General features: G+C 33.0%; 3 protein-coding genes across 9 annotated transcripts; all 3 read left to right on the plus strand.

The window, feature by feature from the left end:
* Positions 1-24,583: 24,583 nt before the first annotated feature.
* On the plus strand, positions 24,584-90,117 carry LOC143251167 (exportin-T-like). Of its 5 annotated transcripts, none has more exons than XM_076502565.1 (27): positions 24,584-24,838; positions 28,808-28,936; positions 30,312-30,394; positions 34,734-34,790; positions 37,960-38,029; positions 40,492-40,710; positions 46,926-47,009; positions 48,385-48,654; positions 49,644-49,726; positions 51,910-52,120; positions 53,480-53,542; positions 54,953-55,024; positions 55,833-55,961; positions 58,818-58,886; positions 60,489-60,608; positions 62,167-62,261; positions 62,533-62,701; positions 66,804-66,946; positions 67,849-67,948; positions 68,686-68,871; positions 69,296-69,485; positions 70,961-71,028; positions 78,917-78,965; positions 82,247-82,362; positions 82,911-82,958; positions 85,156-85,281; positions 85,879-90,117. In XM_076502565.1, exons 2-27 carry the CDS (start codon positions 28,877-28,879, stop codon positions 85,903-85,905), a joined length of 2,907 nt encoding a protein of 968 aa, XP_076358680.1. In that variant the 5' UTR covers positions 24,584-24,838; positions 28,808-28,876; the 3' UTR covers positions 85,906-90,117. The 5 variants fall into 5 exon arrangements, with proteins under 5 accessions (XP_076358680.1, XP_076358683.1, XP_076358681.1 ...); XM_076502568.1 differs by having other exon boundaries at positions 24,649-24,787; XM_076502566.1 differs by having other exon boundaries at positions 24,694-24,832.
* Positions 90,118-106,613: 16,496 nt separating this feature from the next.
* Positions 106,614-113,285, plus strand: LOC143251168 (high-affinity lysophosphatidic acid receptor-like). 3 transcript variants are annotated; one of them, XR_013028526.1, is made up of 3 exons: positions 106,614-106,800; positions 110,295-111,576; positions 112,846-113,285. XR_013028526.1 is itself a non-coding variant. In XM_076502570.1 (2 exons), the coding sequence occupies exon 2, from the start codon at positions 110,370-110,372 to the stop codon at positions 111,477-111,479; it is 1,110 nt and encodes a 369-aa protein (XP_076358685.1). In that variant the 5' UTR covers positions 106,614-106,800; positions 110,295-110,369; the 3' UTR covers positions 111,480-113,285. The 3 variants fall into 3 exon arrangements, 1 of the variants encoding a protein (XP_076358685.1); XR_013028527.1 differs by having other exon boundaries at positions 110,295-111,572; XM_076502570.1 differs by having other exon boundaries at positions 110,295-113,285.
* Positions 113,286-116,469: 3,184 nt separating this feature from the next.
* On the plus strand, positions 116,470-133,754 carry LOC143251170 (EEF1A lysine methyltransferase 1). Its single transcript, XM_076502571.1, has 5 exons — positions 116,470-116,668; positions 117,787-117,926; positions 122,718-122,800; positions 128,223-128,500; positions 133,552-133,754. Exons 2-5 carry the CDS (start codon positions 117,795-117,797, stop codon positions 133,692-133,694), a joined length of 636 nt encoding a protein of 211 aa, XP_076358686.1. The 5' UTR covers positions 116,470-116,668; positions 117,787-117,794; the 3' UTR covers positions 133,695-133,754.
* The last annotated feature ends 5,693 nt before the right edge of the window (positions 133,755-139,447 follow it).

The raw sequence follows: 139,447 nt of genomic DNA on the forward strand, positions 1-139,447 counted from the left end.
CGTCTAGCACTACACTGTAATATTCAAACGTTATACATTACACTTCTGTCCGTCTAACACTACACCGTAATATTTAAACGTTATACATTACACTTCTGTCCGTCTAGCACTACACTGTAATATTCAAACGTTATACATTACACTTCTGTCCGTCTAGCACTACACTGTAATATTCAAACCTTATACATTACACTTCTGTCCATCTAGCACTACACTGTAATATTCAAACGTCCTACATTACACTTATGTCCATTTAGCACTACACTGTAATATTCAAACGTCCTACATTACACTTATGTCCATTTAGCACTACACTGTAATATTCAAACCTTATACATTACACTTCTGTCCATTTAGCACTACACTGTAATATTCAAACGTTATACATTACACTTCTGTCCATCTAGCACTACACTGTAATATTCAAAACTTATACATTACACTTCTGTCCATCTAGCACTACACTGTAATATTCAAACGTTATACATTACACTTCTGTCCATCTAGCACTACACTGTAATATTCAAACGTTATACATTACACTTCTGTCCATCTAGCACTACACTGTAATATTCAAACGTTATACATTACACTTCTGTCCATCTAGCACTACACTGTAATATTCAAACCTTATACATTACACTTCTGTCCATTTAGCACTACACTGTAATATTCAAACGTTATACATTACACTTCTGTCCATTTAGCACTACACTGTAATATTCAAACGTCCTACATTACACTTCTGTCCATCTAGCACTACACTGTAATATTCAAACGTTATACATTACACTTCTGTCCATCTAGCACTACACTGTAATATTCAAACCTTATACATTACACTTCTGTCCATTTAGCACTACACTGTAATATTCAAACGTCCTACATTACACTTATGTCCATTTAGCACTACACTGTAATATTCAAACCTTATACATTACACTTCTGTCCATTTAGCACTACACTGTAATATTCAAACGTCCTACATTACACTTATGTCCATCTAGCACTACACTGTAATATTCAAACGTTATACATTACACTTCTGTCCATCTAGAACTACACTGTAATATTCAAACGTTATACATTACACTTCTGTCCATCTAGCACTACACTGTAATATTCAAACCTTATACATTACACTTCTGTCCATCTAGCACTACACTGTAATATTCAAACCTTATACATTACACTTCTGTCCATCTAGCACTACACTGTAATATTCAAACGTTATACATTACACTTCTGTCCATCTAGCACTACACTGTAATATTCAAACGTTATACATTACACTTCTGTCCATCTAGCACTACACTGTAATATTCAAACCTTATACATTACACTTCTGTCCATCTAGCACTACACTGTAATATTCAAACCTTATACATTACACTTCTGTCCATCTAGCACTACACTGTAATATTCAAACGTCCTACATTACACTTCTGTCCATCTAGCACTACACTGTAATATTCAAACCTTATACATTACACTTCTGTCCATTTAGCACTACACTGTAATATTCAAACCTTATACATTACACTTCTGTCCATCTAGCACTACACTGTAATATTCAAACGTTATACATTACACTTCTGTCCATCTAGCACTACACTGTAATATTCAAACGTTATACATTACACTTCTGTCCATCTAGCACTACACTGTAATATTCAAACCTTATACATTACACTTCTGTCCATCTAGAACTACACTGTAATATTCAAACGTTATACATTACACTTCTGTCCATCTAGCACTACACTGTAATATTCAAACATTATACATTACACTTCTGTCCATCTAGCACTACACTGTAATATTCAAACCTTATACATTACACTTCTGTCCATCTAGCACTACACTGTAATATTCAAACCTTATACATTACACTTCTGTCCATCTAGCACTACACTGTAATATTCAAACCTTATACATTACACTTCTGTCCATCTAGCACTACACTGTAATATTCAAACCTTATACATTACACTTCTGTCCATCTAGCACTACACTGTAATATTCAAACCTTATACATTACACTTCTGTCCATCTAGCACTACACTGTAATATTCAAACGTTATACATTACACTTCTGTCCATCTAGCACTACACTGTAATATTCAAACGTTATACATTACACTTCTGTCCATCTAGCACTACACTGTAATATTCAAACGTTATACATTACACTTCTGTCCATCTAGCAGTACACTGTAATATTCAAACCTTATACATTACACTTCTGTCCATCTAGCACTACACTGTAATATTCAAACGTTATACATTACACTTCTGTCCATCTAGAACTACACTGTAATATTCAAACGTTATACATTACACTTCTGTCCATCTAGCACTACACTGTAATATTCAAACCTTATACATTACACTTCTGTCCATCTAGCAGTACACTGTAATATTCAAACCTTATACATTACACTTCTGTCCATCTAGCACTACACTGTAATATTCAAACGTTATACATTACACTTCTGTCCATCTAGAAGTACACTGTAATATTCAAACGTTATACATTACACTTCTGTCCATCTAGCACTACACTGTAATATTCAAACCTTATACATTACACTTCTGTCCATCTAGCACTACACTGTAATATTCAAACCTTATACATTACACTTCTGTCCATTTAGCACTACACTGTAATATTCAAACCTTATACATTACACTTCTGTCCATTTAGCACTACACTGTAATATTCAAACGTCCTACATTACACTTATGTCCATTTAGCACTACACTGTAATATTCAAACCTTATACATTACACTTCTGTCCATTTAGCACTACACTGTAATATTCAAACGTCCTACATTACACTTATGTCCATCTGACACTACACTGTAATATTCAAACGTTATACATTACACTTCTGTCCGTCTAACACTACACCGTAATATTTAAACGTTATACATTACACTTCTGTCCGTCTAGCACTACACTGTAATATTCAAACGTTATACATTACACTTCTGTCCGTCTAGCACTATACTGTAATATTCAAACCTTATACATTATACTTCTGTCCATCTAGAACTACACTGTAATATTCAAACCTTATACATTACACTTCTGTCCATCTAGCACTACACTGTAATATTCAAACGTTATACATTACACTTCTGTCCATTCAGAACTACACTGTAATATTCAAACGTCCTACATTACACTTATGTCCATTTAGCACTACACTGTAATATTCAAACGTCCTACATTACACTTATGTCCATTTAGCACTACACTGTAATATTCAAACCTTATACATTACACTTATGTCCATTTAGCACTACACTGTAATATTCAAACGTCCTACATTACACTTATGTCCATCTGACACTACACTGTAATATTCAAACGTTATACATTACACTTCTGTCCATCTAGCACTACACTGTAATATTCAAACGTTATACATTACACTTCTGTCCATCTAGCACTACACTGTAATATTCAAACCTTATACATTACACTTCTGTCCATCTAGCACTACACTGTAATATTCAAACCTTATACATTACACTTCTGTCCATTTAGCACTACACTGTAATATTCAAACGTTATACATTACACTTATGTCCATTTAGCACTACACTGTAATATTCAAACCTTATACATTACACTTCTGTCCATCTAGCACTACACTGTAATATTCAAACCTTATACATTACACTTCTGTCCATTTAGCACTACACTGTAATATTCAAACCTTATACATTACACTTCTGTCCATTTAGCACTACACTGTAATATTCAAACGTCCTACATTACACTTATGTCCATTTAGCACTACACTGTAATATTCAAACCTTATACATTACACTTCTGTCCATTTAGCACTACACTGTAATATTCAAACGTCCTACATTACACTTATGTCCATCTGACACTACACTGTAATATTCAAACGTTATACATTACACTTCTGTCCATCTAGCACTACACTGTAATATTCAAACGTTATACATTACACTTCTGTCCATCTAGCACTACACTGTAATATTCAAACGTTATACATTACACTTCTGTCCATCTAGCACTACACTGTAATATTCAAACCTTATACATTATACTTCTGTCCATCTAGAACTACACTGTAATATTCAAACCTTATACATTACACTTCTGTCCATCTAGCACTACACTGTAATATTCAAACGTTATACATTACACTTCTGTCCATTCAGAACTACACTGTAATATTCAAACGTTATACATTACACTTCTGTCCATTTAGCACTACACTGTAATATTCAAACGTCCTACATTACACTTATGTCCATTTAGCACTACACTGTAATATTCAAACCTTATACATTACACTTCTGTCCATTTAGCACTACACTGTAATATTCAAACGTCCTACATTACACTTCTGTCCATCTGACACTACACTGTAATATTCAAACGTTATACATTACACTTCTGTCCGTCTAGCACTACACCGTAATATTTAAACGTTATACATTACACTTCTGTCCGTCTAGCACTACACTGTAATATTCAAACCTTATACATTACACTTCTGTCCATCTAGCACTACACTGTAATATTCAAACCTTATACATTACACTTCTGTCCATTTAGCACTACACTGTAATATTCAAACGTCCTACATTACACTTATGTCCATTTAGCACTACACTGTAATATTCAAACCTTATACATTACACTTCTGTCCATTTAGCACTACACTGTAATATTCAAACCTTATACATTACACTTCTGTCCATTTAGCACTACACTGTAATATTCAAACGTTATACATTACACTTCTGTCCATCTAGCACTACACTGTAATATTCAAACGTTATACATTACACTTCTGTCCATCTAGCACTACACTGTAATATTCAAACGTTATACATTACACTTCTGTCCATCTAGCACTACACTGTAATATTCAAACGTTATACATTACACTTCTGTCCATCTAGCACTACACTGTAATATTCAAACGTTATACATTACACTTCTGTCCATCTAACACTACACTGTAATATTCAAACGTTATACATTACACTTATGTCCATCTAGCACTACACTGTAATATTCAAACGTTATACATTACACTTATGTCCATCTGACACTACACTGTAATATTCAAACGTTATACATTACACTTCTGTCCGTCTAGCACTACACTGTAATATTCAAACGTTATACATTACACTTCTGTCCGTCTAGCACTACACTGTAATATTCAAACGTTATACATTACACTTCTGTCCATCTAGCACTACACTGTAATATTCAAACGTTATACATTACACTTCTGTCCATCTAGCACTACACTGTAATATTCAAACGTTATACATTACACTTCTGTCCATCTAGCACTACACTGTAATATTCAAACGTTATACATTACACTTCTGTCCATCTAGCACTACACTGTAATATTCAAACGTTATACATTACACTTCTGTCCATCTGAGCACTACACTGTAATATTCAAACGTTATACATTACACTTCTGTCCGTCTAGCACTACACTGTAATATTCAAACGTTATACATTACACTTCTGTCCGTCTAGCACTACACTGTAATATTCAAACGTTATACATTACACTTCTGTCCATCTAGCACTACACTGTAATATTCAAACGTTATACATTACACTTCTGTCCATCTAGCACTACACTGTAATATTCAAACGTTATACATTACACTTCTGTCCATCTAGCACTACACTGTAATATTCAAACGTTATACATTACACTTCTGTCCATCTAGCACTACACTGTAATATTCAAACGTTATACATTACACTTCTGTCCATCTAGCACTACACTGTAATATTCAAACGTTATACATTACACTTCTGTCCATCTAGCACTACACTGTAATATTCAAACGTTATACATTACACTTCTGTCCATCTAGCACTACACTGTAATATTCAAACGTTATACATTACACTTCTGTCCATCTAGCAGTACACTGTAATATTCAAACGTTATACATTACACTTCTGTCCATCTAGCACTACACTGTAATATTCAAACGTTATACATTACACTTCTGTCCATCTAGCAGTACACTGTAATATTCAAACGTTATACATTACACTTCTGTCCATCTAGCACTACACCGTAATATTCAAACGTTATACATTACACTTCTGTCCGTCTAGCACTACACTGTAATATTCAAACGTTATACATTACACTTCTGTCCATCTAGCACTACACTGTAATATTCAAACGTTATACATTACACTTCTGTCCATCTAGCACTACACTGTAATATTCAAACGTTATACATTACACTTCTGTCCATCTTAGCACTACACTGTAATATTCAAACGTTATACATTACACTTCTGTCCATCTAGCACTACACTGTAATATTCAAACGTTATACATTACACTTCTGTCCATCTAGCACTACACTGTAATATTCAAACGTTATACATTACACTTCTGTCCATCTAGCACTACACTGTAATATTCAAACGTTATACATTACACTTCTGTCCATCTAGCACTACACTGTAATATTCAAACGTTATACATTACACTTCTGTCCATCTAGCAGTACACTGTAATATTCAAACCTTATGCATTACACTTCTGTCCATCTAGCACTACACTGTAATATTCAAACGTTATACATTACACTTCTGTCCATCTAGCAGTACACTGTAATATTCAAACGTTATACATTACACTTCTGTCCATCTAGCACTACACTGTAATATTCAAACGTTATACATTACACTTCTGTCCATCTAGCACTACACTGTAATATTCAAACGTTATACATTACACTTCTGTCCATCTAGCACTACACTGTAATATTCAAACGTTATACATTACACTTCTGTCCATTTAGCACTACACTGTAATATTCAAACCTTATACATTACACTTCTGTCCATTTAGCACTACACTGTAATATTCAAACGTCCTACATTACACTTATGTCCATCTGACACTACACTGTAATATTCAAACGTTATACATTACACTTCTGTCCGTCTAACACTACACCATAGTATTTAAACGTTATACATTACACTTCTGTCCGTCTAGCACTACACTGTAATATTCAAACGTTATACATTACACTTCTGTCCATCTAACACTACACCGTAATATTCAAACGTTATACATTACACTTCTGTCCATCTAACACTACACTGTAATATTCAAACGTTATACATTACACTTCTGTCCGTCTAGCACTACACTGTAATATTCAAACGTTATACATTACACTTCTGTCCGTCTAGCACTACTCTCCTTCTGCAAGCTATCTCTGTACATACCATTTACATTGAGAAATACATAAATTCAACCTGACACATGGGGTTCTACATGAACAATTTCACCTTTCACACATTTGTAAAAAAGAAAAACCACAACATTTTATTTGCTTAAACTTTTATCTTGTTTATACAAACAAACAGTGGATAGACCGTAATACTCTAATTTCTTAAATTGGTATATTGTTCATATAAAAACTGTTAAATACACCCCAATATTTTAATTTGTTAAACTGGTATATTGTTCATATAAAAACTGTTAAATACACCCCAATATTTTAATTTGTTAAACTGGTATATTGTTCATATAAAAACTGTTAAATACACCCCAATATTTTAATTTGTTAAACTGGTATATTGTTCATATAAAAACTGTTAAATACACCACAATATTTTAATTTGTTAAACTGGTATATTGTTCATATAGAAACTGTTAAATACACCACAATATTTTAATTTGTTAAACTGGTATATTGTTCATATAAAAACTGTTAAATACACCCCAATATTTTAATTTGTTAAACTGGTATATTGTTCATATAAAACTGTTAAATACACCCCAATATTTTAATTTGTTAAACTGGTATATTGTTCATATAAAAACTGTTAAATACACCCCAATATTTTAAAACTGGTATATTGTTCAAACTGGTAAATACACCCCAATTTTTAATTTGTTAAACTGGTATATAAAAAAACTGTTAAATACACCACAATATTTTAGTTTCTTAAACTGGTATATTGTTCATATAGAAACTGTTAAATACACCACAATATTTTAATTTGTTAAACTGGTATATTGTTCATATAAAAACTGTTAAATACACCACAATATTTTAATTTGTTAAACTGGTATATTGTTCATATAGAAACTGTTAAATACACCACAATATTTTAATTTGTTAAACTGGTATATTGTTCATATAAAAACTGTTAAATACACCACAATATTTTAATTTGTTAAACTGGTATATTGTTCATATAAAAACTGTTAAATACACCCCAATATTTTAATTTGTTAAACTGGTATATTGTTCATATAAAAACTGTTAAATACACCACAATATTTTACAGTTCGTATTGAAAAGCCTGTTGATCAACGATAATTTGTTTTCCATTTAGGCTACTATCATGTTCATATTAAATAGAATATTGCCTCTAATGTAAAGTTTTATTTTATGAAATATGTGAAAAGGAAAACAATTACAAAAACAGACCTACATAAAATAAATACGATCGTAAGACAATAAGACTTTAAACATTCTTACATTTGTATTGAAACTTTCAAGCTTAAAGGCACCTCATGCAGTCACATGGTTAAATGGCCAGGTGTGTGTGTGTGTGTGTGTGTGTTTTGAATTTCGCTCAAAGCTACTCGAGGGCTATCTGTGCTAGCCATCCCTAATTTAGCAGTGTAAGACTGGAGGGAAGGCAGCTAGTCATCACCACCTACCGCCAACTCTTGGGCTACTCTTTTACCAACGAATAGTGGGATTGACCGTCCCTTTATAACACCCCCACGGCTGAAAGGGCGAGAATGTTTGGCGCGATGGGGATGCGAACTCGCGAACCTCAAATTACGAGTCGAGTACCTTAACACGCTTGGCCATGCCGGGCCTTGGTGATGAAACAAAACATTTAATAGATATTTCTTATCAGCTCTCCTTCAAAGCTAAAAAGAAAGTTAAAATTACTAAACTTAAAACAACTCATGAAAGATAAGTAAAACGACAGTTACAATTTTAACACAGAAATAAAAGAAAGGCCCAGCATGGCCAGATAGTTAAGGCACTCGGCTCATAATCTGAGGGTCGCGGATTCGCATCTCTGTCACACCAAACATGCTCGCTCTTTCAGCCATGAGGGCGTTATAAAGGTACGGTCAATCCCACTATTCGTTAGCAAAAGAGTAGCCCAAGAGTTGGCGGTGGGTGGTGGTAACTAGCTGCCTTTCCTCTAGTCTTATACTGCTAAATTAGGGATGGTTAGCACAGATAGCTCTCGAGCGGCTTTACGCGTAATTCAAAACAAACCAAAATAAAAGCATGTTAAATAAAGAATTCTAGCTGAAATTAAAAATAATGAAAGTTCTCTGTCAAAAGCTATAAAAACACTGTGATAATAAGAGAGACTGTCTCTAAATGCTAACAATAACCAACAACCAAATCATGTTGATCACGAAATGGTCATAGTGCACGTGACCTTTAACATCAAGGGCATAACAGCCCTGAGCCATGATTTGAATCTGCTGTAATAATACTCACTTTTTATATGCCTCAAAAATTGGCACACACCTTACTTTCGAAATGCGCATGCGCGAGCACTTCATTTACATTGATGTAAACGTAAGACGGATGTAAATACACTTTAGTATATTTTGCACAACAACATATTAAAGACTTATTAAACATTTTCGAAAGGTCTAACGTAAGGCCATATAATAGCATTATAATTTCATTAAGTAGTAATATTAAATACGGTGAAGTTTAGCCGTAATTAAACTAAAGAAACAAACTTAAACAAATTACAATATCAATTCATCTCTTTATCGAATATAGATCGTACTTAATGAAGGCTTACTGATGCAGTTACACATTTTGGTGTCTGCGATTAGAATTATTTTGTAGTATTCTAGAACTTAAATAGTCATGTAAACATCCTGGCATTGTAGTGCAACTGTACTGGTTTCCAGTGAATTAACAGCTATTGAAGTTTACTCATGGAGTACGTGATGTAACCAATACCAATAACGTCTCCCTCTATACATCATTCATGGGAGAAGGGTGAAGAGGCTCTACTTCACTTGTGGTCTGTTAGGGCACTTGCTGGTCATAAAAACTGGCAGAATTATCAGGTTCAGTCATTGGTTCAGGGTATACTTGTAAATGTACAAGGGCAAAATATTGAGTTCCTGATCAACACAGGAGTAGCCAGAACATTGGTGGACATCACAATATATCAAGCTCTCCAAGTGAACCATCATTCTAACCAGAGACTAATGGTGTGTTTCTGGCTAATTATAATATACTAGATGCTAGAGAAGAGGTACATTTCTAGCCCTGTTGAGGAAATTGTGTTTAGAAAATGAAGATAGTCATCCCGAGTCTCTGATTTGGCATTGGCATTCTTGGAATGATTATAATATCAATTTTGCCTATACAACTAGTGAAATTATGTTCTTCATGAAAATTATCCAATGTTTCAATGATCTATCCTAGGAACTGTGAGCTGTGTCTCTAGCAGAAGGAATTACAATATCACTACATAAACAAGTGATGTTCCATGGTTTTCTCCAGTAAAGATCTAGTGCATCAGTACCGTGTAATGTAGTTATAGAGCCACACACGAAATAAACTGTTTCCTGTCCAGAATGCAAGCAGTTATTCTGATGTCATTTTGTAATTATGGGCAATTAGTTATCCAGGTGGATACTGGAACGGTTATAGTTGAATTAAGAAAAATGGAAGTAACTAATGCTGGTGGTAATGTTAGTGTTGCATGTGTCACATCCTGGCTGGAAACAATGTGTAGCTGCCAACACATCTAAGGTTTTGTGCAAATAATCTAGGCCAAATGCACTAAAAGAACCTCAAAGATTTCTTGATTGAGCATTCCAATGTATTTGTGAGACAAGATAAGCAATTGTGCCAATCACTGGTGAATCATTAAAACATAGATATAGGTAATGCACTTCCAGTAAAATAACTATGAAACTAACTCTTCTGTAGCACTTCAGACATCACCAGTAATTAAATATAGTAGATGTTCAAATATGGGGTTCTACAACCTTCAGAAAGAGCTTGGTTATCTCCTTTAGTATTTATTATGAAGAAAGGAGTTTTTTTGTTCAATGCCTCAAAGTGTTGGAAGGCTTGTATTTTAGCATCCAGATACTGGAAAATCGACCTGGATTATGAGAGAAGACTCAAAACTGCTATAAGCATTGAAAGGTGGCTCGTATGAGTTCAATGTGATGCCAAGTGGTCTGTATAATATATTCACGGTTTCTGAAGGGCTAATGAAGCTTACACTAAAGGAACTGAAATGGGAGAGATATCTGGTCTGTCCAATAATGTTTTGGTCTTTGTTTGAAAATACCTGATCTACATCAGTGATGTTTTAGGATTTGGTTAAATGTTCTAGTATGGAGTTGAGAACCTGAAAATAATATTCTTATGGATATATAAAGTTAGCTTTAGGTTTGAAACTGAGACCAGGAAACTTCTTACTCATCTAAATAGAAGTAGAGTTTCTTGGTCACAATTTAGGAAGAGATAGAATCTCTACAGGCCAAGCTGAGATAGACCTAATGAGAGACTGGCTTCAACAAGTGACCATACAAGAAGATGGCATTTTGTTGGTTTAATGTCACATTACCAGTAATTCCTCAGTTTCTCCAAGATAGCGGCAGCATTTATGCTCTCACAAAAATTAAGATGTACTTTGGATAGAGTAAGAAATATGACCATACATTCTTATTTCTAAAGCTTGTTTTAGTGGATGTTCCAGCTCTAGCTTATTCATAAAAGATAGCAAGTTTCTGCTAGACATTGACACAAGTGACTATAGAATCATAGTAGTATTAGCAATGTTGCAAGATGGAGTAAAACAAATAATATTATATGCCAGGCTAACGTTTCTGGTTAACTCAGATAATACATAAATTTGAGTGATAAAATACACTCTGGTGCTGATTTTATTGATATATATTTGATGATGAAACTGTTTAATTAACTTTTAAACGTAGCTCTGCGAAAAATTATTAATCTGAATTTTGTCAAACGTTTCTTACTTTATGATTGCTGAAATGAAAAATAATGTGTCGGAAAGCATTATCATTACTATGGAGACGAATCTGTGAAAGGTGACCTCAAGAAGGTTACAGAAACAATTAACGCAGAAGACATAGACTGTCTCCTAGCAACTAGCAGAGTATTTGATGGTGTTTAATAATGGTAGTACATGCATATATTAATAAAGCTTTCTTATTATTTGTTCTAATTAATGTATTGATCCATTTGCATCTTTCTTAAAGAGTTTATCCTTCTTTTCCTTGATGCTACAGAGTTTTATCCTATTTTTACCTTGTCCCTTTCTAAGGAGATCAACAGATAATTAATCATTGGTTAAATATTTTATGCAATATTAATCCATTTCGTGTTGGGATTCCTTGACCTGTTTGTTTGGAATTAAGCACAAAGCAACACAATGGGCTATCCACCACGAGTACTATTTTATTCCAAAGGGGATTGGTTTTTCTTAATTATGGGTATTTTAAAATATACTTTAAAGGAGTCTTGTGATGTAACTTTCGTTGTTAGAGGGTTTATTTTTGTATGTGATAAATATTTTTCGTTATGAAAGGGTTTTATTTTTAGCATTTTGATTTTTCTGTTATGTACTGGTAGCTCATTTAAAATTGTAGTTAAAGAGTTTTTATTTTCTTCTAAATGAATATAGTTTTTTTTTCTCCGAGGTCTGTGAAGCCAGTTCAGTGTAAAATCATTCACAGGAATGAGGTAAAGTCAATAGACCTCTTGACTATGATGTAATTTAATATTTATTGGTTTTAAAGTTACATTTAGGTGCTGAATTCAGGACACTTCTGAAACAGAGTAAATGGGAGTGTGTTATATGAACATATCACATATATTCCATCTAATTTTATTAATGCTGGCAGAAACTCCGCCCTAAGAGTGGCTGTTTATGTTAGTAATTAGAAATAGTAGCATTCGTGATGACTAGAAACCCACTTGAAATAAAAATGTTTCTCCGAACAACTGGTATGGTTGACCTTTTTTTAACTTAAAGATCACCTCATGAGGTCGAAACATTGTTCTCTGCTTTATTAGAAGTGTTAATACCCATACCAGCCGTTCTGAGATACATAATCGTGTATTCACATGTCGTTCTAAAAAAATGCAAAAGTTTTGTTTGTTTCTTGGAAGTTCTGCACAGGAAAAAATGTTCTGATTGTTCTGGTTAATCATATTCAACTCATTGCATCAAAATGATTCAATATACAGAGTCGACAGTTTTCATAAAGTTTACTAATATAAACTAGATTGTTTTTTATATAGTATAAAGCACTACACTGTGTTGAAAACAAGAGATATTTTCAAGAACTCCAGCTTTATGTACCACATTTACAAATTGCGCTTATAAAGATATAATCAAATCCTCATGTATTGTCCCAGTGAAAGTCGTGTTCTTCTTGTGACCAGAGTACTTTTATTTAAAATTATGGTCTGTTATAAATAAATGATTTTGCAGATACTACAGTTATTTTACTAGTTGTTTCAATCTTAAATACCTTAAGTAAATTTATTTTTTTCCATGGAGTGAGTTTTCATATTCAATAGGAAGTATAGAAATAATATATTTAAACGATGACCATATAGTAGAAGAGTTCGTAATCTGTGGTTCTGGAATCGAGATCTTTAAAGGTTTATAATAGTATGGGGCAGCACTGGATTAACCATTAAGGAAAGTAAACACGTGCTTAGAGCACCAAGAGAATGGGGCACCACACAGATTTTTCTCCTAGCTATCATGACCTTAACTCTTTCACTGCCACACTTAAATTTGGTCGATTTTTTTGTAATTGTCCTTATCTGCCGTGTTTGACTTTACTCTGCATTGTTAAAAAAAACAAAACGTTTTCTTTGGCTCGGTGAGTGACTAAAGTTTCGAGAAACTACTAAACTATGTATCTGAAGTAAGAAGTCATTGATTTACGAAAGATTACTGTAAAGAGCAGTACAAAATGTTGATAAATCTTCAGGTAAAATATGATCTATGTTATGATGTCTGACCTTGAAGATGAAATATTTTTCTGAATCATTCCTTTTGTTGTGACTATTTATAAAACAATTATAGTAGTGGAACTGGTTTGTTTTATCTTTTATTGCTTTATTCAGTCACACCTACAGAAAAATAAGAGTATAATACCACAGAAACATAAGTGAAACGAATTGGTGACAGATGTGTACAGAGACGAGGCTGGTTTTGTTTTTTCGGCTTTGTTTTCATACGTTATATTTGGGTTATTGTCTTGTTTTTTTCAGTTTTATTTGTGTTAGTATTGCATTATTCATGTGTGTTTTATAATATTTTTATAAGTGTGTTTCTCACTAAAGCTTTTCTGAGCCGTAATATTTTTGGCTTCAAACAACTTACTGTAGGAAAACCTCCTTTGTGTGTGAGTACATTTTTAAAAATTTATCATGCCAAGAAAAATTTAAAAAGAAATGCCACCGTTCATCACATTTAAGACCGGGTACCCTTTTATTTATCCCCATTCATAAATAGCCGACAAAATTTTGTCAAATATGCTATTTTAGACCCAAAAAATCGAGACCACAGTTATATTCTCCTTACTTCTTCCTTGATCCTATCCTGACGTCACAATACCCCGACCCGGCCCGGCCCTTTGATGATATTTTTCATGAGACGAACGAAAAATCCGAGACAGAAACACAGAGACAACAAACTTTAAGGTGTAATTCAACTATTTCGCGACTATAAATTCACTCAGTATGTGTTCTGTTACATTTCTGAAAAGCTGGGAAAACAATTGGCTGATCGGAGCAGCATAAAGAAGATAATTCGACCTTTCAGGTCAAATTGCGTAAGAGTTCGACATGTACGACAGCATGATTTTTAACGTTATGTACACACTATACTACCAGTAGTAGTACAGTACTGTGGTACCGTGGTCATAAAAATATACTGTAAAGGATCGACAAATCAACAAAATCAATTTAGGATTGAAAAAGTGCATGAATTGTACAAGTTTATGTGAGTAAGGTTTGTGCTGAGTACTAGGCTTAACGTTAGTTGCCTCAGTTGCGATGTGCTAGCATTAGGCCTAACGTTAGTGTTTTTAACCGAGAACTGAGTGACAGTAACGTTAGGCCTAAATACTCATAAGTAATTTAGTGCAAGTACACTGGAAATGCTACTGTAACCTGAAATAATGAGTAGTCTATTCCCAATTTAAGGCCGTCGTTTGCAATTTGCCTTCACATCCAGGCATACAGATGAAGTTTCAGACATATGCCTATTTTGTTGATGTATGGTTTGTTGGCTCATCTAAAGTCACCAAGCCAAAACTGAGGTTGCAACTCATTCTTCAGATATTTGACTATGATTAAGGTACTCTAGCCTAGGCTTAATCCAGTATTTAGTAGTTCAATGTGCAGTACAGTTTACAATTGATTATATGTTATGTATATGTGTCAATACAAAATGAGCACTGTGTATATATGTTACTACAGAATGTGTTGTTGATCACAAATTGTTTTCGAATACATTTTGGCTCACAATGGATTTGCATATTACCACTGACATTGCTTCTTGCATACAGTTACCATTGCAACAGTCTCAATGAAACTTTTGCAATGACTGAAAACTAATTCTTCTAAAATGGATTGAAACCAGCCACGAATTGATTCGAGACTGGTCTCGAATGGTTTTCAACCAATCAGAATGCAGCAAATCAATAAAGGTATTTATGAATTCATGTTTATGTGATCATGAACTTAGGTCCTAAGATAATTTTCTGACAATTTTTATCTAAATGTAGACCTAAAGTTTAGTATGTTTGACTGTTTTACCAACTTTTTTTTTACGAATCTCAGTGTTTTTATAATCATTATAACTATATATGAACCATATTATTTTGTTTTTATATTTTTGTTTATGTATTTTCCAGACTGCAAGGTGAAATGTGTTCAATTAACTGGTGCACAAAAGAGAAAGCTGGCAAAAAAGAACCAAAAAAGACTTTGAATTTAGTGGCCAAGACTGGAAAGCTGACTAATTTTTTCACTCAATTTAAACAACGTGATCTTCCAAATCAAAATCCATCTCAGCCATCAGAAGTCACTTGTACTGCATATGGCTCTGACAAATTTGAAGTTGAACCAAGTATCACTTTGTCCATTTCGAGGTGAGAACATCATGATGAGTTGAAGTGTCACAGGCTGGCTTAACTGGAACAAGTCTCATAACTGATCTCACTTTGCCTGTAAATTCTCCTGATATCTCTAGTGTTAATGTTGATATAAGTTGCTCTACAGACAGTCTGAAGTTGAAATAATTGCTGAAAATGAAAATCTACTGGACTATGGTAAAATGCTTCAGTCTGCAAAAGATGAAGAAACTAAAGTAAAAGATCCAGGGTTGTGGCTCGATTTTTCTTCTGATGATCTGGCTTATTGGATTGATTGTAGCCCCACTGACTGTCAACATCACAACGGGTCGTTTGGAAAATCTTTCCGGACTTTCAATAGTGGCAAACCAACGAGATGCTGCTCGCAAAAACTTTTCTTTGGGGTAAAAAGCCAATAGTGAGCAATACAAGCGAGAGTGGTCATTGTATTCACCATCAACAGGGTCAGTTTACTACTTTGTTTATGAACTTTTTGTCCAAGTTTTCCTCGTGTTTTGTTTAAAGAGAAGGGTTCAGTGACTGATGAAATACTATTGTAATTGATCATCATGAATAAAGCACAACTCACCCAGACTATGTTAACATACTTAACTTGCAGACAAGGTTTAGGCTTGCGACGAGAGTAAGAAAAACAAACTAAAGAAAAGTGTAATTACTAGGAATATATCATAGAGTGTGTAATAGCTGTTATTCGTACGTTAGCTGAACGTGGCCTGGCTTTTCGAGGAATAGATGAAACATTTGGTTCACTGCAGTATGGGAATTTTTTAGGGCTAGTTGAGTTTGTAAATTGATCCGTTTTTAGCAGGGCACATTTTGAAATATGGAAATTCTTGAAAAGGAAATCCTTCTTGCTTGTCGTAAATCACTCATTGAGCCAATGGTTCAGAAGATCCGCGCGTTCATTGTTGATGAGGTAAATTATTCTGGTTATTTTAGTTTGTCAATTGACTCGACACCAGTGATCTGTTACATATAGGTTAGTTAAGTGTTGTACTTCGATACTGAAAAGATGGGCAGCCTATTGAATGCTTTTTAACCTTTTTGGAACTGAAAAGCCATACTGATAAGGAAATGGCAAACCAAGTATTACAGTACTTACGTGAAGGTTCAAACTTAATTTTTCAAAATGTAGGGGTCAGTCTTACGACAATGCTGCTGACATGTGTGGGCGTTATAAGGGGATGCAGCAAAAGATTTTAGAAGAAAATAAGTTTTCCATATATGTGTCCTGTGTAGCCCATTCACTAAATCTGGTAGGCCAAAGTGCTGTTGACTGCTGTCAAGTGACAGTTATTTTTTTATCTTCAGTACATTTATTCTATACATTTTTTTCAGCCTCAACCAGCTGGTGGAAAATTCTTAAAGCTTGTCTTAGAAATGAAAGTGTGTTAAAATCCATCTTTGACACCAGATGGGAGGCACATGCTATGGCAACAACAGCAATTTTGAAGTATTTCTTTAAGATTTTGGAAGCTTTAGAATGTTTAGTTGAAGACCAGTCACAGAAGGGAGACACTGGAAGAGAAGCAGACAATATTACAAATAAGATGCAAGAACTATACTTTGTTTTTATGTTGATCATGTGGAATGAGATTTTGCAAAAGTTTCATAAAGCAAGTTCTGCAAAATGAGGATGTGAACTTAAAAACATGAGCAGATCCGTACAGGTCATTAGAGATGATTATAAAAGATTTGAAGCAGTTGCTAAGGAAATACTACCAGATGTTGATTACAATGCAGCTCAAACTTGCAGACGTGTCAGAAAGAAGGTACTCAATAACGGAGATGCGCAAGAAGTACATCTGAATGTCAGAGATAAATTTCGTATCACCACCTTCTACACAATTGTTGACAAACTAGAACCCAGATGAGAAGAAGAGGAGAGGTGTAGAAAGAAACAGCAAACAGGTTTTCTCTCGTAAGTGATGTGACAAATGACGTCACCTCATCTGAAACTGAAAGTTACTCTCAATGTTCCCAAAAGCTAATTGATGTTTACCCAGAGGACTTGGACACTAATCTCCCTGTTAAGCTTCAGCAGTTTCAATGCAACAGAAGCTGAAAAACCAGATTCAGTCATGCTGAACTTCATAAAATAATTTCAGAATGCAAATTTGAGCGTGCATTTCCAAACGTCGACATTGCATTACGTATATTTTTAACATTAATTGTCACAGATTGCACAGATGAACGTTCATTTCCTCACCTCAAGCATATTAAAAGTCCTAACAGAACAACTATGCGACAAGACAGGCTGAATGCCTTCCTTGTTTTTGCTAAGTATAGAAACAGATTTGTTTCGCCAAATTAGTTTTCAGAACTTTATCAAAGACTTTGCAATTCAAAAATCTAAAAGAAAACTGTTCACAATTTAAATAAATATTAAGGTATAAGTAAAAAATTTGCTTACAGAGTTTTACGTTTAAAGTGAGAATTGTTAACTCAGAGTGAAAACAAATATACAGTAAAAATAATTCTTTTTACTTATCATTAATCCAAAAAGTGATTTTCCTCATCATTTTTAAATAAAAGACCTCAGTCATTGTTTGATTTTGATCCATGCCCAATCTGATAAATAAATAAGGTTTTTATTTAATCTCGTTGTGGGGTCTGGCCTGGAAGAAAACTGAAGAAGGGTTATAAGTTTTCAAACTTTTATTTTACACTCACTACTTATTGAGTCTTAATGTCTTGTCAGTTAAGCAATGGAGGTACCTCGCGAGGTACCATTGTTGGGCCGTGCTTCGGGCATCAGTTGCCCTTAATCTGGCCTTGGTACAGGGTGGTGGTTATTTTTATTGTGTAATAGGATACAAGACTCAGGTGGATTACTTAGCTTACATCTGCTTCTTGCTGAAATTACCATGTGTGTCTGTGTATATAATGTAGGTGACCTGTAGTTTTACCAACATACGTAGCTTTACAACTACCACGAGTGTATTTATATTCAACCCACGAGCACATAAGAGAAGGTAGAACGTCTTTGGTTTTAAATTTTTCTTTTATCCTAAATGCTGAAGTAAATATATAACGTAGTTTGATTTGGAGGTTATATGTTTCAATTATTATTTTTGAATTTGATATTGAAGTTTAAAACTATGTTTACCAATAGAAGAAGTGATAAGAACCAGTGGATATTTTGAGACAGTGTGTGACTGTTTAGTAAGATCTGTTTTATTTGTCAATGGGGATAACCATTACTTTGTAATATGTTGTAAAGTTTTGAAGTTTCTTATTAAAGACAGAAGTGGTCGTAAAGATCTTATACGCTCTGTTTAGCAGACTTAGAAGGTTTTGTTAAGAATCAAACACAAAGTTACACAATAGGTTATCTGTGCTCTGTCCACCACGGTTATCGAAATTCAGTTTCTAGCGGTGCCAGGTTATATTTAAAGTAGTCTGTTACGAAGCAGTCGAGAGGAGTATTTAACCAGTTATTTTCTTGTGGTGAATAGATGTGGCAAAGAAACTTTTGTTTATTTGAACGTCAAAAAATGTTGTTTTTTTTTATCTTACTTGGAACGTTTATACATGGATGTTGTGAGTTGAGATATGATAAATACTTCTTAGCGTCATCAGTATTGTGAAAGAGTAGCAAAATGTTATCAAAGTGTGTTTTATATAATACTGTTTTTTTTTTTTTTTTGTAATGGGGTCAATTATCTGGCCATTGACGTTCGTAGTAATAGAGAGAAATATTTGCAAGGGTCAGACCTGGAGGTGATGTCATTGCCACTCCGTCTATGTGGTCATAAAGGTGATCATTCAAACTGTCTTTGTGGGACAATCTAAGAAGTTGTTTGATTTTTTTGTTGTTTAAAAGTTAGAGTGCAGAATATTTTTAGTGGGGAATAACAGTTCACTAATTTTTTTAACTGTTTCATCAGTGGAATGCTGAGCCTGAATATCAAAGATGGACACGATTAATTAGTCTGCATTAGGAAATTTAGATATCTTTTGAACATAGGGAAAAAAATCTTTAACAGTAAATTCTTTTTTAGTTAGTGGGCCTAATGCAAGTACAGGATATTTAGTAAGTTTGTAGGCGTTTCAACGGTTTCATACCAGACGCTTTCAAACGTAACCTTGTTCTAAGTTTTCTAAACAGTGTATAATATTTTTCTTCACTCAGAAATTAGGAAAACAACAAAAAACGTACAACGTAATGGCTGTCTCCATAATTTCTTACACTCTATCACAAAAACATTTTAAACAAATAAAATAGATCCAATACATACATATATATTGGTAAAACTTTACGTTGAGTGTATTTTTTTATAGCAAAGCCATATTTGGCTATCTACTGAGTCCACTGAGAGGAATCAAACCCCTGATTTTAGCGTTGTAAATCCGTAGACTTACCGCTGTACCAGCAGGGGATTTTGCGTTGAGAACTTCAACAAGAAGTGGATGTACGACAAGTGATCCACTTGAGTCTTGTATCCGATTGCATAGTGAGAATAGTAATAACTACATACTGCTAGAAAACATTAAAATTCTCGACTCCGAAACCACTGGTCACAAACTATTTATTGAAGAAAGTCTCTCCACATTTAATGATCAACCAACGCCAAATAAAAACATCAACTTATCCTTCTTGTCATTAATGTAATCAATTGCTGATTTTCAGTGCTTTTATTTATTATTATTTTGAAGATACTGTATTTATAATAGTTTCTCTTAACGATGTTATTTATTACACATGCGTGTGCTGTACATTTCATCGCTCACTCCTTTTATATTTTCGTTTAAATCTACTCTTTCTAAACTTCTGATTTTTATTGGAAACTCGCTCAATGCTGATCTTGTATTTTTTGTAGTTCGAATATTACGAACTATCTTTTTTTATGAATTTTTGTTTGTAGTGCCATTTAATAGATAATTAAATATTTCACAAGCCTCAAACACCACTTCTAGCATTGAAATATTGAATTGCAGCACAACAGATGTCATTGTTGTGTTCATTATTTCAGTCACATACATAGATAGATAGATGGCTAGTCAGCCGTGTCATTACCCCATTATAATAATCTCGAAATTGTTAATTTCTTTTAGTTTGTTTCTCCACAGTTTCTGCGTAAATATGGAGTCCAAAAACTGTTGAGTTGTTTCATTCTAGTTGCTATTGTTTCATAGTGATTCTCTAACAGATAGGTTCTAATCAGGGACGTAGCCAAGGGGGGGGGTTAAAACACCCCCATGGACCCAAACTTTTTAGACAAGTTCAGTTGCCACCTGTGAAGTTTCATAAAGATCCGTGATTGCATGGCAGATAATTTCACACACACAACAAATGGTCAAATGCAAATTTATGACTGAACACTCTTTTAATACAGCGAGTTTTGTCAGAACTAGAGAAATACAATCGAATATCTATGAAAGGCTCAAACGCCTGTTCGTTCTTGCCAGGACATCTACAGTACAGTTTTGTTCAACGTTAATATCACGGTGAATATATAATGAGGCCAGGCCGTTCAGTCGATCTTCAGTGGTGGTATTTCTCAAATACGTTTTGAGTCTTCTGAGAGTTGAAAACGAACGCTCCACTGAGCTTGTTAACTCAGACAATGTGGCAAATACTTTCAACAGTCTAGAAATGACTGGGAACATTTCTGCATTGCACATTACATATGCATCTATGACATTTTTGGTCTGTTGTTCGCAAGTGATTTGTACCACACCTTAAGTTTACCTACTGCAGCTAGTGAAGTGCTGTCAATGTCAGCCTTGTATATATTGACCAACTCTTTAATTTGACCACATTGTTATGCTGTAGGTTTTGACCGTTCTTTAGTAGATCCTGACGGTAGTAGACACATGAAGTTTGTAAGGAGAGTTTTGTGACTGGACAGATGGTCACATATTTGTGATAGAAAGTGATCAACAAATGTTACAAATACAACAATTCGAAAGTACTCTTCAGGGCTAGTGGTTTGTGAGTAAGCACGGTACATCTGTCTTTTAGCCTGCCTTGGCATTATGATGTCAATTTGAAGCTCACTACACAGAGTTTGAGCCTCACAGAAAATGTTGTTAAATTTATTCACAGTATTATTTCTGAGTGAACGGATTAAATCTTCCACTATTTCTGCATGATGCATCGCAGCACCTAAATCAATGTTCTGTTGCTGCAGTAAGATGCACAGAGGTAAACTAAAGGAAAACAATTTAACAATGGTAAGTAGAGTGATGATGAATTCTGGCTGTGTTATAGAACACAACAATTGATTGGTTTGCGTGGCAGAATATCTCTGTCTTGCCAACCTGATATGGTCTCAAGAGCATATGCAACTGCATGGATTAATTCTAGAAAGACAATGACTGAGTCATGCCTCTCAACCCACTGGGTGGGGCAGATACCTTTCAAATTTTTTTCTAGATTCAAGTGCTTTTTCTCCACCAAAAGAGCAAAAACGTGCTTTCGTTTGGGTGTATTGTGAAAGCCAACGATGCGGAGTGTTTGTATGATTTTTAATGCAAAATTAACATAATGAGGAGTCGACTTACCTGTTTACCAATGCTGACATCATCAGAAATGAAATTTCCAATGTCTCAGACTGGACCTGAGGTGGTAGTGGCAGCACTGGTAGAAGGCCATGGTGATGACTCTGACAATTCAGTTGATAATTCTGATTCAACCTGATTGGCTGCAGCAGATTGATCAGGTTCAGCCTCATGAATGGGTTTAAAGAACCCATACAGGGCTAGTTACTTTTTCAGGCTTGACATAGTGAATGATTGTTTATCGCAACTTCTGTTTGTCAAGCCTATAGTGAATCATTCACTATAGATGGCGCCAATGGTACTAGGTTAATGCCATGGTGCTGCCAGCCTGCCACTGTGCCACCCACTGTTTATTTGTGAAGTTAATTCTTGAAATCCAGGGAATCTGAACATTCACTGTCCGTGATATTTGAATACAGATTATGGACACTATACATATATTTTGCACTCTCCTGAGTGACTATATATTTTATATGTTGATGGCAGGACTGTAGGCTTACTTTGTTGGGCCTGATAACTTTAAGTTATATATTATATATATAGGCCTATATATTTATTTATGATTGAAAAAATAAGACACACACCTCAGTGTGACATTCTGAAATTTGCCAAAAAGGTGGTCTCAGAATGTATAATTCAGGCTTTTCTTTTATGTTTTTATTAACAATTTTCCGGGGGAGGACATGCTCCCGGATCCCCTAGCATGGCTTCGCGCCTGCGGCGCTTGCATCAACCGCTCAAACTACCCCCCCCCCAAATGGCCATTTCTGGCTACGCCCCTGGTTCTAATCCGCACATAATCAAAAGCGATAGTCTTCATTGTCTGAGTAGGTCATATCTAGAAGGTTACATCCTCTGTATGTTGTACAAAAAGAAATAGTCGTATTGTCACACTTATGTTTTATGAGTAAAGCTGGGGTGATTCGTTTTTGCAAGTAATGTAGGTTTTATAAAATTCTACTTGGTTATTAACATCTCAAGGGACAAAGGTTTTTTGGTTGATTCACAGGTTCAATATAAAAACAATTGTATAATGTCTCTTCAAGTACACACGATGTTTTTTCATGGTTTTAGATAGAATTAAAGATCTGTGTTCATTTACATCCCGTGTTTAGTCTGTTTATTCTCTTAGCTTAAATCTCAGCTGTTTAGGTAAATTCAGATCTACTCTGGAAATATCCTGCACGAATTTTTCATTTTAGAGCGGACCAATCAAACTAGAATACCAAAAGAGCTAGAGCGGATAGCACTCTCGCTTTCTTTACATTGGCACACATATTCATTCTGGAAGAAGCGGAATTCTTGTTAAAAGTCCATTCATGTGAATAACATAATTTAAAGACAGCAAGGGAACATTTCATTCTTCAAAGCTCTCCTTTCACATCCACCTATGGGACAAGTGAAAATTCAAATACACCTTCAATTCTCAGGAAATCTTTAGTTACTTTCGTTTAAGCTCCTGTAAAGAACTGGTCTCCATAACCGCCTACGCTGTGGAAATACGTTGGTTTAAAAAAAGTGTTTAGAAGTAAACTGTTCATCATTGTTACCTTTATGCGTACAACAGGTGACGGTGACGGTCATGTTATTTTGCCTGTTGTTATTTTTAGCACTCATAAACAATTCACTTTAAAATTAAATTCATAAAGGATGTTTATAATTTGTAAGTGGAGCTATTTTTTTGTCGAATTCATATGTCCAAAAAACAATTGATCTAAATAAGAGAATGAAATAGCTGTAAAAGCATTTCTTTGTTTTTTTTTTTAGTCATGCTCTTCAAATTCCTGTAAACTGTTCTTTGGTTCGAGAATATAAGAACAAAAACGGCACACCACGTTACTTTGTTATTATAAACGTGGACATTATATTTATCAGATAAAATCACCTTGTTGTGTATGATATTCAGTAAACCGTGCAAATATTGAAAGTGTATTTGATCAGCTCTATATTGGCATTACAACAGCTATTAGTATAGCTAAATAACTATTGCATCAGATACGTCTTGTGTATCAGTACAGATTATAATTTATAGGTACGATCGAAGTGATTGTAGGTGAAACTGTGATACTAACGCAGTGTGAGTGTGAGCACAATATTTTTTTTCTTTTTAATTTTATTATTTTACAATCCAAGCAAAATAATTTGTTGCATTTGGCACAGCTTGTAGTTGTATTATAAATTATAAAATGTTCATTTGTTGGGTTATTTTAATGATTTGTCGGTTGAAGTCAGTGGCGTATTTAACGTTGATGCAATTTGGGCAACACAACTACAGACCCATCATATTGATGACCCCTAAAGTAATGCCAAAAAACACACGAATTTCTCTACCTATAACTGATCAGTACGGATGTTCCCCCTAATAAAGGTACGCTAAGGAGTCTCGAGCGTTAAAAACGCCTGCGTTTGAATTATGTTATAAAATGTTGTGTTCGACTATAATTAAACTTAAATTCTCACGTAGCCTAATGCTTTAGCGTGAACTTAACACTGTATTATACTTTATTATTTATAGTGTGCAACATTAACAGTAACTTGACTTGAGACTTTTACAGTATTACTACTAGGATAAGTTTTACATCTAAGGTATGCTTTCTTAGAATTTACTTCAGATCTTGGGGGGAATGTGAACTCCACAAACATTATTCTGTGCAGTTCCTTGGATAACACTTAAAACGAGTTAGTAGTACTTAAAATAATACAACTTGCAAGATATTTTTATATTATTTGCAACTTTCTCCATAAACTTATTAAGAAAGTGATGTTACACATCGGTATATTGTGCTTGCAATATGTTAAGTATAATAGCTAGGTACAGTTATAAAATCCAGTGTTAAATAGTAAACTACAGATAATCAATATTACCATAAAATAAACAAAAGGGAAAAGGGAAGGTGAGATAACAGGTAGAGGACATGGGTAGTTTTTGTCTTCAGTAATTTGCAGAAGATCTAAATTGAATAGATGTTCACTGACAAAAAACAAAACAAAAAATACCTAGCACTTGGAGGAGTGGGTTAGGAAGATGGTGAGAAACAGTTTCTCTTTTGAATACTTTTAAATCCAAAACTAAACAGTGGATTCATGAGTATCAACACTCAGTAGCATATTACTTTTTAATGCAAGATGCAAAATTCATTCAGTATTATTCATTTTAAAAGTGATATTTATAACCTCTAATAACCCATAGCAGGAAAGATGTGAAGTTGGATATATATTTCAGTAGTAGTTCATTGCTTTCTGTGATTGAGAAAAGAGAAGGCATTTGCAACATAAGTAGAGGGTTAAGCCTGCCCATCCATTCCCCTGTGCACATCACTGTTCATCTTGAATATATTGCAGTGTTCAGATCTCCTAATCAAAAAGTTCTGTGGAGTTTACTACAAACTAAACAGTTGTTTAAACTCTGTTTGCTAACATAGTAGCAGTACCTTTTTTTTTTTTTTAATATACAGTGAAGACAGTTTACATCTCTCAATATTGGTGTATTTGATATTTAAAATATAATTTTAAGGTAGGAATTACTAGTTGGAAGTGCATGGTAGGTTAATAAACATGTTTATATTAATCATCTGTTTGGACTTCAATTTTAAAGGAATAATTGGCTGGTATACTGAAAGTACTTCATGCTGGGAGTGTGGCCCAAAGACTTAAAATAATTTTAGTTCATATTTTAGGATTATAAAAAAAAAAAAAAAGCAAAGCAAAATGACAGATATCAGTTTCTATTTTCCTCCAAAAATTATGTTGTTCTTCACACTTGAGTATGTGTGCTCATACAAAATAGATGTATTAAAATAATTTTAATTAACAATAACAGCACACTGTATTTCAGAAATGTTTCATATTTTTGATAACTTAATAATTTTTGTTTTTGCTAAGACACTTGCACATCTGATCTTAAATTTCTACTGATTTATTGTATATACTGAATAATTAATTAATTACTAATTAAAGTTATGAATTAATAATGTAAAATATATTTTAGAAAATACTTGTTGAAAGAAATTTAAAATGTATTTCATAAGGCAGGGTAAGATTTATTTCTTCACATCCAATATCTAGTTAATGTAAACAGCAATAATTTGGGTGAGTTGTTTACAGTGTTATGTTTTTTCTTTATCATTTATGTAAATATTTATTGACAAAAGTTGTGTGGGTTCTTTTAAAATTGATAGAGATGTTGAAAACATTTAGAGCCATAGCTGTAAGGCTAAGAAAGGTATTTGCTCAGTAATCATTACATGATATGCCCCTTATGGTCCCTTATATTCAGTGTTCAGTCTTACACAAGGGAGCCTCAGACTGATAAAGCTCTGGGACATCTGTAATAGATATGAGTTTAATTTCATTAATGCAGAGATATTAAACATATAATTTCAAGAGCACTTCAGTTTTAACAATCATCACATTATTTACATTTGACAGTATCATTTAATTTTTGATGCAGCTATAAAGTATATAAATATATTACTTTCTCATTCTTAAAGTGAAATTCCAGAAAGAGAGACATAAAAGTTAATTGATAAATTTAAAAAAAAATGGTATAAATCCTTTGTTTTGGATTGTTCAACCAAACTATCTGAAAGAATTGTATTTCGAAGTTTTCATTCATCCATGTGATCTTTCCTGAATTATTGAATAACAGTAATCATTATCTGATAGAAAATGTCAAATTTGCTATGCTAACATGCGTGACTTGCTAGTATAACGAAGAAAACTGAAGTTTAACAAAGCAGGAAAAAGATGTTGAGAAATAGTTATATTAAGGAGTATTTAGCTGTTTCACAATGTTGTGAGGGTACAAACTGGCAGCCATGACAGATTTATTGTACAAATTTTTACAAAGCTTAATAAACAGTTTTGGAAGTTTTTAATTGTCGTATTTTGATAATCTACATACAGAAACCCTTGAGTGTTGTTGAAAGGTTGCTATTGTTAACTCTTTCTTTAAAGAGAATTGAAAGATCGGGGTCTGTTTATTTGATTTTTTTTACTGTTTGTGAACTGTTGAAATCTGTTTTCAGACATCATTTGATTAATGTCTTAAGATTTTATTTTAAAAGTGGGTTGTGTTATGGGGTGTATACTTTTTACTTGCAACCAGCCTACCTGGTTGGTGTGTACTGGTAACCTTTAACAAAGTGTTGTAAAAGTTTACTGCATTGGATGCTTACAAAGTGTTGTAAAAGTTTACTGCATTGGATGCTTATTTTGTTGGATAAATGATCATGTGATTAGGAAATTGGCACTGTAGTAAGAAAAGAGTTGTTATTGACAAAGGGTTTTTTTTTTCTGAACTGAATATTATTGTCTCTTTGTGGTTGTTTTATTTATTTGTAAAGAACTTGATTAGTTTTGGGAACATTTTTCTCCCTATTTGCTAATTCAGTTGAGAATGCTTGTCTTATTTAATGACCTGGTTAGATTGATAAAATGGTTCAAGTTATTTACTGGAAGTACATAAAGGACTGCAACTTGCATTAGAGGGGATTTGTTATTTTATTATGATGGTAATTCGCTTCTTTTTGTAAATATTCAGCTGATACAAAATAACAGTTCTCAGTTTTGTCCTAATAGATATTATTCTGTTAAAAGCAGAAAGGTTATTCTAATTTCTTATATAATTATGGTAAAATGTCTGTTTGAGTCTTCTTACCACATCAACATGTAGGAAAGAAACCAGAAAGGTGCAATTAGAATAACTAGTTTAATTTTCAACTACAATGAAAAACAATGTTTTCAATAGATTTTTATTAGAATGTTAAAAGATTATTTGAGTTAAGTGTTAAAAATTGTTAGAAGTTAGAAAAGTAATTTTAACATGTACATCTGTAGTTAAAGTTAATCAGTCAAGTAAACCATGAGCAATAAATAGTGTAAGATAAGGTATATGTATGGCACATTTTGTATGCACTATCTTTTATCTTGTGGATTTTGTCTCTTTAAGTTTTGTCTTTCAAAAAACTGTTGTTCTTTCTTTTAAAATTGTTTACACTAGCATTCTTTGTTGTTCCTACCATGATTGCTAACCAAATATGTTTGTTTATAGAATGGTATAAATACTGGCTATATCTGTTACTAACCTGAAGTGCTAATAACATAGTGAAAAAGTGCTAAGATGAACTTTGAAGCCGTCCGAGGGTTCACCTCCCACCATGATCCATCTGCCCAAACAAAGGTATGTGTATGCACTAATTTAATAAGATAATCATATTAAACTTGCCATTTCATATAAATTAATAACTCAGAACAAGATGAATATTTTATATTTCTAATATGTAAAGAAGTGAAAAAATATAAAATTATAACACTACTTTTAACCTTTCTTTTAGTTCTTTAGTTTTTTACTGTTTTCTATAAGGGTTTTTCATACTCTTACAGTACATACAAAATAAGTCACTATATAACAAAAATATAAAAATTATGAAATAGGATATTATCATGATGACAAGCAACCCACTTAAAGTAAAAATGTATCTCAAGACAGCTAGTATGGGTTTTAAAACTTTTATCAAAATAACATAGAGAACAACATTTTGACCTTCTTTGGTCATCTTCAGGTTAACAATGGGATACTTTGTTCAATTTATATCTTTATCTTATATATAAAATAAGTCACTTAATTCTACAGGTTTTATTGTTGTATGTCCAAGCTTTTACTGTTGTGGTTTTTACTGTTTTGTACATATACATATTTGTGTTCAGTGTTCCTATTTTTCACAGTTTAAGTGATTTATGTCTCCTTCTGTAATTATGGGGGACCAGGTTTTTGAGGAGCACCCTTGAAAGCATTAATAAGAATGAACAATTATATTTTTGCAAAGTCGGGCTGTTCTAGCACTGTTTTACTAGTTTCACATTAATCAAGTTATTGTTACATTTGTACATCTTCTCAGATTCCAACAAAATTTTAAGTAAATTTCATGGTTGTGATACAGTATGATGCACGTAATTTAGTTGTACTGAACCAGGAATTTCATGGGTGAGTGTATCACTAGTGTATTGATATTAACATTCACAGAAGTAGGTTGAGGGTTTTCTTAGATTACTTTGCACGATTAGTTTACGTGTATTTTATTATGTCGGTAAGTTGAAGAACGGCAATAATGTTATTAATCTTTATGTAAATTCTTTAATGTGAAGGTTTATAGTAAAGAGCTGTAAATGACATGAAATGTAAAATAAGTCATGCACATGGCCACGTTCACTATATCTGAGACCTCAGTTGCCATGGGAGTGTGGTTTGTTGATGTAGTATGCACATTTTTACTATTCTTTTGTATCTACTAGAATTCTGTGCTAGAGGGTCTCTTGATTGGTCAAAACTGAGGCAAATGTAATTGTAGTTATTAACCTGTCATAGTTGTACGTCTATAGTGTTTTTACTGTTTTCTACACGTTACTTTAGTATTGGAACTTTTACTGTTTTGCATCTTTTTGATACTTGAGGCATTGTGTAATACTGAATCTACAATGCATCTACGTTGTAATATTGTATTGTCAATATCGTTAAATGTTTCTTCAGGCAAATAACCTTTTTATTTAATTATCAGGCACTGCAATACTTTGAACAGTTAAAATCTTCTGAAGATGGGTGGCAGCTGTGTGTCAGAACTCTAACATCTGGACAGAATTTGTAAGCATCTGTGGAATATTCAGTCTGTTTTGTGATGAGTATTGAATTGGAATGTCAGAGTGTTAGGACTAAAATGTTTTTCTAGGAAACTGACAGTTTATAAATTAAAGAAATCCTAATTATAATAATATGAAGTACAAATATAGAATAGTTCATATGTTGTCCTGTAACCATATCAACATGGATCAGAGGCTCTATTATTGTATTTATTGACTTGCATTCAAAACATTCATGGAATGACTATTTTATGGATTTATGTTTATAAATTTGGTATCAAATTATATATTATAATTCAAATTTTAGTATTGTACATTCATTTCTTAATTTAAGAGTTAATATTAGAAAAACAACAACACAAAAGTATGTAATTTTGTGTATTTATATTTGTTATTGATTGCAGCAAGGGTTGAAATTAGATGTTTTTGATGTTCAAATACAAAGTATGTAGTTTTATATGAATTAGAAACACAAATTGTCAATATTGACAAATTAGAATATAAGATAAGAACATCCTGTCTTTTCTATTTGTTGAGATTTTGCCATGTTTATTGACTCAAACTCAGTGCGCCTGTCCAAGTCTTTCCATTTTTTGGAAACACTTCCTTGTGTACACCTACTTCTGGTTGTGACAAGTGAACAACCAGTTAATAGTTCAGAATATCTTCTAATTTGAAGTATTAGGGTATCAATTTCATTCTTTTGATACAAGATTTCAATCTGGCAAGTCTCTAGTGAGCTCAATCTTGTATTTTGTTACTTAAATACAGCTAAATTACTAAGCTTGATAAATCATAGTAGAATTCTGTGGTATTGATACGGTAACTTATTATTTGGTTATTTCAAAATGCAAATATAAAACTTTAAAAAAAATGTGTTTCACATCCTCCATATTTGAAATTTGAAAATGCTTTAGCAACCTACAGGAAGCAGCAAACTAGTACAAAGTTTGTACCTAGAAGAGATAAATGTTTGCTATACTTCTTGTATTTATATTTCTATGTATTAAGAAAAATAAGTTTTGAAAACTAAAACACAGCAAAGACAGGTCATTTTATAAAGACTAAAGGCCAGTTTTATATTAATGGATATGGTGACAAGAGTGCACATGCCACGTTGTGTAATGATAGCCAGGTACAAGTGGAAAGTCATTATAATAATAAATATATATAAATATATAATGTTGTGAGATTTAAACTGGTTAGATTAAACATTTGTGTTTCTGTATTATAATTTGTTGTCATTCTAGAATGAAAAAAAAAGCATAATTTATATTTATTTTCTGATTTTTCATGGTGGTTATGAGGTCAGTCAAGTTGACCAAATCTGTACAGGGATTTATTAGTAAAAATATATACACAGATAAAGTATAAGTTTCTTAAGATATATTTAATAATTATCTTGACATTATAAATATTACACATGTGAAATTTGAAAATTTTCTTATGCACAAAAGTAATTTTAAAATCAAAATGTGTAAAAACATTACTTAAAAAAATCTTAACTTCATTTTAAGAAATTTGATATTTTGCACAAAGCCCTATAATGTTTACTCATAACCTGCAAGATTTCATGAAACATATTTAAAAGTTACAGCATGAACGATATAAAAAGCACAAACTAGTTAAGAGGCTAGTCCTAAGGACCAAACCTGTGTTGAAAAAATTGAGGTGAACCTGTTTTTTCTTGAATGACAGTTAATTTACATGATGAATTTTTTATATGTTAAGAGTGGACAATCTAGCATTTCATTTAGAACAAAACTTGGTCTTAATTTTCTGTTTGTGGAGTCGCTTTTGAATGCCCTTGTAACCATCATGTCACCATGAAACTATACATATAATAACTGAATTACCAAGTCCATTTTCATAAAATTTGATAAGCTTTTATTGAACATTAGAAATTGGTTATATACAAAAATATTTTTTGAAAAGATTTCTGAGAATTTAGTAATCAGTCTGACTAGTTTGAGTGTGAAGTGTTTCATACTAAGAATAAAAATACCTTTTTTCATATTTGTTTTCTTATTTTATTTGCATAATCTGTAGAATGTTGAATATCACCAGAGTTCTTCAGTGAAAATTTATATTGTATCTTATTTTCCTTCCCCTGATGCTAACTGTTGCTGAATCATGAATGCACTGTAAAATAAAACCTTTAACCTTGTAAAAGAAAAGGAACACCTATTTTTCCTTATTTGTTGATGCATTTTTGTGTGTGTGTGGATTGGTGGGTGGGTAAGATATTGGTGTTTTTATAATGTATTCACAGTTTAAACAGTTTAATTTTGTACATGCAGTTTTATTTTGTGGTTTTATTGTAAAATGCAGAGTTTATTTATTCCTGACAAGTAATATATCATAGGTGGAACACATTTGTAGATTCTTGGAGACAAAGATACTGAATGTATGAATTCTATATTTGGACACTTATCTGAGCTAAGTTCAACATTTTCTCTCAATAAGTTTGTTGGAAAAACAAAATTAATATATATCTTAAGTATTTATTGCATACAAATAATACATCTGTAAAATGAAACATTAAAAAAATATTTAATTGGCTTTCTAAGTGAGCTATAAATATGAATTTTGACACACACACACACACACACACACACACACACACACACACACACACAGGGAAAGAGAGAGAGACCAGTCATATTTTTGGACTACTATCTATTAACACAAAATTTGAAGGGATGGTTGAAAGCTTGAAATACAAAATTATCTCTTTGTATATAGGTTATAAAAATAAAATCAATCAAATAAGAACACTTTATTTTGAAAAGTGACATAAAGTCAGGATAGATGGATGAGATTTGTGCCGTAAGTTGGGAAAATGTATTGGTATTTCAGTAAATGGAAGAGTTAAGATGTTGTAACTGAACATTTGATTGTATCATTATATATACATTGTTTTTAAATTACTTAGTGTAGAAACTATGCTAATGAAGTTAGACAACCTAAAAGGGGTGAACTGACAGTACTTGCATGTTACAACAAATATGAAAATTGAAAAATCTTTTAAATATTTTCTACAAATTCAAGAACTTAAGATAGATAATGGATAAATACAATTTGTAAACTATATTTTGATTACAAGTTTATTGAGAATAAAATTGTTTAATTAAATGCTTAGTGTTAAAAGGCTGGTGAGAATGACCAATTCTGTGCGAGAACTGTCTTTGTATTTTATGTGGTTTATATTCTCATCTTGCTCGTGGTTGGAATTTCATTGTGATGTTTAGGGAATGTACATGTGTCTTCTAACTTGCAGATTATGTGATACATGAATTTGTTACAGAGCAATTAGGTAGTTGCATTATACCATATGTGGGTTAATGAAGCATTAATAGTGATAACACTTTGAAAACTTAGGTGTGATACTAAACAACTGAAGCATAACATTAATCTACAGTACAGCTGATAAAAACAAACAAACCGTTATGCAAAACTGGAGTGGTCATGAAAATCATTTGGAGGACAGACTTACCTGAAACATTGTGACAATTTATTGTTCAGCCTTTTTTTTTTTTTTTTTTAAACAATTTTTAGGGTTAATGTTATTTTCTATTTAGGAACGTACTTTTAAATAATTATTAATCTAACCCAAATTGGATTGTGTAAAATGACAGGAAAGTAGTCCAAAAATTTTAATTTTTGAATCAGTTTTTTATAGGTAAGAATCTAAAATTCTGCTGCTTTGCCATTTATGTTGAACACGCAGAAGTTGTACATCTTAGGTTCCTTTTGTGTTGAATTTTGTGTGTGGTTTATAACTGTTTAACCAAAAGTTTGAAACTTGACAAAAATTAAAACGGATGAGTAAAAGTATTAGAATTACCAAGAATATATAAAAGCAACATGAAAATTTAGCAGTTTTAATAAGGAAAATTTAAATTATTGTTTTTAAAACAAACTTCTTCACTTTGTAAGACTGTTTTGTTGTTAATATTCTGAATGTCTGTCCTCTGTTGTGTGTAAGAATACATACTTTACTGTAGACATAAGAAGTAAAGTACAAATTTATAATTAAAGAAATATTGTATGTTTGCTATGCATATATTTCACTATGCTGTAAAGAAGCATAATTTTTTATTTTCAAATAAGTTTGTGTGTATAATAATAATAATAATAATAATAATAGTAATAATTATTGTTAATCAGTATTAAAATTATTAACATATAATATTGATAGCCTGTGTTATCTACCAAACTCTGTTGTTTTGAAAATTGGGTAATTTATTTCTTTAACAAAGCTGTGTAGAACTTTTCCTAATAAGTAGGAAACTACAATGCAAAGTTTGTTTTTATAATTAAGTCTGTTCTCTTTTTGACAGTGATGAAAATGTAGCATTCTTCTGTATTCAGGTTGTGGAACACTATATAAAAACCAGGTAGAATTTGTTTTTTGATAATATGTATCTGTGATGTTATATTTTCAAACAATTTTAACTCGTTAAATTATAATCATTAAAATATTCTTAGCCTTATTCCCACCATTGTTAGTTAGGACTAAGTCTTGTGATTAAACACATTACCTACTCTATTCAAATACATCATTCTCTTCAACTTCATCAGTTGAAGGCACCATTAATATTACTGGAAGAAAAATTAATTCATTGCTGGTTATTTTTTAACACTTGTCATTTAATAGTTTCCTGTAATTGTAAAGTTTAAGTTAAAATGAATTATACAGTGATTTGTAAAGAAAATGAGACATTTAAGGTAATTATATTTAAAATACTCTTTTATAGGGTACAAAATTTCATGAACATTTGGACATTCTTTACAAATGTCATGTTGAACTATGAAGTTTGTGCCTATTTGACACTTCTTTATATTAGTCTGTCATTGAATATTTAGAATAAAGAAACATTTATGTTTAAGTGGTACGATAATATTTTGAAATGTTTTACACAGTAAACATTAGAAGAAAACAATTTAATGAGGTAACATTTTGAAATAATGCATCATTATTTGAGTGGTAATGTAGGTAAGCATTAGATTACAGGTTTTTTTGAACCAGTTACAGTCTAGTGCTTAAAATCTTGCATATTGTGATTTATATGATAAAGTTAGTTGTGTAGGGCACCTGTTGTAGCCTATGATACTGTTAGCTATTTAAGTAATATTTCAAATAGATTTTACACCATCAATTAAACTTGAGTGCTTCATTTCATTGTGTGATACAAAAGTTCTTCCTGTAAATGTGTAATAAAAAATATTTTAAGTTGAAGACCACAAAAACAGTTATTAAATTGGGAATTCAAGTTTTTTAACATTTTATTAGTATTAAGGAACATTGTTTTTGTGGACATGAGTAAATGAATGTGTTAATTTCTATATCCAGTTTTTAACTGTTTAAATAGTAATGGTGAATACAGAAATAACTACAAATTTTTGTCTTGCTGGAAATACGTGAGCTTATTTATTTCATCCCAAGTATCCCTGAAGTAAACACCTTAAAATTGGTCTAGTGTCTTATAATAACAATAATAATAATAATAATAAAAGTTTGTAATATGGTTTAGGAGAATTCACAATTTTATTTTCAAAAACTAAGGTTTTTAATAGTTTTAGATAAACAGTAAAAGATACAACTTATCTTATTGTAACTGTGTGTTATAATAATCCATGAAGACAAGAAAACTCACTTGTAGAGAAAATCATAGATGTAAAAATACGGCTGGTATGGATAGAGAAAGCACTGATGATGACTGAAGAAGGTCGAAACGTTGTTTGCTCCTCCAGTTAGTGCTTTCTCTATCCATACCATCTGTTTTTTACATATACAACATGTGTTATAATAATATTCTGTATTAAGTTACTTCATTTTTGTGTTAGGTGTATAAGTTTGTAGAAACACATTGATGATGTTGTGTGATTTTCTTTTTGAATATTGCACTGCAGAAGGTTGCAACAAGCACATGCTAATGCACCAGAAGCAAAAGTTGCTGTGAAAGAATTTAATGATTGGCTAATCTATCTTAAGTTATTTTTAGTATATATACATACTTCAGACTTAAGCCCAGACCTAAACATCTTTTTCCCAGATGAAGGGGAAAAAGTGCATCTTGAAACCAAACATAACTCATCAACTGTATAATACATTAAAAAAAAAAGATTGTGGTATGGTTTTTTGTTCAATGAACCATGTATTATTATTGAAATCTGAAATTTTTTTCATTTTAGTTTTCATGTGCCATTTGCATTACATCCAGAACCCTCTAAATGAATACAAAAATTTTTATTTGGCAAAACTGTATGTTACAGTATATACAGTACATTATTCTTAATGACCAATATAGTGAAAATTAAAGTTGAAAGATATGAAATACATAATCTTTTTTTGTAGCACTAACTGCAACGTTTACTGGAAATATTTATGCCTTTTCACATTTATCTTTTAATTTTATGATTTTTATTACAGTAATTTGAATCTATTTGAGCAATAATTTTCCTGTCTAAAGCAATAAATCACAGTGGGATTCAATTAGTTGTTTCTAATAGATCAAATAAAATGCACTCTGCTTAGAGTCAAGCCTGTGAAATTTCAGCCATTTTACATTACTGAAATTTTATTATGCTACTCTTGAAAGTTTCTAATATTTATTCTTAAGTTACCTTTGTTAATAAATATATTGGTGAATAACAAATAGTACATAAAACTCAAGATTCGTAGAACTTGCACATTTTGAATCTGTTAAAAAACAATGTGGTTGTCAAATTTAAGAACTCATAAAGTTACATTGGTCACTAGAATAGAATATCCCAAAATATCAATAATTTATATGGTTTTCCAAGAAAACTATAATATCATGTTTGCACATAATTAAATTAAAATACTGTTGTTTTCTTTAGAGACTCTAAAATCAAAGTTAGAATGTGCATTTGCTTCTCCTGTTTGATACAAACATGGTAATTAATTTAGAAACAAGAGTGAGAGAGGAGCCTCTTTAGTTTGATAAATTTCTTGATATCTTGTTTCACATAAAGAAGTTAAGAGTCCAAATTTTGTATACGTGCAGTTATGTATAGTTTTTATTTCTAATTTGTTGGGAACTACAGCAGCCTATTTTAACTTTAAAAAATCTGAGTGGAGAAATCAAGAGCTTACCACAGAAAAATGTTTTATTTTCTGAATAAGGAATTTAAAACATAGGTAATATACAAATTAGAATTATAAAATCTCTTCTTGCTAAGTTTATACACAGACAGTGATGATTTTGTTTTTAATTTAATGCCAGAGAAGGTCATGATAACAACATTTGGTCAATTTAAAACAAAGGTTGTAACAAAAGGGTTAGGAGATTGTATATATGTGCATGTTTGATGTAAGTTACAGCTTTGTTTAATTTTAAGGTTATTTTTTTTGTCCCCTTATGGGATAAAGATGATGGGGTTTGTGGGTTAAATAATGAAGTATTTTAAATGTTGAGAAAATTTCCAACCAGGTTAGTAAAATTTTATTATGTAAAGTGTGAGAAACCTACTTAGCTCTGAAAAGGCTTGAAAATAAAGCTATTTTTGAATAAAAATATTACTGTTGTTAAAAATATTTAGGTATGCTCAATCTGAAGAGAAAGAACAACATTTTCTTAGAGATTTCGTCAAGCATTGGTTAAATAACCAGGTAAGGAAAAACATTTTTGTAGACCTTCATAAATATGGTTTTATCTAGTACAATTAATACATGATATAAATTATATTGGAGAAATGTATTTAATAAGGATTAATTTTTATAAGTGTTATTTTTTAATTTAATAAAATGTGATTTTTGATCTGTATTTCAGTGGTTAGATTTATGATTTTCAAAGCATGATTTATTCAGTACATTTGATGGTTGTGTAATAATCTAAGTGAACTACTTCATTAGTTCAGGCTTAGATATTAAATCCCACAAAATAAAACTTATGTATACTATAAAGTATTATGTTGTATTATAGGATCATCTGTACATCTGTTTAATTTAAACGACTGCCTGTAAGCGGCAGTTATATTGATTGGTATCAAGTAAACGAGCAGATCAATTAAAACTTATTGTTTTCAATTATTACAATAATTAATGAAAATTAAGGTTTGTGATTATTTTAGCAGTTGATTAATTAAAATAAATTAAAATTAGGGTTTCTAGTTACTGCTCCTTCCAGTTATTCCAACTATAAGTAATTAAAATATTGGAAACAAGCTTGCTTGCCTGTTGTCTTTTATTTTATTGAAAAGCTACTAAGGTTATTTTCACATTATCATAAATTTTGAACTACTGAGTAAAGAACAGGCAGCTGTCTGGCAGCAACTGTAGACAACTTCTTAGTGTTTGTTTGTTTAACTACTGAGTGGATAGATGGAAGGGTCTGGCTGACAGCACCTGTTATGTTTTTGTTTCTTGTAGTTATGATGGCTGGAGTAACACTGTTCTAAACAATTAGCCAAATGTAATTGATTGGTAGATTAACCAACACTACCTTTTGTTGTTAGCGTAGTATCTGAAAATCTCTCTTTAGGTTTTCTTTCTTTTAATTATCAGTCGTACATTCAGCTCTAATCAGTTTCTTGTTGAATAATATCCACATTTTCTGTTTTTCGTGAAATCAACATGAATATCAATTTAAAAATATGAAATTTTCAGCTTGTTGTAAATGAAATTCTTAAATATCTAATTTTAGGTTTGTATGTTAATGAAATTAAAATGTTGGATTGCAGTTGTTTATGTATGTGAACAGCTTGAAGTGTAAAAGGTGAAACCTCTGTTTTAGGGCTATGTACCTTTTATGATGCACACTGAGTTATAGTCTATCTTTTAATTTGAATGCAACAGGCACATTGACTTAATAAAATGATTTGTGATGTCTATTTTTTTACTGTTATTCCTGAGGTTTCTTTCTGAAATAGTATTTTTTTTTTAAAAAGACAAAATAAATGTTCCCGATAACTGGAATGATCCAATTTGATTCAACTTTTTATTGGTGTTTTCAAGAAAAGGATTTCTATGAATAAACAAAACAAACTCTTTATAGAACTTACAAAAATGAAAACAGGTATCCTGTTTACAAATGATAAAATATGTATTTATGTGTAGACTACAATTTTTTTAAAATATAATTATAACTTTAATTTTGATTACAAACCTTAAAATGTCTGCCTATTAAAAACTTAACAAATTTAAATTTACTGTTTTCTATGTATATATTTTATTTTGTTTTAAAAAGTTATAAAAAATCTAAAAATTTGTTAAAAGTTAACAAAAAGTAATTGAAATATTTTTTTAAAGCACAAGACCATCTTGTGACATTGTAATTTAGTTCTCTATTTACACTGAGTTTTTCTGCTGTTGGTAATTGACCTTTGCATTTTTAATGGATATTGTAATGTGATAAGCCATCAGATATGGAGTGATTACAAACTGAGTCTGTGAAAAAGTAAACAAAGGTAATTGTTTGCAGCAGTTCTATAACAAAAAAAATTGTATTTTTCAATATTTGGTGTCACTTTGTTGTTCGGTGCAGTTGGTATAAGAGTAGAGAAAACAGGCAGTCGAGTGTCAAGTTTTGCCCCAACCAACTTTGTATTAATGTGGGAAGTATTATACACATGAAATATGAAAATTGCAAGGTGAAAGGCATTTTTAATCTAAGCATGAAATTGACATGGGAAACTGACTTGGAGGTTTCATAAATGTTAAGATATATTTTAATAAAAATGCTTTTTTTTTAAATGAATTTTTTTAATGTCCAGAACAGAACTGTAATCTGTACCAAAAGCTTACCAAACTTCAAACACATACCATTAAATAAATGCAGAATTATAGTAAACACTGTTTGTGTAGTTTCACAGAAACATTGCCAGTCCAAAAGACAGACATCTTTCATATAAGGTTAAAAACTGATATGGTCTGTATGGATTCCCTTGGTACTTTTAGGTTAAACTTGGGCTATACAGTTAAAGTGTACTTGCATGTAGATATATTTTAGTTACTCTTTTTTTACCATATACAGGTGCAGATAGCCTGGTTGCTTTGTGCCATGAAACACCAAATGCACACCCGAAGAAAAATATATTGTGTAATAATTTTTAAAATCTTGTTCTTCATTCTAGAGTCGTGAAGGGAAAGTACACAAAGTTTTTATTCGCAACAAAATAGCACAGTTGGTGTGTTTGATATTTTTGGCTGACTTTCCTCATTCATGGCCCAACTTTTTTGATGACCTCCTTAAGCTATTGACATTAGGGTCCTCTGGTGCCGATTATTTTCTTCGAATATTGCTGGCAGTTAATAGTGACGTAGCAGACAAAGAAATTGCCCGGACACAAAAGGTAAATGAATTTTACTTTTGATGTTTTAATTTCATTAAATTTTGGGCAAATTAAACGAATTTGTTTGAATGTCTGGACTAAACATAAATATCCATGGAGTATAATTTTTAGATACATTCAGTCCTCGTACTCTGTAATATTGAAAGAGATTGAGATGTGCTCATGCGAAGAAAATATTATTGGGAAGGTTTTTGTATTTGTGAGAAATGTTAATTGCTAGTGATTATCAGTGGCAGTTTGTATTTCGTTTTTGCTCTTATGAAATAATTTTTTGATAGGCAAGAATTTCTATATGCATAAATGCCAATCACTTTATTTTATATATCAGTTAGTGTGTTTTTGAAAATCACCTGAACATACTTCTACATATGTTTGACACAGAATCAGAAGTGTTATTTATATTGATGATAACTTCTGGTGCAAGTAAACAATGTATGTAGATCAAACTACAAGCTCATTCAGTAGATTATTTTAATTAAATCAGAGAATTTTCAACCTTGTTTTTTGTAAACAAACTAGGAACATCTTCCAACTTTTTAAAAAACTAATTTCTAATTTTTTGTGGTTGAAAGAGAGATGAGAAGGTCTGGTGGTTAAATCTCAAAGTGATTTGAAATTTATTGTGAACCACCCTCATGATTGTAAAAGTGTTGCACAAAAGGTCCTTACAGCAAAAAATATATACATTCACAGGTAGAAATTTGTTAGTTTTTATTGTGTATATACACTCCTGGCCAATGAACACTATGAAATTAACCTAAATACTACCTGGTTAAAAGTTTAAGACCATACCAAAAAGAAGTCCTAAACAGGGTAGAAAATGGCCAACAAGAGGCCTCAGTTGTGAGGTATATAGCTGTCATTGCAAATAACTTCAAAAATTTGCTTTGGCATGGTCAATATAAGCATTTGCAGAAGGCAATGTTATTCCAAGTGGTGAAGATGGCTTCACGAAGATCATGCACCGTTTGGAATTGACGTCCATTTCTAGAGATTTCCTTTTCATCTACCCCCAAACATTTTCAACGGGGTTCAGTTTGGGTGAACACACTGGATGGTCCAAAGAATCACATTATTTGCCATGAAAAAGTCCTTTGTCATTCGGGCATTGTGGATTGCAGCGTTGTCCTGCTGAAAAATCCAGTCATTTCCACACAAGTGAGGACCTTCAGTCAATGAGGATACTCTCTCCAACATGCCAATGTAGCCAGCTGCTGTTTGATGCCCCTGTATAACCTGAAGCTCCATTGTTCCTTTGAAGGAGAAAGCACCCCAGATCATGATGGAACCTCTTCTGCTGTGTCATGTAGAAAATGTCTCTGATGGGATATCCTTATTGTGCCAGTAACGTTGGAAGCCATCTGGACCATCCAGGTTAAATTTATTTTCTCATCAGAGAACAAAACCTTCATTCACTTTTCTATGTCCCATGTTTGGTGCTTCTTAGCAAAGTTTAATCGAGCTGTTTTGTGGTGTGGAAGGAATCGTGGCCTTTGAAGACGTTCACAGTTTTTAAAGCTTTTCTCTTGTAGAAGCCATTTTATTGTTTTTGAGCTGCTTTCCATCCTTAAGGGCCTTAATCAGGTTTGACGATCGGCTGGTGTCTTGCCGGACAACCTGTCGAATTCTCCTGTTCAATGGAGGCAAAATTTTCTTGGGCCGACCACTTGAAATTCTCATTCCATATCCCTCAGGGTCTTTTAAGAAATTTGCAACAGAAGTTTTACTATGCCCAATCTTACTAACGATGGCACGTTGAGAGAAACCTTACTTTTGCAGCTTGACAATTCTGCCACGTTCAAACTCTGTCAACTTTTTAGCCTTTGCCATGGTTTTACCCAATGTAACACAGGAGATGTCAGTGGGAGATGTTAACAATGCTAATACTTGAATACAAATGACTAAATTTCGTTACATGTTTACCAATTAACGCTTCATTTCAGTATGTTTTTAAACTTTTGACCAGCTGGTATTTAGGCTAATTTCATAGTGTTCACATTTTCCCTATTAAATACTAAAAACGTTTTTTTTATTTTCTCTTTTCTTATTTTCATCTTTCAAAGTTCTACTCAAATAAGTGGTTGAGTCTAACAAAGCAAAATGCATATTTTTTCTTTGTTTATTGGCCTTAAGATTTTGGCCAGCAGTGTATGTATATGAAAACAAAAACAACTGTTCCCTTTCAAACATCTAATTTACTGAAGTTTTCATTGTGCATATACTCTGATAATACTTGTTTTACTTTGTTGTGATGTACAGTTTGTTTATTTTCAATAACATTTATTCTGTGAATTTTGCTTGTTTTTAATGATCTAATTAAAAAAACATTGTATAAAGTAACAAGCTGCCTACCTGAATCAGCACTAAAAACATTGTATAAAGTAACAAGCTGCCAACCTGAATCAGCACTAAAAAACATTGTATAAAGTAACAAGCTGCCTACCTGAATCAGCACTAAAAACATTGTATAAAGTAACAAGCTGCCTACCTGAATCAGCACTAAAAACATTGTATAAAGTAACAAGCTGCCTACCTGAATCAGCACTAAAAACATTGTATAAAGTAACAAGCTGCCTACCTGAATCAGCACTAAAAAACATTGTATAAAGTAACAAGCTGCCTACCTGAATCAGCACTAAAAAACATTGTATAAAGTAACAAGCTGCCTACCTGAATCAGCACTAAAAAACATTGTATAAAGTAACAAGCTGCCTACCTGAATCAGCACTAAAAAAACATTGTATAAAGTAACAAGCTGCCGACCTGAATCAGCACTAAAAACATTGTATAAAGTAACAAGCTGCCTACCTGAATCAGCACAAAAAACATTGTATAAAGTAACAAGCTGCCTACCTGAATCAGCACTAAAAACATTGTATAAAGTAACAAGCTGCCTACCTAAATCAACACTAAAAAACATTGTATAAAGTAACAAGCTGCCTACCTGAATCAGCACTAAAAAACATTGTATAAAGTAACAAGCTGCCTACCTGAATCAGCACTAAAAAATATTGTATAAAGTAACAAGCTGCCTACCTGAATCAGCACTAAAAAAACATTGTATAAAGTAACAAGCTGCCTACCTGAATCAGCACTAAAAACATTGTATAAAGTAACAAGCTGCCTACCTGAATCAGTACTAAAAAAACATTGTATAAAGTAACAAGCTGCCTACCTGAATCAGCACTAAAAAAACATTGTGTAAAGTAACAAGCTGCCTACCTGAATCAGCACTAAAAAAACATTGTATAAAGTAACAAGCTGCCTACCTGAATCAGCACTAAAAAAACATTGTATAAAGTAACAAGCTGCCTATCTGCATCAGCACTAAAAAACATTGTATAAAGTAACAAGCTGCCTACCTGAATCAGCACTAAAAAAACATTGTATAAAGTAACAAGCTGCCTACCTGAATCAGCACTAAAAAACATTGTATAAAGTAACAAGCTGCCTACCTGAATCAGCACTAAAAAACATTGTATAAAGTAACAAGCTGCCTACCTGAATCAGCACTAAAAAACATTGTATAAAGTAACAAGCTGCCTACCTGAATCAGCACTAAAAACATTGTATAAAGTAACAAGCTGCCTACCTGAATCAGCACTAAAAAAACATTGTATAAAGTAACAAGCTGCCTACCTGCATCAGCACTAAAAAACATTGTATAAAGTAACAAGCTGCCAACCTGAATCAGCACTAAAAACATTGTATAAAGTAACAAGCTGCCTACCTGAATCAGCACTAAAAAACATTGTATAAAGTAACAAGCTGCCTACCTGAATCAGCACTAAAAAACATTGTATAAAGTAACAAGCTGCCTACCTGAATCAGCACTAAAAAACATTGTATAAAGTAACAAGCTGCCTACCTGAATCAGCACTAAAAAACATTGTATAAAGTAACAAGCTGCCTACCTGAATCAGCACTAAAAACATTGTATAAAGTAACAAGCTGCCTACCTGAATCAGCACTAAAAAACATTGTATAAAGTAACAAGCTGCCTACCTGAATCAGCACTAAAAAAACATTGTATAAAGTAACAAGCTGCCTACCTGAATCAGCACTAAAAACATTGTATAAAGTAACAAGCTGCCTACCTGAATCAGCACTAAAAAACATTGTATAAAGTAACAAGCTGCCTACCTGAATCAGCACTAAAAAAACATTGTATAAAGTAACAAGCTGCCTACCTGCATCAGCACTAAAACGTGATAACTTACTAAACAATTTAGGCAAGTTAATATGCTAGTTGTTTAACTACGAGTATGCATGGTTCCTTCCCCTCCCAAAGATATTATAAAGATTAGAATGCATTATTTCTGCAGTAGAAATATTCTTTTTGTTCGTGATATTTTTGTCTGTGATTATAAAAATATCCAACAATGTTGAGCCAACATTGGAGATTTAAGCTAGTTATAAATACATACACTAAACTAATAACAAAGTAATCTTTATAATAAAAATATAGTGATAAAAATATGTACATGATAATATCTTTAAAGAAATAATGGAATATATCTTACACAATGGATGATCATTAGTTTTGGTTTGAACAGAACATTAGTTTCTGGTATGATGCACTATCATAGTTTCTTTCTTTCTTAAAGAATCCAAAACTGGCATTCACAGAACCTAATATAATCTTTCCAACCAATGTTCTATGCACACTAAACATATTAAATGTTTCTGACAGTTTAGCTTTGAAACAACTTTACATATGAGGTTGCACAGATAGCCCTCGAGTAGCTTTGCACAAAATTCAAAACAAACCAATACATCTGAGATAAATTACTATGACCTGTTACTGTAGGTTTAGTTACCATACTCCAGTAGCTGATTATTGCCTTAACATGTATTGAGAGATTAAAGTAGACACCAGAGTTTGCAAACATTGACTGTATTCTTTCTGTAAGATTATTGACCACATAACTGGTACCAAGAAGATAGTTGGGTTTTCCACTATACTTGTTAAACCTGATGCTTAAAAAAACACTACAGAAGTACTTTTATAAAGTTTGAGCTTTATACATGAAATCTTGTAATTTTGTCAGAATTCTGTTACATGTAATAAACTGTCAGTCATAAACATTGCAAGATAATATTTTCAAATATTTGTATTCAGAAATTGAAATTTTATTAGAACTTCACGATCATCAATTTTATTGAAACTTTGAACTCAAGAGTTTGATTAATAATGTTGATATTTGTATATAAATGTTTTATTTGTTGTGAAAGAGCTTTTTCTCTCTTGGAAAAAAAACAAACAAAAAACATGCTTAAATGTCTTTAAATTCTTTTAATGGGTCCTCCATTGCTAAGTGGTCAAGGCACTTGACTCATAATCCCAGTTACATAAAATATGCTTGCCCATTCAGCTATGGGGGCATTATAATGTTATGGTCAATCCTACTATTCATTGGTAAAAGAGTAGCCCAAAAGTTGGCAGTGGGTAGTGATAACTAGCTCTCTTGCACTACTAAATTAGGGACGGCTAGTGCACTTGGCCCTCGTGTAGCTTTGTGTGAAATTCAAACCAGAAATTTGGATAATGTGTTGATATTCTGTTATGACTGAATAATATTAATAGGGGTTTATAGTAGCATATGCTAATTCACTTCCAAAAAAAAGTCTTTCTTTTAATATTGTATAATTCATTTGAATTTATATTTTTGTTAATTAATAAATTTTGTCAGTACATATGTGACTAATTAGGTCACAAATAAACCAGTTGTAGTAAATGCTTTAAGACAATGAAATAGCTGCAATCTAACCTGATTAATCAGTACAATTAATTATCTATGCTATGAATGTTGATTTGTGTTGCACGAAATAATTGATTTATCAAAATTACGATAAAGATTATTGACATCACATAAATAATTATTGCTCAGAATTGGTGGTTCAAATTATTACTGTTTTAGATTATTCCAACTGTCCAAATAATTGTTCTCATTATGATTTCTCAATTAATTCAGAGATGTTAAGTTAAATATTGTGATAACTCATAATTTGTTACTTCAGATTAATGTTTCTGATTGATTGTTGAAGCCTCCTCTGAGAATAATCAATTAGTTTAATACATTAGATTAATGAGCCATGTGATTAATTGGTTATCAAATTACTCTAATTATCCTTCTGCACTAGAAAGTGTTTTGGCATAAAATGTCCCTACAGTTTGATAATGCAATTTGTTCTGTGTTTGTCTTTCTCCATAGGAAATTCAAAGAAATGTTGTGGTAAAGGACACAATAAGAGATCATAATGTGTTAAGTATGGTTGATTCCTGGTATCACATTGTTGTAAGTTCTATATCAATGTTTTTATTAACTGTCTGTCATAGTTATCTGTTAATATACACAGAAAGTATATACAATTAGTATTGTAATTATTTCAGTGCTTTATATAAAAATAATAAACTAGAAGAATGCTTTTCTGAAGTGCATGTAACACAAGTCAAAAATAAATATTTAAAATAGAATAAGAAACTAGTTGAAATTTAGTATACATTTTAATGTGAACCATACAAATCCATGTTTGATAAATTAAACCAAACCTTTGTTCTCATTATGCATTACTGCCATTGTGATTGAAAAAGGGAATACATACATACACAATAGAATGGAGGTTTTGAATTTAAAGAAATAATGTTAGTACCTACATGTTTTGTTATGCTACTGGTGCACCAGTTGTAGTAGACACTTCAAGAAATGGACTACTTGTTATGTTTTTATTTGAACACTTTATGTTGTATTTCACAACTACAATACAGACCACTCTTTTGTCAGGTAGAATGTGAACTAAATGTTTACAGAAAGATCTAAACAAGTAATAATAATTACCTTTACCCTTTTTTTTATTATTCAAAATAAAAAGATTTTACAGTTTCATACAGGGAAAATTTTGTCTGTAAAATAAAATTGTATTTACTATTTTAACAGCTGTCAAATTAAATGTATTAATAGCTTATAAAAAGTGCTGTGTTTAGTGTCTTTATTTAATGATTTTGGTGCTGATACACCTTGGATATCTGGTGAAATGCTAAACACATGACTGTCTTAAACACTTTCATTGTCAAACAGAAAATAGCAACAAAGTACCAGATGTCTTATTGGTAAAGATGAGATGAATCTTGATGCACAATGTTTTATAACCATATTAAATCAGTCAGATTAAGATTTTAATGAGGTTGCATATTCTTGGATAAATTGTTTAAACAGAGCATTTATGATAAAATTTAGCTGGAAAGATGGAAACTGCCTGATATAGAAACACAAGCTTAGAGGATGACGTTCCATAAAGTCTTCCACCTTCATCTTCAGGATGATTTTTGAAACATTATCCCTATACTTGCATTTCTGCAACATGCAGTTGCTATCCATTGAACTAAAATTTGAGTATATGTATTTTAAAGTAAATTTTTTACATGTTAGTAAATTGAGTGTTTTTCTTATACGTAACAGTATAAAGTTTAAATTATTGTCCATTGTTTCTAAGAAAATGTGTCATTTTATATCCTTGAGATAAAGGTCATATTTTAGTTTGTAACATATGCTGTGTTAGGTAAAGATAACATTAAGCGAAAAACAGTTTATTTAATATAGCTGAGTAAGTAGTGCCTTAAAAAACTTGTATAATTGTGTTTTCTTGTACTGATCTTAGATTTTTGTTTCTCAGACAACCTACCAAACCTCCAATCCTGAACTTTCATGTCTGTGTCTTGAAGTCATTGGTGCTTACGTAGCATGGATTGACATCAACCTAATTGCAAATAATCGCTTTGTGAATGTTTTGGTTCATTACTTGTCTATGCCACAGCTTCGAGAAGCAGCTTGTGACTGCATAATTGAGATTATTAACAAGGGAATGGATCCATCAACAAAAACAAAATTAGTGGAATCATTTGTCAGTGTGCTTGAACAAGCTGATGTACTGAATCTTTCAAAGGTAAGTTGTGAAAGTTTTCTATACTTTAAAGTCATAATATAAAAATATGTAGGATAAAAAAACAAATCACAACAAAACAAAAACTTTAATATCATTCAAGTGCTTTTAGAAGTTGTTCCTTCTTTCTTCAAGAATGAATTCCACTAAATGTAGTTGTTAAATTTTTTATATAACTTTACTACACACGACAAAGTTTTAATGTCATACTTTCAAACTTTTATTCAACTGCTTTGTGTGTATGTTATACCAATTATTGGAGCATAAAATCTTAACTAACAGTCCATATTTTAATTGTGTATAAATTTAGAGTTTCTAATTCCTAATTTGACGAGGAAATATTTTAATTTTTGCAAGTTTGCAAGTTTCACAAGCCACTGTAAAGTCGGGGGTCATATTGATTTTGTACAACTAGGAAAAAACAAAATATTAGGACTGTTAGTTTTAAGCATGTTATTCCTAGTTTAAAGACAATAATAATATAAAAAGAATATTACAGATAAATTGAGCAGTTTTTTATCAAATTATTTCATTTAAAAGGTAAAAACTAATGTTGTTTTCTGCAACTGAATAATGGTTATGTATAGATACGTTGATTTTAGTTTTGTTCAGAATCTTTTATATATAGAAAAAAGGGTAGTTGTATGTTTTGTTACAAAGCTTGCATTTTTACATGTTGAAAAACAGAAGTTTGTATTTTTTTGTTGTAAAACTAGTTTATCTGTTGAAACTGATTGTATCATCTAAAACTAATATTCTGTTGCAGCAAGAAAATTGTTAACTTTGCCTTCATATGTTTAAATGTTACTATAGACATAGATGCTGCTTTTATTGTAAATTATTTATTTTTACAGGCTGGAGAAGATCCAGATTTTGTTGTAAGATTATTTATTTTTACATGCTAAGAATGATGCAGATTTTGTTGTAAAATTATTTATTTTTACATGCTAAGAATGATGCAGATTTTGTTGTAAAATTATTTATTTTTACAGGCAGGAGAAGATCCAGATTTCATGATAAAAATAGCCAAGCTTGTAAATGGAATTGGTACATCTTTATTAGCTAGCTGGACCAAGTGAGTAAAACTAATAATTTTTATAATTAATAGAATTTTTCTTTTGTTTCTTGACTGAGTGAGATACCTCTACTTACATTTTTACCCGCTTGGTTATCATTTTTGCTATTTAGACATTAATTATTTACAAAATATTGGAAGTTTGTCTGGTAAATTATCATTCTTAGCAAAAACTATCTAAGTATTGAATCATTGAAGCTGTAGAATGCATAAAAGTGAACAAATCTACAAATTGGAAAAATAATGGAAACACATGTTAAGTTCTGTATATTTAATATACAGGTTGTCCATTACAAACATGGCAGATTATAAAGCAATAATACAATGGGCAATTAATGAAGTAAGTTGTGCATCATGCAGTGATGGTTTTTGCTCATTTACAAACATTTCTTCTAGTTGTTTGATTGATGTTGGTGACAGAACTCTGCTTTGAATCATGGCTTCAGAAATTAACTCAAACTTGGTTTAACTCGATTAACTCAAAACAGCATGTGGAATTATGTACATCAGTATCATAGATAAACTAAAAGTAATCTGACACTCTCAGTTGCTGGGCCAACTACAGGAAGGAAAATCTGAATAGTGCCTTTCTGTATTCTGTTAATGGAGATCTTATTTAGTTCTTTATACAAGTGAGTAGCAGGAGACATAGAATCACTTGGTCAACTTCCGACGTCAAGAAAGCGTGGAATGTAAGAGAACACACACACACACACACACACACACACACACATTTAATATAAAAATCTAATAATAGCAATTTTAATAGCAAAAATGAATTAATTAGGCTAATCAAAACAGGAAAAATAATTGAATTCTGATGTAAAATGTCCATAACCCAACCGTTTCACCTTGCTGCACTTGGTATGCTGTTCTTCTTTCCCTGGAATATAAAACAACAAAGGCATTTTATTTCTTAAAGGTTTGTAGAATTTCTGTAGAATATTTAAATATAACTGTATTATGTCAGTGTAATGATATCACAAAGATTGTGTAATCTTTGACCATTCACACCCTGGTTATGGCTATTCTTTGTATTTTGTGGTACTCTGTAAACATTCCATTGAAAAATATTTTTTATTGTTAGGCTAGACCTTGACATTACTGTTATTGTTATATAAATTATTACTAGTGAGAAAAATATGAATTTTAAAAGAAACTTAAGCTCTAAAGTATATTTTTATAAATTATCTACTACTTGAAATTGATATAGATTACTTAATGTATATTTTAAAATTATGGATAAAACCATGACATATAAAGTTTCTTTGTTTTGGTTATAAACTGTTTTGTTCTATTATTAAAAGTATTAATTTTAAATGAGGTGTGGCTTAAGCATTTTTCAAGTATCTTAAGTTTTGTAAGGTGTGGAAGTTGAAATCAAAGTATTGGCTTTATGTTAAATGTGCTTTTGTTAAGTTATGAACAGAATTATAAATGGTTAAAAATATTTGAAGCTTGAAATTACAAATTAACATTGCTTGTCTAGTGCTATTTTGGTAGTATTTTAAAGAGACTGGTCTCTGTTGAACACTATTATAAAAATAGTAAAAAAAACAGTGCAATAATATCTTTACTGTATAATACTGAAAAAAATGACTTTTAAAATAATAAACAGTTGTATATTAATTTTTGTTGTAGGCTTAGTGGTTTAAATGGATTCAAAACCTTTTTTTAAATTAGTGAAAAAAATATTTTCCCTGATGAATAAATTCATGATTTTAATAAATGTTTATTCTGTTTTTCCATATCAATGATTTTTTAACTCTGTTGTTTAAAGTTAAAATACATAGTAGAATATATTATATATATCTGCATTTTTACCCTGTATTGAAGTTTTGTGAGCTAACAGTTTTTTTTAAACAAGTTATAATTTCTATGTTCCAGGTCATTTTGACCTTGACACTGACTTAAGTTTTGGATGGCCAAATGAATAATTTTCCTTTCTGGCGAGGACAATGAAAAATATCAAATAATTAAAATTGTATAAGAAAAGCTAATTTTACATAATTTTCACAAAAAGAACATATTCTGCAATAGGCATTGATTTTAAGTTGCTAGATGGTGCTATGTGTGAAAGTATTATCCAAATGTTTATGTTTTGCTTATATTGTATTATTTTGTAATATTTATTATATGAAGTTATAGGGGGTAATAAAATGTTTTTATTTTCAATGTCGCAGGTTGAGCAGGATGTCTGTGTGCAACCCTGAACAACTAGCTACCACACAGAAAGCTGTTGAAAATAAAGTAACACTTTTACTGCAGTTTCTAAGCCACAGGGATAATGATGTATCGTTAGGAGTTTGTGACTTTGCTCGAGAATACATACAGTTTCTGAAGCAGCAGTCTAGTATAGCAGCGTACCGTTTTGCTGGGAAATCAAACGCTGAGGTAGGTATAAGGTCAATGGCAGGTGTTCTGTTCTGTAATGTACTGTTACCAAACTTTTGTGTTGTCTTTGTCCACTCTATTAAGATATCTTTTCTCATTAACCTATAACAGTAATGAGGAATGAAATCTAGGGTTTACTGAAATTTATTTTTATATAGCCACAAAAGCTCAATTTCCTTGATTGACAGAAACATGTGGAAAAGAAAAATGTGTGATTTTCACCAAAGTTAGAACAAGATTTATATAGCTCAAACTCTTTCTTTCCAAACAGTTGGATTTTATAATCTTTAATTGTACACAGAAATTCTAGAGGTAGCAGACTTAGCTAATCTCTAACAATGTATGTATTTGATGATGAAGAATCAACTTTGAGGCCAAAGTTTAAAAGACAGCTTGAATGAGTAATAACATTTTATTATTAGGTAAACCTTGTCGAAATGTCACACATTTATTACTGTGTTAAGCTGGAAATATTTTTTTTCATTATCCATTCACAACAGACCCGACATGGCCAGGTGGTTAAGGCACTTGACTCGTGATCTGAGGGTTGTGGGTTCGATTCCCTGTCGCACCAAACATGCTCCCTCTTTCAGTCATGGGGGCGTTATAATATGACGGTCAATCCCACTATTCTTTGGTGAAACAGTAGTCCAAGAGTTGGCAGTGGGTGGTGATGACTAGCTGCTTTCCTTCTAGTCTTATACTGCTAAATTAGGATGGCTAGCTCAGATAGCCCTTGAGTAGCACGAAATTCAAAACAAAACCAAACCATTCACACCATCTTCAAACATTATTAAAAACAACTGAGAATGTTAACTTAAAGCTTGCTCTATTTCATCGGAACACACACTGTAAATTTAGAGTATCTGAATGTTTAATTTTTCATTTCCAAGGTGAGTTAAATCAGCCCACGTGATTCTTAGTGTTAATCTAACTATATAAAGGAAACGTTAGAACTAGCAGGCATTTCCGTTTTTCTGCTAATTTAATGAAAGTTTCAGTAGATATGTATATCAAGAAAGATGTATTTTAACCAGTTCTTATTAAAAGAAATGTGCAAAATGACCATGGCTTTGTATTTTATGTTGTTTCATTGAAATGAGCATTCTGTATACAGAGATGTAACTGGTAGTCTTGTCAAGTAGCATTGAATTTCTAAAACATTTTGTTTGGGAAACACCTAAAGATTAAATTTTAAAAAAGAAGCATGTACTGTTCATAAAATTAGTATTTAGTAAACAGATTAATTATTAGTTTAAAATATTATGATAACTTCTGTTTATAGGACTAAACATTAGTAAAATTTATATATATTACTCTATCATATCTATAATGTTTGTTTATGGGATCTATTTGCAGGCAATGCTCTGTATAATTATAAAGAAATACAAGTATGACAACTCGTATAACTTTGACCACCAGGTAAGACAACAAAAGGTACTTAGTAACAATATGAGTCAGTAATGAGTTAATTTACTTAACTCTAAATTTGACATGTTAGTAATGGCATGCATCCAAAAGTTTTCATCTGAGAATTATTGATTGTGTTATCTCATTGTGTTTTCTTTTGTTAGACTGTTGTGTTGAAGTATTCATAAAGTGATTATTGACACTACTGCTTAGCTTCATGGCAGCCTGGTAACTTGACATCTCTGCATAGCTTCATGGCAGCTTTATATTAAGTTTTACTTTAAGTTAAGAACACTGTTTTACATTTACCACACTAAACAACAACACAATTTTATGGCAACCTGATTTCTTAACACACAACTCCAGTGTTTGATGTTGCAACATATCCTTCCAAAAGAGAAAGATTCATCTTTATCTATCCCATTTTCTTCCTGTGTACCAAAAGCAGTGCCTTTCTGCATATATTCTAATTAACTATTGAACACTTTGGAAGCATCTAATGGTATTGAGTGCATTATGTGGTTTTTCCCAAGGGCAACTTTTTCCAGACTTCAAACCAGTTTAACAGTAAACAACATTGAGCTACTCTCAATCCCACGTTGTATTTGAGAATGTAGATGATGAAAAACTAATGGCACAGTTTGAAGGTGAACCAAGTTTTGAATGTACAAGTGGTTCCAATCTTGTAAATACAGTTACATCAAGTTGGAGGGAAAGACAGTTACAACTACAGAAGTTACATTGAGATTGGATAGCCAGAATAAGAGCATGTCAGTTATGGTATATTACATAGAATGATGGAGGTTTGGTTACAATGATGTCATAGCAATCAGGAAAGGAAGAACAATTATAAGAAGTAATACAAATAAGTCTGCTTAGCAAGCAAAACTTGCACATTATTTTATTAAGTAATGCCTACTGCAGTACTCAAATACTATGTAATTTTAAGGTGAAATTGTCCCTTTTTTGCATATTCCCAGATTATCCATGTTTTTCAATTACTTGTGCATCTTCCCCATTCAATTACCATAAATAATAAAGAGTTGAATGTAGTTTCATGTAACAGAATCATGTTAATGTTAATCATGTATGTTTTACTGTACTTGATGTCGCACAGTTTTATGACATCATGGTGAATATTATCCATATCCTGTAATTATCATATAATAAGTCACATAACTGTGTGATGAGTCTTCATATTTTAAAATAATACTCAGTCTCCAATTTGTAATATATATTTAAAGTAATGGTTTACATTTGTAGACTTGCTTTTTCAACTGCATCTGTTATAAAAGGTTATATTGTTGTATGTCCTTTTTCACTTCACATCACTCTAAAAAAAACTAAAACAGTTGTACTAGATTAGGCAATAGTGCAATGTTTTCGTCAGGTTGATATCAACAATGATTATTTTATTGTCAGGGTGAAGATGATATATCCTTTGATGACTACAGAAAGTCCCTCAAAGTGTTATTTGATAACCTTGCACAACTGGTAAGACTCTGAGTGATTCGTTTTAAATGTTTAACTAAAGCTACATACGAAAGTTCACCAATGGTACGGTTCCGTGCGATTGTTTCAATTGTTTAACTAAACCTGCATGTGAAAGTTCACCAATGGTAAGACTTCATGGTTCCGTGCGATTGTTTTCAATTGTTTAACTAAACCTGCATGTGAAAGTTCACCAATGGTAAGACTTCATGTGATTGTTTCAATTGTTTAACTAAACCTGCATATGAAAGTTCACCAATGGTAAGTTTTGTGTCCAGATATTTCTATTTTTAATGCTCTGCATTAGTTGTTTGTGTTATTTAACAGTATGTTGTAATTTTGAATGCACTGCTTTTACCTTAAAATTAACTTCTGGCTGTGTGTTTGTGACAGTCATGTTTTTGTATTCAATATTTTTGATATATGTTTTGTTAGAAATATTAAATTTTATTGTATATCAGAATAATAAACCAATAATAATAGTAATATATGATAAACAAGAGCAGACATTTTGACAGTTCTCTCCTCCTAATTTCTTTTTTACATATTTTTTAACCAGTGTTTCTGCTGAAAAAAGTTATTAATTGTTAGGATAATAAACTAAAGTTTCAGAATAGAAGTTGTTGTAATTATGTTTTCATGCTCTTGCTCAACCTCTTTTTAACAAATGTTTTAGTAAACAGAAAACTAACTCAGGATAACAAATCAGTTTCAGAACAGAAGTTTTAACAGTACTTTCATAACTTTTATGTGTGGGTGGAATTTAAGTTTCTATACATATATCATACTCATGGTCTTTGACCTCTCTCAGGATTCTGAGCTAGTCCTTTGCACAACAAAAGCAATGATCACAATAACTCTTCAACAGTGGAAGAACCTGCCATTTCAAGAAGTGGAGGTGGCACTCACATTTTTGTATCTTCTTGGAGAAGCTGTCCCCGTAAGTGTAATAGTTCTTAATAATGTTCCTTATACATACATACAGAGTATTGTGCAAATGTATTAGGAGAAAGTCAGAAATTATATTTTGGACTACTTTCAAAGAATGATAGAAGGTAAATCACAGATGAAATATCAAATCTTTCTTAATCTTCATACTTAGTACAACAGAAACTCAGTGAAAGTGTTTGAGTTCAGCGAACAGTTAATATATTGTGTGTCCCCCTTTTACTTTAATAACTACAGACAGTCTTTCAGGCATTGTTGCAACATATTTAATCAACATGTCCTTTGGGATTTTACTCCAAATGTCTCTAATACACTCCTGTAAAGGTTCTTTGGAAGTAGCATTTGATTTGCCAAGTTTTGTTCTATTAGATCCCAGATCTCTGTTCAACTGAATTGAGCCCAGGGTTCCATGGGAGTCATTGCATCATTTAAATGACTCCAGCAGCTTTTTTTCTTAGCTAAGCAGTTTTTGAATAGGTTGGATGAGTGTTGAGGGTCATTATCATCTTGGTAGTAAAATCTTTTCCAAATAACAGAAATCACTGAGTATACTGTGATGGATCAGTATCTGATGGTTCTTAAACTGGTTTATTAATCCATCTATTTTGCAAATATCTCTCGTCACCTCAGCAGACAAACATCCCCAAACCATCACACAGCCTTCCCCATGCTTCATGATAAGTGCTGTACACCATTTTTTTATCAGACGTACATCCTACTCTTTGAACCAGATATTTTAAACTTGGTCTCATCTGTCCATAACATCCTTTTCCAATCATCAAAAGTCCAGTTTTTCTACTTTTTATCAAATTTCAGTCTCTTGAAAATACTTGGAAATTCAATAAAATTTCCTTACTGATACACAACCAAATATTCTACTCTTGTGGATACAGTAGATATGGACACTTTTCTGTCATTTGGTGCATGGTTGTTTATCTCATGCTTGAGATCAGTGGCAGTCTTCCTTCTGTCCTGAAGGCTGAATAAACAAAGATACTTAACATCAGTATCATTGAGTTTAGGTGTTCCACCTGTTCCTTTTCTATTTTCAAATTTTCAGTTGACGACAGTGTTTGAGGAGCATTTTAAGACTGCAGCAACTTGTTGGAGTGTCCAACCATAATCACAAAGATTTATATGTATTCTCTGCTCTGAAGACAATTCTCTCTCCTTCGTGGCTCATGGCATGACAACAAAACTTAATATGTGGTATTAAACACTTTTATCAAGGTGTATTTTTAGGGTACTATTAAATTGATTTCTATTGCATCCAGGTACAATATGTTAGGTTCTTTCTATGTAATTAAGACATTGCATGTGACACCATGACAGTTATTTGAGACCTGAAATTTGATCAGTATCTTCACACAAACAGAACCCTTATGACATGCCCTTGGTACAAGTACATGGGAAATCTAAAAATAAGTATTCTCACCCTGAGTCATTCAGTTGTCAATAAGTATCAGTGAAGCATTACTATAGTGTTCAAATTTACATTCTGTAAGGGCATGGAAGTATTAGCCCATAAAATGGAAAGAATGACAAAATATTTTGTCCTAACACTATTGCACAGTATTTGTGTGTTTTTTATATTAAAGAAATATGATTTTTGTTTGCCTGAAAGTTCAGAGTTATTATTTACTTGGTTGAGAGTATTTTAGTTTGTATGTACATTTTTCCTTAACATTCTGACTTTGTGTCAAGGAAATACTCAAGTAATCAGAATTATTCTTTGATAGATTGTTTAGCAAAGTATTTATGATTAAATTTAGTTTAATGGATGGCAACTGCCTGTTGTAGAAACATCAGTGTAGAGGATGACACTTCAAAAGTCTTCCACCTTTCATCTTCAGGTCAGTAGGTGTATGGTGGTGTTGGTCTCTACAATATTCTGGTGGATTGTGAACAGTGTGTTATGATTGGTTGGTTTATCCATGTTTCTGATTGGTGGGAGAGACTTCTTGTAAATTCAACCAATGGTAGCCACAGACTACTGATCTCTGATCCATTTAGTGAAGGTTTTATTGCATTATATTATTATAATTTTTAAATTTTCTTTCTTCTGAAATTTGTTGATGAATCTAGTTTTTCCAGTTTGTTTTGTGTACAGTTGACATGGTGTCATCTTCCCATTTTTGTTGTTGCAGGAACACAGAATTTTATAGGTTATATTTTTCACAAGAATGGATCTTAATGACTTTTAGGATTTCCACTGGATAGCTATGTTAAAGTTTTCTCTCAAATTTAACACGTAAGTGGCAGCAGTGGTAGTGGTTTCCTGATCATCTCTTTCAGTTGTGGTAATCCTCAGGCAGTTTTTGATGAAGGTGGAGGTATAACCATTTAAAGCACACTGTGATTTTGTTTACACTGTTTTGATGAATGTTTTACTGGAAATATTATTTTATTAAGGTCAGGTAATAAGATTGGATGTATAATTATCTGTTTGTGTGGGTAGATTTTCTACATACAGTTGTGAGAATTTTTTCTCTCTTTTTCTGCTGATGAGCGTGTCAAGAATGGTTGTTTGTTTTGTTATTATATTTCCAGGGTAATGTGGATTTATTTACTTATAGAATTAAAATGTTCTAGTAAGGTTGGTAAGTTTTCATGACTGTGGGGCCAGGTAATGAAGGTGTCAGTTCTAGAAAGTGCAAATTATTCCTCCCAATACTTGTCTGAAAAGTTGTTCCTGACTGGCTGTAAAGAAAAAACAAAACGTTTATATTTGTTACCTTTCATTATTTGCACTTTAAATTATACATAAATGTTTAATGAAAAAGGCATATTATGTTTGGGGAAATTATAGTAACTGAAATGCAACATTTTTGCTTTCTCATTTTCTTAGGCATCTCATGGTAATCATTTTGTAGGAGATGGTGACAAACCTTCAATTATGACAGAGCTTCTAAGACTTGTAAGTCTAGTAAATGTATAAGTAGTACACTTTTATTAAGTTTCAGAACAAGTAACTTGAAAATTTCAAATATTAAATCACAATTGAAATTCTACCCTCATGTTTTTTATATTATATTATTAATTACATTCTGATATGTAGTATTTTCTATTATTGTATTTTGCACTTGAAGTGCTGGTTGGCATCTGTCTGATAAAAATGATGTTTCAATAACTGCTATTTTCATTCTTATTCATTTTATAGATAATTTGGTGAAACAATTTTAAAAGTAGCTACAGCATTTTATGTATAACTCAGACTTTGAAATAATTATTTACTTAATTCAGGTAAATCAGTTGGATAACAGTTTTGTTTTTTATTTTTAAGCCTAAATATTTTAATTACTAATAGAAATTACAATTTTTTTTTAATACTACTCGAAGCTGTTGCTCATTTTAAATAGGTATTGTAGTATTATGTTGGTCATTTTAAATTGGTATTGTAGTGTTATGTTGCTCATTTTAAATTGGTATTGTAGTGTTATGTTGCTCATTTTAAATTGGTATTGTAGTGTTATGTTGTTCATTTTAAATAGGTATTGTAGTATTATGTTGCTCATTTTAAATTGGTATTGTAGTGTTATGTTGGTCATTTTAAATTGGTATTGTAGTGTTATGTTGCTCATTTTAAATAGGTATTGTAGTGTTATGTTGTTCATTTTAAATAGGTATTGTAGTGTTATGTTGTTCATTTTAAATAGGTATTGTAGTATTATGTTGCTCATTTTAAATTGGTATTGTAGTGTTATGTTGGTCATTTTAAATTGGTATTGTAGTGTTATGTTGCTCATTTTAAATTGGTATTGTAGTGTTATGTTGTTCATTTTAAATAGGTATTGTAGTGTTATGTTGTTCATTTTAACTAGGTATTGTAGTGTTATGTTGCTCATTTTAAATTGCTATTGTAGTGTTATGTTGTTCATTTTAAATAGGTATTGTAGTATTATGTTGCTCATTTTAAATAGGTATTGTAGTATTATGTTGCTCATTTTAAATAGGTATTGTAGTGTTATGTTGCTCATTTTAAATAGGTATTGTAGTATTATGTTGCTCATTTTAAGTAGGTATTGTAGTATTATGTTGCTCATTTTAAGTAGGTATTGTAGTATTATGTTGCTCATTTTAAATAGGTATTGTAGTATTATGTTGCTCATCTTAAATAGGTATTGTAGTATTATGTTGCTCATCTTAAATAGGTATTGTAGTATTATGTTGCTCATCTTAAATAGGTATTGTAGTGTTATGTTGCTCATCTTAAATAGGTATTGTAGTGTTATGTTGCTCATCTTAAATAGGTATTGTAGTGTTATGTTGCTCATCTTAAATAGGTATTGTAGTGTTATGTTGCTCATCTTAAATAGGTATTGTAGTATTATGTTGCTCATTTTAAATAGGTATTGTAGTGTTATGTTGCTCATTTTAACTAGGTATTGTAGTGTTATGTTGCTCATTTTAACTAGGTATTGTAGTGTTATGTTGCTCATTTTAAATAGGTATTGTAGTATTATTGCACAAGTCATTTGTTAAGTCTTTCCTTTTATTGATATAAAAGTTATTTTTTCAGCTGGTAACTAGTAATGTCAGTACTTACGAACACACAGCAGTAACGTTACAGTTTTTTGAAACTGTCGTGCGTTATGAGAAGTTTTTTGGTCTTGAACCCCATCATATTCCTGATATTTTGGTAAGTTGAAATTTTAGGAATTTATTAATATGGACATTGACTTTTTAATATTGACTCTGATTCAAATACAATAAACTTTATTTCATCTGAGAATTATCAAAATGATGTGGCTAGGACTGTTTGCTTGTTTGAGAAAGTTAAAACCCTTGTCTGGTTTCTCATCTCTGTGTAGGTGAACTTGTCACGATACAAAACTCAGCTGCAAATCTCTGATATTTACTGATTATTTCTTATTTGCATAGTTTGAAGACAGTGAACCTTTAGAGTTGGTGGTGTCAAAACTGTAAACTATAATTCATCACTTTTTTGTTTTACAAATTTTGTGCTTTTACAACAAACAAAATATTGTGTGAAGTTGAGATTATATTTTTCTCCACAATTTGTTTGCTGTAAAACTTCCATAAACAATAGCCTTTCCTGTCTGGTTTCAAATAATGTAATTGTATCATGGCTCTGTTGTTTTTGTAAGCTAATTAAAAGTAATTACTTAATTGTATTAAGTCTCCTGCTTGTTTTGAAGTAATTGTCAATTCACTTTTACTTGGAAAAACTTGTATGTAATTCAAAACCAAGTCTTGTGGTAGATATTACAGGACAAGTTTTGAGATAATTGACAGGGTTGTCTTTTTAAAACAATGATACTTATTTTATAAAAGATAAACACCATTTACTTCTTAACCTAATAAAAACTTACTGAAAAATTTCTTTAAAGGAACTGGGTCTAACATGTAACACAATTATGATTATAACTGTAGAATTGCTTATAAATACATGTGAAACCTGGCTTTTAAGAGTTACAGGTGTTTTATATAATGATGTGGTATACAAGTGGATGGAGCTGTAGTTCTGATTTCATTATAAATTGTAGATTTACCAAACAGAATCTAATTCTAGCTATGATCAATGATTGCTTTGATTTCGTTTGAATTGTATAACCTTTCAGATGTTAATTTTTGTGAAAGTGATGCCAGAAGTAACCTATGTTATGCCATTCAAAGAGTTGAGCTATTTAAAATTATATTTTGTGGTAATACAGCATCATATTCTGAAATCTCGATGTGATTGTATCGATACAATTTATGTATCTCCACAAAGTGTGGCAAGCTTTCAGTAAACACTACAAGTCTTTTGTACAGAAAGAAATCAGAATTTCTAGTAAAGTAATTTTGTTAAAAGTTAATGATTCAAGAAAGATAAGTACTAAACATGTCTTTAACAACATTACATGGAACATAGCACAACAAACTAACAATAACTAAATAGATATTAACATTATTTTACTTCTCTTGCCTGCTGGTGTTTAGTTGATCAAACCTGAGAACATGAAAAATAACTGTATAACATGAAGTACTTAAATAAGACAATGTTAATAATATATATAATAAACTACAGACAACACTATGAAACTAGATAATAAACTACAGACAACACTATGAAACTTTGTAATAAACCAGTGGTAAAACTTCTGTTTCCAAATATGTATTATATTGTGGCATCTAGATGTGTATTATATCAACTACTATGATGGGACTAGTACCCCTAATTATTTGTTTTACAGGTTGCATTCATGGATGAACGAGGACTTCATAACAGAAACCCTCGAATACGCAGTCGAATCTGTTACCTGTTTTCACGGTTTATCAAATGCTTGAAGTAAGTATTATTTTGTGAAATGACCTAATGCTGTGCGTGATTCAGTAGTTCTTAAATAAATCAGTGTAATAGTACTTGTAAAACAGGTTTTAACATCTGTTTTTGTAACAATTTGTCTTCAGCAAATTATGTTAAGAATTTGCTTACGGAGCATCCTGTATGTTATTGAATATTAATTCATAGAATTATAGGGCACTGAAGATGTGAAGTTTAGATAATTGAGCGTAGTATGATCATGAGATTTAATCTAACTATCAGATGATGTTAATAGGCTCCACATTCAAGGGTATACGGAGGATATTCTGAAACAGGTACAAGACTTGTTGTTTCTGGCACCACATGAAAATGGTTTCAGTACAACATTACTGATTCCTGAAGATCAGCTGTTTCTCTACGAAGCATCCGCCATCTTAATTGTTTCAAATCAATTTGAAGCTCAGGTAGGAAGCTATGTTTGATTTCATTCTATTAGTAAATTTACAAGAGATAATATACATTTATTACATCTTTATTCAATGTTCAGAAGCTCTTTGTAAAATGTTTGCTTTATAGTTCTGAAGTTATGGCTATTATGTAAAGCAGTTGTTTTACAGAAAATGTAAAGTTTTGTGGATAAAATTGTATTCAGCACCTTTTCTTATAAAATACTAATCTCTAAAGTATGCATTCCGTGAAACAAAGCACAATTTTTGTATTCTTAGAGCAAGTTACTAAAATATGTAGTTAATGGAACTAAATGTAAGTTTTGTGTTCTAACTTGTGATACTTGATATTTTGTATTGCATTTTCTAGGTTTTAAAAAGAAACTAAAACTTAAGTTTAGGCATTTCGTATTTTGACTTTGCTCTAAAAGGAAACTAACTTTATGGTTTGTAGTTTTTATGAGTAAGTGAATATACATTTGTATTTAATGTATACTAATAAGAGATTTTGCACCCTTTGTGATTTCCAGATATTTAAAACTGATATATTCATTTTCTTTTAGTTTTGATTTATTTAGTTTATGCTATTATTATTGTAGGTGATTATTTTGAAGGATAACATTGGTGAACACTGTTCAGATACTAATGCAGCTAACTAAATACTAAAATTGAAAAGAAGTCTTGTAAACTGAGATTGGATATAGCCTTGTGGTTAGCATACTGGACTGTGAATTCAAAAGTCTGTGGTTCACATCCCTATACCATGAAATTAAGCTTTGCACTTTGGTACTATGAGTTTGTTACAAGAGTTATGACTAAATTTGGCATTTTGATTACAGTACAGTAGTCTGAGATTTGGCAGTGAGTACTGTTAACTACTTAACCTTTTGGTCCAGGCATAGTGTTTGTTAGTGCACACGGCACTCCTGCAGCCTTTTATGAATATCTGAAACAAACCAACCAAGATATTGAATTTCCCTGTGCATGTAAAACCAAAACTAATGTTGTATATTTGTAAGTGAATAGAAAATATGAAGTTTTATTTTAGTAGCATAACTGTTTTATTGAAATTGTAGAATTGATGGTTAAAAATGAAGATAGTTGTACGTTTCAAAAAACTTTTATTTACGACCATGATTTTGCCAGATACAGATATCGTCAAATACAGACTGAGCTGGTTTTTAAACCAACTTGTATGTAGTTTAATCAGATGCCTCAAACATTAGCATTTATATTGTGAAACTACAGTTTGTTTTCCCTCCATTCTGTAATAATGGAGTTTCACCCAAATCTGACAGTTACAAGTGTTAGTTATATTATTGTAATTTTTCAGTTTTTTAGAATTGTTTCCATTAACCCTTTTTAGATGTATTCACTCATTTTCACCAACATTTCAGCCATGATGTTCCCATGAAATTATACAAACTTACCTCATTACGATTTGTGTTATCTTCACAAAATTTTCCAATCATTTAGTAACCATAATGGATCTTTTGCACACAGTTGGATTATTTTAATCTTTGCTAACGATTTGGTTGTGAATTTGTGGATCAGACACTGACTATTCTGAGTGGAAGGTGATTATCCTGCTGAAATTATTTTCATCTTAATTGATCTTATATGAATATTTTTTTTTCCAATAAAGCTGTATATTTGATCTATTTTCTCTACCCTAACACTACAGACTCTGCACTTGACCAACATTACAACCACCACAAACAAATACAAAATAAATCTGAATTACCCTTATTTTATAGAATGACACTGCTGATTGTCATTGAAAATTATAATAATTTATCCTAAATAACCTAAGGATGACAAGTTTACATCTGTTTTTGTTTATTCTTATTGTTATATTTTTAACAATGTCTTGCTACTGAACCTGTGTGATAAAGCTATAAGTCACCTGTTGAGTGATAAATAAAGTACTGAATTACATAACATAAGCAACTCAAGTGCATGCTCATCAAGAAATTTCTTCAAGGATTTAAAATTATTTTTTTCTTAAGTTTTGCCTTTTATTTACTTTTACAACCTTCTATGTTTTGCTGTTAAACCCACACAGAGCTTGGTGATTGTGGTAGTATATAGAATATTTATTTTAAATATGTACTTAAAAAAGAATTAGTAACAACAACATAAAATACAGTGGTCTAAAACTCCAACAATGTATGTGGTTTAAAAATAATTATCTAGACGAAGTGACATTGGCAGTAACAACAATAAACCCAGAGGTTGAATAATTTAAAACTTATAAGAATGGGCAAAAATATATAGAGAATAAGATAATTAAAATATTTTGTTTCTGTTGGTTATAAATAACTAATAAAACAATATAAGAGAGAATTACTGACTCATTCTGAATGTCAGGATGTGGCAGGCACTTTAAATACTATAGATTTAAGTTGTATGGGTTGTATTAAAGTCAGGACACCATACAAGGACAATAAGAATATTTTGTGATGAGAAACCCACTTGAACTAAAAATGTACTTCAAGATGGCTGGTATGGGTATTAAAACTGTTATTAAAATAAAGTAGAGAACAACATTTTGATCTTCTTAGGTCATCTATATGTTAACAAAGAGAGATAATATTTTAAATTGGCAGTTTACAGTGAAAATTTTTCATTTGATATAAAGAAGTGAAACTTGTGAATTTATTTAAATATTTTCTTATATTAAAATATGATTTATTAACTGTGCTTTGCTGTGAAGTTTATTGATATACACTGATAACAAATTAATGTAGTTAAAATTGGGATGTAACTCTGTTAAAAGGTCATGACATGCACTTTGACCAACTCATGGCTAGAAAGTTAATTTACTACTTTTAGCACTTCACAATTTCTGATAAAACTATTTAAAACATTTTCTTTTACATATGTGGTACTTATTAAATAAAATGGACCTGTCCAGAATTTAAAAAAAACAACAACTTATTTTTAGTGTGTTTCATAATATCTGTAAAATTGTGAGCTAAAGACCAGTTTTCTTGTTATGGTAGCCTGTTTTATGTGTACTTTGTTTAATGTATTGTTGGTTAAAGCTCAGGTCCATATTATGGTAATTTGTTTCCTGTATGCTTTGTTTCAAAATCTTTCTCTTTATTAAATAATCAGGTCTCCTAATGTATTGAGCCTACAAAAATTTTCTTGTAGCGATGAACACAATAAAATTTATTTCTGCTTGTGGTTATCCATGGTTTGCTCGATTATATAATAAACATTTTTATTATACTTTTAAAAATTTGTGTTTTACTATTTCCTTGGTTTTGTGATTTGTTGAAAAGTTTGGAAAAATGTTTTTACCCTCTGTTACATCTGCTTAAATCTTTATAATAAGCATATATATCATATTAGTAAAGAAGGAAGAAAGGAAAAAGCTAGGCTAAATGATAGGTAAGCAAAACATTTACCTGTCCAAAAACATCTACAATGTATTACAAATTTCATGAAAAGTGTGAAATTAGGAATTATATAACTTTTCAATTATTTTACCTTGCTTTAAAATTTCCTTAAAACATAAGAAAATAATGGGATTATTTTTTAAAGTATTTCTTTCCTAAGTTTATTACTAGAGCAAATTGAAACTAGTTAAGACAGAGTAATAAATGTTGAAATACTTTTAAAATATATTTTTTCTCACCCTTATAGAAGAAAGAAAGAGATTTGAGTTTTAAATGTCTTGAGTACAGTTTGACATGCTTTAAAGTTAGCATTATTTATTTGTTGACATTAAACATTTTCTTATAACTAAAAATCAGTTTTATCTGTCACTGTAGTAATCTCTGTTGTAGTGATTTGTCACTGTAGTAATCTCTGTTGTAGTGATTTGTCACTGTAGTAATCTCTGTTGTAGTGATTTGTCACTGTAGTAATCTCTGTTGTAGTGATTTGTCACTGTAGTAATCTCTGTTGTAGTGATTTGTCACTGTAGTAATCTCTGTAGTGATTTGTCACTGTAGTAATCTCTGTTGTAGTGATTTGTCACTGTAGTAATCTCTGTTGTAGTGATTTGCCACTGTAGTAATCTCTGTTGTAGTGATTTGCCACTGTAGTAATCTCTGTTGTAGTGATTTGTTTTTAATGACATCATTTCATTGAAAATTTCTTTTTATAGCACAAGAAGTTACTTCTGAAAAATCTGTTAAGTCCAGTGATGGCAAAGTTTGAAACACTTCTTCAACAGTTGCAAATAGAGACAGATAAGAACCGGAGTCGGGCAGTTGCTGAATGTATGAGTCATGCTATTGCATGTACAAGGTAAGTAGTGACTTAGTTATATGTAATGGAGACGTTTTTGCTGTCTGCACAAATCAATTTGCATCTTATAAGTGTACTCATTAAAATAAAACTTTATCTATCTATATATATATAAAGCATCTTCATGTCATTTGTCCTAAAGAACTCACTAAAAAGCCTTTAAACTAAGTACCACTCCCATCTACACAAACACAGTATACTGATTTTTCAGGCTTTTTTTCCTTTCTTGTAGTGTTAATACTTAACAAAATTACATGAAATTTAGCACAAACAGTATCTAGATTCTGCTTTTAAAATTTCATATAATTTTGTTTTATATAGATTTTTTGCATAGTGAAAACCCAAAAAAACTTTAATTGATTCTTTTACTTAAGTTAAAAATTATTGAAATGGTACTAAATTATTGTCTGTACTTAAAAATCGATATCAAAGTATCCACTTGACACCTGGAAGGTACTGTGCTGTCCTGATAAGGTTAAGTGGATGAACAGTTTGAGCTTTGTAGGCATTTTAGTTAATTACAGTTTACGTGAGGCATGAATACGTTTGTTAATATGAAACTTATATTTTCCCATGTGTTAAATTTTTTAGTACAATCTGGCCTACAAGAGATAAGTAAGGTGCACCTGCAATATGGTTGTGCTTCTTGTGAAATGTTCATTTTGAATATTTTTGTTAAGTAATGACTATGTAACAGTTTTTATATTTGTTAGTTAATATTTATAACAAAGATAGTGAAGTGTTAAAAAACTGTCCATTCAAGTGTAATTTATGTACCAGTAATTTGCATGCTTGGCAAAGTATTTTTGAAATTGCTACACAGAGATACTAACTTTCAAAATATGTGATTAATAAACGTAATTAAATTTCATGGTTCAGAAATAGTATTTTTTTTTCTTTAGTCGAACAAGCAAGGCATTTTCCACCCAGCAAACAATGAAGACAACTGGTGTTGTACAAGTCTACACTGATGCTTTAAAGGTTTTCTTGCATGCATTAGAGGTACAAAATTCTTATTGTGTAATATTAAATTATGTTTGAGTCCTTGTGTTATGAGTTAATTAGAATTATTACAAACTGTAATATTTTTGATGTAATGGTGCAACTAGATTGATGTTGTACATTGTGAACCATAGTACTGATTTACTAAGAAAGAGGTACAATTATGATTTACCTTAATCTGTTCATGGTTTACACTCGCTGTCTTACACCTAACACTGTTGCAGATGTATTTTCACATTTATATTGTTCTATAAACTTATACAAAGTATTTAGTTTTGTGTATTTTAATTTTGAAATTTTAACAAGTCCTTAAAGTTCAGGATACACTATTTCAGGTATCCAAGTGAATACTCTATAACTACGTTTTCAGTGAATAAAAGTAACAGTTAACTCGTGTCTTTTCCCCTTTGTTTATGTATTAATATCACATATGATAAATACTTCTTAAATTCATATTTTCAGGTAACACTTTGAATTATTGATGTAACATGTCTTGGGAATATTTACCATCACTCTATTAACTTTTGTGATATTTTTGGAAATGGTATTTTTAAAACATGTCATTATGTGATACTGAAATATCTGATGTCTGTAGGTCTATACATAAATATTTTTCACAATCGTGGAAAATTTGTATGCCTGTTAAAAAGCATTGGCAGCTTTATCAGAAGCTGTTTTTGTTGATCTTATGATAGAAGCCAAAAGTATATTGCACTTTTTTTCTTTTGCACATGTAGATACCCCAAGAACGGTCAATACTGCAGACTGCTGTCCGTCAGTTCTTACATCGCATGGTTATTTGTTTGGAAGAGGAAGTCTTACCATTTATTCCATTAGCAGCAGAATGGTTGGTCAAGGATGCAGACTGTCATAGTATTCAGGAGTTCATACCCCTTATAAACCAGATTATTGGGAAGTTTAAAGTATGAATGTTTGACTTTATGATATTGTCAAAGAATTATCCAAAGTCTTTTTGTTAAGTTTTGTGATTTTAGCTTTAACTGTCACTAGAGGTGATTTTCAAGTCCTTGGATAATAGGTGCAGTCTTTTACTATTTATTGGTTTTTTGGAAACAAAATTTCTACTATTGAAATTTCTTGTTTATTTCTTAACATACATAGTGTCATTTCTTTTAATGTGGAAGGTCCTATGGTTGCCATATCAACAGAATAACATTGTTTTTACATCTTTCGTACTTTTTAGTGTTGTAGTTCAGTGGTATTTGTACTTTTATGTAAATCTGTTACAAATAATTTGTTATATATATCTTATATATATAAGATTGTGAGATACATTTTGCTTCTTTTGATTGATATTAAACTTATTAAATTATCTTGGATTTCCAGAAAAACATTGTTTCATTTCTTCAACATATCTTTATGCCACTGGTCACTGCAATTTTCAATGCTTTAGCCGTTCCTATTGATGAAAATGACCAAGAAGCCCAAAGAGAGAGGCATGTTTTACAACGTAGTTATTTCCTATTCATTGCAGCTATAGTCACAAATAACATCACAGAAGTTCTAGCATCTCAAGGTATAAAACTACAAAAACAATCAAAGTTTTTTTACATTTCAAAACCCTATTAATAGTGATATGTAGTTTTTGTATTATTAATAACAATGAATAATTTCTGTAGTGTTGATAGTGTTGTAGTATTTACAGTTACAAGTAGTTTCTGTAGTGTTAACTCTTTTGATACAGGCATAGACAAATCAGCAGAGTTTGTGACCTCAGTGTTGGATATATGAAACCAAAGTGTTGATTGTTGCAGGTGCAAAGTGGTTTTTCATATTAACATTAAAAATATTTTTTTCTTTATCTGAAAATTGTCAAATTTCAAATATTTTTGATTACGTTATATTTTATGTTATCTTCACTGCTGTAACTATACAGTGCTAGTTCAACTGATTTTCTTTATAATAAAAATACAAAAGAAATCTAAATCACTCTTTTCTTCTTTCTAGAATGACTTTAAATTGTAACATAAAACTGAATTTGTTTATTCTAAACAGCTTAAAGCTCATTAATGGTACACATCTCTTTACATTTAATCTTGCTGCTTTATTGCTCTGTATAAAGAACAGAGGGGAAAAGTAAGAAGTATAGTGCTTATCTGGTTTTTTTATGTTTTACTATTTGCTATCATTTAAAGTTAACCATGTTTATTATATTAATGGTACTAGTGCAACAGATATTGTTTTATTTACTTAAATAATGCACTCAAGAACAAAAAAATTAAAGTAATTATTCCCAAAACCAGTGAATTTGAATTTGTAGTTTCACTAAATTAATTTCATGAGGTAGAACTGTGGAAATTTCATTTAATGATTAGAAGTTTTGTTGCATCTAGTGCTATGTGATGAAGTGAATATTGTTCTCTAGTCAGTAGAATAGCATGGTAATGTTCATAATTATTTCTGTATTTTTAATGTTATTTAAAGGTATACTGCTATGTTAGAATTTAAAAAAAAAAAATTTTATAAATTACTTGGTAAAATAAGTTTTAGGCCATGAAGAAACTGGAATTTATTAATTTTATCTGTTTGATTTAGGCAAAAGTTAACATGTCTGTATTGAACACAGAATACTTTAAATCATTTTTCTGGATGTATTTATTATTACAGTAATACATTTCTGTGGAAACTTGTATCGTTAAAATGAAACATTTTGTTTTCCTAGGAAGAAGTAATGACCACTGACATATATTTTAGTGAGAATTTTGGACTTGGTTAAGAGCAAAAAGACAAAAAGAATAATACTTGTAATCAAACTGGAATGAAAACATTCCTAAGGCTTAGACTTTGTGGTATTTGTCCCTGTATTACAACCTTAATTCAGTTGTATTTTTGTAATATTGTGACAAATATTTTCATATTAATTTTCATAACAAGTGTAAAAAAGCTTTCTTTTTGCAAGCCTCTTCATTTTTTCTCGTAGTTTTTGTTGTTGTAGAAGCAGAACCGACAGTACTGGCACCTTATAACATCTGTAATTTTTTTGTTACATAGACATGCAGAGTATGGAACAAGTGTTACAGACGATAATACAAGGAGCTGTAGACTTCCCTGACCCTGTGGTAAGTTGTAGAAGATGTACAAAAAAACAAACTGTTCTAATGTAGATATATATATCAAAGTGGTAATTTTATTCAAGCTATCTATGGTTTTGAATACAGCACATTAAACTATTAATGTGATGATTCTGTTTAGGCAGCAAGAGTAAGTTGATACTGTTTTTCTCAAGCTGAGCAGTTTTCAAGTGCTTTCTCAGTTCAAGCAAACAGTAACATGTTAATGTTTAGTTAGCATTTAATCAGCATTTGTACAGGTGCTTTGAAAACCTGGAGAGTCCTGAAAAACTAATTCAACCATTTGCTCTTGAAATTCTGTGGAAAATTGGCATCTTACTATAAACTTATGGAAGCTGTTAAAACTGAGTACCTTCCCCCCACTGTTTTCCCAAATTTAAGCCTATGGCTTCTATAGTTATATCGAATATGACGTATCTGGATTTGGCACATTGTTCATGCTTTTGTGTTGACTCATAACCTGACCAGTGATGTTAATCTTTTGGAAATTCTGTGCTTGCTAGAGTTGTTGGGAGAGGTTCCAGTTGTTGCTAAAAGTAGTTTGGTTAGATATGTTTAGTTCATGAACACTTGCATCAGAATGTTTTAAAACATTTGCCCAAAAAATGCCAAGTAAGTGACATTTTAATAATAGATGGCCAGAGGCTGTATTTACCCAGGAAAGTTTACTAAAATGGAAGAGATAGACCAATGACATTTTAATAATAGATGGCCAGAGGCTGTATGTACCCAGGAAAGTTTACTAAAATGGAAGAGATAGACCAATGACATTTTAATAATAGATGGCCAGAGGCTGTATGTACCAGGAAAGTTTACTAAAATGGAAGAGATAGACCAATGACATTTTAATAATAGATGGCCAGAGGCTGTATGTACCAGGAAAGTTTACTAAAATGGAAGAGATAGACCAATGACATTTTAATAATAGATGGCCAGAGGCTGTATGTACCAGGAAAGTTTACTAAAATGGAAGAGATAGACCAATGACATTTTAATAATAGATGGCCAGAGGCTGTATGTACCCAGGAAAGTTTACTAAAATGGAAGAGATAGACCAATGACATTTTAATAATAGATGGCCAGAGGCTGTATGTACCCAGGAAAGTTTACTAAAATGGAAGAGATAGACCAATGACATTTTAATAATAGATGGCCAGAGGCTGTATGTACCAGGAAAGTTTACTAAAATGGAAGAGATAGACCAATGACATTTTAATAATAGATGGCCAGAGGCTGTATGTACCAGGAAAGTTTACTAAAATGGAAGAGATAGACCAATGACATTTTAATAATAGATGGCCAGAGGCTGTATGTACCAGGAAAGTTTACTAAAATGGAAGAGATAGACCAATGACATTTTAATAATAGATGGCCAGAGGCTGTATGTACCAGGAAAGTTTACTAAAATGGAAGAGATAGACCAATGACATTTTAATAATAGATGGCCAGAGGCTGTATGTACCCAGGAAAGTTTACTAAAATGGAAGAGATAGACCAATGACATTTTAATAATAGATGGCCAGAGGCTGTATGTACCCAGGAAAGTTTACTAAAATGGAAGAGATAGACCAATGACATTTTAATAATAGATGGCCAGAGGCTGTATGTACCAGGAAAGTTTACTAAAATGGAAGAGATAGACCAATGACATTTTAATAATAGATGGCCAGAGGCTGTATGTACCAGGAAAGTTTACTAAAATGGAAGAGATAGACCAATGACATTTTAATAATAGATGGCCAGAGGCTGTATGTACCCAGGAAAGTTTACTAAAATGGAAGAGATAGACCAATGACATTTTAATAATAGATGGCCAGAGGCTGTATGTACCAGGAAAGTTTACTAAAATGGAAGAGATAGACCAATGACATTTTAATAATAGATGGCCAGAGGCTGTATGTACCAGGAAAGTTTACTAAAATGGAAGAGATAGACCAATGACATTTTAATAATAGATGGCCAGAGGCTGTATGTACCAGGAAAGTTTACTAAAATGGAAGAGATAGACCAATGACATTTTAATAATAGATGGCCAGAGGCTGTATGTACCAGGAAAGTTTACTAAAATGGAAGAGATAGACCAATGACATTTTAATAATAGATGGCCAGAGGCTGTATGTACCAGGAAAGTTTACTAAAATGGAAGAGATAGACCAATGACATTTTAATAATAGATGGCCAGAGGCTGTATGTACCCAGGAAAGTTTACTAAAATGGAAGAGATAGACCAATGACATTTTAATAATAGATGGCCAGAGGCTGTATGTACCCAGGAAAGTTTACTAAAATGGAAGAGATAGACCAATGACATTTTAATAATAGATGGCCAGAGGCTGTATGTACCAGGAAAGTTTACTAAAATGGAAGAGATAGACCAATGACATTTTAATAATAGATGGCCAGAGGCTGTATGTACCAGGAAAGTTTACTAAAATGGAAGAGATAGACCAATGACATTTTAATAATAGATGGCCAGAGGCTGTATGTACCAGGAAAGTTTACTAAAATGGAAGAGATAGACCAATGACATTTTAATAATAGATGGCCAGAGGCTGTATGTACCAGGAAAGTTTACTAAAATGGAAGAGATAGACCAATGACATTTTAATAATAGATGGCCAGAGGCTGTATGTACCAGGAAAGTTTACTAAAATGGAAGAGATAGACCAATGACATTTTAATAATAGATGGCCAGAGGCTGTATGTACCCAGGAAAGTTTACTAAAATGGAAGAGATAGACCAATGACATTTTAATAATAGATGGCCAGAGGCTGTATTTACCCAGGAAAGTTTACTAAAATGGAAGAGATAGACCAATGACATTTTAATAATAGATGGCCAGAGGCTGTATGTACCCAGGAAAGTTTACTAAAATGGAAGAGATAGACCAATGACATTTTAATAATAGATGGCCAGAGGCTGTATGTACCAGGAAAGTTTACTAAAATGGAAGAGATAGACCAATGACATTTTAATAATAGATGGCCAGAGGCTGTATGTACCAGGAAAGTTTACTAAAATGGAAGAGATAGACCAATGACATTTTAATAATAGATGGCCAGAGGCTGTATGTACCCAGGAAAGTTTACTAAAATGGAAGAGATAGACCAATGACATTTTAATAATAGATGGCCAGAGGCTGTATGTACCCAGGAAAGTTTACTAAAATGGAAGAGATAGACCAATGACATTTTAATAATAGATGGCCAGAGGCTGTATGTACCAGGAAAGTTTACTAAAATGGAAGAGATAGACCAATGACATTTTAATAATAGATGGCCAGAGGCTGTATGTACCAGGAAAGTTTACTAAAATGGAAGAGATAGACCAATGACATTTTAATAATAGATGGCCAGAGGCTGTATGTACCAGGAAAGTTTACTAAAATGGAAGAGATAGACCAATGACATTTTAATAATAGATGGCCAGAGGCTGTATGTACCAGGAAAGTTTACTAAAATGGAAGAGATAGACCAATGACATTTTAATAATAGATGGCCAGAGGCTGTATAGTACCAGGAAAGTTTACTAAAATGGAAGAGATAGACCAATGACATTTTAATAATAGATGGCCAGAGGCTGTATGTACCCAGGAAAGTTTACTAAAATGGAAGAGATAGACCAATGACATTTTAATAATAGATGGCCAGAGGCTGTATGTACCCAGGAAAGTTTACTAAAATGGAAGAGATAGACCAATGACATTTTAATAATAGATGGCCAGAGGCTGTATGTACCAGGAAAGTTTACTAAAATGGAAGAGATAGACCAATGACATTTTAATAATAGATGGCCAGAGGCTGTATGTACCAGGAAAGTTTACTAAAATGGAAGAGATAGACCAATGACATTTTAATAATAGATGGCCAGAGGCTGTATGTACCAGGAAAGTTTACTAAAATGGAAGAGATAGACCAATGACATTTTAATAATAGATGGCCAGAGGCTGTATGTACCAGGAAAGTTTACTAAAATGGAAGAGATAGACCAATGACATTTTAATAATAGATGGCCAGAGGCTGTATGTACCAGGAAAGTTTACTAAAATGGAAGAGATAGACCAATGACATTTTAATAATAGATGGCCAGAGGCTGTATGTACCAGGAAAGTTTACTAAAATGGAAGAGATAGACCAATGACATTTTAATAATAGATGGCCAGAGGCTGTATGTACCAGGAAAGTTTACTAAAATGGAAGAGATAGACCAATGACATTTTAATAATAGATGGCCAGAGGCTGTATGTACCAGGAAAGTTTACTAAAATGGAAGAGATAGACCAATGACATTTTAATAATAGATGGCCAGAGGCTGTATGTACCAGGAAAGTTTACTAAAATGGAAGAGATAGACCAATGACATTTTAATAATAGATGGCCAGAGGCTGTATGTACCAGGAAAGTTTACTAAAATGGAAGAGATAGACCAATGACATTTTAATAATAGATGGCCAGAGGCTGTATGTACCAGGAAAGTTTACTAAAATGGAAGAGATAGACCAATGACATTTTAATAATAGATGGCCAGAGGCTGTATGTACCAGGAAAGTTTACTAAAATGGAAGAGATAGACCAATGACATTTTAATAATAGATGGCCAGAGGCTGTATGTACCAGGAAAGTTTACTAAAATGGAAGAGATAGACCAATGACATTTTAATAATAGATGGCCAGAGGCTGTATGTACCCAGGAAAGTTTACTAAAATGGAAGAGATAGACCAATGACATTTTAATAATAGATGGCCAGAGGCTGTATGTACCAGGAAAGTTTACTAAAATGGAAGAGATAGACCAATGACATTTTAATAATAGATGGCCAGAGGCTGTATGTACCAGGAAAGTTTACTAAAATGGAAGAGATAGACCAATGACATTTTAATAATAGATGGCCAGAGGCTGTATGTACCAGGAAAGTTTACTAAAATGGAAGAGATAGACCAATGACATTTTAATAATAGATGGCCAGAGGCTGTATGTACCCAGGAAAGTTTACTAAAATGGAAGAGATAGACCAATGACATTTTAATAATAGATGGCCAGAGGCTGTATGTACCAGGAAAGTTTACTAAAATGGAAGAGATAGACCAATGACATTTTAATAATAGATGGCCAGAGGCTGTATGTACCCAGGAAAGTTTACTAAAATGGAAGAGATAGACCAATGACATTTTAATAATAGATGGCCAGAGGCTGTATGTACCCAGGAAAGTTTACTAAAATGGAAGAGATAGACCAATGACATTTTAATAATAGATGGCCAGAGGCTGTATGTACCAGGAAAGTTTACTAAAATGGAAGAGATAGACCAATGACATTTTAATAATAGATGGCCAGAGGCTGTATGTACCAGGAAAGTTTACTAAAATGGAAGAGATAGACCAATGACATTTTAATAATAGATGGCCAGAGGCTGTATGTACCAGGAAAGTTTACTAAAATGGAAGAGATAGACCAATGACATTTTAATAATAGATGGCCAGAGGCTGTATGTACCAGGAAAGTTTACTAAAATGGAAGAGATAGACCAATGACATTTTAATAATAGATGGCCAGAGGCTGTATGTACCCAGGAAAGTTTACTAAAATGGAAGAGATAGACCAATGACATTTTAATAATAGATGGCCAGAGGCTGTATTTACCCAGGAAAGTTTACTAAAATGGAAGAGATAGACCAACAAGAACTGCTGGTAAATTATATGTACTTAATGTATTGTGAAAAATATTCAAAGTATTGACTTGAAGAGAATATAAAGTTGTCCAAAAGCCATGGAATTAAAACCTCATTGCCCAAAAGCATGCTTGTCTTTTTAACTGCAAAGACGTTAAAATCATTCCCAGTAATAAATGATCCACAGTTCAAAATTAAGGATGATGTCGGATAGCTTTAGTCGTTTTATCATAAAGAAACAAATCTCATAAGTTTTCAACTTTATAAGAGTTTTAGTTATTAAGTCTTATTTCATAAAAATACATTATGTAATATTAATTACAAAGGAATCCTGTACTTGTGTACAAATTTCAAGAATATGCACGATTGATGACATTAATTTATTCTTGTGACTTTAGAAATTCCAGTATGAATGTAGAATAATTGTGTGAAGAAACATTTCAGAACATGGACATTTTTAATATATACTTCACCACTATTAGAAGTCTAGTTTTTTTTTCTTTCGATTTACCTTGCCCAGAGTTACTGGCGATAACTGTTTGCTTGCTCAGTGTTGCTGGTGATAACTGTAGAATAAGCAGTACAATGAATGGTAGATTATACTTCACATATGGTTTTAAGATTCCTGTGAAGAGTTGGTTATCTAGTATTTGAATAGCTGCATGGCTACAGATACAGTACTCAAGACCCTATGAAAATCTTAAACACATAGAGGTGAATATGTAAAAAAGTACTAAACTTGTCTGGAATAGGAAAAAAAATCCAGACTCAGTCAATGTGATTTTAATACAAATATTAGACCCATTAGAACAGCATGTCCAGAAAAGTGTACACAGTATTTTGACAACAGGGAGCTGATAAATGAATAACTCTTTCATTTTTTTCATACAATGCATGAGCTAACATACAGTTTGAGAAATTAAGAAAATTCTTAGTATTGTTGTGGAAATGATAGTTTCCAGAGTAACTGTAGTCTGTGCAATGTTGGGAGGAAAAGGAAGTAAAATACAATAATTGTAAATATACAAACTGGCTTATTCATTCCAAAGGTGTTTTTACTGCTGTTTTCAAGAGTATTTAAAGTGCTATATTATTAAGCCTGATGGGGAATAATTGCTCTAAAGTTTGCTGGATAAAATCAGTTTGTTTCTACTTCAACATTGTGTTCTTACATTAATATTGTTTTATTACCATTAGAGGTATTTAGCATCCAATCAAAACCTCAATTGGGCTTTCTAGTTGTCCATAATAAGATTCCAAGTTATGAAGGAAAAACCAAGTAACAGTTTTCAGGTGTAGGTGGCAAGTTACTTTAAAAAAAATGTTTTCAACCGTAATACTTATTTTTTTTTTTTTTTTAACGCCAGTGTAACATAATAGTTATTAAGAAGTGTGTATGAAAAAATATCTGGAGTTTTGTAAGTCTTTATAAGTGTTTTGGTTTCTTATGCTTATAAATCATAGCATAATATTATTTTTTGTTGTTAAAATTATGAAGTTTTTAAAAGTTTTGATTTCATTTTTCTTATTATAAGATTTTATTAAATTAAAATTCAGAGAAGCAGCAACATAATCTGTTAGTTCATGACAAATATCCTCAGATAATGCGTGTTATAATTTTAAATAATATGGACCTCATTTCACAGTGTTACTTAGTTTATTTAGGACATTTTTAGTCAGTTATGTTTCATAATATTGTAGCCCTCTGATGTTTTTCAGCTTGTCTAAACCTGTATAGTTTATCTGATTGTCAAAAATGTTTTGGCTATAGATTTTGACCTGTAAACACATCAACTAAATTTATCGTACTTTTGCTATGTACTAAAGTTTCTAAATAAGCACTCTTAAAAATGGATTGAGAAAACATTTTTTCTAACTTGATAGAGCACAAAACTAAAATATCCATATCAGTGTTAATTATCTTTTTTTATTACATTATTTTCCGGTTTAATCATGGATAAAAAAAACTACCTTGCAATTATAAGAAGTGACTTAGTTGTACAAATTTGTTGAAATATTTCATAAACTAGCACAGATCAGGCATGTTGAACAACCCATAGTGGTTGTAACCATAGCAACAGAGCTTGGTTAACTTAGTTGTATTGAGTGAACACAAACATTTATATTGTTCATACTTCATTAATTTCTATGTATTGTTCAGAAAAATTGGCACTTTTTCATAGACCCAAATATGTACATTTTTCAGGCTCAGAAGACATGTTTCAGCATTCTCAGGAAAATGGTTGAATTTTGGGGTATGTTATAATTAATATGGAGGAAATGCATGTGGATAATTACTGTTGAGAATCCATTATAACACTGACTATTAAACCCTATTTTATATCAATCTAACAAGAGTAGCCCAGTAGTTGGCATTCATTTCTGTGTAGCTTTATGAAAAATACAAGCAAATCAATTTCACATTTTATTCAACTGTTTCTTAATCATAATTAATTTTCTTGTTATGATTGATGGTAATTTTTCTCAACAAAAATAAATTGTTCTTGTTCTGGTTAAAAAGAAAATCAAAGTATTTTTCATAACTATAGAAATAACATTTTCAGTTCCTGGTATGAGGTGTGGTTATAAATTAATGATAATATAAATATATTACTTTATATTTGTGTGTGTGTGTGATTTGTTAAAATCATAACATAAGGTTTTGGAACAGTATGGGATTTACTGGTCCATCTTGACTGTTCCACACTTTAAACTAAATGAAAATAGTTTCAAAAATATTAACATTAACTTACACATCAAACTTTTTCTTAAGCTCACTTAAATTTACCTAAATTCATTTAAATTTATTGCTTCTACAACATCTGAAGATAACCCATTCCAAAGACCAACCATGCTGTTTGAAAAATAAAACTGTTGTAACTGTAAATCTCTTCTACCCTGACAAAATTTATATTTGTGTCCTTTAGTCCTACTATTCTCACAGTTAAATATGAAAAATAGATCACTCATTAACACTATCAGTTCCCTTTACAATCTTAAACACCACAATTGGATCTCCCTCTCCTCGGAAGACAACCATTCCATCCTAGGCACCATTTTAGTGACTGTTCTATGAAACATTTTCAACACTTCAATATCTTTCCTAAGGTGAAGAGTTCAATAGTGAACATGCAATTTTAAATTTAGCCTAGCCAGTGACCTATACAACGAAATTTTAACATCTTTAGACTTGTATTCAATATTTCTGAAGATGCAATCTAAAATCCTGTTTGTTGTACCGCTGATAACAGCACACTGCTTGGATGGCTCTAAAGACTAATCAACCACTATTACATCAAGATCCCTTTCTTTCATGATACTGTTAAGGATATTCCCATCCAAATTATACTTATAATTCAAAGTATGATAACCTGTATACATTATCTTGCATAATTAAAACCCTTCTATCATTTATTTGTCCAACTCACTAAATTATCTAAATCCTTTTGTAAAGTAGCAGCATCCTCTTCAGAGCTAGCAAAACCCAAAACCTTAATATCATCTGTAAATTAAAGTAACTTATCAACTATTCCTTCATCTATGCAACTGATCTCAGCCAAAAAGAGGAAAGATCCTGAGATTGAGCCCTGAGGAACCTCACTTGTGACATTAATCCAGTGTAACTGAACTTAATTTGTAACAACCCTCTGCTTTATTCCATAAAGCTACTCTTCTATCCAATTAGTGAACTTGTCCCCTATATCTATAGATGTAACTTTCTTTACTAACCTTTTATGTGACACTTCATCAAGTGCTTTCTGAAAATCCAGATACACCAGATCTACATCTTTATCCTCAGCTACATAAGCAGTAACCTTTTCAAAGAATATTGAAAGATTTGAAAGACAAGGTTTTCCCTCAGTAAAACTATGTTAACTATCCAATGTAATTTTAAACTCTGTTAAGTAACTTTAAAAGCATCTTTCAACAGACTTTCCACAACTTTTCTCCCAACTGATGTAAGATTAATGGGTCTATAATTACTGAAAGGGAGTTACATTAACTAACTTCCAGTCCTCTGTTTCCTGCCCACTACTCAAGGTTTGACAAAACAATTATCAATTGGCTCGTATATCCAATCTTTAATCATCTTCAAAACCCTTGGGAAAATATCATTAGTCCAGAAGATTTAACGTTTTTAAATTTGTTTTTTTTCCTTAACCAGTTCAGAATTAATGCAGTCATCTTGTTTGATCTCATTTCTGTTTATCAACTGATCAAAATGTGGAACATTGATTAAATCTTCATTAATAAAAAAGCAAAATTTGATAGCCCAGCCATCTCTTAACCATCAAATACCTTCCTTTATCATCCCTCAAGGGTTTTACCGTTAATGTATTTAAAAAAATCCTTACTGTTAATTTTTAATTTTTAGTCAACATTTTCTCATAGGTCCTTTTTATGTCTTAATTTCCTGTTTCATGAACTGCTATAATCTCCTAACTCTCCTGTCATACCAGTCAATTTAAATTTATAATGCTTTTATCCTTATACCCTTTGTGAGTTAACCTGGTTTTTTTTTACTTACAGCTTCCCTAATCTTTCTATAAAGAATATATTTACCTGGAATATTTAACACTTTATCTTGAAGTTTTCCACATCCGATCAGTGTCATCAAATAACAGCTACCCAATTCACAACAGATAATTCTTGTCATTTACCTTCAAAATTAACCTTTTTAAATTTGTAACCAAAATGTTATTTATTATCTCCATATTGATCAGAATGTTGAACCAAATAAAGCAATGCCCAGATGTTTCCATCCTCTCAATCATTTCTATATTAGAAATTAACAATAAGTCTAAAATAACATTGTTTCTAGTAGGTTCCTTGACTAATTGGTGAAAAAGCCAACCTGAACAGTTTTCGAAAACCTTTCTCCCTCACAGTTTTACTCCAGCATTTCCCAGTTTATATGCCTGAAATAAGTCACTTCATTAACATTTAACATCTTTATCTCATTATAAAGTTTCTCATTAATTTCATCAGTATCATCTGGTGGTTTGTAACAAATTACCACTAAAAAGGTTTTTTCCTTTATACCCACTTTATAGAAACTCAATTTGATTCATTTTCCTGCTATTATCTTTAATATTTTCAACTTCAACAGAATGTAACTTGCACTTTACATGTAAAGCCACCTCTCAACCCAACCTCTCTAATACTATATCCCTATTAAACAGCCTATAACCCTCTATTTCTAAAACATATTGATCAAAATCATACAAGACCATATCTTGGAGTTCCTTAAGCTATCAAAAAATAGTAAATTCTTGGATTGTATGATTATATCACTTGTTTATATCCATTGGATTTGTTAGTATCTAGTTGTTATTTTTATTAAATTAGATAGCTACAAAATTGCTGTATAATTCAGAAAAAAACAAAGAATTACTAAATCTAGAGTAACAAACTTTCAATAAACTTCTCAAAATAAAGAAGTAAAATAATTGTATGAATGTTCAGATCTTGGTTAAAAAAAAATTGACATTTTATTTGCTTTGGAGTTTTTGTAAGGATGATGGTGTATACCTAGGTGGGCCTGATGGGGAAGCAGCATTTGTGGAGTTTATGTACAAATCTATTGTCCCAGCATGTTTTGTTGCACCTTTAAAAGAGACCTTTGACCTCACAGATGCTCAAACAATATTAGTAAGTAAACACCATAAACTGGTTGTTATTAACGTTTCATTAAACATACAATTTGCAGAGATCATGTATAGTTAGTACAAAAAAACTAATATAGGACTACAAGTCTAATAAATTTAGACCAATATTTTAAAACTTTCTGTATGTATTTTATGCTGTTTAGTATTATTAGTGTTTGGTACAAGTTATATGTTTAAAAGCAGAAAGGCTGTAGGTGCTGTTTGATTATATGTACAAAGATTTAACACACATCATTGGATCCTTTTCAAAATGTCCTAATTGTATAGTAGAATACACATCTTTCATGACTATATATAGTTCTGTATTAATACAGTAAAACTTAACCTCTTTTCTTTAGTTCAACCAAATAATACATAATATAAATTAGTTTGTTTCTCTGTGTCGTGCTATGTAGTTGTGAAATGTATATGTATACATATTCATACAGTGTATTTGTTACTTGTACTGCTACTACTACCATTTACAGGAATTTCTTAATGAAACAAAAATGTCAGTCTTAAAATAAAAGTAGTAATAAGTTCCATTTTTAGGCCCTGTCCGAGAGTGCACTGTGTTTACGAACAATATATCAAAAGAGGGTGAGTAATGTTTGATTTAGTAGACGTTATAAATATCTCTTGTGATCAACAGCTAAATAATGGTGACAGGTTTTATAGGCTTAGCTAAAAACGTAAATGTCTCTAGAGTTTTGATTATAAACTATTTTTTCCCAGCTCTTTTGGATTAGTTTCAAGTACATAGTTCACTGAATGAAAGCTTGGAAACTGAGAATAGAACAAAAGTATTACTTTTAGCCCTATTACGTTTCTGACACTACATTCTTTACGTAGTCTCTTGGGTATGTTTAAGAATTGGAAGAGTATTGTATTCTAACTATGCTGACAATGTTTCATTCAATCCAGAGTTCTTCAGACCATCTGAAATAAGCACAGTAGTCAACTATGATTTGAGCAAAACATGTCTGTAATGGATGTGTGAAATAGTGTTGTTGAAATACTTTCATTATCCACTGTTCTATTTTATGGAAATCTTTAAGGGACTAAATAAAAAATTTTAAGTGTAAAATATAATAGATCTAACACTAATGTCATATAACAAGTATAATTTTAATGATTAAATTTATACACCTCCTGTAAACTTAGCCTGTCCTAAAAGGGGGAGACTGTGTGAAGTTTCCACCTCTTATTTATGAAAGGTAGAAAAACAACAAAATATAGTTTTATAAAAATAGCATTTTGACCAGTGTACAAAATCCTGTATAATTAGCCATGGTGTAGAGAAAAACTGAAGGAAGTGGATGTTTGATAACTGGTCTTTGTAATCTGTTACCTGTTTCTTTTAGTCAGTTTGCGTGATTATATCTCATTAGACAGAGGAAAGTTAACAAGTATGATGCTAGTATTTGTTGCTGAAAATATGAATTTCAGAGAGTATTGTGAACACACAAGAACATCTAAGAACCAAATAGAGTATCGTAATTAAACAATTAGAAGACTCAAGAAGTGTTGTTGCAACTGAAAAGTATTTGCAAGTAAAACTATTTATTGATTGTAGACTTACCTGAAGTTCGTGTTACAGTTTTAGTGAATATTAATTAAGTTTAGGTTCTTTAAAAAAAACATCCAACCTTTATAAATTTGTGTGAATGTACATAGGTACAGGGGGTTGACAAAAAAAAGTGGTCTCCTTAATGTTGTAAAACTATATATATATTTATAGAACACACTTGATGAGATCTGTTCAAATATGATCTAAAATGCTAGTTTTAACGCTGACTATTGTACATACCTGAACTTTTTATGATTTTAGTTACATTTTCTCATCAAAGGTATTGTACACCTGTTGTAGTTTCTTTCTGTAGTTTTCTTATTCCAATTAATCTACAAATTGATCAAATAAGTTTCTCTGTAATAAACAAACAAAAATGAAACTAAAAATAACACAAACCAGTTTCACAAGTTATTATTTAGTCATTATTCCCTTGGACGTCAGTACTGCTTCACATCAACATGACACGTTTGTACAGATATTCCTGAGTGATTGACTTCCATCCTTCTCTGAATCCTTCAAAAAATTTATTTTCCTTGTTTGGCCTACTGTCTTTCATTAATCGGTTTAACTGAGCTCTTAAATTGTCAGTCTGGTTGATATTGGATAATTGACGTGGCTATTCCATAATATCAGTTATCTTATATCTAAGATATCTTTTAATGTTTCCACAGTTGCACAGAAACATGGAATAAGCTGTAAGAAACTACATCAGTTCACATATTTTTTTTGAGAAAGTGTAACTTAAAGTCATGAAAAGTTCTGGTACTTGAAAAAACCAGTGTTGAAATTAGGATTTGAGATCATATTTGAACATATGTTTTTAGTACATTCTAAAAACATGTAGTTTTACACTTTTTCTGCTACATAATAAAAGATAAATTAACAACATTTACAAACATGTCTACGTTTTTTTCTCCACCCAATGTACCTTGGCCTGCTATTGTGATTTTTTTTTCCTTAGAATTTAGTGGAAAATGAATTACTTAAGATTTGGGAAGTGCATTAGTTAGTAAATTTTGTTCTATGGTTAATTTTGTTTATGTAGGAACACAGTTACATGTTGTTTCTATAATATGCTTACCATGCATAGTATGTCCTTCGTATTTGTTCTGTGCACAATTTGTAATTTAATAATTGACCTCTTGTGTTTTCATCTTAGTACTTTTAAACATTTTCTGATTTTGATGACTCTATATCTGCCCTTCCTCATGTTTCATTTTCTAGGGAAATGAGTTTGCAAACTATCTTCTTACACAGTATCTTCCCACACTGAATATCATGCCAGAGAAAATAACAGATTATTGTCAAGCCTTGAAGTCAGAACCAAAGGTTTTTAAGAGTTATCTAAGGGTATGTTATCAATGTTCAGTTAAAACTTCAGAAAAGTGGTAATTGTAGTTCTGGTTTGTGTTAAAATGTCTCGAGAGCTTAGGTATAACTTGTAAGCAAATGTCTTTTGATACATATATTACATTGTCTTTTCTTTCTGGCTTTGATCTAGAAACTTTTTATGGTCAACTGCCTTGAGAAATTAATTAACAGAATGACAGTGGTTAATTAAGTAATGATTATAACAAGTGTCTAACAGTGACCAGGAAAATTAATTTGTAAAGCGAAGTTTCTGCTTGTGGCAAATGGGAATTTTTCCTTCTGTTTACTAACTAAGGTTAATATGTTGTAGCTGTTTGAGGCTCAGCAGATGAATGTACCATAAAAGAGGGAGCCACATATGTGAACTATTGAACTGAAATATAAACAATAAGGTTACTTAACTTAAATAAGGTAAAGCAAAGTAGTAACTGAAAGATATAACAAGAAGTAATGATGCTTAACTATAGTCATAAAATATTAAAATTACACTCGCTCTTTACCTAAGTGTTGATGACATTTTGTTTAATGATATTTTTACCCTAAGAAATCCTTTATCTCAGTTTTGTAATTTTTCAGATTTTCTTCCAGCAAGCAAAATCATAATGAACTTTGAAACCTAGCTTTGTTGAAGAATGTGGCTAGTTCTTCATATCTGTTGTGAAGAGGACAGCTTCCCATAAGGTTGTCACAGGTTCATTTGTGGTTATTAAATGTTGAATAAGCATCATAAGAACCACAGCAGTGCTTACTAGTAAAAATATAAAAGTTACGACTACCATCACGTTTCATTGAACAGAACAAATATATATTCACAAACAGTTTTTGGTTAACATCAAGCAAAGCAGAGTGTCAGTGCTGTAGAGAAGGTATATTATGCTGCTTTATAAAGTCAGTCTTTGTGTTATCTAGATAATTTTGTTTCTTTTTGGATGCTGCTTTGGTATGGTTTAGTATGATATGCAAATTTAAGCTTCCAATAACCGGTGTACTGTCCTGTGCCATATTTCAGAAGTTGTCATTATTCAAAAAGGTACAGTCTCAAATAACGGAAAATTGGGAAAAAATAACATATACTTGCAGCTATTTTGTTTGTTTTTCTTGTTCTTTTTATTTTATCAAATCAACATATTTTTAGTTATTCAAGAAATGAGGGAATTTGATATGAAGAGCAGTACAATGATGTCACAGTATTAGCTCATTAAATTGTTACATTGTTTTTAAAGTTAAACAAGCTGTCTGTAGGGAAAAATGTTAGAAGAGAAATGGTTATTTAGTACAAGATTAAAGGATAATTAAAGTACCTGTAGAATGTGTGTAGAAAATAAATGGAAAAGATAACTGACCTTCCATAAAAAATGAATTATTTATAAAAGAGGGGGCAGAATTTGAATGCAATTAATAAAAAAGACTATTTTACTACTTTGGACACTTCAAATCTTGATGTTGGGATTCAATGGAAATTGGTTCATAAATGTTTGTATCTAAACTGATTAAAAGTTAAGAACTGGCAGTTGTTCTGATCTCTAGTTGACTGAGAACAACCACTGATGTTAAAGTGTGCTAAAGTAAATAGTGTGAATGACAATATAAATTCTAAGTTTTTTTAGTTATCATTTCACACATCAGGTTTACTGTTACGTAGTAATATGAATTTCAATTATTTTTTATATTTTACTTGATTTCTTATTCACAGAGTGAAAATGTTTGTTTAAAAGTGAAAAAATTCTGACATTTATTATAGAAAGTTGTGCAAGTTTTTATTCAAATGATGGCAAAAATCATAAACAATATTTTGCACTTCTCAACAGGTTAGTGTTTGAACACTGTCTGTTGTTTTTTTTAATGAACTTTAATACTTTTGTAAATTTTTAATGTAAAATACAAATATTTTGTTACATAGTTTGGAACCTTGGGGTATAACAAAGCTTTTTTTTTTTCTGTTTGTTACAATAATTTCATATTAAACAGAAGTAGGTAAACTGAAAAAGCATGAATTCATTGAATAGATAACTTTTGTTTAAATATGAAAAACAGGTGGGTCCTAAAATATGTATATATTAAAACGTATACACAGAGCTTATATTAAATGTCTCGAACATTTTTATAGTGGGTCATATTTTCTGTCTAGGTTACCTCTAAGTTAGCGTTTAAGAAATTACTAAGAGGGATACGGATGTTTAAAAACGTTGTTTTGCATTCATGTCAATAGTATAAACTGTTATTTATGGCTTGGCATGGCCAGGTTGTTAAGGCACTCAGCTTGTAATCCGAGGGTTGTGGGTTCGAATCCTCATCAAACCAAACATGCTCACCTTTCAGCCGTGGGGGCATTATAATGTGGCAGTCAATCCTGCTATTTGTTGGTAAAAGAGTTGCCCAAACGTTGGAAGTGGGCAGTGATGACTAGTTGTCTTCCTTCTAGTCTTACACTACTAAATTAGGGACAGCTAGCCCAGATAGCTCTCATGTAACTTTGAGTGAAATTCAAAAAAGAAACAAACTTTTATTCACCATCGTAACTTGTTACATTGCTTAACTGTCATATTTATAATGTAACTTATCTATTCATTATTATATTTACCAATTTGATAATGAAGTGTTGCTATTTTTGCTCAGTTTCATATGCATCAGTGGCTTTACTTTTGTGTCCATGTTTTGTTGTTCCTCCTGTGACTTACCTAAGATTTTGTGAAAGGAGGGACATTATATGGTTATTTATATTCAGAATTTAGCAGTAGAAAAGACAAAGTTTAATTTAAATTATAGTTAAGTAAATATCACTTGAACTATTTATTTGTTATAGTTTAACTCTGGACTGGTATAATCTACTACATAGTTATCTAGCTAAGAAAATATTACATGAATTATTTCACTACCAGAGGTCCCCATTGGTCAAGTTCAGTTGTCCTTCAGCTCTTATTTCCCAGCTATAGGCAAAACTTAAAATAGCTACTGCTGTTGAAAGGCATAGTTGTTTATTAAATTGTACTATTTAAGTTTTATCTTTAGTGGATGTTGTTACAAATATTTTGTTGTGAAATGTACGTGAGTAATTTAAACAATGTATTATCTAGTAAACAATTTAGAATCATTACTATAAAGAGATTACTTAGGTTGTAATAAAGGTGCAGTGTTTAGAGCCTGAAAGAATTACAAAACTAATATTTCTCCTTCATTGATTGGTCATAATTATGCGATTTTTTTTTTTTTTATTATAGTATGATTTAAAAATGTGTTGATGTACATATATAAGTTATTTTATTTTAATTTGTTTTTAAGTTTAATATCCTCATGTATTGTTTGTTTTCTCTGTTACTTGTATTAGTTTGTTCACTTTGTGTAAACAAACTGGGTTTTGTTTTTGATGTGTACTCTAAGGATGTGAAGTACACAAAACATAGGATTTAATGATTTGACTGCTTTATTTATTCCTGTAATACTTTAAAAAAATGTGTGGTCAAAAAGTTACATCTCTTAAAATGTAAGTTATGACTACATTTCTTGAATGTTTTATATATTTTACTTTTAACATTGTTTGAATTCAGTTTTATGTCCCTTCTATAATGGGTGAAGAACCTCAGATACAAAATACATACTACTCTTTTTGTTGTTTCAAGCAAAACATTGAATTAAGATTGAATCTCCTTCACAGACTTGGACATAATAAAGATGTTTGTTCTTTCATTTTTCTGACTTTTAGATTTAAAGAGCACATTAATAGCTGGTAGTTATTTAATTTGTGTATCAGGCATTCTCTTAAAATCAGCATCTAATCACAAAAGATATTGTTGAAAAAATAAATCCACAAGAGTTTATAGTTGAGAAGAACTAGAGTGATGAATTTGTAGTTTTGAAAAAATGTCACAGTTGTGAGTGTGTCAGACAAAGGATGTGAGTTGAAACTACAGACATATTCCATAAAAGACATGAATTATGAGGGATGTTTCTAATTGCATTTTAATCAATGATCTGGATTTTGTGAGTTATTGATGAAACAGTAAATCAAAGGATACACAACAAATGGGGTAAATCATTGATTTCTTTCTTTATATTGAAGTTAAGTAGGTGACCAGCTACCAGATTTTAAATTTTAACCCCATTAATGCTGTATGATTTTAACAGAATTTGAGGTTTTAGTTTTTCCATTTTAAGTGCAAATAAAAAAAGTCAAATGTGTTGCACCAGTGTTACAGTATATTTGAATTTAAAATAAAATTACAGTTAAGTCTAATTGCTGTATGTAAGTAAAATACATTGAACATGTAATAACAAAATAATGTTATTAGCAGTTGTTCATGTAGTGTGAAAGTACAACTGAGAAAAAACAAAATTCACTTTAAACTGTTTATCATTTGTGATGCATTCTATTACTTATAAGTGTCATATAAATTTGATTTTTAGAAATAATTTAAAAGTAATAAAAACGTATGTTTTTGAATATATTTTTGTCCAAATTAGCTTAATGTGATATATATAATTTTTTAAATGGACACACGTGTGGTGAAATGTGTATTTTTGAATCTTTGGAGAGTATTATGAAATGAAAATGTGTTCAATTGACAAATGCAAGTGATTTCTGTAACAAATGAATTAATTGGAGAAAACTGGATTGTTGCATTATTGCTTGCATAACTTCACACACACCAGTCATTGCCTTTTTAAATAAAAAGTACTAAGCTGTAAAATATCGTCCTGATGTTAAAATTAAAGTTTTTACGTAATTTTGTAGTTACAATTTTCTGCACGGCAATACGTGCTTTTCCTCGCAAATGTATGCATTGAGAAACTACTGGAAAATAAACTTCTTTCTATTCATTGTTACGCTTAACTTATTCTTGTAGTTAGGCCTATAAAATGAACTAGAAAATAAAAATAACTACTAATTTACTCAACAATGTGAAACTTGGAGGTTAATTTCGTTGTTATTAATTAAAGCTCGTTCTCTTGATGGTGTCAATTCGTTAATTGTGTCAATGTTAACGTTAAATAGATGTTTTGATGCTCTAGGCGTTTCGGGCTGGTAAGCCCTTCCTCTGATTTTAAACATGTTTAATATAAAGCCATCAGAAACGAGGTATACATTGAAACATTGGACATCAGTCATTTTTCGTAATACAAAGTTTTTCACTTTGTTTTTGATTGATTAAATAAGACTTATTCAAAGTTACTGGTTAAGGCACAGTTATAAGTAAAAGGAAGAAATACGGTACTGCCTTGTTAATGCGCTACCATCGAGAGCTATGTACACTAGAGGGCGATATAGGCGCTATAACCAAGTGGTTCAAAAGGGACTCACGTTGTCAAAATACATTTTCAACACGACTACTAAAGCAATCGCTAAAATAACTTTATTTAGAGAAGGGAAATAGATATAAAAAGAGCACCGATAATATAAGATAAAATATGAATACAAACTTTCCCATATTTAAGAAACAAAATACCCTTATGTTTACATAAACTTCAGCCCGCTTCGTTTGGTTTCAGCCTCTTCTCGAACGTAATGTAAAGCTTTCAGAATACCTATTACATTTCCTGGAATAGTCGTTTGTAAGCGCTCCAATCGGTATAAAACTTAATGTTTAAGACCAAACCTTATTCTAAATCTACTGCAGTTCGCAACATCCCATCTGACACTGAGAAGTCGCTTAGTTTCACCTTTAAACGTTTCTTGGATCGTCTTGCCTTTTCTTTTGTAATAACGTCATTTATGGCCATATAGATGTAATCTCTGCGGAGTACGGTGATAGCCAGCAGTTTCTAATTCTTTGCGAGCCAAGATAGCACAGCGTTACAGTTGGTGGTGGTATAATGAATAAGGCAGTACTATATATTCTAAGTCGTCAAGAACTGGATGATATCCATCTTTTATTCTAAACAAAAAATATCGACTTTCACACGAATATTGCTTAATTTATTTTGCGTCGTTATTATACAACTTGAACACTGTCTCTGACTTGGCCAGGTGGTTATGGTGATTGACTCGTAAACTGAAGGTTGTAGGTTCGAATCCCCGCAACACCAAATATGCTTGGTCTCTAAGCCGTGAGGGCGGTATAATGTTGTGCTTAATCACACTACCACTATTAGTTGGTCAAAGAGTTGACGGTAAATGGTGATTAATAGCTGACTTCCCTCTGGTCTTCTAAATTATAGACGGTTAGCGGAGATAGCCCTCGTGTAGCTTTGCGCGAAATTCAATAAACAAACCTTTTTTGAGATATTCAGGCCTGAGTCCAACTTTGTTAAAGGTGTATTATATAGAGAAGTTTCATCTATTGCAACTTCATATCGAACCTTTGCTCGTAATTTTAAATTTTTTGTATAATTTTAAAATGAATCTATAATTAAAAAATGCATTGATGTTACGAATTATTTCTAAACCGTACGTCATTATACTGTATTATTTGCTGAAGCTTAGGAGCTAATCGGGTCCGCTTGCATGAACAAATGAAGTAATATTCAGTGGGTAATCGTGATAACTTCAGCTCAGTTAATCTCTTTGTCATTAGGATCTCTTAATTAAACATTGTTATTTTACTTGTTCTAAATGTACCAAAAACGTGAATCATTAGGTTTTTTTTAACTAACTGTTCGTAACATCTGTGCAAAAACTAAAGACGTTTTGAAAAGTAAGTTTTATATAAATATTTGGGTTTTGTTTTAAATTTATTTTTAATTTGTTTTGAAAACTAAAGTATCAAAATAGCTTATTACTGACATTTTAAAATGAAAGTGTAATTACAAGTCATTAACATTAAATTATTTTCAACAATACAATTTTTATAATAGAATAAACAAATTCCACATACTAAGGATATTATTTTTGAAAAATACTGTATTTATTTTGTCCTAACTATTTGTTGTTTTGAATTAAGCACAAAGCTACATAATGGGCTATTTTTTCTCTGCCCACAACGGGTATCGAAACCCGGTTTTTAGCGTTGTAAGTCCGCAGACACACCGTTGAGCCACTGGGAGGGCTTTGTCTTACTTCACATTACTGTTTTATTAAAGTTGTCGTTAGTATACGTAAGGTACGTATAAAATATGCGCCAAAACCTTTGGACTTTATATTTAAGAAACTAATAATTTGAGACTAAGAATAAATTTCAACAATAATCATGTTAGAAATCAAAACGATTAGTATGTAAGTGAAATCAATAAGTAAACGTTTTATTCTGTTATTTTCTTTTTGTTTAATGGACCGAATGAATATTTTCAAAGTTTTTCCCTTTTAAAAAAGATACTTTATTGTCCGATTTAATTTTTTTAACTTCAAAGCCGTTAGGCAACGTAGTGCTCATAGAATAGGAGTCCATAGATTTTGGCGCCAGTTTTAGATGTACTTTTAGTATGCCGTAGTGCTCGCCGCTAGTACAGCGGTATGTCTACGGCTTCACAACGCTAAAATAAGGGGTTCGATTCCCCTCGGTGGGCTCAGCAGATAGCCCGATGTGACTTTGCTCTAAGAAAACACACAAGTAAACCATAAATAACACTTCCAGATAAAATAAACTAAAAAAAATAGAAAAATCCACCTATGTTATACAAGAAGGTATCGCTTTTACAGAATGCTACCTCGGCAAAATTTTTAGGTTTAACCTACGCTACCAAGTTAACGTGGATACAGCATACTGATTAAAATCTGAAAAATAGCAAATTATGCAAGAAACCTGTCGGTTAAAAGTCAAGGCACTTCTCCAGATAATATAATACAAATCTACAAAACATACATTAGACCCTTATATAATACACATGTCCAGCCTGGTCAAGTACATCACAAAAAAAGAATATACAAATTTCGATCATAACCTCACCTTATAAAATACCGCGCAGAACTTTATCAATATTCATACACACGTATGCAAACATAAAAACATTATCCAATAGATTCTTGCATAACGCCCTAAATTATTTTAATACAAATTATTTATTGTGTGACCTCGATAGATATCACGTAGATGAACATAGTCCTAAGTTAGTTATCACCATTAAATTCCGTCAAGGAACATAGGGCCGCAATCGCTTGCGGATTCTTCAACAGGTATTTAAGTGAGTAGGTTGTTAGCCCGCTGCACCGAGCCGTCCCTAATTTAGCAGTGTAAGACTAGAAGGAAGGCAGCTAGTCATCACCACCCACCGCCAACTCTTGGGCTACTCTTTTACAAACGAATAGTGGGATTGACCGTCACATTATAACGCCCCCACGGCTGGGAGGGCGAGCATGTTTGGCGCGACGTGGGCGCGAACCCGTGACCCTCGGATTACAAGTCGCACGCCTTACGCGCTTGGCCATGCCAGGCCATCGTCCTAAGTACCTCTCTCTTATATATTTAACAAATATAAATTAAGCAGGCTACCAAACACCAGACTTTTAGATTTAGTGTTATATACATAGTTTTAAATAGTTTTATATAAATTGATTTTTAAAAAAATAATTAGGCCATTGTAGACAATATATGGACATTGCTCTGAAAAGAGCCAGAGTAAGTGCGGGTTACTCTGGCCCTCAAACACTACAACTTTATCATAGTTGTAGCTGAGAATTGAAGTTAGGGATGGAGGAAGAGGTTTTTTTGCACCTGACCCTCCTGGGTATATAATTATCAACATACCCAAATACCCATAAAGAAGAAGTAAAGCGAATAACCCCATGCACACTGATCAAACCTTGAGTATCCATTACTTTCTTGTATCAAATATTTGGAGTACATGAACTGGAACTGTCTGCTGTTGTCGTTAAATAGTGTCTGAATTGTGAACGATATGGATATTTAACAAATCTTTGCATATCTCTGTTACGAATATTATTCAAGGCAAAGTATTATTTTCCGTATTTAGTATTTTATTCTGTAACTTGAATTATCAAAAAGATGAAAAATAAAACAATTTAGATTTAAAAAAAACAAACTTGAATATGTTACACAGATATTTTGGCTTTTGTTAATTTCCAAAAACTGTTTTCTTGTTTCTATACTGAATGTCTGTTTGTTTTTTGAATTTCGCGCAAAGCTGCTCAAGGGCTATCTGCGCTAGCCGTCTCTAATTTAGTAATGTAAGACTAGAGGGAAAGCAGCTAGTCATCACCACCCATCGCCAATTCGTGGGCTACTTTTTTACCAACGAATAGTGGGATTAACTATAACATTATAACGCCCCCACAGCTGAAAGGGCGAGCATGTTTGATGCGACGGGGATTCGAACCCACGATCCACAGATTAAGGGTCGAACGTCTTAACCCCCCTGTCATGCCAGGCCTTACTGAATGGCTGCGATGCTAAGAAACCGGTTAAATAAAACATAGAGTATTGAAAATAAAACACAGACTTTGTTAAACATGTTTACCTTGAAGTGAAACCACCTTTGGTTATAGTTTACACACACTTACAGATACCACAGGAAGTGTGTACTACGGTCAGTGGAATATCACAATGAATATCCTGGGGGATAGATTTCATCAGGCTAGAAAGTTAACTTGATAACTGAATAACATTGGAGGCCGTCCATACGAATACAAACTTACAAAGCAATGTTTAAATAAAAACATTTTAGTTTGTTAAACCCCTTTCGCTGAAAGATTGGAAATAAATTAGATACACTCAGAAATACATGTGTTTTACACTGCTGATCTAGGCTCTTTGCGTTGTATCTTTGTCATAATAAATCACGTTATTTTGTATTGGAAAGCCTTTTCCTTCTAAAGGATTAATGTTATGCGTCTGAACTTGAGTCAGTCCCACTATTCATTGGTAAAAATAGTTGCTCAAGAGTTGCGTATAGGTGATGATGACCAGTTATCTTCCTTCTAGTCTACTAAATTAGGGACGGCTAGTGCAGATAGCCCTCGTGTATCTTTGCGCGAAATGAAAATAACAACAATAATGCTTCCTGTAATTATGATAAGTAGATTAAGTTTCTCCTGAGTCACTGTGTTGGGAGGGGGGCTATGGTGAAGAAGAGGGGTATTTACCAAGTCAACTGTTAAGCCTAATAGCTTAGACCATGTACATGTCTATACAGATAGTTTTCAGTGTAAATACATAATGTTTGTGGTTGGTGCTGACCATCTGTTTCATGCTTTTAAGCATATTGGTTTTAAAATTTATTGATAAGTTATGTGCACTTATTTGGTGTCCATCTATTATAATACGAACGCTATTAACGTATGTTTGACAATACAAACAAACTCCAACGAAGATCTTGATATAATATTGACTAAAACGCATTTGCGGTGTATGTTTTTTTTTCAATAATATAATAAGACGTATTTTGTCTTACTAAACGTTTGATTGAGTTTATCTGTACAGTTAAACATACATTCGTGGTACTGGTATTATAACAGAATATAAAATAGTTAAACAGAGGGAATGAGATATAAGTATTACTACATTTTAGGTAATGAAATTAAATTGTTATTGAACACATATATCACGGATATAGGTCGCCAATTGTACTAAAGCATGCTTGTTTTAGATTCGTCCAGCCTTTATCTTATAACATTACTTCCTGTATTGACTGGAAACTTTTAAGGGACTTTCTTAGAATCTAGTGTTTTAAGATTTCGTCGTGAGATAGTTTTTGTTTTCTCTTACAGAACTGAGTTAGTCGTATGTGGAAACACGAATTTCAAAAAAGAAAAAAGAGATAGAATAAACATATATTTTGAAAATACATTTTTTTTCTCTAGAAAAACATGTAGAACTTGGCAAAATTTAGTGTACTGGGAAGAAGATGATGCCTGTTTATAAATGTGGCAGTCAATAGCAAACGTCCCCCGCTAGTACAGCGGTTAGACTACGGATTTACAACGCTAAAAGCAGAGGTTTGATTCCCCTGTGTGGGCTCTGCAGATAGCCCAATGTGGCTTTGCAATAAGAAAAAACACACACACGCATCATAGCAAACTTCATTTTACTATGAACGAGATGATGCCTGTTAAAGGTGAATTTTCAACAAACATAATAATTGCTTTAGAAACTGTACTTTGGTTAGGTATAATTCCTGTGTGGTTGCCATATTTTTAAACACTTTAGTTTTTGAGTAAAAAATGAAACAAAATATGCGGTCCTCGAACTCAAGTTCCTCTCGGTCGTTCGGCTGTTTCCGTGACATTTTACAATTATGACGTAATAGTTGCCAAACACGCTTCGTTGCGCGCCGACCATTTTGTTCCTTTCAGTGCTGGTGTTTTATGTAAATCTATCAGTGCTTTTTTCGGATTACATACTTTGTGAGACTTTTTTTTTGTCTTGATATTGCTACTTTATGTTTGTTTTATGATAGGATGGTTTACTGCGTTGCTTATGTTTGTAAGAGCGGTTCGGCAAAAGCTTCTTTTCGTTTCCGTGCAAGGAGAAGGAACCGGCAAGGTGGCGACAGTGGGTGCGGATGGTTAATAGGAAAAACTTGACTCCTTCACACCATACAAAGCTTTGTCAAGATCACTTTGAACGCTCATGTTTTGTGTCGGATCCCACTGTTTTGGATTCCGAGGGTTTCAAGCCAGGCAGGTTGAGACCGAAGAAAACATCGGCCGTAGACAGGATCGTCCCCACCATCTTTCCTCGTGTAGACCTGAGGACTGATCTCAGTCTGCAGCATACAGGTTCCACCCCTCTGAAGTCATCCCTTGCAATCACGAAAAGAACAAACTTAAAGATATATGTGCAGTATAAAGCAATAAACAATAACTGGTATAATATAATAATTTAAAAAATACAAGTTTTTGAAGAATGTAACTAGACATACACATTTCACATTCATGAGTGTGTTTTGTATTTATGGCACCTGAAAGTCAGTGAAACCTTGATTTTCTATTCTAGACAGTGGACAAATCTATCCCAAATAGAGTATATTCCAAGTTTAAAAGCTGGTAGATCATTCTGTAGATGTTTTTGTATCATTTTTACATATGGAAAGGTTTGAAGAATACCATATTTCAAATTTAACATTTCAACGTAAATTGAAATAAGACAATGTCTTGAACATGTTGAAGTAATCGAGTACATGTTATGTATTTAAAAAAAAAAAACATTGTACACTTGTAAACAATCAAATATTAACTCCATAACATATTTCCATAACTCATCATAATAAAATTAATCTTAACACAGTACTTTGACATTGTCATATTAAATGTAAATCTCATAAACCTCATAAAGCATGTTGTTTTAATATATAATCTTATTTCTTCAATATCACTTACAGTTCCGCTACTCTCGCTCGTGGAACTGTCCTCATCACTAGAACTTGTCAGATCTGTGTCAAAAGTAACTGTTCTAGGTTCGTTCAGAGTAGGTTCGAATTGATATGGTGCTACTCAACACTGTTCAGAACACAAAGTCAAAACAGACTCCGCCTCTGTTACTCCGTATGCACTGGCTATGTTCATTTACATTCAACGCGCTGACGTTGGCGGTTTTTTTGGCAACTATTACGTCACAGTACTTTTCCTAGTGGCAAACGTAAAAACTGAAATGTTCACTCTCCGCTCGGAAACGGCTCTTTCTGCACCAAGTTTTATGTTTCATTTATTAGCACATATTTTTTTTATTAAAAATGAGAACCTGCAAAATTAATCAGTATTAGTAGTTATTTTGACTGCAAAGTTTTCCTTTTTTTCTGTAAACTTCACCTTTAAGCACGTTGTGTTTTTGTTTAACAACAGGCAGACACTACTGAATAACTTAAAGCCAGTTGAGAAAGCAAAAATTTTATTAATGGTCCTGATAATGATAAAGTCACTTGCAATTTGTTTAATTATGATTTGTAATCAAAATAAAACAAAGTATTGTCATGATTTTTGCAGTCCCACCTGACAAACTTATGATAACAAATAAGGCTAGTCTGTAGAATTGTTTCACTGTACAACCGTTATAACATGCAGAGAAACAAACAGTTAACGAACATTAACTGTATGATTGAAACTGGACCAACTTAGGCCCGGCATGGCCAAGCGTGTTAAGGCGTGCGACTCGTAACCTGAGGGTTGCGGGTTCGCATTCTCGTCGTGCCAAACATGCTCCCCCTTTCAGCCGTGGCGGCGTTATAATGTGACGGTAAATCCCACTATTCGTTGGTAAAAGAGTAGCCCACGAGTTAGCAGTGGGTGGTGATGACTAGCTGCCTTCCCTCTAGTCTTACACTGCTAAATTAGGGACTGCTAGCACAGATAGCCCTCGAGTAACTTTGTGCGAAATTCCAAAACAAACAAACTGGACCAACTTTAAGTTATTGGAAGTGCATAACATGTGACAATAAGTAAGACTTCCGTCTTCAAATACTTTTGTCCGCTCAGTTTACCTAACCCAATCTGATGTACGTGAGCCCAGCATGGCCAAGTGGTTAAGGCAACCGACTTCTAATCTCATGTAGCTTTGCGCGAAATAAAAAAACAAACAAACAAAATTACAATTTTATAAAAACTGATTTTTGTTTAAAATGTGTTTAAATGAAATGTCAGATACGTGTTTCAAGTAATTTGGACATCTGTGTAGAAACGGATAACTCAGCTAACATAAAATAAAGCTAATGTTTTGGGACTGTGTTATTCAAAGAATATCTTTAAACAAAACTTCGACTCGTGATCCGAGGATAGCGAGTTCGAATCCCCGTCACACCAAACATGCTCACCCTTTCAGCCGTGGGGGCGTTAAAATTTAACGGTCAGTCCCACTATTCGTTGGTAAAAGAGTAGCCAAAGAGTTAGCTGTGGGTGGTGATGACTAGCTGCCTTTCCTCTTGTCTTACACTGCTAAGTTAGGGATGTCTAGCGCAGATAGCCCTCGTATAGCTTTGCGCGAAATAAAAACAAACAAACAAACAAAACAAACACGCCCTGTTGTTCAGCGAGTAAAACAGTTCATTATATATTTTCAAACTATTTTCTGTTGTTCAGCAAGTCGAATATAATTTCAACTTTAAAATATGTGCATTTAGAAGTCAAATCCAACATCCAACGTCATCGGTTTGTTAAACTAAGTTATAGTCAATTTTATTATCGATATTTTTACAACTGTTTATAAAAAAAGGGGAGAGACAGGCTCCCCCTATCTAACGGAAGAGGAACTCTTGTTAAAAGATAAGATACCAGGTATAGTTAACAAAATAAAAAACAACAACTTTTGGACAAGTTAGCGTTTAATTTTTCTCGAGGCCAACATGAACGTATTATAAAAAAAGGTCACATTTCTACGAACAAGAAAACACACGCTAAAATATAGTTTTGTTTGTTTGTTTCTTTTTTATTTTCGCGCAAAACTACACGAGGACTATCTGCGCTAGTCGTCCCTAATTTTGCAGTGTAAGACAAGAGAGAAGACAGCTAGTCATCACCACCCACAGCTAACTCTTGGGCTACTCTTTCACCAACGAATAGTGGGACTGACCGTTAAATTTTAACGCCCCCACGGCTGAAAGGGTGAGCATGTTTGGTGTGACGAGGAATCGAACCCGCTATCCTCGGATCACGAGTCGAAGTTTTGTTTAAAGATATTCTTTGAATAACACAGTCCCAAAACATTAGCTTTATTTTATGTTAGCTGAGTTATCCGTTTCTACACAAATGTCCAAATTACACGGATGAGTTATCCGTTTCTACACAGATGTCCAAATTACACGGATGAGTTATCCGTTTCTACACAGATGTCCAAATTACTTGAAACACGTATCTGAAAACAAAGACATTTCATTTAAACACATTTTTTAACAAAAATCAGTTTTTATAAAATTGTAATTTTGTATATAAATCCTTGATTTTCAAAACAATAACTACATTATACAAATTAAACCTTGGTACACCACAATATCTATCGTTACTTCTTCTGACAGTATTAACAGGATTCACAACGCCAAAATCAGGGGTTCGATTCCCCTCGGTGAATTCAGCAGATAGCCTGATGTGGCTTTGCTATAAGAAAAACACACATAGTTTAACAGTTTTTTATGAGATCCAACCCTTGAACTTCCCACATAGAACTGACCCTTTAAACTTTGACCTTTTTCCTTAATAATTGATATTTCTAAACAAATTGTAGCTGGGAATTGGAGCCTTCTAAATTTAAAAGCGATAACCACTTGGTACTAAAGGAATTCTTGGAATGAAGACATAATCTTTGGTATAACCAATTCTAACTGCTGCTTCAACATCATGTGGTAGTAAAGTTTTAACATCTACACTTGTGACATTACTTCAAGGTTATGTAACCTTGAAGGATCACGATTTATCATCAACATTATTAGTGAACCAGTCTTCAACTTCAGAATGTGATCTGGGATCCATAAAACATTACCTTGTTCTGAGTCTTCTAAACAGAGAGTATAAAATCTTTTATTACTACTTCTGTCTATAATACGAAACTTCAGAAATTTATTATATATTTCAAAGTAATGGTTAGCTCTTTAATTTCTTACACTCTATTGCATGAAAAGTTTTAACAAATGAAATAGATCTGACCAAATAGTCCATTGTATTGTTCTGTGCTTAATTGCAAACAAGTAAACAATCTAAATCTTCAAATGCATTTTCGTGAGCCATGGTGCATTCGTCCCAGTTTATCATTCCAAATTCTTTCAATGCCCAGTCTGCCCAATATGAAATAAATTAAGAGGTAACTTGTATTCTACGTGAACTGTCTTTCCTTCTTGTTGTTACGATTCCTATTGATGAAACAGCCAAAGCAAGTTGTTTTTACAATCTAAGTTTTGCAAGAAGAAATTTACTCGCTAACGTTTCATCTATTCCTCTTAGAGCATCAGACAACCTCACACCAAGTTTATCATGTTGAACATTGTTTAGGATATGTTTGTAGACGAAATATTCACCTTCTGTCAGTTTGTCTTTATTTTAAGTAACAAATTCCATAAGGTTATCCACAATGTATGATATTACCCCGAATAATTCATAACGGTATTGTTTATTTTAGTCCTAACTGGTGAAAGGAGGAGAGAATCTAGGAGAAAACGACCACCAAGTGGTAAAAATTAGTCTTCAAGGATGATTAACCCTTCATTAAATACTTCAGAGTAATGAAGAGCCATGTCTGAGTGGATGGAAATAGTGTTTTCAATACCATCATCTAACAAAAAACTATCACTGAAGTCCTACGAACAACAGAACGAAACTGAAAATCTACTTCAAAAACATGGCGACTGTAGGGAAACCATAACCGAATAAAATCAGAAACATAACATTGAAAGAGTGTCAAAATATAAGTGTGTGTGTTGTTTTCTCATAGCAAAGCCACACTGAGCTATCTGCTGAGTCCAGTGAGAGTAAGAATAGTAAAGCCACACTGGGCTATCTGCTGAGTCCAGTGAGAGTAAGAATAGCAAAGCCACACTGGACTGTCTGCTGAGTCCAGTGACAGTAAGAATAGTAAAGCCACAATGGGCTATCTGCTGAGTCCAGTGAGAGTAAGAATAGCAAGGCCACACTGTGCTGTCTGCTGAGTCCAGTGAGAGTAAGAATAGCAAAGCCACACTGGGCTATCTGCTGAGTCCAGTGAGAGTAAGAATAGTAAGGCCACACTGGACTATCTGCTGAGTCCAGTGAGAGTAAGAATAGCAAAGCCACACTGGACTGTCTGCTGAGTCCAGTGACAGTAAGAATAGTAAAGCCACAATGGGCTATCTGATGAGTCCAGTGAGAGTAAGAATAGCAAGGCCACACTGTGCTGTCTGCTGAGTCCAGTGAGAGTAAGAATAGCAAAGCCACACTGGGCTATCTGCTGAGTCCAGTGAGAGTAAGAATAGCAAAGCCACACTGGGCTATCTGCTGAGTCCAGTGAGAGTAAGAATAGCAAAGCCACACTGGACTATCTGCTGAGTCCAGTGAGAGTAAGAATAGTAAAGCCACACTGGACTATCTGCTGAGTCCAGTGAGAGTAAGAATAGCAAGGCCACACTGGGCTATCTGCTGAGTCCAGTGAGAGTAAGAATAGTAAAGCCACACTGGGCTATCTGCTGAGTCCAGTGAGAGTAAGAATAGCAAAGCCACACTGGACTATCTGCTGAGTCCAGGGAGAGTAAGAATAGTAAAGCCACACTGGGCTATCTGCTGAGTCCAGTGAGAGTAAGAATAGCAAGGCCACACTGTGCTGTCTGCTGAGTCCAGTGAGAGTAAGAATAGCAAAGCCACACTGGGCTATCTGCTGAGTCCAGTGAGAATCAGAATAGCAAAGCCACACTGTGCTGTCTGCTGAGTCCAGTGAGAGTAAGAATAGCAAAGCCACACTGGGCTATCTGCTGAGTCCAGTGAGAGTAAGAATAGCAAGGCCACACTGGGCTATCTGCTGAGTCCAGTGAGAGTAAGAATAGTAAAGCCACATTGGGCTATCTGATGAGTCCAGTGAGAGTAAGAATAGCAAGGCCACACTGTGCTGTCTGCTGAGTCCAGTGAGAGTAAAAATAGTAAAGCCACACTGGACTATCTGCTGAGTCCAGTGAGAGTAAGAATAGTAAAGCCACACTGGGCTATCTGCTGAGTCCAGTGAGAGTAAGAATAGCAAAGCCACACTGGGCTATCTGCTGAGTCCAGTGAGAGTAAGAATAGCAATGCCACACTGGGCTAACTGCTGAGTCCAGTGAGAGTAAGAATAGCAAGGCCACACTGGGCTATCTGCTGAGTCCAGTGAGAGTAAGAATAGCAATGCCACACTGGGCTATCTGCTGAGTCCAGTGAGAGTAAGAATAGCAAAGCCACACTGGGCTATCTGCTGAGTCCAGTGAGAGTAAGAACTTTGTCAATTCGAGACGGTTTTAATTTACCCGCAGCGGGAACAAAATAAGAAACATTTAAAAGTGAACAAAAAAGTAACCAAAGAAGTAGAGCACTGACGAGTTAAAACTTTAGTAACAGAAGATTTGTCTGGGGAAACAAACGAAGTTGACAATTAAAACTATCTAAAGGAATATTATCCAAATCTACCATTTGTGAATAATCAAACAATTGCTTTTATTACTAGACGCATAGGTATATACCAAGACTAATGTACAATCAAAAATAGTACATTTAATAGCTATAATTCGTCCACTCTTAACAGAAAAATATATTAGAGTGTACTCAGAACAATCTGCCAAGAAGAACAGCCAGCTACCCGTTGTCTGACAGAAGCATCAGATGAATTAAAATGAATCCCACTGCCAACATGACGAAAAAAACAAACAAACAATAAAATAAGAGTCTTCTGAACACACACTATAGAAATTCGACACTGAAAACAACCAGACAAGACATTGCATTTGAGAATCAGACTTTTAAATTAAATCAGATTAAACTGTGTTTTTCTGTTGAATTACACAATAATTTCAGTTTGGTTTGTTTTGAATTTCGGGCAAAGCTACACGAAGGCTGTCTTCGCTAGCCGTCCCTAATTTTGCAGTGTAAGACTAGAGGGAAGGCAGCTAGTCATCACCACCCACCCGTCAACTCTTGAGCTATTCTTTCACCAACGAATAGTGGGATGGACCGTCACATTATAATACCCCCAGGGCAGGAAGGGAGTACATGTTTGGTGTGACGGGGATTCGAACCTGCGACCCTCAGATTACGAATCGAGTGCCCTAACCACGTGGTCATGCCAGCACTGTTAAGAAACGTACCGAATCGCTTGAGATACTCTTATCGCTGATTTATTGATTATTATTATATTACTAACTATCTAAGTATTGTACGAGAAAACCGTTTGATAAAAACGAGGGTAGAGAAGTGGAGATTAAGGCTGGACTTGAACTTGTCGGTAACGTAAGTTGTGACGTCAAGAGCACGAGTGAGAGCTAAGCGTTTCTTTAAAGGCAATGAAGACCAAAGCAAACTATGAAACCAAAGGCTGTACTGATATTAAGTGCGTGATAATGGTTTTCAAGTACATCTTGAGATGGATTTTTAACATAATTCTAGTCTGACTATTAACATTACGTGAGACGAGACCTATTCATGGTTGCGATCACAGGATACAAAAGTTCAGTGGAAGAACAACTGGCTGGAGGTGGGGAAAGGTACTCCTAGAAAACCCATTTTCACAGACAGGGGTGATGGCTGTAAAAAACAAACAGAAGTTTTCCTGGTACTTCAAAAGAGTTTCAAGAATTCTTGAGCACTCTGTATATAATGAGGCCCGGCATAGCCAGGTGGCCAAAACACTCGACTCCTAATCTGAGGGTCGCGGGTTCGAATCCCCGTCACACCAAACATGCTCGCCCTTTCAGTCCTGGGGACGTTACAATGTGACGGTCAATTCCACTATTCGTTGGTAAAAGAGTAGCCCAAGATATGTCGGCGGGTGGTGATGACTACTTGCCTTCCCTCTTGTCTTACACTACTAAATTAGGAACGGCTAGCGCAGATGGCTCTCGTATATCTTTGTGCGAAATTCATACCAAACTTTGTATAATATGGTATAAAATGTATTCCAGTCATGCAGAATTTGGCTAGTATATACCATTTAGCAAAGTAATATCGTGTCTTTCCTTAACTATTTTCTTTGTAATTAGAATATTTAAAAAATGTACTTCCATTACTAATGTTCTGATCTAAGGAAGAGGTATAGCAATTACACTTCACGAACTTTCAGAATAAAAAAACGTTTAAGTCAAAATATAAAATAATAAGTTACATCTTAAGGAATGTAAAAAATATATAAACTGACACCAACATTTATTAAATTTAAAACTTAATAAAAAAACTGATGAATTATAAATTACGCTATAAAATAATACAAAAGTTCGCAAGTGGTGTAACAGAGAATATAAAAATTGGAAGAATAAATGTTTAATGAAGAATCTTACTTCTCTTGAAAGAGAACTGTATACTTCAATATCGTGGATGAATTTTCCTCATTGTTAAGCCTATATAAACACTCAATAGTTTACTGTTCTAATGATAGATTTAACTTAAATCTTAAAATGTAAGGATGACTTCAAGCTATACGAGACTTTCTTTCTTTCTCAAAACATATTTACCAGATAATTGTAGCGTTCGTTATACACAGAGTCTGTTTTTTGGTACTTACTCTATAGATGTGCTCCCTCATCATTATTATGTCTCAAACATAAACCTGAAAACACTACAGCAAAGAGAGCCACACATTCAGCCTCATATTAAGAAAAGAGAGACATATTTGATCATAGTAGAATTAACCTACAAAACTGGTTCTGTCACATTAAAGTTTCATGAGTTTTGAAGGTATCTCTTCCAGTAGAATTTCCCACCATTTAGAGAGAACGAATAGATGGTTTTACATTATTGTAGAAAAATACAGAAATAGACTACACGTCGCAAGTTGTTTGACAAAATCAAATGTGCACTTTTGTGTGTGGGGGAAATCTAGTGGGAATTTTGATCTTTTCATGTTTCTTCAGGGGACCGTATGGTCACCATGACAACCAAGTTTGATGGAGGTTGGTCAAATAGTGTAGGAAGAGTTAGCGGACAAACACACAACGTAAGTCGTTTGTATATGATAAATAAAAAGGAGAAAGTAAACAATAAAATACAACAACTGGAACGCCCCCGTCTTTTCTTCATTGTACCACATCTATAGTTCGTATATTTAATAATTCGTATTAAATATTAACTCTATAAAACCAAATAACGCCGCGCTCACACACACATCCAAGACTGATAGATGGCACCATAGTAGTATTGTTCTGTATTTCCTACGCAAAGTCTTAAAAATAACATTCGTAGGAACAGGTTCCCCCACATCTGCGAATAAATATTATCTTGGCTGCCATCATCACCTAATTCGAACCCTTGTGACATATTTTTACGTGGATATTCAAACGTAACCTAGACACTATAAAGGTTCCTGATGATGGAATAACTTGGAAAAAATTGCCGTTAAATAAGTCAAAGTGTTGTTCACAATGACAAATTACAGTATATGACAGCAACGAAGGCATGTGTCACTCGGAGTCCATTGAACCTTGCACGTGAAAAGTGCAAGGTTAGAAAACTGTTGAGCCGATCACGCAGGTTTATCAGAAAAGACAATGCAGGACGTATACATATATATAAAAACACCCTATATATTATTATATATTATACGTTTAAATAATTATATAAAATATAACAAACTGTAGTCAGGAATTCATCATCTTAGGTAACGATATTAAACTGAATTATAACGTGTAATATACATATAATTTAGTGTTTGAATATATTTTGAAGTACTTACAATAAGCAAATCAGAGAAACTATTAACTTAATTTGAATTAAACGACTGATGAACCCAAAAGAGTGTTCGATAATTAAATGACTGTAATTGATTGTAATCTATATAATATTTCTTTCTGTGGTGACGTCAGCCGTTGTTCATGAGACACACGTGTTGAACTGCTACATAAGCGCTACAGAAGTACAGGTACAAAGTTCAGGTGTTGCAGTAAGTCTTGTAATCAGGAGAACACGGAGACTTCTAGAGCACCATAATTACAACCATCACTTACAGCTCATGCGTCGTAGTTCAGTATTTCTGTTATTAATTTTCCTTCTTGGAGGTAGGTGTTGAAGATTATTATTATTTTCATCTTAAGCTAACACAAGAGCGCCAAGTTATTTTTGATCCGATATGTTAGAATATTCTAAATTCAAGTTTAGTATTTGATTTCAGTGTTGTTGTTTTTAGGTAAACACACACGTATGTAGGATTCGAGGCTGTGTTATTTCATTTATCTAGTTAAAACACAGAGATAACAGCCAGATAATCTGGATATCGCCATATATAGCAAATAATTTGTGATTTAATACGAAGTTTAGTGATTCAGCTTCTAGTGGCCTGCTGATGTGTCTGCGGATTTACAACAACAGGAACCAGGTTTCAATACCCGTACTGGCAAACACAGACAACTTATTGTGTAACGTTGTACTTAACTTTGAACAAACGCACAAATTAGTAATTCACTTCACCAAAGTTTGTTGATAAACCTGATACGTTATACACCACCATAAAGTTAAACTTACGCTGTCATAACCTGTAGATCGCCCTCTAGAGGAATATTTCGTAGATAAGTAATAACCGTTATCATTCAAACGAATGGTACATGCAAGGTATTTTTGCTCTTATAACTGTAAATCTCGTTTACTTAAAACTAGTCTTAGAACCAAGAATTACACTAACTAATCGTTTGCTCATGAATTTAAACATATCTTGACACACGTTCAAAAAAGTATGCCTTACTATTATTCTGCGACACCTAGTGAAAAGATCAGAGCAGCTTATGGTTGCTGTGTATGCTTTTTGATACAATTTAAAGCGACTGTCTCTTTTCTTTTTCTTTAAAGATAAGTTCTAAAATGTGGACAAACGTATCCTGCTGCAGAAGGCAACGTTAATGATAACCCAACGAGTAGCAATATTATAGCGTAACATTGCTACCAGGTGGCCAGCTATTTTATTACTTATCATAAAGCTCTCAGCATATACATGTTTGATTTGATCGACTCTTGACATGCAAACAGCGCAAATATAATTCGTTGTTTAATAACATATAAATTACACCATTCGAAACGTTACTTCTGTTTTTTTGTACCAGGTGGTGCTTTGTTTTTTATTATATTTGCATCTTAACATTTAAGGCTCGGCATGGCAGGGTGGTTAAGGTGCTCGACTCGTAATATTAGGATCGCGGGTTCGAGTCCCCATCGCACCAAACTTGTTCGACCTTTCAGCCGTTTGGTCCTTTATAATAAGACGGTCAATCCCACTATTTGCTGGTGAAAGAGTAGCTTAAGAGTTAGCGGTGGGTGGTGATGGCTAGCTACCTTCCCTCTAGTCTTACGCTGTTAAATTAGGGATGGCTAGAGCAGATAGTCCTCGTGTAGCTTTGAGCGAAATTTAAAAAAAAGAAAACTTCATGTTTATCTACTGCGTTTATGTAAACATATGTTTTTAGGGCTAGAAAAGCATTGACTGCATTATTCGTTGTCCAGTATGTCTGAATACTATTTACATTAACCTGTAAAAAGATTGAAATAGAATACTGAAAACTTATTAATCTCTACCTTTTAAACCGTTTTATGCTATATTTATTTTCGGAGTCATATTGTAACCATCATAAATGATTGACTTTACAATGTGCCTTATTTCCTAATCATCAGCGAACACGGGAATTATCAGTTGGTAATGAGTTAAACTGGGTTGAAAATAATGATTAATACTGAGGGAGAATTTTCTTGTTAAGTATGGAATGTTTTATACTTACAGGTGTATCACGATTAATTTGTGAATGTATTAATTTAACTTCCAGTATGTTTACATATTATACAAAAACTTCCATTGGTAGTCCGAAGTTAGTATAAAGCTTACGTGAGTGAATGTTTCGAACTGAGGTATTTTCAACCTGAATGAAAGATTCATATGTTTGTACTTTTTAATTTCAAGCAAAGCTACACGAGAGCTATCTGCGTTAGCCGTCCCTAATTTTGCAGTGTAAGACCGAAGGGAAGACAGCTAGTTATCACCGCCAACTCATGGATTACTATTTTACTAATGAATATTGGGTTTGACCGTCACATTAAAATGCCCCCAAGGCTGAAATGGCGAGCATGTTTGGTGTAACGGGGATTTGAACCTGCGACCCTCAGATTACGAGTCGAGCGCCTTAACCACCTGGCCAAGTCAAGGAACACACCATCCATAAGTTTCTCTGATATTATTCCGCTTGAAGACAATAAAATGGACGTTTCTGATGACAAGTTTGCATGGAAACGATTAAACTTTGTATATATGTTGGTCAACTTTTCTTTAAGACGTTTGATATTTTTAAAAGACGCCTGGCAGGGTCTTAGGATTAGAGCACTCCACTCACAGTCACGGTTTCGAATAACATCCCCGAACATACTCGCCTTTACAACCGTGAGAGCATTGGTAACGAGTAGCTCAAGAGCTGGTGGTGGTGATACCAACTAGCTGTCATTTCTCTAGTTTAGTGGTTCCCAACCTTTTTTATGCCTCCCACTACTAAAAATGTTTAATATGTTCTCGCACCCCTCACAGTAATTATTTATTTAAGAATAAAGGTGAAGGTGGCCAAAACAAATGTAATCACGCACCTGCTGGAACGCTATCTCGCACCCCTCGTTGGGAACCACTGTTCTAGTTCATTGTTTCAAAATTAAGGATGGCTGGAAAAAAAAGCTATCGAGTAGCTTTGAGTAAAATAAAAAACAACATACAAACAAGTTTTTAAAAGGAAACAGAGCAACAGAATTAGATGCTATCTATTAGTCCAAGTTTTGATAATTTTTACTAAAATCGTAGCCTCCAATGATACAAAGGTAAATCTGTCAGCTCATAAACACTAAAAAGCGGATTTTGATACCCGTGATGGGTACCGTACAGATAGTCCACTGTGTTGCTTTGTGGTTAATTGCAAATGAACAAATTAAAATCTTATATAAATGAAATATATCCTATATAAACAAATAACATTTCACTCACCTTCGAAATATTATCATAAATTTTTCTGGTATCTTTTGCTTTTCCTTCGAAGTTATTCCACTTCAGAATACTTATAATCTCTTTTTCGGCTAGTCTGTTTTGTTTGTTTGTTTTTGAATTTCGCACAAAGCTACTCAAGGGCTATCTGTGCTACCCGTCCCAATTTAGAAGTGTAAGACTAGAGGGAAGGCAGCTAGTTATCACCACCCACCGCCAACTCTTGGGCTAGTTTTTTACCAACGAATAGTGGGATTGACTGTCACATTATAACGCTCCCACGGCTGAAAGGGCGAGCATGTTTAACGCGACGAGGATGCGAACCCACGACCCTCAGATTACGAGTCGCACGCCTTAACACGCTTGGCCATGCCGGGCCGTTTCGGCTAGTCTTTGTCAACATAGTTTATGTACTTTATAACTCAGTCTTTCGAAGAAGTGTTGTTTGTTATTCAAAATATATTAAAAAAATACTGAAATAATTGTGATTGTTTTATTTACGCTGTAAAGGGATAATTTTGAAATATAATTTAAGCTCTTATTTCACATTTTCAGAAATGATTTCACCAATGATTCAGTTTCTTAAGAGATAAAACAAAGAATCTAAGCCCAACTTCAACAAAACTGAAGATGTTATCAAAAAGTTTGTCGTCAGCTATTTCCAACATCACAGAATCAGACGTACATTTTGAAGGTGACTTCACTGTCGAGCAGCGAATATTTTTTAGTGGAATGTTTATTTTCATCATCTTCGTCAGCATACCGGGAAACAGTATCGTATGTTTTATCGTCTACCAAAGCCCACCCATGAGGTCAGCCATCAACTTTCTACTGGCCACCATGGCTTTCTGTGATATGTTGACAGGCGCGCTAATAATTCCGTGTGACCTGGCAACGTTGCTGATTAACCGATGGCCATTTGGTTCAACGTTTTGTTGCGTTCACGGATTCTTGCAGTCTTTATTGATGATAGAAAGTGTGACAGTTTTACTTCTCATTAGTATTGATCGTTTTATGATCATTGTTCAAAAACGTGACAAACTGAACACGAGACATGCTAGTTTCCTTCTTCTTGTTTCTTGGATATACTCGTTGCTGGCCAGTTTCCCGCCTCTAGTTGGAGGGTCTCGTTACGTGTACAACAGCGGTCAAACTCACTGCCGTCTTGGGCCTGTTCTTTCTCTAGTAGATACGTTTTATATGTATATCCATTTTTGTACATTTTACCTTATTCCTTTCGTTTCCATGACTTTCTCTTATGTTTACATTCTTAATACAGTTCGCCGTACAGCTATTAGGATCGGAAATCAACCAGGAAACTCATCTATACTGACAGCCAACGGAAGTGTGAAACGTTACTCTATAACTACCGCCAGAAGGCCACAACATCTAAGAATTGATCTTCGATTTAAAACTAGAACTTTTACCACCATATTAATTTTATTCATCGGCTTTTTCATTTGTCGCACCCCTTTCTCATTAGCCACTTTCACCTGGAGCTATAAAAACATCACACCCTCTTATGATTATCTCTACGTAGTGTGGTTTTTGTACATCAACACCATTCTCAATCCAGTTATTTATGCCTGGAAGATCAAAAAGTTTCGCGAAGCATGTTGGGATATTTTCCCCAATTGTTGGCGCTATCTGCCTGGAATTCCTAAACGTGCAAGGAGACGTGTTAACCCTAGTGCTATCTACAGAATTCATACCAGCAGAATGAACAAATCGTCTGTTTAAAATCATGGATGTATACTTACTGGAGTGACTTGAACAACTTAGAATCTTTTAAACTCCATCCATTCCATTGAAATTGATACTTCTTTCTTAACAGTTAGTAAGTTCAAATATTTTAGAAACTACATCTTAGGCGATTTTTCACAATACTTCAACTGAACAATAATTTCATCAGCCTTACACACGCTTCTTTAACGAAATGGTTAGCAGTTAACAACAATAAACAACAAATTAGCTCACTAAAATACGACACATAAACAAAATATTTGTGTTTAGAAGATTCTGTCACACAAAACTAAAACTTACTTCCACTTTATGTGCATTATTCACAACATTTTAGTTTATTTAAAACACTTCATAGTTTGTTTTAAATTTCATGCACGAGGGCTATCTGCACCAGCCGCCCCTAATTTTGCAGTGTAGGACCAGAGAGAAGACAGCTAATGATCACCACCCACCGCCAACTCTTGGGTTACTCTTTTACCAACCAATAGTGTGATTGGCCGTAACTTAATAACGCTCCCACAGTTGAAAGGGCGAGCATATTTGGTGTGACTGGGATTCGAACCTGTCACCCTCGGATTAAGAGTCGAGCGCCTTAACCACCTGGCCATGCCGGGCCACACTTCATAGCGAAGCATAGAGAAAATTTAGGTTAAAAATGCAGTGTTTGTACATAAAAGCCGAAACTGTTCAACCTGAGCTATGAATTTAAATTGCGAAAGCACTTTATTATTTTTTATAGTAAATGATTTTTTTTATTTTATTTATTGTGAAACTTGTATATTTTTCAAATATAAAATACGATTTGAAGAAATTCATGTTTCCGAGGGATGATAACCTTTCAATAGGTAACACTGTAAAATAATGTGTTTTGTTTCTTGAACACTTGTTTGATCTGAATAAGCTAGATTAAGAATGTAGTGTTCAAAAGTATCATAGGCCTAATACCAGTATAACAAATTATAATTATGTATCGTATCAAAAGTATCATAGGCTTAATACAAGTATGACAAATTATAATTATGTATCATAAGTATCATAGGCTTAATACCAGTGTAACAAATTATAATTATGTATCATAAGTATCAAAAGTATCATAGGTCTAATGCCAGTATAACAAATTATAATTATGTATCATAAGTATCAAAAGTATCACAGGCCTAATACCAGTATAACAAATTATAATTACGTATCATAAATATCAAAAGTATCACAGGCCTTATACCAGTATAACAAATTATAATTATGTATGATAAGTATCAAAAGTATCACAGGCCTAATACCAGTATAACAAATTATAATTATGCTTCGTAAATTTGCAAAAGGCATTTACAGCGTAACGAGCAGATAATTTATTCTCTTATAGATTGTTTAGGCAGAGTATCCATGATGAAACTTTGTAGAACGCACAGCAACAGAAGACGAAAAGCAGGAGACTTTCGAAACGTCGTCCTCCACACTTGTGTCTTTACATCTCCACAACAGGCAGTTGCCGTCCATTTTACAAAGTTTCATAATTTATTCTCATTTTAAATCATCGCTGCGCAACTAATATGTGTATTAGCTGTCTACGTTGAACAAACAAAGATATATATATTGACACAGGGAGAAATAAAAGATATGCTGACATAGTGTGGCGATAAAGTAGTGCTTCCACAGTTGCATAAACAAAATTTATAAATTATATATATATATATATATATATATATACATGTATATACTGCTGAGAATGTCGTTCAAGTAATTATTTGTATATAAAAATATGCACGTGACTATCTTTATGTTTATTTCTCTTTGTAAATGTTATGCGAGTTGAGAAATAAAGATTTATAAGTATTTAAAAAATGAAGTACATCATTTTCACTGAAACCAGTATGTGTTCAAATGAAATCGGAACCGTAGACGGGGAGGGAATCTGGGATAAGCCCCCAAATATCTCATGTTCCGACAGAAAAAGGAGAGAGAGAGAGAGTGAGGGAAAGAGAGCAAACACAATTTTTTTTTCTGAAGCGTACGTGCCATTCGTTACTGAAAATAATGTTGTAGTTTTATAACGGGCTTTGCCATTGAAATTGTTAAAAATTAGAGTTCATTTTTTTCAGAAAAGTTTTTGTTTTTAATTTTGCACAAAGCTACTAGAGGGCTACCTGTGCTAGCCGTCCCTAATTTAGCAGTGTAAGACTAGAGGGAAGGCAACTAGTCATCACCACCCACCGCCAACTCTTTGGCTACTCTTTTACCAACGAATAGTGGGATTGACCGTCACTTATAACGCCCCCACGGCTGAAAGGGCGAGCATGTTTGGCGCGACGGGGATGCCAACCCGCGACCCTCAGATTACAAGTCGCACGCCTGAACACGCTTGGCCATGCCGGGCCTTTCAGAAAAGAAAAAAACAACTTTCAAGATGCTAAATATAAACCAAAAGAAGTGCTTGGAAGTGACCGTCTTTTTCAGGGGAAATGGGGTATATACCTTAATAAACTCTCCCACTCTCGAACCGAAATTTTGGAAATATCTGTGTGGATGTTGTTGTTTTTTTGCATATAGCAAAGCCACAAAGGGCTAGCTGCTCAGTCCACCGAGGGGAATCGAACCCCTGATTTTAGCGTTCTAAATCCGGAGACATACCGCTGTACTAGCGGGTTGCATATCTCTGCAACTACCCAAATTTTAAATTACACACCAATACCAGTAATAAATGGTCAAGCATGCAGTTATAATTAAAAGTGATATGAGATGGATATATGCTGTTGCTATCCGTAGTTGGATTGATATATTAATTAAACGCATATTTTCACATTAGGGATATCCAGAACGAGACCGCTTTCTCTTTCTCTCTCTTTTTAGTATTTTAAAGAACTTATTTGAACGAAGATCCTAAATTACGATAGCAACGAGCTCATAAATGAGTCAAACTCGTAGCAACAACCGTTTTTAGCTCACATTATAAGCGTAAAACGTATTAACAACAAATATCTGTTAAATATATTAAGTAACAAATATATATTAATTATTATTCCAGTTATTATTTTAATCATTCTTAATGTGTCAAGTGTCTATATGCAAAGAAAAGCCAAGAATTACGTTTTCATAATTAAATAAGGATAGGAGGGCAGTTCAAAAAATGCGCTGACTGTTTGAATTGCGCGGCTCCAGTTGGTTCCAGGGGAATCCGCTTGGTGTCGCTAGGTTCGCACAGATCAGCTGATTACTGATCAACCATTTCCTGATTGCAGATATCTTCATTTGTGTATTAGCTACGCGGTTTTAAGTGAAGTGCGATTTTTTCGTTTGGCGGATTTCAGAATGAATGACCTGAAGGAGCAACGACTTGCTGTGAAATTTTGTGTTAAACTTGGAAAATCTGCGACTGAAACTTTTGATATGCTTAACACGGCTTACGGTGATGTTGCTATGAAGCGTACAGCATGTTTCAAGTGGCATGAACGTTTTAAGGATGGTCGACAGTCGATTGAAGATGATGAGCGTCCTGGACGTCCTTCCACGTCAACTGACGACCCACACGTCGACAAAATCAACACCCTGGTGCGGGCAAATCGACGTCTGACTGTCAGGGAGCTTGCTGAAGAGTGTGGGATATCAGTTGGATCTTGTTACGAGATTTTGACCGAAAAATTGAAGATGCACCGCGTTGCTGCGAAATTCAGCCCTCAGAACTCGTGAGATTTTGGCCAAACACTCGATCACTGTTCTTCCCCACCCCCCTACTCACCTGACCTTGCTCCTTGCGATTTTATCTTGTTCCCCAAACTCAAAAGACCCTTGAAAGGAAGAAGATTTGAGACGATTCCCGAGATTAAGGCAAATGCGACGAAGGAGCTGGAGGACATTACAAAAGAGCCGTACCAGGACTGTCTCAACAAGTGGAAACACCGTTGGGATAAGTGTGTGCGTTGGGGAAGAGAGTACTTTGAAGGGGTTCCAGACCTGTAACTTCTAAATAAAGTACATTTTGTTTTATGACGTCAGTCCGTGTATTTTTTGAACAGACCTCGTATAGTGTAAGGGTGTTTTTCGGAATAACCTGGTTTCATTCGTCTAGGATTAGGTATATATTTGTAGGCCCGGCATGGCCATGAGGTTAAGGCATTCGACTTGTAATTTGAGGGTCGCGGGTTTGAATCTCTGACACACCAAACATGCTCGCTCTTCCAGCCGTGGGAGCATTATAATGTTACGGCCAATCCCACTATTCGTTGGTAGAAGAAGCCCAAGAGTTGGCGGTGATGACTAGCTGCCGTCCCTTTAGTCTTACACTGGCAAATTAAGGACGGCTAGCGCATATAGCCCTTGTGTAGCTTTGCGCGAAATTAAAAACAAACAAACACACATTCTCTTGGGCCCTGGTAATTGTATCCTCTCCCCCTTTAGGGGGCTTGCTTATATTAATTCTTTATATTCCCTTTGATGGCAGCACTCTGGTGGCACACCACGATGTAAAAGTAATAAACTATTGGAGGCCCTTAAATTTTTAATGACATACTACAGAACAACAACAACATAAAAAGAGTTATTATGATTCCGAGGCCTAATAGTATTTAATTAACTATTATAATACTATATAGAAAACAAAGTTGACAGAAAATTTCACTGTCAATTCAAAGCGTATCATAAAATACCTTTTTACTGACTGTACCATTTTCCAAACGAATATAAACAAATATTGATATATAAAAATAACTAAAATAAGCGTCCAAAATGAAAAGAAAAATATTATGTCCATTAATGTTATTGTCAACATCAAGTATAATGTATAAATAGAAATACAGCTTGTGTTCTTGAGATAATTTGTTAGGTTTAACAAGGACAGATATTTATTCAATGACAAATAAATAATAGGTTAAAAACCTATAAAATATTTCAGGATTGTCTTAGTGAAAAAACAACAACCACAAGAAACGCAACCTTTGAAGGATTAGGAACGATGAAGCTACTGCACCAGTTTCTTGTCATTAGTGAAAATAAAATGATTCACCTCTAGAGGGCGTATTATACTAAAGTGGTGTGATTGTGTTGCATTATTTGAGAATTTAGTGAAATGTTATGATTCAGAATATTAAATATTCACACAGATTTATTATTACGTTACTATCCAACAGTTAGTGTGATTGTAACGTTAATTATTATCTTTGACAGCAATTTTTCGTACGTAGGTGATTGTATTCGTAAGTAGCTTCATTTTTAGCTGCGTGAAGTGTAAATTTTGGTATAATTTTTAATAAACTTTTAGATGAAACATTTTTTTATATTGGTGCATAATTACTAATAGTTTAAAGAACACCTTAATTTCTGTTACCATAAGTGTTTTTACACCTTTCAATAGTTTCAGTCATTGCTTGAAAACGTCTTCCATATTATACTGTAGTCAATGAGTAACTTACACTACTTGTCAGGCTGTTCAAGTTTACCTGAAGTAAATAAACAGAAGATGTTGTCATCAAGAGATTGAAATGTTACAATAAAGTATTCACATCATTAATATATATAACAAATAGTAAAAGCATAAAAACAGACAGCTTTAACCGTAAGAACGTTGCATGCCATATTTGTCATCTGTGTTTGCTTTTTTGTACCAATGTGTTCAAACGAAAGTTTTTCAACTTGGTTTTTGTTAACTTTTCTATTAACTATGTGAGGATGTATCTTACCCCTTTAGTATTTTCATGTCTTTTTAAAAGTCATGTTACAGAACCCAGGTATCTTCCTTAAAGAAAGCAGGTATGCCGCAAAAAAACCCCAACAAAAAACAGACAATAAAAAATGAAGTTTATGAGGTAAAAAAATCTAAAAAACTCAGTATTCTTTACTGAACTTCATTACAACAATAGTAACTCAACACGTGTTTTCAGTTTGTAAACCATGTTTAGGAATGTATTAGGATCTAGCAAGAGGTATTAAATATTATAGTTATTATCCCTCTAGTGTTTTATGTACTCACTTCTTTTCCATCATTATAAACATTAGTCTTTAAGCTAATAATACTAAAAACTGGACTTTTGATTGTCCACTGTATAGCTTTGTGTTTAATTAAAAACAAAGCAGCCATAGATCACAGCCATTCCTCAATCTGCACCATCTGTTTGAAATCAACTTCCACACATCAGAATAAGTCACTGCAGTAATGAGTGATGCCTCATTGCTTCTGATGCCAATGAGAGGTTTTATTTTCAGTGAACTAGTTGCATATAATGGAGTAAAATATTAGTTCACATTTTCGAATAACACAAATGTTTTCATATTTTTACCCCTAGGTTATTTGTAATTTACACATAATTTTATATAGTATGAAAAATGGAAGGAGATGGTTGGGACCCTCAGCTGTCAGCTGAAACTCTGTTAGCTCTACAAGAATTTTATAATGAACAAGCAGCAAAGCTGTCTCAGGAAGGTGTCAGTGGAAGCTTTGACGTAGAAGAAAATTGGGTAAAGTGTATTTTTATATGTAAAATATTTGATTTTTAAATAAAATTGTCATTACTTTTTGTGGAAAGCTTGGTACATAGAATGTAGAAATATAGATCTTTATTTTAGAAGAGGTGCTTTTATGAAAGAAAATAATGAAATGGCATTTATACTTAAAGATTACTCTACATATTTTTATAGCATTAAATATTTTAGATAAATGTTGAGACACAAGCCATAACATACCTTAATGTTTAGGGACAGCTAAGGACCTGTTGGGTTAGCTAGGCTGTTCCATCCTCTAAACTAAACTAATACTATTAAAACAAAACCTCAAAGCCAGCCTTTATTCACGTAGTTATCTGGCTTTCTCTTAAACTCACTTAAATTTATTGCCTCTGCAACATTGGAATGCAGCCCATTCCAAAGGCTATCCACCTACTTTGAAAAAATCGAACTGTCTTATATAGTTGATACTTGAAACTGTCAGCACTTGGTGAAACTTCATTATAACAGAATTGAGAAAAAGAAAGATGACTGTAAATGTCACTAAAACTTTGTTTATTAATGACCATAGTTTTGTCTGTAAAGGAACCATCAGGTACAGATTGATTTGGTTTCTAAACATGTTTATATCTGTTTAATTGTAAAACCAGAAGTGGGATGAGAATTATAAAGGATCTCATGTTGGTTTGGTCACTTAGAACTTTTCTGGATTTCTTTTATAGGCTTCTGTTTGTTTTTGTAAAATGTTCAGACTGTAGTTTTTTCACCTTTCCCATAGATGTGTAAAATTTTGCAATTTTTTTCTGGATCAAATTGATGTTTAGTTTCAATATTGTGGGATGCAAAGGTTGGATCCATGTCCTTAATTTTCAGCTTTTAGAATGTTCTTTAATATTTGTTTCTGTGGAATACTGTATGTACGTATACACAATTGCAGTCTTGACACATTAATTAATGTACACCATTGCTGCTGTACTTGTGATTTTGAATAGTATTTTGCCAGGATTGTTTCTACAGTAGTAGGCCAGTTTGTAGATTTCTTTATTCAGTGTATATTACATAGTGTGAGGTTCCAGTGTGGCTTATCTTAAATCATCTTCCTGATTTTGTTTTCATTTGGTACAGTATGTGGATTTACTGCAAATTACTTTTATAACTGTTGCTAATCCCCTTGGTGTGGACTTGTGTATGTGGTGAGGGAACCTCCCAGAGAAGGTTCTGTTCTTTCAGTTTACCTCCTCTTGGATCTAAACATCCATCTACGTGTTTGCCATAAGTGGTAACCCATGAAGGGGAGGAGAGGATCCTGGCGGTTGAGTGGTCCAATCCTACCTAACATACCACTTTGGTGGAATTCCTGAAGATGGGTGGCCTTGTAGTGGCTCTCCTAGGGTCAACCAAGTACCAGTGTTGAATGTTCTCAGTGGGTGTTTTGGACATTGTATCTGATACTGGTATTTGGGTATAGTGCTCATGAAACCTAAGAATTGCTGCAGTGTCCTTGTTTGGCATTGTAGTGCATCCCCTTGTAGGGCTTCATGGTGAGTGGGGTCAGTGGGCACCAAAATATTCTTTCTTTATTATAGTTCCCCCAAATATAACTTTAAATAAAATAGTTAAAAAACAGATCATAGGCAAATGTCCATGTCTTGAAGATTCTGAGCAACAATCTTCAACATCTGTAACACCTGTACCTCACTTTCCTTCAGGGCAACTGTGTTTCTTTTTTTATTTGGAAGAAACTTGCTGGCTCTCCTAAGTTAGTCAAAAAGCTTCACTCTGGTGCCATATTGGTGAAAACTTTTACTGCCAACAGGGTATTCACCCTGATCCTGAACTCCGTGTTGGTGAACTTGTGCTTTTCGTGGCCTTTGGAAAGAGTGCACAGGAGCTCCCTTCAGTGGTCTTTCTGTTCCTTATTAAGTACAAGTCTCTTTGATATTGATAAATGGTTAGATTGAAACTAAACTAACATATGGGTTTGGGTTTCTTTACTTCTTTACTGCCACCTTGTCCAGAGATCCGTTTCTTTTCACTAATTCATCAGATCATTATTTCTCACTTATGTGACTGATCAGCTCTTGATTGTTTCTGTCTATTGAAGATCTTAAAGGTTTTGTTACCTGTACTAATGTCTTTAGATATGCTAAACAAGAACTTGATTTACTGGGATTATTTAGTTTCCCAGGATTTATCCCCAGCTAACTTGATCAGGTGAGTATAAAAGTAACCCATATTGAGTATTTTGAGCTCTCTTTGAAGACAGAGAAACTTCTGAAAGCCACATATCATAAGATTCACCACCATTGTATGTCTCTAACAATCCAGTTGAATATTCCATTGGAGGACATTGTACAGGCTAGTATGTAGACCTCCTCAATATTTTTATTGCTGCTTTTGTCTTGTCTTTTTACCTTTAAGGGTCCCTTATCCCACCTTCACAGGATTCCACTCTGTACAGGTGTATTTGTATGAAACCAATTCTGCACTTGCAGTCACTAATTCAATGTAATTTATCTAGATTGCAAGAGGCTCTGTAGAAATGAGGTGTTCCATAAAAAAATCTGGAGACTGACTGGGTGGTATTACTATACTATGCTGGAATGCCATTCATGATTAAAATTATAAGATGATCCTGCCCATATCTGCTGATTAGTGCTTTGAATAAATTGAGTTTGGTTTGCTGTTAAAATTTAGGGAACTTGGTTTATCTATTGCATTGATTTTCAAGACTCTCCAATATTCATTACCCACCAGATCTGCTAGTGGAGTTAGGGAATCCTTACCACACCCTGTTTCCAGTTGGGATAGTGGACAGTGGCTTTCATGCAGAGTATCCCAGTGAATTTTACCTGTCTTGGTCCTCCTACCTGGGTCTGTGGATGTTTTGTTTTTCCGAGGTTTTTGTAGGAGAGACACCAGTCTACACAGGAATCTACCCATAATGCCACTTCAGATTTGACATTTGGCTATTCAGTTGGGTTGTGCATGGCTCTTCTTTTTGTTGAATAGTGATTCATTTAGATTGTTTATGGAAGGGGTCCATTGATTTCTTGTAATTCTAAATGTAGGGTGTTCTCATTCATCCCTGGGTCCTTGGTTGGGTGCAGTTTCTTCCAAATCCTCCCCATAATTCCTGAGACAAGAAGAATTGACCTTGCCCATTCAGTTGAGTAGTGAAGATGAGTGTTTATAATGTCCATACTGGATGGGTTTTATTTTTCAGGTTGAGTATGGCATGTTATATCCCATCATTCCAAGTTTGATGTGTTGCTATTTGGTGTTCTTCAGGTTGAGGACAAGTCCTTTTCGTTGTGCTCAGAACACATTACTCTATGACTACAGGTTGGGGTCCACTCACAAGTGTGTCTATATACATGCACACTCTTCCACTGTTTCTCCCCACTGAGAGCTGGTGTTAGAGACAACAGAATGGCTCAGTCTTTAAAAAGTATATAATATCTGAATGAGGTGCTTATACGAGCATAGAGTACCAGGATAGAGGGAACATTGATGTAGGTGGAGAGTATTACATGATAGATATTGCTAAGGACACTAAAGTAGGGAATAAAAGACTGGAGGAAGTGAGAAAAATTCAGACCAATATTTAGATGGGCTAAGGAGGGAATAGTAACAAGTGACTCGCATATCTAATTCTTAACCTCCTTCTAAACCCTTGGGGAAATAATAATCAGTTTTGTTATTTTTTTTAACAAACTTATAATTAATATTACCATCTTGTTTTCATCTTTTAACTGTTCAAGATGAGAAATATTGCTTAAATCATGCATAGGTAGTGAAAGCTACTAATTAAGAGCATTAAAAAGTTCCATCTTTGAGGACTGAGTGAGTAGCTACTTTTTAGTTGTGTACTGAAGTGGTAGCATTAGGCAATAATGGTCAAACATTTCATCATTGTATTGATTATTTAATGCACGTAATTATGTCATACATACAGTTTGTTTTGGATAAGTATATTTCAGATGTATGTTTTGCCTTTAACATTAAATGCAGTTGGATTTAAGGTGGTTTGTTTGTGAATAACTTTGGGGGCCATCTCATAATATTTTGTGTTAAAGGGGAAACTTGTTAAATTTCTGTGAGTTTTTTTCATTAATTCAGGACAATATAATTGAGTGCAAAGTTTCTCCACATATTGAAACTTGTTTATCAGCTAATGTTACAACTTTTTTTGTCATGTTATTATGTTTTCCACAAACGTTGTTACTGTTTTATTATTCTGTTCATTCTTTATTTGGTGTGACAGGATGCATGCTGTGTTCATTACTCAGTTATATACATATTTTTACATAATTATAATTCTTCCATTAACATCTCTTTTGGATTGTAATTAACTTAGAAAGTATTTTTATTTTTTTTACAATGGTATCCAAACATTATTATAATTTTTTTTTGTTGAAATCCTTATAGAAATTTATCATAAAAACATTTTAGTTACAAATAGTGTTTGATTATATTTGTTAGCGACAGACATATAAAATCAGTGAACTCAGCAGATAGCCTGATGCGGCTTTGCTATAAAAAAAAACACACACACATATGAAATCAGGAGAAATAAAAAAAGAAATACATATATTTTTGAAAGGGTGTGACATTTTTTAGAATGTATGCTTTATTCATATTTGTTCTTTCAAGACTTTGTGATATAAAAACTTGAGTAAGAGTTCACAAGAATATAATAATGTGTGAAGGCTATTGTGTCTTCATATTTGGAGTGACTAAAATATTCTGTTTTTTGGAAAAAGTCTGTTCTGTTTATACTGACGCATTATTTTTTCCAATTAGCAACTCAGCCAATTTTGGTATGACGGTAAGACTTCAGAAATTCTAGCAATGAAAACTCTTAATGTGGCTGGGCCATTTGGGAGGTAAATACATTTCATCAGATATTTAGTATAACTTTAAATCTTATTGTGCACTTGTTATCAGCTTACAGTTTGTGTTATATATCTTGTAGAATTTACATTTGTATTTTAACATTAAAAAAGTATTGGTTTTGATTTAACAAGTTTGGTTAACGTAATAATTGTACATTAATTTTCATGCTCTGATTAAATTCAAAGAGTAGAACTTTGGAAACATAATTGAAAGTTAAATATTACAACCAGTGAATGAGATCTGTGAATAACATGTCTTTATTCAGTTCAACAGGTATTGGATGATAAGGATATGTAACTGTTTGTTGTTAAAGGACTGATATTTTCTTAACTAATACTTACATGTATATTAGTACACAATTGGTATTACTAGAATATTAAACAATATAATTAATTTGAACTATTTATGACACCTGTTTCAGAATATCATATATGCAGTAATGAGGTAAAATAAAAACTAGTTACTTGTCACTTCTTAAAGATAAACTATTTTAGTAGTAAAATAATGTGATTTAATGTTAGGCTTAACAGTGTTGTCGATAAGCTATGTGTATTTAGTACTGATTATTTATTCCCAAGCTACAGTGATAAAGACTAGTATTGGCATTGGGCATTTCTGATTTATAAGATATGATAGGTGTAAAGAATTGACTTTATTTGGGAAATGGAAGTGACATGCACTTTTTAATGAAGACGTACAATGTGGACATGGAGTTTTCAGGTTTGAGGAGAAGTTAGAAGCTATTGTAATAATAGGTGACTGATAAATAGAATGATAAATTCTGGGATACAGGAAGTTAAAAAGGGTGCTAATTTAGGTATAGTAGTAGTGGATTTAAGTATAATAAGCAGGTTTTATTAAACAACAAATTCCAGCCTTGAGCTTGAGTAGTTGAAGAACTAATGGAGGGAGGGAAAGAAAAAGTGACAGATGGGAATAGAAATGAAAAACATAAAGGTTACGGTTATAAGTGATTTTTTAATGTGACTCATAAATACAAGAATTTGTGGGATAAATAGGGAGAAATGGATTAGTTTCTGTTCTCGAGGCTTAGAGGGTATAACTGACAGAGCAAGTGGTATTGTAATAGATGCAAATAGTGATATAGTCTTTGTGCTGCATGTGTAGGATAAAGTCCTAGAGAAGGTTAGGTTATAAGGGATAAATGGTAAGTACAAGAGATTGATAAGGTAATTCAAAGAAAAGGATCATAATAACTTAATTCCATCAGGGATACTTCCATGATTTAATTGTTGGGATGAAACTACAAGTAGGCTTAGGTTTTATGTAAGGATGAACAGGTTAGCTGGATGATTTTGTGGGATGAGTTCAGTGAGAAGAGAGAGCTGTTTTGGAATGAATGTTTACTTATAAATAAGATAGTGGATGGCTTGTTTGTAAGAGGAAGTAATTCAATTTTAAATGTGGCTTTGAACTGAGAGTAGAAAGTGGTGAGGGGTAGAATAATGACAAAAGAATAAAATGTAGAGAAAACTGGAGGAACAAAGTAGATAATTTTTAATGGAAAGATAAACTGTTATCCTTGAAATGTTAGAAGTCTAAGAAATAAAATAGTTGACTTTAGAGAGCTAGTTGGAATGGAGGATTTTGATGTAATAGAAATATCTTAAACCTGTTTAATCTCTATAGACAGTCCTGATGGGAGGGCTTGATATGTAAAATGTGAGTTACAGCCTGTTCAACTTGAGGATATCAAAGCTAGTTGCAGTGAAGTTGAAATCTGTGTGGGTGTTGATTAGAAGTTATTAGGGGTGAAGGTGTTTAGTTGTAATGTGTTATAGACCACCAGTTGAAGCTAGTAAAATTAATAAGAAACTCTAGATTAAGGTTTTAGTCAAATCATATGGGAGACAAGTTTTTAGAAAATATGCAGGATTGTTTTCTTCAATAAGTTGCAGAACTTGTGATGACGAGAAACCCTCTTGAAGTAAAAATGTCCTGAAGATGACCTAAGAAGGTCGAAACATTTTTCTGTACTTTATTTTAATTAGTTTTGATACCCATACCAGCAATCTTGAGAATACAAGTTGTGGAATTCACTGGGATCAAGGATATTTTAGATTTATTGTTAACTTCTAGTGAGAAAATGGTTGATAAGGTGGCAATTGGGGAACATCTGAATGGAATACAGTAATTGCTGAACTGGTTTTGATGCATAAGGAGTAATGAGATATTGGATACAAATTTCAAAAAATCAAATTTTCGAAGATATTAGACAAGAGTTTTCTGTTGTGAATTGGGCATTTGAAGTAACTGGGGCTTGGAAATACTGATCAAATGTCAGGGAACATATTAAAAATTAGTTTTCAGATGTTCAAAATAGACATGTTTTTTTATAGTGAAACAAGAGTGACTACAGTTAAAATTAACGTTGGCTGATAAAGGTGTAAAAGACAAGGTTATCACAGAAGAGTATAAACAATATGTGAAGTTTATGCTGACCGGGAGATTTAGTGGATTAAGGAATATTAAATAGAAAGTAAAAAATAACAGTAATGGTTTCTGTAAATACATTAACAGTAAGAAAAGGTTAGGACTGAACTAGGACCTTCACTTTAATAACATTAATTCTGAACTTGTTTAGAAACATTTTAGGAAGTTCGAAGAATTATTGAGTTCCTTGGCCATTTATTTCTCATTGAGTTTTGAAGGAAGCTAAGATTGGATATGCGAGTCACTATTTTATCAAAGTCCATTTATAGAGGGCAGATACTATAGGATTGGAAGTTAGCTAATGTTACACCTTTTTTCAGTGGAGATGATAAAAATTGTCTTATATCAGTTCTGGGAAAATTTCATAAAGTGTGATAAAGAATGCTTTGCAAAGCCTTTTAACAAAGTTTGATATTTTATTGGATATTCAACATAGGTTTACTAAGATAAAACATTCTTTGAAAATGTTACTGCTGATGTAGGTGAGGGTTAGGGTGTAGCTTTTGTGTATTTGTATTTCCAGAAAGTCTTTGACAAAGTACAATGTGAAAGGTATGTTAAAAAAAAAAATTCTTTAGGTATGGGAGATAAGTAAGTTGATTAATTGGACAGAAGAGTAGCTGGACTTAGGAAAGAAGATGGTTGCTATGAATGGAGTTCAGTTAAACTGTATTGATGTTGTAAGTGGAGTATTTCAAGGCTCTGCCTTATGGCCTTTTCCCTTTTTGGTTTGTATCATTGGCATAGATGAAGAAAAGTGTACTTAAATTTATTGATGATATTAAAGAGCTGGTTGCTACTGGCTGTTGTTGTATTTATATTCTATAATTTTCTGGGGAGTTGGTTCACTACATGTGGTGTGTTATACTCATTTTTACTATTCATTCGTAGTTGTTATTCTAACAAAGTAAATAATATCAAACATTCAGAGGTACTGTGGGCCTGTATGATTTGTTGCAAAGTAAATAATATCAACCATTCAGAGGTACTGTGGGCCTGTATGAATGGTAGTAAAGTAAATAATATCAACCATTCAGAGGTGCTGTGGGCCTGTATGATTTGTTGCAAAGTAAATAATGTCTACCATTCAGAGGTACTGTTGGCCTGTATGATTTGTAGCAAAGTGAACAATATTAACCATTCAGAGGTATGATTTGTAGCAATGTAAATAATATTAACCATTCAGAGGAATGATTTGTAGCAATGTAAATAATATTAACCATTCAGAGGTATGATTTGTAGCAAAGTGAACAATATTAACCATTCAGAGGTATGATTTGTAGCAATGTAAATAATATTAACCATTCAGAGGTATGATTTGTAGCAATGTAAATAATATTAACCATTCAGAGGTATGATTTGTAGCAAGGTAAATAATATTAATTATTTAGAGGAATGATTTGTAGCAAAGTGAACAATATTAACCATTCAGAGGAATGATTTGTAGCAAAGTAAATAATATTAATTATTTAGAGGAATGATTTGTAGCAAAGTGAAAAATATTTACCATTCAGAGGAATGATTTGTAGCAAGGTAAATAATATTAATTATTTAGAGGAATGATTTGTAGCAAAGTGAACAATATTAACCATTCAGAGGAATGATTTGTAGCAAAGTAAATAATATTAATTATTTAGAGGAATGATTTGTAGCAAAGTGAACAATATTAACCATTCAGAGGAATGATTTGTAGCAAGGTAAATAATATTAACCATTAAGGTATGTAAGAGAGGTACTGAGGTACATGGCAGCAAAGTAATATCAACTATTCAGGTAGAAGGAAAGCTACCATATTGTGTCATAAGAGTAAGTAATACTAACCAATCTGGTACAGAAAAGGACTTGGAGGTGGTTATAACAGGAAGAACAATTTGTATTAATTTACAAAGTATAAGATTACTAAAATAAATAGATTTTATTTCATCATTCTATTATTATTTCTTTAACTGTGGTCAGTCCATTGGATGAATTCTGTACCAGAGAAAGAATGTTTACCATAATTCTGAACTTACTTTATGTATCTATACAAAATGTGGCAGAATTAGAATTTTAGTAAAACGTACAAGTCTCCTGTAAACAAAACGTCTGATGTGTTTCAAAAATATTTTTGCTCAAGCTGTGTCTGTGAATTGACAACATCAAGATAGCTAAAACTCTGGTATGCTCGAGTGTAATGTGAAAATACTTGTGTCAGTCATTCTGTTTTAATATCATATCCTTTGAAGTGTTTGAGTATCCCTGTGTAGTGTATCTGGTACTCACTTTTCTTTATGTTGAACTTTTGTAAAATCATTAGTGTAAAATTACTTGTTGATAGCTCTCACATTATATACGTAATATCACACTTTTATTGATAACGAGAGAACAATGTTTTGACCTTCCTATGGAAACTAGATTCAAAGAATGCAAAAAAACACCTTCACACGTTTTTGAACACTGCAAATCAAATAAACACAACATAACCATAGAAAGCACTCAGATACTAAATAGGGAAACAAATATAAACAAATGCAAAATCAAAGAAGCCCTACTTATACAGCAACTAAAACCAAAATTAAACCAATGTAAAGGAACACCTTTATACCTATGCTAATTAATAACCTTACATCCACCTACAACGCTCCCTATAATCCCATACCCGCTTATACTCTCGTCCCTAAGACGTGTCCGTCAATGGTCACATTCAAATTCTCTCTTTATTAACCTGAGGATGACTTAGGAAGGTCGAAGTGTTGTACTCTGGTATATAAGTAAAAGTGTTAAACCAGCTGTTCTGAGATACATTGTTATTCCAGGTGAGTTTCTTGTCATTAAGATCTATAAATGGTTGTTGCGCATACAGTTTGACATGTTAATAAGCTCAGAAATGCTACATCCACTTCTGAAATTCTGAATACTTTTTAATATTATCCTTATATTTCGTAGAATACTTCATGTCTGTTTTGGGTTTTTTTTCAGGATTGCCTGTATTTCTTGTCCTTCAGTTTTCAAAAAACTGCAGAATTTGAAACCAAAAGGTGTGACTACTCATCTCTTGGAATATGATCAAAGGTTCAACATTTATACAGATGATTTTATATATTACGATTTCAACAACCCACTGAATCTTCCAAAGTGGATGAAACTAAACTATGATGTTGTTATATCAGATCCTCCTTTTCTCTCTAAAGATTGCTTGGAAAAGACTTCACTAACCATCCAGTACCTGGCAAAGGACAAAATTATTTTATGTACTGGTAGGATAAAATTATTAATTTTAAAGAAATTTTCTTGAAAGATGCTGTTTCAACTAATTTTTGTTTGAATAAATCAGATTTGTTTCACTAATTTTATTCTTTAAAAGGCCTTGTTCATTTCTAGGTTTAAAATCAAACTCTTTGAGGCATAATATAATTGTTACTTATTACAATAAAAATTAACAAATGTTAAAAACAGGGGTTAAACATTTTGTGATTTCTTTAGTTCCACTACTTTTAATGTGGTTTTCAATTCATTAATGTTAGTTTATATTAAGTGTTATTGTCATGGCCCATGAAACTTTGAATCCCTTCCTTTATCTCGTAAGAAATTGTTTGGTAATGATTCATTCTGACAGTTCTATAGGAGTAGCACATACCAATCACCAATGGTGCATATTTTGTGTTTCCATACATTGGATATTCTATATTATGCTCACACACAACATTCATCTCAATGTGTGTCATGTTCTGTGTTCTTTCAGTCTCATAGCATATTGTCTTTCCCACCCTGACAAAATTTCACTGACAGAGTAGTCAGTCTTTAGATTACCTTGTATTTTGGTTGGTTTGCAAGTTGTGAGATTTTCTACCTGTAAATGCATTTGCCACAGCCCTTAATCATAAATTACCCCTCTTTTAGTCTCGTGAGTACCTCATCCTCAGACTCCAGCACTTGATGCCTCCAGCCAGGGTTGATCCCACAAATTCTATTATGTTTATCTTAGAATCTGATTACTTCATCAGGTGATCTTCCTCCTCCATACCATTCCATGACGACTCATTCCCATTGTTCCCTATTGACCAGCTTAACTGTGGGTTTCACGATTAAACCAAATCCAACTTTTCCCTCCATTACCCTTTCTCTTGTCTTCCTCCATTCATTGTAAACTTCAGTCATCAATTCTACATCTTGCTATTCATATTCTTTTTCTTCACGCCTGACTTTTATCCAGTCCTTGGCTAGGAGGTCAGGTTTCTCATTTCGAGTAGCTTTCGTTTTGGATTGCTCCATACATCCTTCTTTAATGAAGGTGTATCAATTTAAATGGAGGATCTGCTAATTGGGGATTCTCCACTAACTGATCTACTGTGTCTTATGTGGCTGAGTTACTCACGTAGCTTTTTGACCAGGGTCTTTCCAATTTTATGGTATCAGGCTGCCATTACCAATGCCTTTTCACTTTCCCAGTACCATGGAGTTTTTATTTCTCCTGTCCTTACCACATTTATGCGTTTCTTTTGGATTCATCCCCTCAGACGGCCCAGTCTTCTGGACTGGGATATTAATGTGGTCGTCAATTCCTTCTCTTCCATTTTAATCTGTTTCCTCATGGTCCATGTTTAACTTTTCCCTTAAAACATATTTCTTTCTCCTCTTAGTCTGTGGATGATGAAGGTTTGGTTTGTTTGCCATTAATGATTCATCTACACTTTACCACCACACCTATTCTCTCTTTTATCCAGATCATTCCTTGCTCCAAAAGAGTTCAGCAGTTAGGGAAGGCAAGTTCTTTTCACCTGTTTCCCTTCCTTCTATTTCTCTTCTCCACCCTTGCCCCTGATCCTGTTTAGACTTCTCTGTCTGGTCCATGCCCTTTATTGTCATATTGTCCACATGACCTCCTTCTGAGGTACCCATTCACGACTCCTCATCCCTTGGCTGTCTTCCACTGTTCGTGATCTGTTTTCTTCTACCATCACCATTTGGGTTCAATATTTGATTCAATTGCCATATTCTTTCTTGTATTCTTTTCACTTGAATTTGTGTAGGATGTCTTCTCATCCGATTTGACACCTCACATTTTCCCTTGCATCTCATCTTTGTTGGCCATTGGAGGAAGCCCTATGGTCGGGTATGTGGACTACATCGTATACGTTTCTCTCTCATAATGTACACCATATCACAGTTTCTACTTCCACCTGTGACCGTTCTTCAAACTTCAGTGTGACCTTGATTGGCTAAGTTTATATTCATACATTATTTTTATTTCAGGGGACCTTGCTTTATTAACTCATTTTTGGTTCCAGCTCTGTGGCAAGTATTGCCTAACGAGGCATTCTTCAATTAGAAATCCACACTGTACAGCCACGTTGTCTCACTTCTTACCTTCCATGGTTTTGCAATGCTCATTGTTGAGTTGGGGTATTCCATAAGATTACTTGTAGTTGAATAACCTCGTGATATATTTGCTTCATAAACTTGCCCATTCTGGACTGTACTACTTATGGACTGTATTGGGGCAGCATAAGGGAATAGCTGCCCATCCTTACCATATCTTGTATTGAATAACTCAGTAGGGTATGCTTTTCAAAATAGGGATTTGTGGTCACTAATTCTGTGTCTCAGACGTTGACGTTCCTTCATACTCTCCAACACATTATCACCCATCTTTCTTCTAATGGAGTTTGGGAGTCCTTACAACTTCCAAGACGGTTGGGTTGTCAATAATAGAGGCACCCTGCTGAATGTGTACCACACAAAAACATTCCATTTAGTTCCGAATAGAGCGGTAGTGGTTTGCTGGTGTAGACAACGTGCTACCTTCCAATATACATTATACAATTACTATGGAGTGAGACGTCAAATTGTAGTTCACCCCTGGTTTAGGAGCCCTCATCCTAACCCTGCGTAGATGTCGATACCTCGTGGCTGGGGTTTGGATTTAGAGTAGAAACATTCATTCACAATACATGGAGTACGTGAAAAAAATTCGCTTATAGAGGGCAGCACTGGACTAGAAGAGCTAATCTTGGGAGTGAATGGGAAGTACATATCGAAAATGCATTTTCAGTGTAGGAAAAATATAACTTTTAGTTTTGCATAATATATTTTGCAAAAGGAAAACAAAACTTTATCTGATTGTAATTAAAACATTTGTCATACCACCGTCTTTATTAAGATATTTGTCTTAGAATAGATTGCAATGTAAGGTAAGGATTACTTTCTGAATAAAAATAAAAGTAAAAATAACTACAAGGTGTATGGTATCCTTGTATTTTATTATATTTTTGTAATTCAAATTACATATATTTTACTATCGTGAAACGTTTTAAGTGGTTATACGTTATATAAGTATTGTTACCTACAGGGTCTCGGAACCAAAATATTCACCACTATAAATCTTTCTCCTATCTACCACAGTTTTAGCAATTTATTTAAATTTTCGTATCTTATATTGCAGAGGAATTTGTTTTTCAAGAAACCTGAATTCTGATTGTGTTTATAATGCTTAATGTGTATTGTAGATTCTACGTCTGTGATATTCAAGTGTGTGTGTAAAACTTTTATGTATTTTTATATGCTGTTTTATACAAATAAAATATATCTTAGTTTCTGATATTAATTTATGAATTCAATGTTATTTTTCTATGGTTATTGCTCTGTATAAAATGAATTTATTTAGTTTATTAGTCTGAAAGAAATACTTCTAAGCAGTTCTTTTTGGGTTGATGTGTATAAATTGGGATTATCTGAAGCCTCAGTAGTCTCTATAGAGAAATATATCGTAGAAATTGTTAACAAGAGAGCTTTGTGGAGTTCATTGTTGTTTAGTAGAATGTACACGAGAGCGTATATTGGTTGCTTTGTTATATAAAAAAATATTCAAACTTCCCAAGTGTTGGATTATACCCAATACAGTTTTAATGTTATCTCTCTTTCTGTGTTGGCAATTTTATTGATTTATGTGATTTTAGAATTATTTTAAAGATATATATAGTATGTCTGATCAACATGTGTTTATTCAGGAATTTAAATCGTTTATTGACTATTCATGAGTTTCAACTACTTATGTGCATATTGAAAACGTTAATATTGTTTGCCAGTTTACTAATAGATGGTGCTCTTGTCGGTGCTTCTAAAATATAGTAACAAAATGATAGTATATGAAGGTTTTGCGGTAAATTCATTTTGTATGGGAAGATATTGTTATTATGTATACTTTTTTTAGCCTTAATGAGAGGTGTGAGAAAAATATGTTACACCCTCATTAGAGTTGTATATATTAATTTTTATAAAGGTGTAATACAAATTATCTTGAATGATAAAAGCAAGATAAGTTCAGCATTTATTACCAAACTTGGATTTTGTAGTCTTAAATACACCATATGATTTATTTAACTAGATATTCTATCCCATCCCTCAATAGAAAAGGCTGTCTCATAGTGGTACACCATCATGTTTCAGGGTTAAATTCTCTGTGGTACAGACTATAGCAGATAATCTGTTATGGCTTTGTTCTAGAAAACAAAGACACAAACCCAAAATGCTAAACATAATTTGAGGGCGTGGCATAGCCAGATGGTTAAGGCTCTCCACTCGTAATTCGAGGGTCGCGGGTTCTTCATACTAAACATGCTCGCCATTTCAGCCGTGGAGGCATTATAATATGACGCTCAATTCAACTATTCATTGATAAAAATGTAGCCCAAGAGTTGGCGGTGGGTAGTGATTACTAGCTGCCTTCCCTCTAGTCTTACACTGCTAAATTAGGGACGGCTAGCGCAGATAGCCTTCGTGTAGCTTTGCGCGAAATTAAAAACAAAAAAAAACTTAAATTGGTGTAGTTGTCTCGTAATTCGAGAATCCCGGGTTCGAATCCCCGTCACACTAAACATTCTCGCCCTTTCAGCGTTATAATGTGACGGCCAATCAAACTGTTCGTTAGTAAAAGAGTCGCCCAAGAGTTGGCGGTGGGTGGTGATGACTATTTGCCTTCCCTCTAGTCTTACACCGCTAATTTAGGGACGTCTAGCGTAGATAACCCTCGTGTAACTTTAGCTGGTCTAGTTGTCTTGTTATGTAGTGTGTTTTCTTGTATTATTTTGACTGGGCTTTCAGACACAGTATTTGTGTGAAAACGTAATAGACTGTAAACAAATTTTAGATCCTTCAATTTAGAAACCTTTTTTTTTTTTTTTTTTTGACAGGGTTGAACATAATTTTATACACACATATTAGTTACTTGATGGAAGAAGCGATGTGTCTTTGTTTTAAGATATGCTCGCTTATTTTAAATATGGAAGTGAGTTTAGACTCTTCTTTTTAGGCGCAGTAATGGAAGATGACGCAAGAAAACTACTGAACGTTCAGCCCTGTAATTTTTCACCCCAACACGCACGAAGCCTTGGAAACGTATTTAAATGTTTTGTAAATTTTGACTTTGATAGTATTGAAATCAAAAACGTGTAAAGATAGCGTCATACACATGTAATAAATTTTACAAATAAAACAATTTATTGTGTACACGGACCTTTGTCGTCGCTTGTGTGTTTTGCTTCGTTTGTTCTCGTGCGACCGGGATGACTCTGGTTTTAGCCAATCACTTTTGTGGTCTTTCTAGCTTTCTCTTAAGACAGTATTTCGTGAAAGGTTTTCAGAAAGTTATAGTAATTTTAACAAAGAATTTCTGTACATATTATTTCAGTTAATTCGAAATTGTTTTAATTTTGAAAGGTCAAATCCTGATAGCTGAGTCTTACATTGTTGTCTACATCCTAAGGGTCCTCCCACCAGTTAAAAAACAAAAACAAAGAGAAATTGGATATATTTCGATTTTTAATATCTTTTAGCTAACTTCATGATTATTACTGCAAGTTGAATATTTCTTGGAAATTTATATTGGGTTCTATGAACTCGAAAAACATTGGGCCCAGCATGGCCAGGTGGTTTAGCGCACTCGACTCGTAATCCGAGGGTTGCTGGTTCGAATCCCTGTCACAACAAATATGCTCGCCCTTTCAGCCTTGGGGTTGCTATAATGTGACGGTCAATTTCACTATTCGTTGATAAAAGAGTAGTCCAACAGTTTGCGGTGGGTGGTTATGACTAGCTGCTTTCCCTCTAGTCTTATACTGCAAAATTATGAACGGCTAGCGAAGACTGCCTTCGTGTAGCTTTGCGCGAAATTCAAAACAAACCAAAATTATTGTGTAATTCAACAGAAGGAAACCCAGTTCAGTAGTTTGGGCTGTTGTTTCATGTTTTATATTTCTTATGTCTCTCTGATAGTGAGAAAAAAATTATTTTCATTACTTTCAATGTTGTGATTCAGAAAATGGAGATACAATGACTTTTCAATATGTAGGATAAACATCTCTTATCTGCTTAATCTTACAACAGGCAAATGCCTTTTTAGATTCTAGACTTTCTTGTATCACATTAGGTAAAAAGCCCTTTCTCATTTGTTAGTGTGATGATTGTAATCTACTTTTGAAGATAAAAACTATTGAAAAATAAACACAAATTTATTATTTTCATTCTGACATAAACCTGTAGACCACAGTTGTTACTTTAAACTGTGTTAACGTTATTTAAACTATGTCTATAACACGTTTTACTGAAGCTTTTGTAAATTCTCTAAATCCGTTCTTGATCTAATAATAGTTTTCTAAACTTATTACCCATGTCCCCGTTCCCGACAAGTTTACATGAGACTGGAAGTCAGTATGGAACAGTCCATGTCCGGATCCGTTTATTAGATCACTGTGAAGTTTTTTGTTTGTTTTTAACAATGAAGAGATTCGTTGTAAAGTGTGGTTGGATTTCATGGGCACTTTGAGGTTCGAGCTTCTCATCCGACTACAAAAAGTGATCCAGATCGTTGATCATTCTGGATCAGAAAAGGATTTTCTGAGTTTTCGAAGGAGAAATTTAACGTTCTTCAATACGAACGCTTGCAATCTCTGTTATTGTATTACAATATCTAATAGTTTTAGTGATACAGTTAGCAGTGTCATGTTTACGTTATTTGTGTATAGACAAGTTATTAATATAATTCTGTTATCTAGTTTAAACATACTAAGACAATGATAACAATTAAGTAACTCCTTGAATACTAGTTTCATGTAAGTAGTAGCTAAAGCATCCTGAGTTGATGTTATAACAGAAGCTCTGTATAACTTCGAGATTTCTAGCAGGCTCGTACTCTCGGTATCGTGTCAACATTATAGGTGGACATTAGCAAGTGCTGCACGTTTGATTACATGGATTATTGTGACATTCGTTTAAACGTAAACAGATATTTAAAAGGTAATTGCTTAAATAATTAGGCTTATAAAAATTAAGCTAAATAAGATTTTAATTTTTTTTTTATAATTCCAGATATTCTCTTTCCCATCAAATGAATAATTTTAAAATTCACTTGTCAAGTATTGTCAGATATACAATTAGGCTTAGGGCGTACTTACTGTTCGTTTACTGCAGGTGTTAATTTTAATTTTGTCACTTCTGTAATTAAAGCTGTGTAACTTCTTCCACTGGATCACGTATTTTATGTATTCACACAGTATCTTCCACACCGTACAAGTTTTGACTGTGTTTCATCTTGTAGCTTGTCAAGGTGTTGTTTGTGAGTATTGTGAAATTTGAATCAGTCGATTTTGCAAATATGATTATAATGTAATTTGAACCCCTAATCATATGACTTTTGATACATTCGTTATGTATTACCTCGGCAACCGAAGGGAGGCCTATTTTTGCGCTATTTTTGCACTATAACTCAGTCAAAAATGATCTGATTTTGATGAAACCTGTTGGACTTACGTAGAATATTACTACAGCTTGTCCTGCCAAAAATGATAACTTGGGACGTACAAACACATTTTAACTGGTGCGTGGTGGAAGCATGCTTCTTACTGAGCGCCCTCTTGTGTTTTGGCAGGGATTATTTTATCAATGGCAAATACTTCTTTTTTACATTATAATTGGAATGTTTTTTTTGTTCTCGCAATGTTTATCTTTCTGTACACAAGTATTTTTTTTATATAGCTGCGAATACTCATTGCTATGTCTTCTTAAAGTAGAAAGGTAAATTTATTGTATTTTGCTATGTCTTCTTAAAGTAGAAAGGTAAATTTATTGTATTGTAGGCGAAGCTTTTTTTTACATTCTTAAGTTTACCCATTGCTATGTCTTCATAAGTTGGCAAGATTCATTGTAGGTAGACGTTTCTAAATTGTTACATATGATCACTGTCGTGTCTTAAAGCGACGAAACCTTTTCAGTGGTTTAGCGATATGTCTGCGGGCTCACACCACTAGAAACCGGGCTTCGATACCTGTTGTGGGAAGAACACAGATATTACATCGTGTAGCGTTGTGCTCGAGTCTAACCAACCAATAAAACGGCAAGATCCGTATTATTATAGCTTTTTTATGTTGTTGCACGTGCGCGTTGTTATGTCTTCATTGGTTGGCAAATATACACTACATGTGGACACCCATATCAGCCAAACCCATTGCTAACAGGTGCATAAAATCAAGTCTACAGCCATGCGAACTCCATAGACAAACATTGGCAGTAGAATGGGTCGTACTGAAGAGCTCAGTCACTTTCAACGTGGCGCTGTCATAGGATGTCACCTTTTCAACAAGTCAATTCGTCAAATTTCTGCCTTGCTAGAGCTGTCACGGTTAACTGTAAGCGCTGTTATTGTGAAGTTGAAACGTATAGGAGTAACAACAGCTCAGCCACGAAGCAGTAGGCCACACAATCTCGCAGAACGGGACTGCCGAGCACTGAAGCGCGTGAAAATCGTCTGTCCACTGTTACAACACTCACACTCGAGTTTCAGATTGCCTCTGGAAGGAACTTCAGCACAAGAATAGTTCATCGGGAGCTTCATGAAATGGGTTTCCATGGCTGAGCAGCTGCATACAAGCCTAAAATCACCATGCTCAATGCCAATCGTTGGCTGGAGTGGTGTAAAGAACACCGTCATTGGACTCTGGAGCAGTGGAAATGCATTCTCTGAAGTGATGAATCACTATTGGAGTATGATGGACGAATCTGGGTTTGGAAATGCCAGGAGAACGTTACCTGCCTGAAGGCATAGTGCCAACAGTAAAGTTTTCTGGAGGAAGAATAATGGTCTGGGGCTGTTTTTCATGGTTTGGGCTAGGCTCTTTAGTTCCAGTGAAGGGAAATCTTAATGCTACAGCATACAATAACATTCTAGAGAATTATGTGCTTCCATCTTTGTGGTATCAATTTGGGAAAGGCCCTTTTTTTCAGCGTGACAATGTTCCCGTGCACAAAGTGAGGCCCATAAAGACATAGTTTGCCAAGGTTGATGTGAAAGAACTTGACTGGCCTGCACAGAGTCTTGACCTCAATCTCATCGAACACATTACGCACCTTTTGGATGAATTGAATCACCAACTGCGAGCCAGGTCTTCTCGTCTGACATTAGTGGCCGACCTCACTAATGCTCTTGTGGCTGAATAGGAGCGAATCTCCGCAGCCATGTTTCAAAATCCAGTGAAAAACTTTCCCAGAAGATTGGAGGCTGTTATAGCAGCAAAGGAGGGACCAACTCCTTATTGATGCCCATGGTTTTGGAATGAAATGTTCAACAAGTATATGTGGATTTGATGGTCAGGTGTCCACATACCTTTGTCCATGTGGTGTATTTTCTTGTAGGCATTTTTTACATTGGTATGTGTTGTAATTCATACTTTTATCATGGGAATATATATATATATATATTTTTTATTGTTCTATTGAGACATCTTGTCACTATATGTGTTAATATGTGTGTTGCTGTTGTTATTGTTGTGAGGCATAAAGTTATGCTGTAGGCTATTTGAGTTCTGTCAACCACCAGTATCGAAAGCTGATTTTTAGCATTATAAGCCCAGAGATTTACCGTTGTACCGCCATTGGGAGTGGCGGGTGTGTGTGTTGAAGTATTACAAAACGTATTTTAGTATTGGTGTATCGAGAAAAACGTATTAAGCATTTCCTAGGCTAGGTCTAGCATATAGATTTTAAAGGGTATACAGCTTAAATATTTGTGAATACTTGAAAACATAGGCCTTGTTTGTCTCTGTGACGTTCCATAGAACACTTTTAAGTATTTCCATAATCTGAAGAAGTTTTAGTTACATAGGATCAGTTCAAAGTCCCCGTCTTTTAAGTACTAATGAATAATATGAACACCTTATAGATAGAAATATTAGTGCATTATATTTTAATTTTCTAAACTATTAGTTACAAATCTACTGAAGATAATCAACTTCAACTTCAAAACTACTCGCGGTTCTAATTCAGAGGAGAAAAACTTACTAAGCACAACCTACTGGATGCTGTCATCTTATGTGTAATTTTTTTTGCCAGTCGCCCATGTAACCTGACGTTGTTTGGAATGGTAGCAATTTGAACTGAGAACGTATGTACATTTCTATGAAGAAAAATCGAAAATTAACGTGTCATTTGCGACATTTTGCTGAAATGAATTACCTGTCAAAGTATATTGTGATATTGGAGTTTTGACAGCAAGTTATATTGATGCATGTATAAGCTTCCTACCTGCCATATGCATGGCGATATTAAGATTTAGCTTAGCCTGTAACAGTACATATTGTATTGTCAAAAGCACGTGGCATGACGCTTCACTTTGTCCCAGCACGATCCACTTTGTCCTGGCTTTAAGGGAGTAAACGAAGTCTTTATTTGTCACGTGTTTGGATGAATTAAGAACTGATAGATGCCATAAAATGATCATTGTCAGCATTTTAGCCAAAATAGTCCGAATTGATCAACACGAATGGTCGGAAGGATCAGTGAGGGGAGCTATACAGCAAGTTTGAAACAAAGAATTGAGTCTTGACCTAACTGAAAAAGTTATGTTATGCCAAAGACAACTTTATTTCGAAGAGTAAAAAGAGAAGTAATGCTGAAGAGCTTTAATCATTGGTTCTTTTTCAGAACCTTCTTCACATGTGAGCAAGAGGATGACTTCGCTAATTATAATTTTGTGGAAATTCGTCTGTTGAATTGACTTTCATAGATTTTTCTTCAGCTGTCCTTTCAATATGCTGAAATGGAAAGATTCAAAATCTCTTCAACATGGATAAAAGAAATGTCAGAAGACTTTATCTATGGGTTCTTTAAGATCCATACGAGACTCTCGTTATTAATGCAGCAGCTACAGTATTGAGATT

The sequence above is a fragment of the Tachypleus tridentatus genome, chromosome 5 (assembly GCF_004210375.1).
Source record: "Tachypleus tridentatus isolate NWPU-2018 chromosome 5, ASM421037v1, whole genome shotgun sequence".
Classification (NCBI taxonomy): Eukaryota; Metazoa; Arthropoda; class Merostomata; order Xiphosura; family Limulidae; genus Tachypleus; species Tachypleus tridentatus.

Excerpts from the sequence above, each read along its gene's own strand:
- LOC143251167 (XM_076502565.1), top strand. The coding sequence starts at position 28,877 with ATGAACTTTGAAGCCGTCCGAGGGTTCACCTCCCACCATGATCCATCT. Across the intron at positions 47,010-48,384 it reads ATTCCTGGTATCACATTGTT|ACAACCTACCAAACCTCCAA; the intron begins GTAAGTTCTATA and ends TTTGTTTCTCAG. Across the intron at positions 53,543-54,952 it reads CGTATAACTTTGACCACCAG|GGTGAAGATGATATATCCTT; the intron begins GTAAGACAACAA and ends TTTTATTGTCAG.
- LOC143251168 (XM_076502570.1), top strand. The coding sequence starts at position 110,370 with ATGTTATCAAAAAGTTTGTCGTCAGCTATTTCCAACATCACAGAATCA.
- LOC143251170 (XM_076502571.1), top strand. The coding sequence starts at position 117,795 with ATGGAAGGAGATGGTTGGGACCCTCAGCTGTCAGCTGAAACTCTGTTA. Across the intron at positions 117,927-122,717 it reads TTGACGTAGAAGAAAATTGG|CAACTCAGCCAATTTTGGTA; the intron begins GTAAAGTGTATT and ends TTTTCCAATTAG. Across the intron at positions 128,501-133,551 it reads CAAAATTATTTTATGTACTG|GCGCAGTAATGGAAGATGAC; the intron begins GTAGGATAAAAT and ends TCTTCTTTTTAG.